Source organism: Danio rerio, chromosome 17 (assembly GCF_049306965.1).
Source record: "Danio rerio strain Tuebingen ecotype United States chromosome 17, GRCz12tu, whole genome shotgun sequence".
Taxonomy (NCBI): Eukaryota; Metazoa; Chordata; class Actinopteri; order Cypriniformes; family Danionidae; genus Danio; species Danio rerio.
Window position 1 is genome coordinate 2,226,746 of NC_133192.1, and position 144,179 is coordinate 2,370,924.

General features: G+C 37.3%; 3 protein-coding genes and 1 long non-coding RNA gene across 5 annotated transcripts in view; 3 read left to right on the plus strand and 1 right to left on the minus strand.

The window, feature by feature from the left end:
• Nucleotides 1-2,135: 2,135 nt before the first annotated feature.
• Nucleotides 2,136-117,144, minus strand: dnajc17 (DnaJ (Hsp40) homolog, subfamily C, member 17). 2 transcript variants are annotated; one of them, NM_200246.2, is given in 12 exon segments: nt 2,144-2,186; nt 2,271-2,442; nt 58,302-58,424; nt 60,807-60,887; nt 65,044-65,121; nt 78,698-78,747; nt 83,028-83,127; nt 83,833-83,909; nt 86,117-86,204; nt 90,682-90,740; nt 103,254-103,323; nt 116,935-117,144. In NM_200246.2, coding segments are annotated over 11 exon segments (924 nt in total). In that variant the 5' UTR covers nt 117,013-117,144; the 3' UTR covers nt 2,144-2,186; nt 2,271-2,322.
• On the plus strand, nt 18,582-28,720 carry LOC100151490 (cdc42 effector protein 3-like). Its single transcript, NM_001386839.1, is given in 2 exon segments — nt 18,582-18,697; nt 27,840-28,720. A coding segment is annotated over 1 exon segment (531 nt). The 5' UTR covers nt 18,582-18,697; nt 27,840-27,877; the 3' UTR covers nt 28,409-28,720.
• LOC141378491 (uncharacterized) lies at nt 44,097-51,977 on the plus strand. The gene is made up of 5 exons (XR_012393153.1): nt 44,097-44,149; nt 44,886-44,919; nt 45,332-45,378; nt 50,653-50,718; nt 51,470-51,977. It is a non-coding gene; the product is annotated as an uncharacterized lncRNA (long non-coding RNA).
• Nucleotides 117,145-135,908: 18,764 nt separating the features above from the next.
• The window catches only part of inf2 (inverted formin 2), a 42,849-nt gene continuing 34,578 nt past the window's right edge, over nt 135,909-144,179 (plus strand). Inside the window, exon 1 of the mRNA XM_021467252.2 lies at nt 135,909-136,065. The gene's annotated coding sequence lies outside the window, so the exon portion shown is untranslated. The remainder of the gene's footprint in view (nt 136,066-144,179) is intronic.

Sequence of the window (144,179 nt, forward strand, 5' to 3'; positions counted from 1 at the left end):
TGCTTGTGAAATGCTCATTTTTTCCACTAAGACTTACTTTGCGTCCTGTAAATAGTGAATGTGCTCTTGGCGTGACGCAGCTGGCTCTTAAAGGGAATGGGAGATGAGACTCTGATTGGTTTATTCTCTTAACACACCTATAACTCATTAAGAAAATAAACTCAACCCTTTTAGACCATGCGCCGCGGCGCAAAGCAGATTTCCCGTCCTTAAATTAGCAAAAACGCGTCCTGACACGCCCTGAAAGCGTTTGCGCCCTGCGTTTTGCGCTCTGCGCATGGACCATCAAAATAGAGCCCTTTGTGTGTGTGTGTTTATACAGACAGCTTGTTATAGGCTGTCTGGACTCTGTATAGCTGGGTGGTTTTCAGTTTTGTTCTCCCCCCCACCCATTAGCGGGAACAGGGTTGGCGGGTAGAAAACTCATTCACACACTCACACGTCACTCCACTGCTCATCCGTTTGCAGTGGCTGCCAGTTGCTGCTCGCATCAAATTCAAAGCTCTGATGTTTGCTTATAAAGCAACTTCTGGCTGCGCCCCTTCTTATCTGCTCTCACTTCTGCAGATCTATGTGCCCTCCAGAAACTTGCGTTCTGTGAATGAACGTCGCCTCGTGGTTCCATCCCAAAGAGGGAAGAAATCACTTTCCCGAACTCTCGCATTCAATCTGCCCAGTTGGTGGAATGAACTCCCTAACTGCATCAGAACGGCAGAGTCACTCGCTGTCTTTAAGAAACGACTCAAAACTCAACTATTTAGTCTCCACTTCACTTCCTAATCTGCAATTGCCTCTCTGGCTCCACCGCTAACTGCATTAAAAAAATAAATAAATAAAAAATTACTACTGCTTTGCTTCTTACACTTTCTTTACCTGAAACTTGCCTACAGCACTTCGTCATTGTTGCTCTTGGTTGTGTAAATTGCTTCCTTGTCCTCATTTGTAAGTCGCTTTGGATAAAAGCGTCTGCTGAATGACTAAATGTAAATGTTAATGTAAAACGGGGAGGGTCAGGCAGCGGGACAACAAATGCTGAATATGCTGAAACCTGGCGGGGGGGTGGGATTCAAAATTTAGTCCCGCGCAGATCTCTAGTTTAAACTAATAGCTCCTGCGTTTGTCCACAGACATGACCGACTTTTGAGCTCAATAGTATGTAGTACACTACAGCATTTACTACAAACCACGGTTTTTCAAAGTCTAAGACAGTGGGCCGCCCTTTTGACACAACTTATCCATTGGCGCCCCCTCCTCCCAAACACGCGCACACACACACACACACACACACACACACATATATATATATATATATATATATATATATATATATATATATATATATATATATATATATATATATATATATATATATATATATACACACATACAGTATATATATATAAAGACACAGACAGATGTCAGACTGTTAACTCACTTTTATCATCATTTGCATGAAAGTGCAATTATTTACAGAGTAATAACAAGTATTTTAATATAACGTTTTTAAAACTAGGATGATGGTTCAATATGAATAGAATAGATCCAAGAACTGTCCATCCCAGTCAAAACAGTCGAAGTTTAGTGGGTCTTATGCTGTCATTAGCCAAAATATCTTGACAAACCACACATGAGGGTCGTGGTTCATCAGCTGGTCCTGTCCACGTAAATCCTTAACTCAAATACTGACCATCATATCGTCGTCTTTTGGGTTTAAGCCCTGAACTTGAAGGCTTTGAATCGGGGGGGGGTCTCAGAAACCGACCCATTGTATTAGCAGGCATATACCTGTATTGGCGGGCTCGCCAAACAGAAGCGAATTCACAGCTATGGCCTTCTGGGTAAAAAAGGTTTTCTTATATTTGACGTATTATTTTTTTTGCTTTGGTTAAATAAAAACGTTTAAATATAATAAAAAATACATATAATAATTAAACTTAATTATATTTTTATTATATAACATTTTTTCCCGCGCCTCCCCTGACATGCTCTGGCGCCCCCCAGGGGAGGCGCGCCTCACACTTTGAAAACCCCTGCTATAAACTACTGCAGTGTTTTTTCCATGTGGGAGTGCGGATGAATTTCACCAGATTATTCCTGATTTTTCAGCTGTTAAAAAGATCATGAAAATATTCAAGTTAAAAGATTAATCATAAAAGACTTTATTGATGTGTGTGTGTGTGTGTGTGTGTGTATAAAATCAAAAGTTGTGTTGAGTTATAAGTTATTGATATGTGTGTGTGTGTGTGTGTGTGTGTGTGTGTGTGTGTGTGCGCATGTAAGTGTGTTTATGTATGTATTTTAGAATGTGTGTGTGTGTGTATGTCAGGCGGTGTCGTCCTCTTCCTCTCTCTTCATCTGCTCGATGAGTCTCTTTCTCTCTTCAGCTTGTCTGAGCCTCATGAGAACCACACTCTCGTAGTCGCGTTCAGTGCGCAGGCAGCTCTGCAGACACACACACATTTTAGATTGTTGTTATTATTTGTAATAATACACGAGTGGTTGTGTAAGCAATTCACTGCACATCATAGGCTGTGTATGTGACAAATAACATTTGAATTTGAACACACACACATCTCACGTTAATATAAACACCCATTGGTCCATTTCCGCTGAGTGGTACAGTACGGTTTGATATGGTTCACCTTTATCAGGCTTGTGTTTCCACTGCGTAAAGGGTACCAAGGGTCGTGGTGTACGACAAAGTTTCAGTTGTCATTCTTGCTGGAGGAAATGTCTACAATAAAGCTGTACGGGTCGTTCACATATCATATGAGAAGCACTCGTCACAGCACAGATGCTTCATACTTATAAATACTTGTATATAAATGTTCATTACTAACTTCTATGCACATGATTTGATTATAACTACAGATCAATGACACAGCAAAATATCCTACTGTAAGGTCTGTAATTATATACAATAAATAAATAAATGAACATGTATGAACACATAAAGCCCCTTACAGTCTCTGATTTGTTGTCAATTACAGAAAAACTACACACAGCAGACATTTAGTCCTTATTTGGGTTTAAAAACAACACGAAATACAACCTAATCAGTGCAAACCTCTCATCTCTCTTCTTTAAATAGGAAAATGATTGACACTCTTTGGTGATTTTCGAGTGATATGCTAATGGTCTAATCGGATTCAATGATCTATGCTAAGCTAAATAGTGCTCCTGTCAGCTGAATGGATTTAAAAATGCTAAAATTAATTAATTTAACTCTGTAAAATGAGCTTATTTACAAAAAGAAAAGTTAATTTAACATCTAAAATGACCCCAATGGTTGTGTTTGTATTTGACCCAACGTTTTAAGAGTGTATGAAGTTTTTACTAGTGTCAAAGAGTGTCTTTCAGCGAGAGTCTCAGACGACTGAGGAATTCAATGGGATTTAATGCACAGCAAGTGTTTATCAGCCACAAATAAACTGTGAAAGGTTAATATGACTTTTATAATTAGATGCCAACAATAACATGCTGCATAATAGAGTTGACAATATCATTGCTTCAGTCATGGTACAGCAGTAAAGTTCCTTGATTATTATGCCAGAATGAGAGTTCCTCTAGACATATCAGCTTAAAATATACAACTTTTAATTTTCTGTTGATTACAGTACAGGATGCAACAACCGGCATGGTTCAGACTATATGGGGCACATTGAGATCTGCAGGTTTCAGAAAGCTGACTCAGATCTCTTGCACGGAGCGGTTCTGGGTCATTGCTGTGTTTTGGGTCATTGGTGCTGATTCAGACTCATTCCAGCATTAGATCACAGATAAACACTGCGAGCGCTGCTTTCATTGCAGAAACATCTCAGGAATCACTCACAGCGCTGCTGAGGCTCAGCATTTTATTCAGGATGCGTAATAGAAAGCAAATGAAATCCATAAAGAGTTTTCCCCCAGAGTAATAAACAGATTATTATAAAATGTTTAGACTTTTTACTTTATAATTTCGCGTGTAATTTTATGTGTTGCTGGTTATTTTAAAATTGTTTAATGAATATTTTAATAAAACATGTAATAAAATGTGATATTTTATATCTTATTATAATGTAATATATTATTAATATACTTTTGTTATATTTTATCATTTATATTATTAGTATATTATATTTTAAATTACTATATAAACATTATATTATTTATTATTCAAACAGATATTGCGTGACTGACAGAATAAATGATGACAGAGACTGAATGAATGACAGACAGAATGAATGACTGAATGAATGAATAACTGACTGGCTGAATGAATGTATTAATGAGTGACTGAATGAATGAATTACTGAATGAATAAATGAGTGACTGAGTGAATGAGTACCTGACTGAATAAACGAATGATTGAACAAATGACTAATTAATGAGTGGCTGAATGAGTGACTGAATGAATGAATGAATGAGTGACTGACTGAATGATTGAGTGACTGACTAAATGATTAAGTGACTGAATTACTGAATAAATGACTAAGTGACTGAATGAATCAATGAGTGACTGACTGAATGATTGAGTGACTGAATTACTGAATAAATGACTGAGTGACTGAATGAATGAATGAGTGACTGACTGAATGATTGAGTGACTGAATTACTGAATAAATGACTGAGTGACTGAATGAATGAATGAGTGACTGACTGAATGATTGAGTGACTGAATTACTGAATAAATGACTGAGTGACTGAATCAATGAATGAGTGACTGACTGAATGATTGAGTGACTGAATTACTGAATAAATGACTGAGTGACTGAATGAATGAATGAGTGACTGACTGAATGATTGAGTGACTGAATTACTGAATAAATGACTGAGTGACTGAATGAATGAATGAGTGACTGAATGAATGAATGAGTGACTGACCGAATGACTGGGTGACTGAATGGATTACTGAATGAATGAATGACTGAGTGACTGAACAAACGAATGAATGACTGACTGAATGATTGAGTGACTGAATTACTGAATGAATGACTGAGTGACCAAATGGATGAATGAGTGACTGACTGAATAAATGACTGAGTGACTGAATAAATGACTGAGTGACTGAATGATTGAGTGACTGAATTACTGAATAAATGACTGAGTGACTGAATGAATGAATGAGTGACTGACTGAATGATTGAGTGACTGAATTACTGAATAAATGACTGAGTGACTGAATGAATGAATGAGTGACTGACTGAATGACTGAGTGACTGAATGGATTACTGAATGAATGAATGACTGAGTCACTGAACAAACGAATGAGTGACTGACTGAATGAATGAGTGACTGAATTACTGAATGAATGACTGATTGACTGAATGGATTACTAAATGAATGAATGAATAAATGTGACTAAATGAACGAATGAGTGACTGGCTGAATAATTGAGTGACTGACTGAATGAATAAATGACTGACTGAATGATTGAATGAATTACTGAATCACTGAATGAATTACTGAGTGACTGAATGAATATAGGAATGAATGAATGAATGAATGAATGGATGACTTAATGAATGACTGAGTGACTGAATTAATTATTGAATGTATGAATGTATGAATGACTGAAGGAACGAATGAGCGACTGAATAAATTACTGAATGAACAAATGACTAAATAAATGAATAATTAAATGACTGACTGAATGACTGACCTAATAAATGACTGAATCACTAAATGGATTACTGAGTGACTAAATGAATGACTTAATGAATGACTGACTGAATGTATAACTGACAAAATGAGTGACTGAGTGAATGAATGACTGAATAACTGAATGAATGATTGGATGAATTACTAAATGAATGAATGAGTGGGCGACGCAGTGGCGCAAGAAGGTCTCTGGATCGAGCCTCGGCTGGGTCAGTTTGTGTTTCTGTGTGGAGTTTGCATGTTCTCCCCGTGTTTGCGTGGGTTTCCTTCAGGTGTTCCGGTTTCCCCCACAGTCCAAACACATGCGGTGAGTTGGGTAGGCTACATTGTCTGTAGTGATTGAGTGTGTGTGGATGTTTCCCAGAGATGGGTTGCGGCTGTGAGGGCATCCGCTGCATAAAAATGTGTTGGATAAGTTGGCGGTTAATTCCTCGGAGGCGACCCCAGATTAATAAAGGTACTAAGCCGACAAGAAAATGAATGAATGAATGAGTGACTGAATGACAAACTGAATCACTGAATAAATTACTGAGTGACTGAATGACTGATAGAATGAATGACTGAATAAATAAATGAATGACTGAATGACTGGATGAATGAATGAAATCTTAAATGAATAAAAAAAACTACTGTTTTAGAACTGTTAAAACTGATGACGTGTAAAATTCTTTGATGAATAAATCAATGACTTTTACATGAAGGAAAGGAATGAATGAATGAATGAATGAATGAATGAATGAATGAATGAATTAATGAATGAATGAATGGTGGGTAAGATGATGTGTCATGCATTGAGTAAATGTAAACAGGATTGTCTGCTCTGAGCGTGTGCGTGTCTGAGAAAGAGGAGAAGACTCTCTGCATCTGGAAGAGATGAATGAGTCTCACATACACACCAGAGAGAGAGAGAGAGAGAGAGAGAGAGAGAGAGAGAGAGAGAGAGAGAGAGAGAGAGAGAGAGAGAGAGAGAGAGAGAGAGAGAGAGAGAGAGAGAGAGAGAGAGAGAGAGAGAGAGAGAGAGAGAGAGAGAGAGAGAGAGAGAGAGAGAGAAAGAGAGAGAGAGAAGCAGAAGCAGGGCATTCCGGAAGGACGGATCCATTATCATTCCAGATCCATGAGCTCAGGCTTCATCTCCACCTAACCAGCAAATATCACGCAAGCTCACTTCAGTCAATAAACAAGCGCTGCGTCTTCAATAAACCACAGACAAACTAACTCTCTGATTTACAGACACACTGACAGCACAGGGGCTGAGCTGACTCCATCATCACAGAAGAGGCCAGCTCAGTTAAACGCTGCTGGTGTATTTGCATCTGTCAATGAGGAAAAATAAAGTGCACCACAGAAAAGATCATAATGGAAAAGTTAAACTGCATCACAAAAATGAAACGCATTACACTAAAGAGAAATCAATCACCAAAGAATAAATGCAACAGGGTAAATGCGTTGATGTGCGGAAGGACTTTAATTTCAAATCAAGGTCAATCGCTTCCTGAACTGTATGCAGTTACTAAATCAGCGCATTTATGATCTGTGTTCTTTAAAAATCCACAATCTCCACTGCCTGATTTATATATGATATAAAGTGGGTGTCAGATTGTACAAGAAGCACTGCATTAAATTAAATGTGTCTGCTATGTCTTTAAAATATGAACATTTGTTTTACCCCAGTATGTTCAATGGCGTTTCTGCTCTTGCCTGCTGATCCTGACGGGTGCGTGTGAGTAAATGGGTTTTCATCTCGATTTACACTTGAACAACTACATAAATACTGAAGTGTATTTAACTAACTGTATTTTAATTATATTACAACATTGATGCTGTAAAAGGAACCATATAAAATGTAAAAAAAAAGTCACATTAACAGTTAACTCGAAGTGTATCAGTATGGGGAGAAACCCTGGCAGTGCTTATACTAAATACAAAAAATTTAAATGCACATAAAAAATTACAATGCATCACAAAAAATACAAATGCTTCATGAAACAAAACTAATGCATCATGAAAAATAAAAATGCATCACAAAAAATTAAAAAGATCAAGAAAACAAGGCAACATGCTTGATGAAACAATAAAATGCAAAGTAAAACAAATAAAAATGCTTCATGAAACAACTAATGCACCAAAAAAACTAATCTAATGCATCACAAAAAATAAAAATACATAATAAAAAATGTATCACAATAAATAATACATCAACATTTCAATGCATCACATGAAAATAAAAATGCATCTTAAAAAATAAAACTGCATCAAAAAATAAATCATGATACAAAATGCATCCGGAAATGTGTAAATACTTCATGAAACAAACAATAAAAATGCATCCCAAAAAAAATTTGCTTCATGAAACAAAACTAATGCATTACAAAAAACAAAAGCATCATAAAAAATGTAAATGCATCCTGAAATGCACAAATTCTTGACAAAACAATAAAATGCATCGCAAAACAAACAAAAATGCATCACAAAAAACTACATGAAACAAAACTAATGCATCAGAAAACAATACAAATGCCTCAAGAAAAATAAAAACACATCACAGAAAAATGCATCACAAAAAATAAAATGCATCATAAAAATGTAGCAGAAAAATATTCAAATGCAACACAAAAAATATGCATTAAAATTCAGTAGATCACATCAAATAAAGTGCATCATAAAACATAAAAATCAATCACATATAATAAAATGCATCACAAAAAATTAAAATTCTATCACAAAACAATGCGTTACAAAAAATCAATAAATGCATAAAAAAAATCAAATGCATCCTGAAATGTGAACATGCAACAATAAAATGACTTGCAACAAATCAAAATGCTTCGAAAAACAAAACTAATGCATCAGAAAAACATTCAAATGCATCAGAAAAAATGCATCACAAATAATGAAAATTCATCATAAAAAACAAAATGCATTACATTTTAAACGCATCAGGTAAAACATTTAAATGCATCATAAATAATAAAATGCATCCTAAAAGTACAAAACACTCAACAACATCACATAATCACCACCTTCAACTCATCACAGGGCTTTTCCCAGCATGAGCGAATCATGAGTTTGAGTGTATATGAGTATATGAGTATGTGTGTGTGCGTGTGTGTGCGTGTGTGTGTGTGTGTGCATGTGTCGACATGTAGATATCTGTAAGACATAACAGGGATAAACCACAGAAAGTAAACAACACACACACTCATTCTTGTCTCCATTTCTCTCTCTCTCTCACACACACACACACACACACACACGCGCACGCACACACGCGCACACACACAGACAGAAGTGACATCATGCCTGCTCAACATCTGAATCATCTGCTATACTGTGACATCACGTCTCATGATTTCAGACTCATCTGTGAGTGTCAGTGAGGATATCTCCACTTCTTACCCACTTCTTCATTAAGTTTTGCATTTCTCTTTTTAAATATTTAAACATTCGATTTAAAATAAATAGTTTAATAAATGCCATCCATGAGGAATGAAGAGCACAAGCTGCTGTAAAAATCCCGGAAAAGCTAATCTCACTATAAGATTTTTACACTGTATGGGTGCACTAAGTGGGCCAAGATTGTAGAGACATGTATAATGCAACAGAAGACTCCATTTCAAATAAACCCTGTTCTTTTAAGCTTTCTGTTCATCTGCGAATCCTTAAAAGTAAACACATCACAGTTTCCACAAAGATATGAAGCAGATTGTTAAAGCATCTTGCAACTGTTGCGTTGAAAAAGTTTTCAATTGCAGGAATAAATTACATTTTAGCAAACAACCAGATAGAAAACTTCTAATATTTGAAAACTTTTAGCTTTTTTTTTTATTTTTTTACAATATTTGTATTAATAAAAAATACTTAATATTAATTAGTTGAATAAATTGATTGAATGAATAATAGAATGACTAAATGAAAGAATGAATGACTGAATTAATGATTACATAAACAAATGAATGGATGAATGGATTAAATTAATGAATTAATGAATAAATGAATGAATGACCAAATGGAAGAATAAATGATGAAATAAAGATATCAATGATTAAATGAATGACTAAACTATTTATTAAACAAATGATTACATGAATGAATGAATGAATGAATGATCAAATTAATTGAAATGAGCAAATTATAGAATGAATGATTAAATGAAGAAATGAATGAATGAATGATCAAATGAAAGAAGGAATGATTAAACAAATGAATTAATGATTATATGAATGACTGACTGAATGAATGAATGAATGAATGAATGATCAAATGAATTAAAGAATGGTCAAAAAAAGAAATTAATGATTAAATGGATGAATGAATGATTGAATGAATGGATGAGTGAATGATTGAATGAATGATTGATTAAATGAATGAATGAATAAATGAATGAATGGATGGTCAAATGAGGGAAGGAATGATCAAATGAAGAAATTAGTGATTACATGAAGGAATGAATGATTAAATAATGAATAATCAAATGAATGAATGAATGATCAAAAAAAAAGAAATTAATGGTTAATTGAAGGAATGAATAATTAAATGAATGACTGAATGATCAAATGAACAAAAATAATAAATTATTATTAAATGCATGAATGAATGTATGATTACATGAATGAATGATCAAATTAAAGAATGATCAAATTACGAAATGGATGCTTAAATGAAAAAAAATGATTCAATGAAGGAATGAATTATTAAATGAATGAATAAATGAATGAATAAATTATTAAATGAATTAATGAAGGAATGAATGATTAAATGAAAGAATGAATAAATGATCAAATGAATTAATAAATGATTAAATAAAGGAATGAATGATCAAATAAAAAAATGAATGATCAAATGAAATAATGAATAAATAATTTAATTGAATTATTAAAGCAATTGAAAAAGATTAAATGAAGAAATGAATGAATTAAGAAATGAAGAAATGAATGATTAAATGAAGAAATGAATAATTAAATAATTGAATGAATAAATGATTCAATAAATAATCAAATTAAATAATAAATTATCAAATGAAGGAATGAAAGATCAAAGGAATGAATGATCAAATGAATTAAAGAATGGTCAAATAAAGAAATGGATGATTAAATAAATGAATGAATGATTGGGAGAATGATTGAATGGATGACTGGATGAATGAATAGATGAATGGTCAAGTAAGTGAAGGAATGACCACATGAATTAAAGAATGATCAAATAAAGAAATGGATGATTAAATAAAGGAATGAATGATTAAATTAATTAATAAATAATCAAATGAAGAAATGAATGATTAAATGAAGAAATGAATTATTAAATGAATGAATAAATAAATGATTAAATAAATGATCAAATTAATTAATAAATGATCAAATGAAGCAATAAATGTACAAATGAATGAATGACCAAATGAATAAATTAATGATCAAATGAATGAATGGATAATTAAATTAATGAATAAATCAATCAAATCAATCTACAAAATTTAAACACCACTTCACTTAGCTTCATCTTTTCCAAAACCCAGTGTTTTGCCTATAGAGACCCCATTTAAACATCACATGCAATCCCATAATGCATCACAATGCGCTCTGTTTTCAAATGCATGGACAAAAGAAATGCCTGAAACTCCGCTGCATTCACTGAGCTGCATTCAATCTGCCGTGAAGAAAACACAACAGAAACAACATGAAGTTCAGCAGAGCGCTGAGCAGCAGATATTTCATCATGATCACTTATAGGATTGTTTAGCGGAGCGATTAAGAGCGAAAACCCAAGATGAAAACCGGTAATTAGACAAAAGCAGCCGCAAGAGCTCTTTCAATTTCCCAGAAAACATCAGGCAACAAGAACAAATCTGCTCACGACACCACCGCAGAAACCAGAGCCTGGAGCACACTCAACTATCTGCGGCTCTCAGACACAAGGCCAAAGCAATCAAGAGCAGGAATGATGTGGAAGTGGCTTCAGTGTGTGCTTGGCAGAGACAAAGCATGAGGAACAATGAAAATGCATCCCAAAAATAAAATACATCACAAATAATTTTAACATAACATTGCAAAAATACAAAGCGCTTGACAACAAAATATAATCACCACCCTGAACTCATCAGGGGGCTATTCCTAAAATGCAGTGCTAGCCAACAGATTATTTAGTGTATGTGTGTGTGTGTGTGTGTGTGTATGTGTGTGCGTGAGTTCAGAGCTAGTAGTGGTATGATAAACCCATACATTTCAAATCGAGAAATTATTCATTATGGATTTTGAGGTTATACGAATGCACTGTGATTCTCTACTGAAAAGCAAATTGTTATAAACTATCTTAGGGCATCTACTGTTGTTATTAAATAGACTAGAGCGCCATCTGCTGTAATAAACTAGTCTAAAGCACCATCTACTGTTAGAAACTAGCCTAGAGCACTGTCGTCTGTTTAAGGCCTAATCCCAATTCTACTTTTGTACCTCTTCCCATTCCCCTTGGCCCTTACAACCCAAGGTTAAGGGGAAGGGCTTCTAAATTTACCCCTTAGAATTGGGACAGCACTACAGTGCCTGCACACGTAGTCATTGCACTTTCATGCTTCATATGAGATCAGACGATGGCGACTGCTGTAGTTATTCCAGTTGTGTTATTTTTTGGTATTTATCTTCAGGAGATCACTGAAGGCATGTTTTATGTCATCATAACGATCTAATGTGGCAATAAGATCGTAACTGTACTGTGTATTTACACCGTGGCCATATACATCTACACGCGAAAACAACATCAACATTATAGAAGACACTGTAAACAGCTCATTCCCAGCCACTAGACTTTTTTGACAGGATACTCCAGTGTCATCGAGTGTCAGAATGTTGTGGGACTGCTGTACAGGAGTTATGAATTTGGACTATAGATCGCCAAATTTAGCGGTTTTTATTTAGCGTTTGTTTAAAGCATGATGGTAAAACATGAACGCGGTTATGAATATATTAAAACGTGTTTGTTTGTTGTAAAAATCTGTAATAATGACAAAAAATACTAACCTACTCCTTACTTCCGGGTTCAGCAATCCTGCCGTTGTGTCTGGTGCATTCTGGGAAATTTTCCTACCCCTTAGTTTCGAGTGTGGTCCTGAAAAATCTTCGTTCAAAGGGCTATTTACCCCTTCCCCTCAGCTCTACGCCTTCAAGCTAAAGAGAATTGGGACACCCCTACCCCTTGGCGCACAAAATGAGTGGTAGGGGTAAGGGGAAGGGCTAAGGGATAGAATTGGGATTGGGCCTAAACCTAGTCTAGAGTGCTATCTGCTGTTTAAAACTAGTCTAGAGCACCGTCTGCTGTTATAAACTAACCTTGAGCAACATCTGCTGTTATAAACTAACCTAGAGCAACATCTGCTGTTATAAACTAGCCTAGAGCACTGTCTGCTGCTATAAACTAACCTAGAGCGCCATCTGCTGTTATAAACTAGCCTAGAGCACCATCTGCTGTTATAAACTAGCCTAGAGCAACATCTGCTGTTATAAACTAACCTAGAGCACCGTCTGCTGTTATAAACTAACCTAGAGCACCGTCTGCTGTTATAAACTAACCTAGAGCACCATCTGCTGTTATAAACTAGCCTAGAGCACTGTCTGCTGCTATAAACTAGCCTAGAGCACCATCTGCTGTTATAAACTAGCCTAGAGCAACATCTGCTGTTATAAACTAACCTAGAGCACCGTCTGCTGTTATAAACTAACCTAGAGCACCGTCTGCTGTTATAAACTAACCTAGAGCACCATCTGCTGTTATAAACTAGCCTAGAGCACTGTCTGCTGCTATAAACTAACCTAGAGCAACATCTGCTGTTATAAACTAACCTAGAGCACCATCTGCTGTTATAAACTAGCCTAGAGCACTGTCTGCTGCTATAAACTAACCTAGAGCGCCATCTGCTGTTATAAACTAGCCTAGAGCACCATCTGCTGTTATAAACTAACCTAGAGCACCGTCTGCTGTTATAAACTAACCTAGAGCACCGTCTGCTGTTATAAACTAACCTAGAGCACCGTCTGCTGTTATAAACTAACCTAGAGCAACATCTGCTGTTATAAACTAACCTAGAGCACCGTCTGCTGTTATAAACTAACCTAGAGCAACATCTGCCGTTATAAACTAACCTAGAGCAACATCTGCTGTTATAAACTAGCCTAGAGCACCATCTGCTGTTATAAACTAGCCTAGAGCACTGTCTGCTGCTATAAACTAACCTAGAGCGCCATCTGCTGTTATAAACTAACCTAGAGTGCCATCTGCTGTTATAAACTAACCTAGAGCAACATCTGCTGTTATAAACTAGCCTAGAGCACCATCTGCTGTTTTAAACTAGCCTAGAGCAACATCTGCTGTTATAAACTAGCCTAGAGCAACATCTGCTGTTATAAACTAACCTAGAGCACCGTCTGCTTTTATAAACTAACCTAGAGCAACGTCTGCTGTTATAAACTAACCTAGAGCACCGTCTGCTGTTATAAACTAACCTAGAGCACCGTCTGCTGTTATAAACTAACCTAGAGCACCGTCTGCTGTTATAAACTAACCTAGAGCAACATCTGCTGTTATAAACTAACCTAGAGCACCGTCTGCTGTTATAAACTAACCTAGAGCACCGTCTGCTGTTATAAACTAATCTAGAGCACCATCTGCAGTTATAAACTAACCTAGAGCACCATCTGATGTTATAAACTAACCTAGAGCGCCACCTGCTGTTATAAACTAACCTAAAGCACCGTCTGCTGTTATAAACTAGCCTAGAGCACCGTCTGCTGTTATAAACTAGCCTAGAGCACTGTCTGCTGCTATAAACTAACCTAGAGCAACATCTGCTGTTATAAACTAACGTAGAGCACCATCTGCTGTTATAAACTAACCTAGAGCACCATCTGCTGTTATAAACTAGCCTAGAGCACCGTCTGCAGTTATAAACTAACCTAGAGCAACATCTGCTGTTATAAACTAACCTAGAGCACCGTCTGCTGTTATAAACTAACCTAGAGCAACATCTGCTGTTATAAACTAACATAGAGCAACATCTACTGTTATAAACTAACCTAGAGCACCATCTGCTGTTATAAACTAACCTAGAGCACCATCTGCAGTTATAAACTAACCTAGAGAGCTGTCTTCTGTTAAAAAGTAGCCTAGAGCACAGTCCCACGTTATAAACCAGTCTAGAGCACAGTCTCAAGTTATAAACTAGTGCCGTCTACTGGTATAAACTAGCCTAGAGCGCCATCTGCTGTTTAAAACTATTCTAGAGTGCCATCTGCTGTTAGACTCTACCCTAATGCAACGTCTGCTGTTTAAAACTAGCAAAGAGCACCATCTGCAGTTTAAAACTAGCCTAGAGTGCTGTCTGCTGTTTTAAACTAGCCTAGACTGCTGTCTTCTGTTAAAAACTATCCTAAAGCGCCATCTGCTTTTATAAACTAGCCTTGAGCACCATCTACAGTTCTAAAATAGTCAAGAGTGCTATCTGCTGGTATAAACTAGCGTAGAGCGCCAACTGCTGCTATAATCTAGCCTAGAGCATCGACTGATGTTATAAACTAGTCTAGAATGCCATCTGCTATTATAAACTAGCCCAGAGCACCTCTAGCCTAGAGTGCTATCTGCTGTTTAAAACTAGCCCAGAGCGCCGTTTGCTATTCAAAACAAGTCTAAAGTGCCATATGTTGTGATAAACCTAGCGCACCTTCAAGCCTAGAGCTTAGTCTGCTATTATAGACTAGCCTAGAGCCCCTTTGCTGTTAAACTCTACCCTAGAGCGCTGCCTGCTGTTTAAAACTAACCTAGAGCATCATCTGCTGTTATAAACTAGCCTAGAGCGCCACTATTGTTTAAAATTAGTCTAGAGTGCTGTCTGCAGTTATATACTAGCCTACAGCGCAGTCTGCTGTTTAAAACAAGCCTAGAATGCCGTCTGTTGTTACAAACTAGCCTAGAGCACCGTCTGCTGTTAAAAAAACTAGCCTAGAGCGCCATCTGCTGCTCAAAACAAGTCTAGAGCACCATCTGCTGTTAGAAACTTGCCTAGAGCACCTTTTAGCCTGGAGTGCCATGTCCTGTTAAACACTAGCCTAGAGTGCCATGTGCTGTTATAAACTAGCCTAAAGCCTATTTGCTGCTAAACACTAGCCTAGAGTGCCATCTGTTGTTAAAATCTAGCCTTGAGCACCATCTGCTATTATGAACTAGATGCATTCTGAGTGTGATGCATTATAAAAATCTCAGAAATAACGCACACATCACGATGCACTGATTTATCACCCCAGCACTAATGTTTGGCCGTGGCTGCATTTGATAATCTGTGTGGATGAAATCAGTTCAGAAACTCTGAGCTCCAGCACTGTATAAACGTTATGATGAAGAGCTGATGTTTGCTGTATGTGAATGTTTGCACATGTGGAGAAAGACCTGCTCTTTTGAGGGAACGGCGACCCTTTGTTTATTGGACGTGTTTGAAAGGAGAAAACCCTCTGAATCTGGCAGACGCAGGGAACATTTGACGATCATTTCTTGTTGTTTGGAGGAAAAGCAGTGCTTCCCTTAAGTCCACTGAGGCCATTTTCAAATGAAGAGACAATTATTTAATAAATGAAGTGAACAAGTCATCGATCCTGGAACACAAGGCCACACAAACACTGTTGAAAAGAATGGTGAAATCCAGACTACATCAAAGTCAGTCTTTCCCAGTAACTGTAATCAGTGCGTGGATTTTGTAATGATTGGAAAGAGGCCTTCAGATGATTGGCTTTGGTTTATAGGATCAGTAACTATAAAACATTAACCCTGTGTTGCTTGTTCTAACATTAGAACATTTTCTTAATTAGATATTTTAAGAGGGAGGGATGGATGGCTGGATGGATGGTTTTGGGAGGGATAGATGGATGGATGGTTGGATGGATGGTTTTGGGAAGGAAAGATGGATGGATGAATGGATGGATGGTTTTGGAAGGCATGGATGGGTGGTTTTGAGAGGGATAGAAGGATGGTTGGGGAAGCGAGAGATGGATAAATGGTTTAGGGAGGAAAATATGGATAGATGAAGGGTTTTGGGAGGGGTGAATAGTTTTTGGAAGGATAGGTGGATGGATTTAGGATGGATGGTTCGATGGATGGTTTTGTAAGGGATGGACTGATGGATGGTTTTGTAAGAGAGAGATGGATGGGTTTGGGAGTGCTGGATAAATGGATGGATGTTTTTGGGAGGGATGGATGGTTTTGGGAGAGAGGAATGGAGGGATGGTTTTGAGAGAGATGGATGGATGATTTTGGGAGGGAGAGATTAATAAATGGTTGGCTTTGGGATAGATTGATGGATGGTTTTGGGAGTGATGGATAAGAGGATGGATGAATGGATGGTTTTGGGAGGAATGGAAGGAAAGTTTTGGGAGGTAAGAATGGTTTTGGGAGGGATGGATGGATGATTTTGGGATGAATGTATGGATGGATGGATGGTTTTGGAAGGAAGAGATCAATAGATGGATGGTTTTGGGTTGGATGGAAAGATAGATGATTGGTTTTGTGAGAAATTGATATATGGTTTTGGGATGGATGGGTGGATGATTTTGGGATGGATGGATGAATGGTTTTGGGCGGGATGGAAGGATAGATGGTTGGTTTTGTGAGAAATTGATGTATGGTTTTGGGAGGGATGGATGGATGATTTTGGGATGAATGTATGGATGGATGGATGGTTTTGGAAGGAAGAGATCAATAGATGGATGGTTTTGGGCGGGATGGGTGGATGATTTTGGGATGGATGGATGGATGGATGGTTTTGGGCGGGATGGAAGGATAGATGGTTGGTTTTGTGAGAAATTGATGTATGGTTTTGGGAGGGATGGGTGGATGATTTTGGGAGGGAGAGATGGATGGATGGTTGATTTTGGGAGAGAGGGATTGATGGATGGATGGTTTGGGGAGGTAGGGATGGGTGGATGGTTGGTTTTGGGATAGATGGATGGTTTTGGGAGGGAGGGAGGGAGGAAGGGATAGGTGGATGGTTTTGGGAGGGAGGGATTGATGGATGGTCTTGAGAGAGATGGATAGATGGTTTTGGGAGGGAGAGATTGATTGATAAATGGTTGATTTTGTGATGGATTGATGGATGATTTTGAGATGGAGAGATGAATGGTTGGCTTTGAAATAGATGGATGGATGGAAGGAGGGATGGAAGTTTGGGAGGGAGGGATTAATGATTGGATGGTTTTGGGAGGTAGGGATGGGTGGATGGTTGCTTCTCTAATGCGAGTTGCGCCTCAGAAGATGAAGACGACATGCAATGAGTGCAATGTGATGGCTTTTAAAGGTGAGAGACAATATTTAAGAGCGCAGACAGATGCTCAAGACAGTTCTAGAGGGAATAATAATAGAAGAAGAAGAAAAATAATGAAGCACTGTGATGACGGACTGACGGAGGGCAGAGGCCTTTTACAATCAGCACAACAACATTTCAAATCTGCAACGATGGAAAGCTGGAAACATGGAGAGCTACCAACATCAATGACGCAAACACCCTCACACACACATTTATATCTGTCAAATCATCTATCATCAGTCAAATTTATAGCAAAACCAATCAATGAATGTGATTTTAACTTTTAAACAATATATTTTTTTAGCATTTATTTCTCATTATGAATCCATGTTCACTTCTTGTTGTTGCAGTGATTAGCTAGTGTCTACACAGTGATGGGTGTGAAAGCAGGAATGGCTGCATGTCACCAGGGCTTGTGTAATGGTGAAGCACCTGTACATACATGTCCAGAGCTGTCATTACTACACAACTTCAGCTTAAAAAAAAAAACAGGAAAGCGGAACAAGACACAATGACATGAGGATTAGTAACGGCTCTGATGGAGACACACACTCAGGTGAAGCTGAAGTTACGTCACACACACAGGGTGGAGACTTTACCTGTTTGACAATCTCTGGACTTTAACACTCGCGCTCTGAGACGGACTCTGCACTGGAGAATTTAGGAGAACTTCATATCGAGAGCTAACTACTGCCATTTCTGAATGAGGAGTAACGATTTTGGATAAAGGTAAGATTACTGACTGCCACACCACAGCCTACTGAAGCAAAGAAAGCAGCACTGGCTTTACATTTATATTCTTCTTCAGTTCAGTTCTTTTCACATTGTACACAGTGTAAAGGTTTTCCTTAATGTCTGTCTAAGTTTAAATACTTTATATTGGCTCTTGTTTTTTATACCAATTATTTTCCAATATATCTTAGAATTTTCAATTAAAGTTTATTATATATTACTTTTTATGATAATTATTGCTTCAAAGCAGCTTTACACCCTCAGAAATAAAGGTACGTGAGCTGTCACTGGGGTGGTACCTTTTCAAAAGGGTCCATATTGTTACTTCTAATGTATATATTAGTACCCATAAATTTTAAGAGGAACACTTTTGTACTTTATATGTGCTAATATGTATCCTTGAGGGATTAATATGGACCTTTTAGGTACAAATTGTCCTTTTTGTAAAGGTACCACCCCAGTGACAGCTTGCGTACCTTTATTTCTGAGAGTGGTTGAAGGGCCAAAAACCTAACTTGATTAAGGCTAGTAGGCGGAAGGTAAATATAGCTTCCATGGGTAATTTCTTAATTTATTTAATAATGCTTAAAATGTCTAGAAAACATTGCTTTATATTACTAATACAGTATGTTTTACATTTTATAAAGAACTTGGTACAGCAAAAACAAAAACAAATGTAATTTATAACAGAAATTCGCTAGTTTTTGCCTTGATTTGTTCACCAATGTCTTCTGCATAGTCCTCTATCCATCGAGTGACAGTATTTACATTTTAAAAAATCTGATTCCTTTACAACATCTAATTGAAACAATTAATTTCAGTTTGTTTGTTTTTTTTTTGTAGCCCAACAAAAGAACAAATAAAAAAAGGTTACGTCAAATTAGAAATGACGATCTCTGTGTTAGAGGCATTCGGCCTAACCCTCTCCATCATTCTCACTATCCTCATAGATGGAATGGTGGGCCAATCCAAAGATTACGATGGGCCAACTTTGGCCCGCGAGCCCTACTTTGGGCATCTCTGATTTAAGGGTTTAAAACTGTCCTAACTATTGATAAACTCAAAAATTGCTTTGGTATTTCCATTTTTTTTAATTAATTTTTTTGCTTTTGAATTGCATGATGGAAACTAGATTTTTTCCCCCACAACTTCTGATGTTGAAAACATTGAAAGAGAGACTTTTTAAAAATTAGTTTATAGTGCTATATTGTTTGGGTTGGTGATGTAAACTATGTTACAAAAACCTGGTAATAGGTTATTTATAGGCTTAACTTATAATAAATTGTTCCAAACTAATAAAATATGAATAAAAGTCACTGTAGAGTTGACTTTTCAACATCAAAAGTAGACAATGTAGAGATCAACATCCCATGATGCAATTGACAACCGAAAATAGATAAAACAGAAAAAAACAGCAAGTCACAAGATATGGAACCTGTTAATTAAAGGATATTTTTACAGTGCATTCTGAATATTTTAGTCAAAATATTCTTAGCATAATTTATTCATTCATTCTCTTGTCGGCTTAATCCCTTTATTAATCCGGGGTCGCCACAGTGGAATGAACCGCCAACTTATCCAGCAAGTTTTTACACAGCGGATGCCCCTCCAGTCGCAACCCATCTCTGGGAAACATCCACACACACACTCATACACTACGGACAATTTAGCCTACCCAATTCACCTGTGCCACATGTCTTTGGACTGTGGGGGGAAACCGGAGCACCCGGAGGAAGGCAGGGAGAACATGCAAACTCCACACAGAAACGCCAACTGAGCCGAGGTTCGAACCAGCGACCCAGCGACCTTCTTGCTGTGAGGCGACAGCACTACCTACTGCGTCACTGCCTCGCCTTCTTAGCATAATATTTCATTTCAAACTGAAAACACTGTTTCTAATCAGCAGCATCAGCATATACGTTCTTTTCAGGGACCAAATACGGCTGAACAGTATAAAACCAATAATTGTAGTTCACATGCTATTGTTTGCATTGTGAAAATATCAATGAAACATGATGACGGTATTATGAGGATCGCTCTGTTCAAGCTGTACAAGTCTCGTCATGTTAGCAGAAACTGCTTCAGATGTGGGTGTGATACAGTAAATGCACACCTTCACAGGTAAACATGCACAGAAGGTTTTTAACATTACATCATGACTGAACTTAAAGAAGATATCTTTTAAAAAGCAAGATAACTTTTCATCACAACTAAAAAAAGCTACTTTTTCTAATAAATTATTTATATATATATATATATATATATATATATATATATATATATATATATATATATATATATATATATATATATATAATTTATTAGAAAAATGGGGATGTTTTTAACACACTGGGGTAATTTGAGGCTTAATTCGAGCACAACTTTCTCTGTATTTCAGCAAATGGAATGTTTTTTTTTTTTTTTTTTTACTGACAAATCTTATTATAACACATACTTCAGAAAAATGCTTTGTTTTAAAATGCTCAACAATACACTCTGGGCAAATTGACTCCCCTTTGATTGTGTTGGGCTGTTTTGCTCCATTGACTTCTGTTGTAATCACATTTATTGATTGCAAAGCCATGACAGCGTATAATCATGCATTGCTGATTGTTGCTGGTTTTCTCTGTTGAGATGTACAATTTGTCAGTTTTACTCGTAATCATCAGCTCACAGATTTGTCTGAGAATATGAAAATAACACACATATTACAATTTGTTGTTTTACTCCATATAAAAGCCAGACACTTTTTAGCACAGGCCTACCTAAAGGGTTAATGCTGACAACTGATGATCAACATTAAAAACTTACACACTTTACCTCTTCCCAAGCGCGAAAACCAACAACAATCAGGAAAGCATGATTATATGCTGTCATGGCTTTACAATCAATAAATGTGTTTGTAATGGAAGTCAATAGAGCAAAAACAGCACCAACATAACCAAAGGGGAGTCAATTTGAACAATACGCAAGGGTCAAACACTATTGAATGATGTTGATAAATGAAATGATGTTGATAGATTCACTACATTGATGCATGCTCTTTTGCATGAAACTTAAACAGCGTTTAATGCAAACAACAGTAGTGCTATTTACGCATAATAAAACATGCAAATAAATGCAAAATAGATGACAATAACAGTTTTTATAGGATGCATTATTGAAGTACAACGTTACTAGAGGTGTGATAAGATCTCGCAGACAACGCACTAAGTAGAGCGCACGCGGTGAGCAAGGGATCCTTTAAAGGGAAAAAAAAGGGCTGTCATTGACAGCTTGGGATTTCATCTGCCATTTTCACTGAGTACATTTACATGGACACTAATACTCCGCTTTGATGATTAAGATAATACTGATTAAGAGTCGACCGTGTAAGCAGCGATTTTTAATTACCCTAAAGGACCACGCAAGTCCCGAAATGCGGAGGCTTTTCTTTTCATGCAGTAACAAATTCCATTAAACATCATGAATGAAGATATGCTGAATGAGAGTGAACTGCTGAACAGAAAGATTAAAATGAAACACCCGAAATTGCATGAAACTCTGGAGGAAACGCAGGATAGCCTGGTGATGCCACATTAATTGTTTTATACTAAAACTTTCCTTCTAAAAGCGTGTCCTTGGTCTTATCCAAATGTCCTTGCACTTTAAACACACGCAGGGCCAGAGCAAGCTGAACTGGCGCTCTAGGCAAACGGCAATCAGGCCGCCCTCAGGGTGAAAGTGACCGGTTAGCGGAGGAAGTAGGACCATGAAGGAGGGTGTGTGTGTAGTGGATGAATATCAGGACCGGGGGGGTTGGCTCACTATTCTAGGCAGCCGCCTAGGTCGCCTCTATGCATGCGCTGTCCCTGAACACACGTCGGCCACAACAGGAAATAAAAAAACTTCAACTGTGATATTTTCGTTATTTTTTTAACGCATTAAATATTAGAATTCATCACGTGTGTTAACGCACTATTTTTGACAGCCCTAATTTTCATTATTATTTTACATTCATCTTTATTTAAAAATTATTATGAATTATAATTATGATTATAAAATATAATTTTACCTATATTAATCTGTGCTTCGCTTTCAATGGAAGCATACTAAATGGCTAAACGTAAACAATTATACAATTGAAGTCAAAATTATTTGCAACCCTGTGATTATTTACACATTATTTACAGAGCAACGAATTCTTCACAGTATTACCTATAATAATGTTTCTTCTGGAGAAAGTCTGATTTTTTTATTTCGGCAAGAGTAAAAGCAGTCTTTTATTGGTTTTAAACCTATTTTAAGGTCAATATTATTAACCCCCTTAAGCAATATTTGTTTCGAATTGTCTTCAGAACAATCCACTGTTATACAATGACTTGCCTAATTACCCTAACTTTACCCTAATTACCCTAGTGAAGCCTTTAAATGTCACTTTAAGCTGAATACTAGTGTCTTGAAGAATATTTAGTCTAATATTATGTGCTGTCATCATGGCAAAGATGAAATAAATCAGTGTTTAGTAATAAAGTAATTAAAACCATTATGATTAGAAATGTGTTAAAATAAAACATAAAACAATTCAAATTGATCAGGACAGCAAATAACTGTAAATTACATATTAATTTATGAATGTAAACATCGTTAAATGAATTTCAATATTGAAATCTTAATGAAGATCAATATTTGAGTGTTTTCAGTAAAGTGCTCTGTAAATGTATTTTATGAATGTGTTCGCTGAAGGCCTCATTATAGTGTATTTCCTCATTTCTGGTTGCATGTCAGTGAAGGAATGCCGTTCTGTCGGCACTCGACGTCTCCCGCTGCTACTAAAGTGCCGATAAAACCTTTATTGGCCAACAAAAGCTGTTTTCTGTAGTGCCGTGCACACGTAAAGGGTGAGTGCTGCGAGTCACGAAAGCTGATCTAATGTGTGTGTGTGTGTGTGTGTGTAGAGTCCAGCCATGACCGTCCACACCACAGCAGCACTGATTAAACCTGTTTATCAATGTAAAAAAAAATTATTCATTGGATTTACTAAGATAACTGGTTGCAAACTATTCATTTGTGCTAAATTTAAACACACAAATTAAATGTAGTCATGTTCAACTTAATTAGTTTATTTACATTCAGACCATATAAATAGTTGGCAACCACTTACCTTAAGAAAGTGTAGTAAATGCAATGAATCCTTTTTTTCAGAGCACGGTTACACGGGCATCTATCTAAACGTGCAATTAAAATATGCCAGAATGTGATTTTATTTTATTTTATCGGTCAATATTATTAGCCCCTTTTAGAAATATACGTTTTAAGTGTCTTCAGAACAAACCCCTGTTGTCCTATAACTTGCCTAATTAACCTTACTTGCAAACTAAACTACACTAAATAATAAAATACATTAATATAAAGATGTTTATAATATATATGGACTTATTAATAGAGCGAATAGCTAGCAATGTTACTACAATGACTTGCTTAATTACCCTAACTTTATCCCAATTAACCTAGTTGAGCCTTTAAATGTCACTAAGCGGAATACTAGTATCCTAACAGATATCTAGTCAAATATTGTGTTGTTATCATGGCAAAGACAAAGTAAATTACTTATTAGAAATGAGTGATTAAAACTATTATGTTTAGAAGCGTGCTCTTCTCTCTGTTAAACAGCACTTGGGAAGTATTTTAAATGGAATTAAAATTTCAAAGTAGGGCAAATGTGTTTGACTTAAACTGTATATCATTATATTACACAGACCTAATAGATGACAAAATAAACAAGAAAAGAAAATCTAAAGCCATGCACAGTTACAGTGTGAAGATATAACATGTGGCTGTGAAGATGTCCTAACATCAGCTGTTAATCTGTAACTATACTGTAAACAAGCACTAATTAACAGCTCTGGCAAACGCTTCACCTGTGACCAACATTACATCACCTTTACAGTTATATTCACACACACATCATATATATATATATCGAAATTAACTTTTTTACTTGGTAGCACCGGTGCTCCCAACTTCAAATATTTAGGAGCACCAGAAAAAAATTAGCAGCACCCACCTAAAATGAATGAGCACCGCTGCAAATTGCTGTTTAAGGGATTTATTGTATTTTAAAACAACATTAATAGGACTGACAAAAACCAGAAACAGAATCTAACTAATGCTGCGAAGACATTGATATTTGTGTGCAATAATTCCAAAATGAATGTCTAATAATTAGGCTATAGAATATTAATGATGATGAAAATGACAATAATAGTAACAGTGAATTACATTTCTCATTATGATACTGCCTTGAATGTGCATGGATGTAGGTTATCTGCTATAAAAAGTCTGTTACTTTATGAAAAATAATTGTATAGTTTGCATCAAACAAAAATGAAGCATTGCAGTAAGAAATATTTATTTTGTACTGCTGTTTTTATATGCATGTCAATTTAATAAATAATATTTCTGCTACAAAACAAACAAAAGATTATAATAAATCATTCAATTCAATGATGAAAGCTGCAAAGCAGTCATCAGTAAATAAATAAAAAAAATAATATACACCTCAAAAAAGGATAGACAAAAGAAAGAAAGTAAAGTCTCACTTCTATCACTCTTTAAAAGTTTTGGTTTCAGTTTGTGTCAATTTAAAGGTTCAGTCTGAGCTGATTTTCATTTTTCTGTGTTAGTGGAAAAGCAGGCGAGTCAGCCGACCCAATTTATGAGCAGGCAATACCGCTCTTTGTTATGAGCCGCAGTTTCAGTGTAAACTTAGTAAAGACGAGCTTCTTTGGCGATGATATGTACAGTATTAGATTTGACTTTTAGCGGACATTTGCGCTGAACACGCAGTGAATGAAACGCATGGAGATTCGGGCACCTTCTCCAAGAAGCGCATACTCGATCTTAGCTGGCGGATCATTATTCACCACGTGACGTGTCATGATCGCTTTCATCTGCGCCTCAACTTTAGGTGGGGTTTGCAAACCTGTGTGCTTTAAGTTTTTACTCTTCAGCCGTTTGTATTTCCCGTGTTCATAAAAGCTCCTTCCCTGTCATCTGACAGCGGAATACCTTGAGTGAATGACAGCTAATATGAACCAATATAGCGGCAGGGAAGAGCGATTCAGCACGTTTTTACAAAAAAAATCAAAACAGGTCGCACTACAACCATTATCTGCAGTCGCACTAATGCACCCAAATATATTATGAGGTCGCATAGATTAATTTTCGGGCGCATATGCGACCAAAACGGTCGCAATTTCGAGCCCTGTATATATATATATATATTATACACATAAATATGACTTTGACATGCTAAAAGTACTTGATTAAGATTTGGTGTCATCTCCACATGCCTCCTCATTCATTTAACTTTTTGTGTGCTGTGTATGAGCTCAATAATCATGAGCAACTGAGTCATGGTTACATAATATTACAATTAGTTTTTATTTCACATCATTTTCAGAGTTGAAAATGAAGGAATTACCAAAAAATATCTCTGACCACACCAAACATAAACAATTCATTATTTCTTATCCACAAATTTTAAATGTATTAAAACAAGATAAATATATAGCTGTATACTATACTTTTTATTTAACAAAACATATGCACAGTAATCTGTCCCAGTGCTAAAGGTCCCAGATCACCAGTTAACTACACATAAATGGGGATTTAATCTCCCATTAAAGCAATGTTATTGTAAAAAATGATAAATAATCCATATTAACCAAGCAAACGAAAGCAGGTAAAAACATACTGTGTAATAATGAAAGGATGATCACACACACACACACGATTAACGTTAGACCCATAAAAAATTTGTTCAAAGCACAGTTAAAGCGAAAGCAACCGGTGCTACTTACAAAAAAACAAATCTGGAACTCTTGAAAGCAGCAGGACTGTGGGTGCATGAGCATAACTTTTTGTCTAGTCTATTTGAAAGAGAACTGATCTCATCAGTTGCGTTTCTAGACAGAGTTGCTTCACGCAAGGAAACGGGAGCGTGCACACGTTTTAAACAGTCGTGCGCTTCACCTCAGCTGCTCAGCTGTTGGCGCGAGTGATCATCCTCTCATTCGGTATTCACCTGCTCTCTATTGCTTGTGCAAACACAATTATTTTTGTTAGTCGTGTTGCTTCTCGATTCTAAGATTGCCTTTGCATGCATATTAGGCCATCCTTAATATCGAACCCTGCTTTTAAGAATTATTATCTGGGAAAATTATTGTCAACCAGCCATTTGGTGGGTTGGCGGGTGTTAATGTCAATCCCTGTGTGTGTGTGTGTGTGTGTGTGTGTGTGTGTGTGTGTGTGTGTGTATATATATATATTATAGGTGGGCATAGATTATTTTTTTTTAATCCAGACTAATCTCACTGTTTAAAATGGGCATTCAGTATATGTCTGCTACCCAAATAATGACTAAAAGTAAGTCTTTGAGAACGGGGTTCTCTAGCCAGGTGGCGCATTAGTCCAGGGGCTCATCTCCTGTTTCCAAAATGCATCACAAACTGCTTGAGAAACTGTTCTACTGTGATAACTGGTGATGAAAATAAAGGATGTTCAATAAGATGTACTCGTGTTTACTAACTGTTTATTCAGTTAAACATCAATGCCTACATAAGCTCCAAACTGCCATTTTGATGACCTTAATCCGACTAAAGTCATAACTGAACTAAACAGAAATAGAAATTAGACGTGGAGTATGCAGATATTAGACCAGATCAGATCAGATTCAAGAACCACATAGAACCGTTGCATAAATATATATATAGTGTATATATTTATACATTGCCTTATATTGCCACAAGCTTAAGTTAACAGAATAAGTCTGTTTTCTATATTTTATTTCAGTTCAGTTGTGCCGCGTCCCAATTCACATACTATCTGTCCTAAATCGTTTTCGAATATAGAAGTAGTGTCCCAAACCATAGTGTGTTGAAAAGAGTATGTTCTCTGTAGGGTTGACAAAGACCACAACTCCCATGATTCCATACTTAATCACGCCCTCATCAAAATATGCATTTGTTTGTTATGAATATGCACCCTCTAGTGGACAACATGAAATAATGTGCCTTTAATGCTTCCAAAAGTAAAATGTTCCTTCAAAACCCCATGCAGACATCGGAATAACTTGCTCTCCTTTAATGTGTTTCAGGATCTGGACTCTTCATGTTGTGATCATCCCTTATTGAAATGCCGCTCTGGACGTCCCAACAGCGCAAACCAGCGCCGCTTAGATGGAGAGCGTCTGGCCGCAGAAACAGGGTTTCGCTCAACATGATCAGCCTTCCTCTGGCAGACTTCAAACACCTGTCCCATATCGGGCTGGACGGACACACGGACAGTTTCGGAGATCTTTCCTTCCTGAAGGAAGGCCACAATCTCCTGCATCAGAGCTCGAGGAGTGAGCAGAATCTGTTTCTGGCCTGCGCACCGCCGCCAAAACCACCCCGGGTCAACCTAGAGGAGCCAATCTGGGAGAAAACTGCATCCGAGCGCAGGCAGAAGAGCAGCTCTCTCCCTCTGCTGGACATGGAGGACGAGGATGAGGAGCAATATCCGAAAACACTGATAAACACTGATCAGACGCAAACTGATCAGATTAAGACTGATCAGACACAGACTGATCAGACTGATAGCGCCTTCACCTTCAGTCTGGACTTGGGACCTTCCATACTGGACGCTGTACTGCAGGTGATGGAGAAGTCCAGTAATAGACATTAACAAAGCTGCAAACACCTGAGCTATGAACTATAACAGTAAAACAAACATGCTGATAAACTCTGATCAGACACAGACTGATCAGACGACAGACAACTTCAGTCCGGATTTGGGACCTTCCACCCTCACACGTGAACTAAACCTACACTAGTTTGTAGTACTACTTAAAGTGAGCCTATTATGCAAAAATCTTATTTATAAGGGGTTTAACCCCAGTTGTGTGTCAGCAGTGTGTGAATATCTCCAGCTTCTAATGGTGAACATGCATTAATTGTATTTTTATAATCTGACTTGATAAAGGAAACACTTTGATTGACATTCTCACTTTGTACGTGTCATCAGAGGGGGAAAGCCCCGCCCACTAGTGCCCATCTCTCCATCTCATTAGCATAATCAGCAGGCCTGAGTGAGAAGCAGCCGTCTGTCCATTAGCCATTAGAGTGTTTGAGCTGCTGAAGGTAATGTCAGCATAGACTAAGAGGATTATAGATGTGGAGTTTTAGATGAAGCTCAAATGAACAGCCACAGGAGCGACATAGACTGGCAGAAGCATTCAAAACTGTCATAAATGTGATTGTCATGAGGCATTATAATTGTGTCTTGAATCTTCTCTCGATCACTTTTCCAGAGGAACAAACTGTATTTGTCATTATGATTACATTTTAAAACAGCTTCAGCATGTTCCCCTTGCCTTGGCGTGGGTTTCCTCCGGGTGCTCCGGTTTCCCCCACAGTCCAAAGACATGCGGTACAGGTGAATTGGGTAGGCTAAATTGTCCGTAGTGTATGAGTGTGTGTGAATGTGTGTGTGGATGTTTCCCAGAGATGGGTTGCGGCTGGAAGGGCATCTGCTGCGTAAAAACTTGCTGGATGAGTTGGCGGTTCATTCCGCTGTGTCGACCCTGGATTAATTAAGGGACTAAACATTTTTTTAAGCCGTTTTAATATCAAAAATGTTCTATTTGTATCACTGAAGTTGAGGTCAAGAATAAAATGAATGTTATAATATTATACCTACAACATTTACATGTCAAAACATCCAATAATTACATTCAATATTTTTTTAATTGCATGTAACTACTGAACTGATAATAAGATTGAACACATCGTCATGTTATTTCTTGGGAATAATATTTCTAAGAGAGCTGTTGACATGAAAACTCAAACAATACAAACATAAAAATAAAACAAAACAAAAATATGTGAAACATGAGGTGTGTGTAATCACAATAGAATGACAGAAGGAGAAAGCACTGAACTACTGAAACGTATTCAATACTTTATGTAAAAGGGTTCTTTAATAACGGCAGCTTAAAGACGCCTCTCATAAGGAGAATGAAGTCACATGCTCAGGTGTGAGTTTCTCAGACTTCAACAGAGTGTCAAAATCTTGATGCTTCTGTGGCTCTCGTCTATCAAATCTGAGCTTAATTCTGTATTCTCTATTGGATTCGCATCAGGTGATTGGCTGGGCCGTTTTCTTTCTCTGAAAGCCTCTGAGAGTCTCCTTGGCTGTGTTTTGGATCATTGTCTTGCTGAAATGTTCACCCTGGTTTGGTCTTCATCCTCCTGCTAATGAAGATGCTGGACTGAAGCAGCTGATGTTCATTCACGCCCTATTCACACGGGGCTTCAGCGTCAGTGTTTGACTGAAGGCGTGTCTGAAGTTGGGGCTGAAGCGATCATCATAGCAGCGTCATCCAATGAAATTCAGTCAGAAATAGGCCACTGTCTTGCTGGTGTATTTGCATACAACGATCTGATTGGCTGACGCTTCCGTCGGCGCTTGAAAAGCTGAGCTAGTCCCAACTTCTGCAGCGTGCAACGCCTCTGAAGCGTCGCCGACGGATCCACAATGCAGTTCGCAAAAGCCTGACGTCATCCTTTCAAAGTGAATGGGAAGCATTGAAGCTGACGCCTCGTGTGAATGGGGCATTACACTAAGGAAGGGTAGAGGGCTGCTGAAGAACTGCTGAGAGATTTCAGATGCTGTCTGGGCTTTCACTGCCTATCTACACCTCCCTTTCTTCATGTGTTCAATACTTTTTACATGTGTCATATTATTTTATTACACAGAACTTCTCTTGTAAACTAATTCGATTTGTTTTCTCTGCATATATGGATTTCTTTGGTTGTTTTTTTTTTACTTAATTTAATTTAAGTCAACAGCACCTTTAGAAATATGTTATCTGAGAAAAATGCTGACGTGTTCAGTACTTATTTTCTCATTGCATGTTTCTTCCTGTAATGCAAAACTAAATGTGGTGATCCAGAAGCATTTCTGATTATCATGTCCGATTGTTATTATTATTACTGTTGATGAAAAGAGTTTTATATTTTTGTGTAAAATGCGATATATTTATTTTTTCAGGATTAACAGAGGAACAGAAATTTCAAAGGACATATCTATAACATTATTATGTCTTAACGGGTTGCAGCTGGAAAGGCATACGCTGCGTAAAAACTTGCTGGATAAGTTGGCGATTCACTCCGCTGTGGCGACCTCTGATGAAAAAAGGGACTAAGCCAAAAAGAAAATGAATTAATTAGGTGCATCGCTGCTAAATAAGGTTGTATATTTAAAAAGCTTAGAATGACCAAGAGGCAGCACTATGTTGTTGTTTGGGAAACAGCCACTAGATGCCGCTAGTGTCATACGACAGCTATTTTGGAATTAACACTCCAATAGTATACAGCATATTATAAGTGTGTAAAATAAACTATTAGAAGTGCAGATGATTGTAATAGTAAGTGTTGTTTTGTCGTCTTCCAGTTTGTATCTCAGCTTTAAGGTAGAGATCTGCGCGGGACTAAATTTTTAATCCCGCTCCCGCCCGCACCCGCCATGTTTTAGCCCGAACCCAACCACTCCCGCTTATATTAAGCATTTGTTGTCCCGCTGCCCGACCCGCCCCGCTTTCTACCCGCCGCGCCGATCCCGCTAAAGAGCAGGGGGAGAACAAAACCGAAAACCACCCAGCTATACAGAGTCCAGACAGCCTATAACAAGCTGTCTGTATAAACACACACACACATAGCACCAAGCACACACACACAGCCAAAGCTCTCTCTCTCGTTCGCGCGCGCACTAACAAACAAACACACACACACACACACACACACACACACACACACACACACACACACACACACACACACACACACACACACAAGCACCAAGCGCACACACATAAGCACCAAGCGCACACACAGGCAAAGCTCTCTCTCTCTCTCATTTGCGCGCGCAAACACACACCTCTCATTTGCGCATGCGCACACACACACATACACACACAGCAACAAACAAGCTAAACACAGCATCGCGCTATTTTATTAACACACATACATACGCGTGCTCGCTCGGTAGTCGGGAGAGATATTGCTAGACGGCCCGCTCCCGTCCCAAATGAAACCCGTTACCGACCGCTCCCACACTTAAATCGGAAATTTATTCCTGCGCCGCAGAAATCTGGTCGGGTCCCGCGGCTGGAATGCAGACCTCTACTTTAAAGCGCTTTTTAAATAAATAAATGAAAAACAAAGCCGCTGTTTGGCATCGCAACAGCAATGAGATCCAATAGACGGCCGATCGCTTTCACTCCAAAATGGTGGAGTCACGGGGTTGTTGCTGGGCGCTGTGGTTGCAATGGAACTTTCTATTGAGTGGCGCCTCTTGGTCATTCTAACACCCCATTCACACGTGGCTTCAGCGTCAAATGCTTGACAGAAGGCTTGTCTGCAGCGTCAGCCAATGACGTTAATCCGTAAACGGCTACTGTCTGAGGCTACTTGCATACAGCGAACTGATTGGCTGACGCTTTCGTCAGCGCTTGAAAGTTGAGAAAGTCCCAACTTCTGCAGCGAGCAACGCCTCTGAAGTGGTGCCGATGGATCCTCAATGCAGTTCGGCAACGCCTGATGTCACCCATTCAAAGTGAATAGGAAGCGTTGAAGCTGACGCCCCGTGTGAATGGGACGTAAGCTCGCTGGTATATTATTAATTCAACAATTAAATATATACAAATGCTGGTTATTTTTAAAGTTGTTTTCTTTTTTAATAATTCTAACTATTTAATAATCTTTGCCTCACAGCCAGAAGGTTGCTGGTTTGAGTCCTGGCTGGGTCAGTTGGTGTTTCTGTGTGGAGTTTGCATGTTTTCCCCGTGTTGGTGTGTGTTTCCTCCGAGTGCTCCGGTTTCCCCCACAGTCCAAACACATGCACTATAGGGGAATTGATTAACTAAATTGGCTGTAGTGTATGTGAATAAGTGAGTATGGGTGTTTCCCAGTACTGGGTTGCAGCTGGAAGGGCATTCGCTATGTAAAGCATATGCTGGAATAGTTGATGGTTCATTCCACTGTGTAGACCCCTGATAAACAAAGGGACTAAGCTGATGAATAAATAAATAATAATATTTTAAATGATTGTTGTCTATATTTTTCTGCATATGTGTGCATACAATATTCATTTTAGGCATGCTTTTAAGCACAGCAGGAAGCAGCGGTTTTGTTTTTGATAAAAATCTGAAGGCTGGACAATAATAACACAACTGAACATTTGCTTCATATTGCTCAATGAAATATTTCTTCCTGGAAATGCAGGATTAGGAAACTGACCTCGCTTTCAGTCCAAAACCACACATCTCCTGAAGGAAGTCTGCTAGTGCTGTTATTTAAGCTTGTGTAATGGGGTTAAATATCTGCAGCAGTGCTAGTTAATGAGTGCTAGAGTCTGGTTAAACATTAATCTGCTTTTAGTTCTGCACTTTAAACTGTGATTTTCTTACTGCACTGCACCTTACTGAATAAATGAACACCTTTTCTTCTGTCTGCACTGTTAAAACACTGTGATTTATTACATCAAGTAACAACCAACCTGATTAAGACAATAGCCGCTTTTTACACATTAATAACAGTAAATATCCGGAAAATTTCCGGAACGACTTTACCTAAATACCTTTACCTTAAATAAATTAAAAAAACGCTGTTCACACAGACACGGACGTTACTGTTTCCCAGAAAAGACCGTTCACACATCCTTTCCAAAATAGCGTTATCAAAAATTATGCGCTTGTGTTCGTGAACATTTGACTGCATTACATACTCTGTGGATGGGTCAGTATTGTAATGAAAATATATAGAGAAACACTTTCGCATGTCGATGTACATGATATGTGTGTGTGCTGGCGCTCATCGGCTCCTTCACGGGCACATGCATCACGCGTGTCAAGCAACTGAAGGAAGCAGAGCTTGAAAGTAAACAAACAACAGCTTATCATAAGCATATTATCGATAATTATTTACACTGTTGGCATTAAGAAGGAACATATTCACCTTATTCTTCGCCGACGAGAGGGCGCAGCCATTTGAATCTTTTTGGCTCGAGACTTCCGGTCTCATTCACTTCCATTCATTTTTAGACATTAAAAGCTGCTCGTTTCGCTGTTTGATGTTGCAAACTGATATTTCCCTAGTATATGCTACTTGGTCTGTATAGTCATGCAAACATTTGTTTGTAGAGCAAGCATCTTGACCGTTTTCTGCCATTTATTACTCCTAGTCAATATTCCCATAGGCGACTGAATCGGAAGTTCTAAGACAATCGCGAAAACAGGCGCACTTCCACATTTTAGAATAAGCTCAATAAACATGCTCTGACTAACATCCAGCAGCTAAAAGTGTCTGAAAAAAATATTCAAAGGCTTTTCATAAACCGCGCAGACGTGAATGGGTCTGACTGTTCTGATTGGCTAGAGTAGACGTCTTACGTCAGCGTTTTCTAGACATGCACATGCTCTTACCGGCAATCTTCCTTCTGCGTTCACACAGCGCAGCATTCTGGCAAATTACCAGTAAAGTTGCAACTTTTCCTTCCGGAAAATAGCCAGAACTAATTTACCGGTGTTTTCAAAAAGCGCCTGTTCACACATACACACCTTTTCGGAAGATTGCCAGTAATGTTCCAGAAAGGTCTGTATGAGTGAAAGGGGCTAATAATTAGGCCTCTACAATATTTAATTTCAGCATCGATATGCAATGTGCAAATCTGCAATAGTGACATTGCATAATTTGTAAAGTCATTGAAAATTTTATCTTTAATGTAATAATATGAAAGACTTTTATTTGGATGGGGTTTTGTAGGCTATTAGTTGTTTAATTATTTAATGCAATAGAATAAACAGTATTCACTGTTATTTTACATTTGATTACTGAATTTCTATTGTTCAATACTGTTAAAGTACAACCGAATTTCCCCAAATTTCTGTTTAACGGAGAGCAGATTTTTCCAACACATTTCTAATCATAATTGTTTTAATAACTCATTTCTAATAACTGATTTATTTTATCTTTGACATGATGACAGCCAACATATGCTCATTCTGAAAACTTAGTCCTGTGGACGTTTCTGGAGACCGCAAATTACGTGGCCGGAGGTACGTATGGCTGCATTTCATTTTTTAAACGAATGCTTTGAGGCGGTGTGATGCTGTTCCTTTTCGCATTTACCGGCTGACCGCTTACCTCCATGTGGAGGGCTTTCCCGCTGCAACTAGTTTGTCCAGTTAGCTCGCCGTGTACGACAGCGGATTTGAGACTCAGAGAGGAGTTGACCATCACGATGATGACCGGGTTCGAGTCCGGGGAAGAGTGGTTCCAGAAATCAGGTAAGACAAAAACAGAACCCAAAAAATAAAGTAAACAAGTGAATAACACGGTGAGAATGTGGTAAAATCTGAAAACATGGTAATAATCAGACGAGGGCTTTTCTATTTTCTGGACGGCTTTTGTAAATCGGGTTTAGGGAAGTAAGCGGGCGAGAGCAATCGGTAAAACTGGTTGGGTTTAGGGAAGGAAGCGGGCGGGTGAATCTGTGGCTGCGTCCGAAACCGCCTACAACTCAGTAGGTACTGTATTTGAATTTAAACGTACTACTCGGGCGTTAGAAAAGTGTGCTCTATACAGTATGGAAGTGAAAAGTATGAATGGAATTCGGACGTACTTCATCCGCTATTTTGTCATGGTCACGTGACCTACCTGCGTCAATTGCGTTGCTTTACTCCCATTCATGAATTCTCTCGCGGGGCATCATGGGATAGCGCAGCATGCATGGGATGAGCACTCCAGAATCTCGCCGGAAGTAGTAAGTCATCCGGGTACTTCTTGCATACTGATTTTGGAATTCTATGAATTCGGACATACTACTCGGCTCGCATACTGATTTTAGCGTACTAAATAGTATGGAAGTATGCGGTTTCGGACGCATCCTATAAAACTGGTTGGGTTTAGGGAAGGAGGAGGGTGGGTCAATCTGTAAAACTGGTTGGGTTTAGGGAAGTAAGCGGGCGGGTCAATCAGTAAAATTGGTTGGGTTTAGGGAAGGAGGAGGGTGGGTCAGTCGATTTGCGGTCGCCCAGTCAATCATTTAGTCATTCAGCCAGTCGACAGCGGCCTCTGGTGGGTTCACGCGAGAACAGCGGGGGTGCGAACAGCACTTTTAAGATGGCGACATTTGAGATGTGAAAAAGTGCACACAGCGGCCTCTCACGGATTTACGAAAACAAAAACTGCAAAAATACGTACCTCCCTGGACGTATTTTGCGGCCTCCATAAACGTTCACGGCACTACGTTTTCAGAATGAGCCTGGGTTGATGACAGCACATAATATTAGACTAAATATTCTTCAAGACACTAGTATTCAGCTTAAAGTGACATGTAAAGGCTGAACTAGGGTAATTAGGGTAAAGTTAGGGTAATTAGGCAAGTCATTGTATAACAGTGGTTTGTTCTGGAGACAATCCAAAACTATTATTGCTTAAGGGGTGAACAATACAAGACAAAAACAGAATCCAAAAAATAAAGTAAACAAGTGAATAACACGGTGAGAATGTGGTAAAATCTGAAAACATGGTAATAATCAGACGAGGGCTTTTCTTTTTTCTAGACGGCTTTTGTAAATCGGGTTTAGGGAAGTAAGCGGGCGAGAGCAATCGGTAAAACTGGTTGGGCTTAGGGAAGGAAGCGGGCGGGTCAATCTGTGGCTGCGTCCGAAACCGCCTACAACTCAGTAGGTACTGTATTTGAATTTAAATGTACTACTCGGGCGTTAGAAAAGTGTGCTCTATACAGTATGGAAGTGAAAAGTATGAATGGAATTCGGACATACTTCATCCGCCATTTTGTCATGGTCACGTGACCTACCTGCGTCAATTGCGTTGCTTTACTCCCATTCATGAATTCTCTCGCGGGGCATCATGGGATAGCGCAGCATGCATGGGATGCGCACTCTAGAATCTCGCCGGAAGTAGTAAGTCATCCGGGTACTTCTCGCAGACTGATTTTGGAATTCTATGAATTCGGACATACTACTCGGCTCGCATACTGATTTTAGCGTACTATATAGTATGGAAGTATGCGGTTTCGGACGCATCCTATAAAACTGGTTGGGTTTAGGGAAGGAGGAGGGTGGGTCAATCTGTAAAACTGGTTGGGTTTAGGGAAGGAGGAGGGTGGGTCAATTGGTAAAACTGGTTGGGTTTAGGGAAGGAGGAGGGTGGGTCAGTCTGTAAAACTGGTTGGGTTTAGGGAAGTAAGCGGGCGGGTCAATTGGTAAAATTGGTTGGGTTTAGGGAAAGAGGAGGGTGGGTCAGTTGATTGGCCGGTCGGCCAGTCAATCATTTAGTCATTCAGCCAGTCGACAGCGGCCTCTGGTGGGTTCACGCGAGAACAGCGGGGGTGCGAACAGCACTTTTGAGATGGCGACATTTGAGATGCGAAAAAGTGCACACAGCGGCCTCTCACGGATTTACGAAAACAAAAACTGCAAAAATACGTACCTCCCTGGACGTATTTTGCGGCCTCAAGAAACGTTCACGGCACTACGTTTTCAGAATGAGCCTGGGTTGATGACAGCACATAATATTAGACTAAATATTCTTCAAGACACTAGTATTCAGCTTAAAGTGACATTTAAAGGCTGAACTAGGGAAATTAGGGTAAAGTTATGGTAATTAGGCAAGTCATTGTATAACAGTGGTTTGTTCTGTTGACAATCCAAAACTAATATTGCTTAAGGGGGCTAATAATATTGACACTAAAATGGCTTTAAAACAATTAAAAACTGCTTTTATTCTAGCCCAAATAAAACAAATCAGACTTTCTCCAGAAGAAAGAATATTATAGAAAATACTGTGAACAATTCCTAAATCTGTTCAACATCATTTGGGGAATATTAGAAAAAGAAAAGAAAGGTGAATAGTTTTGACTTCAACTGTACTGTATATGTGCTATAATGCGCAGGTCAGCAGTGCAGTCTACAGTTTTCTCCTGCTGAGTTCTTCAGGTATTGTTATTGGCCCGCGTGTTGGATTTAATTGTTCCCTCCGCACGGCTCTGATAATAAATGGACATTATTTGGATTGGGTTTAGTTTCCCGTCTATAGTTGTGGGGGATTGTGGCTCTGAGCTGTGATAAACTCTCAGGGTTTGCGTGATATATGAACGTTGTGAAATTTCCTGGACCGTGAAATAAATGACTAATAAGAGCTTTTTGGATTGTGTGCTTATTTTTTAAAAACGAGCGCTCGTACCACTGGTACCAGAACAGAGATCAACTTGTTCAGCACAAATGTAACTTGCATGATTTACTTTGACTGAGTTCAGGCTTTTCACACACTTTAAGTTTTGGCCACATGTGCCGACTCAATGAGCTCAAAAATAAATTATTATTAAATAAATACAAAAATACAATAAAATAATATCCAGACTTGAACTCCAATATTGTGTGTTTGTATGTATGTATGTCTGGTTCTCGAATCTGACTGGCTGTTGTGTACTCTTGTGTACTACTCCACCAACATAGAGTGACAGTAGATCAATAAACTCACTACAGTTTGACAACTATTGCTGCAGTTGGACAACATCATGTACTTTTGAGACTTTTTCAGGGAAGAATGTTGTTGTTTAGATTGCAACTATGCAGTTTATTTATAAGGAAAGTGCCTATTTTAAATATTTATAATTGCTGAGACAGCGTGTTGACGGCCATCAGCCTGTCATTGAGTGGAGCAAAGAGGGTTAACGATCCACCACAGAATGGCGACAAAGACAGCATCATAATAATTATAATTTCTCAGAGACAGCGCGTTGGTGGCCATATATATATATATATATATATATATATATATATATACAGTTGAAGTCAGAATTATTAGCCCCCTTTTAATTTTTTTTCTTCTTTTTTTATTAATGCCCAAATTATGTTTAACAGATTCAGGAAATGTTCACAGTATGTCTGATCGTATTTTTTCTTCAGGAGAAAGTCTTATTTGTTTTATTTCGGCTAGAATAAAAGCAGTTTTAAAACTTTTAAACACCATTTTAAGGACAAAATTATTAGCCCCTTTAAGCTACATTTCTTCTTGATAATCTACAGAACACACCACTGTACAATAACTTGCCTAATTGCCCTAACCTGCCTAGTTAGGGCAATTAGTTAATAAATCAGTTATTAGAGATGAGTTATTAAAACTATTATGATTAGAAATGTGTTGAAGAAATCTGCTCTCTGTTAAACAGAAATTAGGGAAAAAATAAACAAGCGGTCTAATAACTCTCTCTCTCTCTCTCTCAACATATATATATATATATATATATATATATATATATATATATATATATATATTAGTGCTGTCAAAATTAGTGCGTAAACACATGCGATTAATTTGAAATATTTAACGAGTAAAAACATTTAAGCAATTAACGCAGTTGCAGGTTTTTTTTAAACTTCCTGTTGTGGTGGACGTGTTCAACATGCGAAGAAATATAGATAAGACCAAGGAAGCCCTTTTTAAAGGCAAGTTTCAGTATAAAACAATTAATGTGGCATGACCAGGCTATCCAGAGCGATCATGCATGTTGAATCTGAAGGGAGTCGTGTGTGTGTGTGTGTGTGTGTGTGTGTGTGTGTGTGTGTGTGTGTGTGTGTGTGTGTGTGTGTGTGTGTATGTGCGTCAGAGGTTGAGTGAGTGACGTATTTGAGTCAAGTGGTGCTCGCTGCAGAGCCATTTGAGGAGAGCTGAGCTCCAGCGAGGGGGAGCTTAAGCTTGAGCTCCACCTTTTTTGCACTTCTTCTACGAGTGATGTCACTGGGGGTAGGGTTAGGGGTGGGGTTGGTGTACGCATTAAAACAGCTTACAGGAGGAGGAGCGACAGCTCATGCTCCCCCTCTCTGGAGCTCACCTCTCCTCAAATGGCTCTGCAGTGAGCACCCTCTCATTTGAGTAGGGGTTTGTGCGAATGAGACGTACCTAAAGAGCAGTGGGGGTGAGTAGCGCGCGACGTATAGAGCGAGCGAGTTTTTAAGGACCGGGCGAGAGACGTGCGATTTCCAGGAGATTATCATTCATTTGCGGGCATACGGGAGTCTCTGTGCATTTGTATGATACTCCCGCAACTTCCGGGAGACTTGGGATGTCTGGACTGGACTGTCTTAGCAACTGGATTAATGTAAAGTTTCTACTTTATAATAAATGTTCTCAACTCACAGCAATACAACTTTACAATGAGTGCAATTGTTTGTAATGAATACTTTATTATTATTATAATGTTCCATATCTGTAATGCCTGTATTTTGACATTTTTGCAGTCCACTTAGAATCCAATATGGAAATCAATGTTTTCTTTATTGGCATTGATTGTTTTGAAATTCAAATGTCATTAACATGCCTGTGTTTTAATTTCTGTAATAAATATGGCTGTTAAGCATATTCTTGATGGTTTATTGTGGGTATGTTGTTTACATGAAGAAATCTGTGTTACAAGTTAAACAAAAATTCTAATAAACAATTATATTTTGAATTTAAATAGTTTTGTCTTGCGTTTACATTAATTTTACATTTGAACAGCCAAAATTACACGTTTCAGTCTGTTAAAATGTGAATAATAGCAATTTTTAATAAAAAAAGGTGCGATTAATTAGTTCATTTTTTTAATCGATTGACAGCACTAATATATATATATATATATATATATATATATATATATATATATATATATATATATATATAAAGAGTTCAGATACAAAACCCTCAAAATTCATCAGACTTATCTATATATATATTTTTTTTTTTTTTAATTGCAAAATTATTCGCACATTTCAGGGAATTACCACCACAAAATCAGTCATTTTTATTGCAAATCATGACAAAAAAACCTCATGAAAAACTAGTCGGTCTGATAAAGTGTTTGATAATATTATAATTATTATTATTATAATTATTATAATTGATTATTATTATTATTACTGTAATAGTTGATATGATTATAAATCAATAACAACAGCAGCAACTCCTGTTTTTTAAAGTTAAAGGAAGTGTGTGTGTGTGTGTTTATAAGGAAGAGTTTGCACGTATGTGAATGTGTGTAATAGTAAGTGTTTTAGTGTGTGCAAATGTATGTGTGTATGTGTGTTTGTAAGACAGAGCGTGTGTGTGTGTTCTTGTTTTTATATCCCGGTGGGGACTTAAACCTGAATGCACACCGCCTCATGGGGACTCATGTCACCGTGGGGACCTAAATTGAGGTCCCCACGGGCAAAGCCACACTAGCCCCTCCCAAATGGTGTTAGAACACACCCCATGCATTTTCTCCAATGTCCTCTTGGGGATCATTTTCAAGAGAATATTCTGTGTGACTGTGTATCTATGCGCCCCTGGGGGTCACACAGAATATTGCAGTCCCCACCACGTCATTGTTCTGGAAAAGTGTGTCACTTTGTCTCCACTCTATAGCGCCCCCTTACTTGTCTTCAATTATTACATTAACTGTTGATGGACCAGCATAAAAACTATTTAATACATTACATTACAAGGCATCAACTGATTAGAATATATTAGATATGTTAAAAAATTATGCTCTTTATGCAATTTATTGTAGATCTAACAACAGATTCCAAATATCCATTATGTGTTCAGGATATAAATATCCATTATTGATAAATAAATCAAAAGGAGCATAGCCAGTTTTTCACTCTTGCATTAATACATTACCAGTTAAGGTTAAAATATTTTAGTGTGGTTTATTGTAATACTCAGTTCATATGCAATGGTATTACTGTATGCATCTATATTTAAAAAACTAAAGTTTGGCTTTGCCTAGATTAGCCTACATTTTATTAAAATAAACACAGGGTTTATTTCTTCCTTCAGACTTTAATGAGAAAATCACTATTGATTGTAAATGAGAACACAGAGAACAGACTTGTGTCCTTATGGAGACCTATAGCCAGGTTAGCTTGGAAGAATGAATGATGCGAGAACACAGAACATGAACAGAATATACCTGGCCCGGCTGAACCATGTTACTAATAAACATGGGTCAAAAAATTAAGTTTTGACCTACTGTTAGGTTGAATTGGTCGGCTACAGTAGGCTACATCTGTCTTTGTGAAGTTTAAGCATGTGAACAATGTGAAATAAAAAGATCTGAATAAAGTTTAAAAACCTGTTCCAGCATCAAGACAGGGCTGCTATAGGGAATGAGCAAGTATAGGGGCAATGGCTGATTCAAGCATGCTGTAGTGTCTGCGTTACACAAGGAGCAGCAAAAAGGCCAAAGTGCAGGACCGGTCATCACAGTACACAAGTTTTAGCTTAGTCCTTTTAGCAGAGCTGTCAATGGATATAGCATCTGCTTCAAGAGGGCCAGTACTTCTTACATCAGGTGCCTGGACATGATGGGCTTCTGCCATAAACATAGCAGCACATTGACTTCTGTGATTCCAAATGTTAAATGTCTACAGGGACCAAATCATTATGGTTTTTTACCCTCACAAGGGTTACATAAATCCTGGAAATAATGAACAATGTCTCTTTATCACAATAGTCTATGGGAATTTACATGTACAGTAGATTTACATACATAAAACATTTTATTTCTAAGTTAAGGATTTCTGTATATTCTTTCAAGAATTATGGGAGTATTAAATTATGGAAGACACTTTTATGCCATCCTAAAGGTGGATCTAGCTTAAGAGAAGGCAGTAGCAACAGAAGTGCTGACATGGTTTCAGACCTTGTCTAGAACATTACAACTAAGTGTGAAAAGAGAGATAGTTTGCTTTTATTTTAAGGATGCCGTTAATGAGCTTTAAAATTAATACAGACTGTTTCTCAGGACATCAAGGAGAACAACAGCTCTGAATCACTTTCTGTTCTGTTTTACACCTTTCATTTCAATCACTTCTAAGTATCTAAGTAAACTGTGCATTTAAATAACACATTAATAACAGTAAACAACTTCAGTTACTTCTGGTGTTGTGTTGAAATCATTTGAAACTAGCAGGAAGAATCAGGTTCATGGACCTACAGTATGAGGCCATCTTTAGATGTCAGCTCTCTCCCTCCACACAGTAAAGTGTAGATAGGATACAAGGCCGGCCGGAACTGCAAATACACATCAATACAGAAGCATTTTTTATGACACTGTATAACAATAATTTATATTTTTACAGTACTGTGACGGTTAGGGTGGTTGTAGACATTAATGAAATACTATTTATTGGGTAATTTAATAGATAATATAAATCATATTCGTTAACTTCCGGCCACAAACGTATCTGATCCAGCAACAACCCCTCCACACTCTTGCTTCACTCGCTCTGCTGCTAGACTCTCTTTAAGAGCAGTGTAGGTGCTGTGAGGCTCTCTGGAGCTACCATCACGTAAGCTATTATACCTGCTCAGGAATATTCCCACAAACCATTTCATTTAGCCACACTTTCTATTAGATAGGCCTGTGATGTGCTGGTATCAGTAGTTGAAGATGAACAAACCATTTTAAGGGCCTTGCATTTATTTAGGCCTGTTTGCCTTAAAGAATACCATAAAGATGTAGTTAGATGGTATTACATGCTCATATTAAATTGACTGGACATATTAAAGAGTTTTGATAATGATGTTCAGATAAGTTGCAATAAACAGTAGTTTATTCCCTTTTAATAATAAAGTAATGGATGTATGTAGGTGTGCATGGTCAATACATCACATCTAATACATTTATGTGGTCCAAAATGTTAAATTACCAAATGTTGGTATTATAATAAAACATAATGGACACATAATGGCAGTTTATTCCGCTATGGCGACCCCAATCAGGGACTAAACATGAATGAATGAATGAATGGAAACATAATAAAACACATGTTGTATTATTTACACCCTGACAGCAGGATTGAATGCCTTTATTTATTACAAGTGTTTGTAATAGTTAATGAATTTTTTTTTTGTGAATTCTTTAATAGTTCTAAATGGGATCCATTTATTTATGTGTTGTCAGAATACAGCATTTAATAATAAGGGGGTTCTTTGTATCTTAATTATAACTTTTTTTCGTTAAGCTATTAAAATTCCCTTTAACCATAATGCATTTATTTAGTTAGAGCAAATATGTTCGGGTAATAAGCTGAATAATTTCGAGTAAAAGTTCGACTGACACATTAGAGCTGTCAGTGCTGGATTGCTGCTGAAGGCCATCCGCTGTGTATGCATGCGCCAGACCGCGGTTCAGTCGGCGACCCGCGCTAAAGCAGCGCGGGAGAGTGTGTGACATTACACGTGACCGGAGATTTTGCGTCCCCACCGCGACCATCCCCTCCCCCCACACACACACACCTGCGACACAGCAGGACAGGGTCAGAGAGGATGCTGTGAGTAAAGGCGCGAAGACGTCAACATGTCTGAAGGACAGGTAAGTTTATGATTTGTACGATCACTTCAATATATTCGAATGTTTATGTTTATGTATTGTTTGCAACTATATTATATCATAAAAATCGCGTTATTTTATGTCTCAAGCGCTTTTGATAATCGGCATAATCTCGAAGCTGCTTTGCAGAAAGTACAGATTAATGTATCAAACTGACAATAATATTAGTTATGGTAACTTTAACTGTAACGTTAAAGTTTAGATTCTTACGATCGCGTTTTAAGCCAAACGCTGGAATTGCTAAGAGATTTTGCAATTTAACTGTACATTAAACGTTTACTGTATTTGCGTACATTTACGTATAATCTTCGTTTACTTTTGAAATATTGTTTGAATTCATGTTCTTGCCAGACTGCATATTTTTACCAAGATGTTTTGATCATTTTTGTTATTGTTAACGTTAGCGGCCTGCACGTGCAGCAGGCCTCTGGCCAGGCAAAATCTATTTACTTTATCCACAAAAATAGAAATGTTGTTCTTCAGTAATGCAAGAGACAATTTAAATTAATTCAGTACAATATTTCTAGTTTTATAAGGGAGTTTTCTAGATTAAAAAAATGCTAATTTTCAGTCAAATGTCATGAATATGTCTAGTCTTATTTCACAGTGTTGAATATTTAATTATTGTCAAATTATACTACAGTATTGCAGTTGTAATGACAGTATAAGGTAATGTTAGAGCATGATGTTTGACTGATTATCACACTTGTGCTTGCAGGGCGATAAAAGTGACAGATACTCTGGATGCACAGGTAAAGTTGAGATCATGAATTGTCCTGTTAGCTAGTATTTAAAATAATCCTTACATATAAGAATCATACTCCACTTTTTGAGCCAGACTAACCTGAGTTTAACTTTGTTAGAGCACAACCTTTAAATAAAAGAAATATCCAGCATAATCGTGCATTATTTTAATGGTTAACTAAACATAGACATTATTTTTTAAGTGTTCTGTGTGTTGTTGAAAAGGCTTTTGCTAAGTCTTCTGGATTTGTTATCCTATAGTGATATTTATTTTAAGGGTTTTAGAACTGTAACTAGTACAAGGAAACAAACCAAAAATGTATTGAAGTTTTACTGAAAGGAATGTTTTACTTTAGTATGAACAGCCATATTGGCATTGTTCATTGTCAACCTGAATAACATTCCTGTCTTCTGTGACAGAATTTGCAGTGGATGAGGTGACAGCTTGTGCTAAAGAAGAGACAAAGGTAAGCAGCCACTAGTGATTCATAGAACTGTATTTTTCAACATCTAAACTCTCCAAAGCCATCACAAGTCATTAGCCGCATTTCTATGGAGCTAGATTTGTTTTTTTTATTATTCAATCAAAAATATTTAGTTTTAAAGTAAAATTAAGTATGTTGTAATTAAAGAATTAAAGATTTCAAATAAAAAACACGTTTATTTAAAAAACTTATGTCAATGATAATAAAATATTTTGGATTGCAAAAATAAACACTTGTCCTATTATGCAGTTACCACAATTTTCATTGCATACTCATTAATTTTGCTCTCTTTTCTGCTGTCTTTTATTGCACATCTAGAATATTTGCTTGCAGGTTGAAAGATTTTGCTTGTGAGTTGAAAAGTTTTGAACCCTTGAATGCCGGGGTTAAATTTGTGTCTTTATTACTCAAACAAACATATGAAGTTTGACCAAAACTAGGTAGAATGCAATTAAAAAATTAAAGATTTAAAATAATAAAAAAACATTTATTTAAAAAAATTCACACAGCAAAAAATAAACTATTGCCATGTTATGCGGTTACCACCAGATTAATGCATTGTGTGCTCATTTATTTTGCTTTCGGTTTTGTTTCATTTTTTGCGAATCTAAAATTTTTGCTTTTGAGTTGAAAAGTTTTGCGAGTTGAAAACTGCAGCTCAGTGGGCGGGATCTTCTGAAACACCTTATTCTATTGGTCATCTTGATTGAGGTCACAGATTGGCCACGCCCATTACATTTTCGCGAGGTTGGAATGGACTGCCGTGCCTTCTGTGACAGGAGCGAGCTATGGCGAGCAGCAGGTCTTCTTTAAGGTAGGTTAACTGAAACTGTATAATAACTTGTGTATTACCATACATATTTCCCATCTAAATATGTTACGACTGCTAGTATTAAACTCTGTCTAGTCAGATTAGCTGTATGTCCACCAATATAATCTGGATGCAGATGCGATGGAGAACACAGTTGTGCACGTCTCAGCTGTGCACATACTTTTGAACACATGTATTGTTTTATTTTTATATATATATATATATATATATATATATATCTTATATCTCTAATATATATATATCTTGCACATATTTCATCTACTGTTAGTCAATCGAGATTATTCATCAATATCACTGACTAGACAGAGTTTAGGAAAATGTGGATGGTAATATACAAGTTATTATACTTACCTTGAAGAAGACCTGTTGCTCGCTCTGGTCACTAAAGGAGTCCAGTACAATCGCGTGAAAACGTTATATATATATATACATGAGATGGACTGTAAACTCATTTTTAAAAGGTAGATTTAGGTCGCTGCCACGATTTTATGTTAAATTATAGCTGACAGGCATTTTTTAACATCCCTACTACTGCTGTATTATTACTTAAACCGTATACCGTATAAAAAATACGTATATGTTGGCAAATGCACTACTAAATAAATGTATCTTCTACACATATCTTCCACATAAAAATATAATTTATACAGACACATGCTATAGTGCTTTACTATACTGCAGTAAAGTGTATTATACCATTTATGTAACAGTATTTTTGTTATTAAAAGCTACAGCTGGGAAATATTTTAGCTGAATTAATAAAATAAAATAAAACATTTATATTTCTTCAATGCAAAATAAATTCCAGAAAGGGAAACAATAAATGTATAAAAAAATACATTTAAAATCACTTATAAAAAGTCAAAATCTACTATTGTCCAAATCCGACACAATTCCAGAAAATAATTCAACACACATCAGGTGGTGATTGATGAGTTTAGTGAATAAAGGTCTAGTCAGTCAGTGCAGATGTTGATGTCTAAGTAGACAATGCAGATGGAGACGCCTGTGGAATCATTGTGGATGTTGATTCGTTGATTTAAGACAGTGCAGATGTAAACGTCTGTGGAGTCAGCGCAGATGTGGACATCGGAGGAGTCAAAGCAGATGTTTTACGCCCGCTAAGACTGAGTGATCAACCTGTAAGGATAAATTGAAGAAACAGATGAGAAAATTGTTCTGATTAATGTAATATTTATAATCCACATATCTCTCGTGTCTATGTATTGTTGTTTTATAAATACATTTTTACTTTACAACTGATTTATACCATTTCCTTTAAAGACCAAATATTTGCAATAATGCCTAAACAAATTATATAGCGAAGATCACCTGCAAACTGCCCTGTTACTTTTCAAAACGACTTCAACATTGTATATTGTGTTACTAACATTTGTAAACTCTTTACTAGCATGGTTTATCACTCAGTAACTGAGCATTTTTTAAGGAAATCAGAAAGCTTATTATGAAGTGTGCACCTCTCCAACGTTAATTCTTTACTAACATAATTGTTCCTGATATATATATATATATATATATATATATATATATATATATATATATATATATATATATATATATATATCTCCAGTAAAATCATTAATTACTGCTTTGTAATAAACCCAAAGATGTTAGTAACACATCAGTTATAATGTTGGGTTAGTGGTAAGTCAGTTTACAAATGTAGCGTGTTGAAGTAGTGCACATTTTACAACAATGTTCCTAATTCCCTCAACTAATGCTTTGCTAGAGATAAATCATGTTAGTAAAAAGTCTACAAACATGAATGACATGCCTGTTGAAGAATGTGAGTTGTTCAGTATTTGCTGCATTAAGTAACATTACTATTTGTATAAGTTTCCGTTAACAAAAATGTAGTATTACTGAATAAATGCTGTTTATTTAGTTATGTTATCTAGTCAGTGAACAAATACATTATTTGTATTTTTATTGTTTTATTGTATATTGTTTTTTTATTATTGTATTTGTCCATAAACATTGGCTAATTACATCACGCTGTTAATATAAGGAGATACAATAGAACATCACTAAGTTAACGTTAACAAAGTTTATGCTAAACAAACTCGTTCACCATCATTTTTTAACTTATGCATTAATATGTTTAGTTAACATTAACAAAGATTAATTATTGCTTAACAGATATCCTGTTCATAATTAATTCAAGTTAACTAATGTATGAACTAACATTTATATGCGAAACGAAATATACTAAATAAATATTTGTCACGTTTGTAATGAAATATACATACACTGAGTTACTACATTTTCTAACAGTGGAGAATAAATATGATGCTCCAGTTCAAAGAGACAGTAGCTTTTGTCTGGAAACTAACTGAAGATTAATGGTTGCCGAGAATGTATCCCAGTCTGTTTGCAGACCTACTGTACACCTGGCCATCATCTACAGACAAAAAGCCTGACTTTAATAATACATCAATGTATATTTTCCAAAATACACTGGCCTTGCGTTGCCCTTTACAACTGTACAGTACTGATGGCCGACAGCTAATGTTAGTTTATCGAGAGAATTCAAAAATATCACTGACTAGACAGAGTTTAATACTAGCAGTCGTAACATATTTAGATGGGAAATATGTATGGTAATACACAAGTTATTATACAGTTTCAGTTAACCTACCTTGAAGAAGACCTGCTGCTCGCCATAGCTCGCTCCTGTCACAGAAGGCACGGCAGTCCATTCCAACCGCTCGAAAATGTAATGGGCGTGGCCAACCGGTGACCTCAATCAAGATGACCAATAGAATAAGGTGTTTCAGAAGATCCCGCCCACTGAGCTGCAGTTTTCAACTCGCAAAACTTTTCAACTCAAAAGCAAAAATTTTAGATTCGCAAAAAATGAAACAAAACCGAAAGCAAAATAAATGAGCACACAATGCATTAATCTGTCGGTAACCGCATAACATAGCAATAGTTTATTTTTTGCAGTGTGATTTTTTAAATAAATGTTTTTTTATTATTTTAAATCTTCAAATTTAACCCCGGCATTCAAGGGTTCAAAACTTTTCAACTCACAAACAAAATCTTTCAACCTGCAAGCAAAGATTCTAGATGTGCAATAAAAGACAGCAGAAAAGAGAGCAAAATTAATGAGTATGCAATGAAAATTGTGGTAACTGCATAATAGGACAAGTGTTTATTTTTGCAATCCAAAATATTTTATTATCATTGACATAAGTTTTTTAAATAAACGTGTTTTTTATTTGAAATCTTTAATTCTTTAATTACAACATACTTAATTTTACTTTAAAACTAAATATTTTTGATTGAATAATAAAGAAACAAATCTAGCTCCATACATTTCCACTGTTGGGCTAGTGCGAGCCAGGGCTTTTATCGGGCCGGGCTGAGCCAATAGTCCGAGAGCTTGAGCAGTGAGGCTGAAATTATGTCGCGTTTCCACTGTCAGGCCAATGACTCGCAGTGCAGAATGCAAACCTATTAAATGCATTAAATGATGTATACACATAGGCCTATGTATATTTATTCATTATATTAGTTTACTTGCTGGCCGACTGCTGGCATCGTGCATCGAGTGGTCTCGCCACTAACAGAGGGATGACCGAGCGCACCAGATTGAAACGAACCCTGGAGCGGTTCGATTGTAGTGAGAAAGCGATCCAATCCGAGCGCGGTTATATCACAGTGTTTTATGGATATGTAATAGGCATATGGCTATATGAAGAGAGAATTATGAGTATGTCGGGAAGTTTCGCGAGTCTCCGGATGCCCGCAAACGAGTGATGATCTCTGGGTAATCTCGCGTCTCCCTCCCAGTCCTCAAATAGGCATCGTCGCGCACCCTTCTCACCCCTCCCCACCGTGTCTCTCCTCAGACACGTCACGCGCACGCACCCTGTCAATCACCACCAAACCACCACCTCTCCTGACAGCTGAGCGGGACGCTGCAAAATAAACCCTGACACTCTGACCAATGTGAGGAGAGTTTACTCACACGTGACTTGTTTTAGCTCTTTTGGTCCGATTAGAAACTTTGCAGTGTGAAAGCGAACCGCTCCAAGAGCAAAGAGCAACAATGTAACATTTGTAATCTCTGTTTCAGAACAACTGAATCGATTCACAGGTGTGAACGCACCCTTAAATAAAAAGGTGCTTTAAAAACTTCTGACGTTGTTATAATTGTGAATAAAATTCATTCTGTGCACTGCTTTTATGATTTGCCCTTTACTTGCTTTCATTATTTTTCTATTCTATATGTTCTATATTATATATTTTTATATCCTGAGGATGAAGTGAAAATATGTTTTGTTTCGACTGCTAATATTTTCTTAAATACATGTGTTACACATTTACTGCTAATTTACTTAGTAGGTATTCTGTGCCATTACTGAATAATGTTCTCAGTTGTACTCATATGTTTGTAGGAGGCAAGAATCATAAAAAACTGCAGCCGACTAGCAAGGACTTGCCGGAACCGCACAGAACAAAAAGTAAGCTGTTTTTTAAAATGTCTTCTGAAATAAGTTGCCCTTTCTGTTTTTCTTCTAAAGTTGAATCAAAATCAAGACATTTTAGTGGAAATCACTGCATGAAAAGGTTTACACAGCTTTATTTCAGACAAATTGTGAAATGTACAGGCCAGGATTGTCAAATTTCACAGGTCCAGATACATCCGCTTGCTGGAAATATCCATGCAACAGACATTTGTTTCCATGGAAGAAAATTCCCCCAAAGGGAATCTTTAACACCTAGCAGGCAGTGACTGGAAGCTTTTCATGGGCTAAATTTAAAGGAGCCAATCCCCAAAGCTTAACTGCTACTGGAACAATACATGCAGTGACTTTCAATTTATTAGTCAGTTTTTTAATATAGCCCACCCAAAACTCACAAATGAAGACCTGCGTATAAACCAATTTACAGGCTTTCAATTTTGTCCAGAGGGATGCACAATATATCGGCGGCCATATCGCTATCGGCCAATAAATGCTATTTTTTAATTTTTAATTTATCGTTATCGGTCCGATGTCAAAATTAGTTAAACTTACATGGTGACTAATTGCAAGCATTTTTTTCCTTTTATTGCTGGGTGATGTAAACATGACAGATTTTCAGCCATCAACTAAATTTTGGCAAAAATGTGTATACAACTTTAAAAACAATGAGACACACTGAAGACCATGAATTAATTTTATTTGGTCTTTAAGTCTTTTTTTCACTAATTATGTTTTAAATTTTATTCAGGATCTTCACAAAACGAGCGAAGAAGGTGGTCTTTCAAGGCCGTGGAGAAGACAATGATGGAATTCATAATGTCTGGAAAGGTTCCTGGTAAAGCCCAGTGCATGAACTGTATCGAAAGTTCCCCAGCAGCACTTCAAATTAGAAGTTGGGAGGGGGTGAAATTTTATGTAAAAAAATCGCATTGATTCCCTAAAGAAAAAATTGTGAAAGGTAAGGACCTTCATCTAATTATTTTTTTCGTGTCTGCTGGAAGAAAGAAAATATATTACTTAAAAAAATGTGAAAGGTAGGTGAAAGGGCCTTCACCACTGTTTTTTTTTCATGATTGTTGAAAGCAACAAGTTTGATTTCATTAAAGCAAAAAAATGTAAAAGGGCCTTCACCAGTTTTGTCTTTGTTAAAGGCAACATGTATGTGAATCTTGTTTAAGCAAACTCAACATGCATCTGCTTAAAGAGCAGTATACTAAAACTTTCATATTAACATTTAAATAAATGTTTAAAACACTAAAACACTTCCGAGTTGTATTGAGTTTTTACATTCTCGTAAATTTGGCTATGTCTCCGTTAATTTTTATGCGTATCTCAGAATATCTAATAAAAAAAAGTGCTTGATAGAATGCCAAGATGCTCATACATTATTTAAATGCACATTAAAACAACATATGTGTACAACTGAGCGGGATAAACATTTTATTTTATTTAAAAAAAGCTAAGACTTTTTTCTGTTTACACCCTTAGAAATGGTCTATTGTAATATAACATAGAATAAACAGAGAATGCAAGATAAAAGTAAAATTCAATAAAATATAAATGCACACAATTTTCCCTTATAAATAACTCTTTAATAGTTGTCTAAATGTAATTTGTAGTCTTACAGTGACTTATTATAAAAATATGATAATATACTGGTATGTCATATTGACACCTGGTGGTTCCTTGTGGTAAGACAAAATAGCGACGTCCCCACAAGAATAGAAAAACCTGACAAAAATTCATTTTTTTAAACTTGAGAATTCTTGATAAAAAATGATTGTTTTTATGATAAAAAAAATCCCCTGGACGCATATGAGTTAAAATTATGGCTTAATTGTATTTAGAAATTGCTGTCCCCATAGTTAACCTTCTAGTCACAAGTCCCCATGGGGCACAAAAACAAGTATGTGTGTTTATAAGTAACAGAGTGTGCGTGTGTGTATATATGTGTGCAAGTATGTGTGTGTTTAAGAATGTCTGTGTGTTTAAGAGGAAATGTGTGTGCTTATATGTGTGTGTTTAAAAGAGGAAGAGCTTGTGCATATGTGTGTGAGAGAGAGACTGTGTGTGATTAAGAGTGTGTGTGTGTGTGTTTGTGTGCACATATATGTGTCTCTGTATTTGTGTGTGTCGCTCTGTGTACAATATGTAGAATAAAGTGCACACTCAGTGTGTGTGTGTGTGTGTGTGTGTGTGTGTGTGTGTGTGTGTGTGTGTGAGAGAATGGTCTGTTTTTCTTTGCTGTCAAACGCATCAGTGTTTCTGCCAGACACAACATGAACCAGATGGATGGACTATTTCAGGGAGTTTTCCTTTTTCAGCCATATCTGTGGAGCTCGACTCAAATCTGCATTCTTCCCCAAAATAAACTCCTCTGCGGGCCACGTTTGGCTCTTGGCAGACCGAGGTTTGTTCTCGTTCTGGAGACGACAGAGGGGTTTCTGGGAACGCTGTGCTGAGAAACACTGATGCTTGACACAGACACTATTTTATGGAGAAGTTTATCAGTGTAAATATCTACTGTAAACATGCTTAAAGGGGGGCTTTTATCTAAAAATCACTTTATAAGGGGTTTAAACGCAGTTGTGTGTCAGCAGTGTGTGAATATCTCCAGCCTCTTATGGTGAACATGAATTAAGTGTATTTGATCTAATCAGATTTGATAAAGGAAACACTTTGATTGACATCCTCCCATTGTACGTGTCATCAGAGGGGGAAGCCCCGCCCACTAGTGCCTATTTCTCCCTTATTAGGGAGAGATAACAGCCCTGAGTGAGAAGCAGCCATGAATATAAAGGCAACTTCAGCTCAATAAAGCAGGTTAGGTGGAATATCGCTATTTACTGGTATTTTGTTGTTAAACTAAATATAAATCTACATTATTGATGCTGTAAAAGGACCTTATGAAACTGAAAATAATCACATCAATCTTTCACCTTTACACATCTGTGCATAAGTCATTCATAACAGAACACAATCTAACATCAGCTTAGCCTGACTAAAAGTGTAATGAAGGGGCTGACACAGAGGGATCCATTTGCAGTGTATTTATTAAACACAGTTTAATAAAGACACGCACACAGATGTAATGCGTGTGCGAACTCACATCAAACACAATAGTGTTACGTTGAAGGGTTGGCGGCAGGAAACCACAGTATGGATGTTTAGTAGGGGTGTCACGATTTCGATTTTTAATCGAAAAAAAATAGAATCGTCGATGCTGCCACGCCCCCATGTCACGTCATCTTGTCTTGCTAAGCGGGAAAAAACAGGCTTGTTGAAGTGCTTGTTAAACTGCAGAAGCAGGAGACCCGTCGACAGAGCTTAAACCCTCTCCTCTTTCAATGAAGTCGCCGGTGTGGAAGCATTTTGGATTTCACGTAAGTTATGTTGACAACGTTCGTGTTGTCGACAAAAAACAGTTTTGCAAGCTTTGCTATGTACGTATTAGGGTTCGTCTGATAGACAACACCAGCATTGCGATCCTCCGCCCGCCCCCATTGCAAATCCGCTCGCGAAAAGTTCACACTCAGGCCCTGTTTACACTGTCTTTGTTTTTAAATGGCATTTTAGAACGACAACGATTTGACATCCACAGCGGCGTGTAGCATTTCTGAGCAGCCCTCCTTCCTCTCTACCTCTGACACACACACACACACACACAGCCATGCGCTCGAGACAGCAGGTCCAGGCAGTCAGAGGACTGCTTCAATCTTTCACTCACTTGTACTTAGTCATTTTAGCGAACACCTCAGATACTGTTGGCTGGTTCCTGTTGGTTGTGCGTCTTTTTTCCCGACGCCATTATAACGACACAGATCACTGCCTATTCACGAGTCCCGCAGAAAAAGTGATTGACAGGTGGTAATTATGTGTGTGTCTTGCCTTTATTCATTTACTGTATGATTTGTTTATGGGTAAAACAAAGACCACGCAGGTCAGGTAGTTTAAACGGTAGGCTACTAATAATTAATTGGTCATTAATTAATTAATTATTCATAATCGAAAATCGAATCGTGACTTTAGAATCGAAAATGTAATCGAATCGAGGATTTGGAGGATCGTGACACCCTTAATGTTTAGGCATGGGTCTGAGGCAGGCGGCGAATATCAAGGTCGGTGTTCAGGCTAGAGATCAAGGACTTTGACTTTTGGATCAAAGTCGGTAATCAGGCAGGGGTACAAGGCAGGCGGCTGGCAGGACGAGGTTGGAGAACAAGGAAAGGTAAGCAACGGGAAAGCAGGCAGTGTATAGAAACGCTCAGTAGTGTTAGCTGAGGCAGAGCAAGACTTCGCAATGACTGAGTGTGTGTGTGCTGCTTATATGTGTGAGTGTGGGTGATCAAGTGGATGCGCTTCAGGTGTGCAGGCTATCAGTGTAAGTGGATGACGTAATGGTTAATAGTCCGGGGATGGTGACCTCTGCTGGCCAGCGAGGGGAATGACTGGGACCGAGTCAGTGACGAAAAGAATTTTAAAACAGAATATTACCTGTCTAACAGTGACACTTCAGCCGTGGTGTCGTCCTTCCTCCAGCGTGCTAAAGTAACTCCAATATTGATTCAGGTTTTTAAAAGTTTCAGTTCAGCATTTGATTTCTCCCGGTCCGTCTCGTGACCGCGTGGCCGCTTATGCAGACGGGTACGCGCTAACCTGCGTGAACAGATGCGCAGAAATCCGAATCTACATTTGCTGACAGTCTGAGCTGCTTATCGGAATTATGGGAGACGTCAGTCCGACTCTATGTAATTGCATGAATTTTTTTTTGTTTTATGCCTTACCCAGAATATAAAAATACATATAAACACATTTAGATCATTTACTGTAATCATTACTATTGGACTGTGAAGAGACTTTCAACCTGCTCAACAAAAAATGTTTCTGAAGACAATCACCTACTGCAGCTTTAAATTCACATACCAGGATAGAAACACAGCTAGTGCCACCCCATCTTTCAGAAATCATTCTTATATGATGATCTGATTACTGATTTTTATTATTAAGGTTGAAAACGACTTCATATTTTTGTAGAAACCATAACATGTTTAATGTGAAACCATGTGTTAAGCAAACACACAGAAAAAAAAGCCACTTCTTATCTTTTAGGTCAGTCAAACTAATCCTCCATCCAGAAACCTGATTATCCATATCTGGGTGTTTTTATGGATGCTCTGCTGGATATATCTGCAGGCTAATGCCTAATGGACGGCTGCTTCTCACTCAGGGCTGCTGTTTATGCTAATGAGGGAGAGATGGGCACTAGTGGGCGGGGATTTCCCCTTCTGATGACACGTCCAAAGGGAGAATGTCAATCAAAGTGTTTCTGCAGACTGTTTTTAGCAAGTCTGATTAAAATGAATGCAATTAATTGTTGATTATTAGAGGCTGGAGATCTTCACACACTGTTGACAGACAACTGGGTTAAAAGTGATTTGTGCATAATAGGATGTTTATTTAAAGTTTTAATTTTAGCCTTGGTTAGTTGGTCATTTTCATAAATCACTTTTGATTCGTTTTTATTTTTAATTATTTCTGTTTATCTTTCGTTTTATGTCAGCTTTAGTCATCTTGTTCTGGTTCATATGGTCTAGACATCCCCAACAATGACTTCATGCATGATATTATGCAGTTTCAGCAGGATTTATGTTATGATTCATCATGGTGAGCAGACGAGTCTAAAAGCAGGAGCGCAGCACTAGTGAAGGCCTCGTCTCCAACATCTCGTGCCAGTCACACATTACACACACTGCTACACACACACACACACACACACACACACACACACACACACACACACACACACACACACACACACACACACACACACACGTCTCAGTCTGTAATGAGGCGGTGCTGGGGGTCTGAGAGTGGCTCGCGTGCCTGAGCTCCAACTCAAACAAACTCACACACAGCAGCAGACTTGCACTGCAGCACCAATGCAAAACCTCCATGTTTACACACTTCTCTCTGACGGACACATGACAAATGTTATTTAGATTGAGCGCCAAATCCATAAGAATCATCTGGAACGGCGGGGTAACTTTAGACTGTTGTTACACTTCACAAAAAAAGACAAGCGCTCACGAACAGAAGCGAAGAGAACACATTTACAAGAGTGGTCATTTCCAGTTCAAGGGTCAGTTCACCAACAATAAATGCACATTCTGGCATTATTTACTCAACCTGGACTAGTATCAACCCGGTTTGAGTTTTTTTTCTTCTGTTGAACACAAAAAGAAGATATGCTGAGGACGGTTGGAAGGAACAGCCATAGTATATTTGTTCCTACTGTATGTTTGTCAATAGCTATTTTTTCTACTACCCATTTCTACTTTTATTTTGCATCAGTGCATATAAAATGCGCAACTCATTTATTAGAGAAGAAAAAAAGACCACAGCGGCTTCTCCTACCGTATTTCTCCGCTTGATATTTGCTCCAGTTTATCAGGAAGGGATGATTTTCTTCTGTTTTCTTTCTCATTGGATGGAAACGCTGATATTTTCACTCATTTGCATGCAATAATACTGATTTGCACATACATTTAATTTGCATCTCTCAGTCAATAAGTGACTTTTATTTTGACATTTTTATGTAAATATTTATCAATTTCTATGATGCTTATTTTACAAAAAGTTCAAACTTTATATATATATATATATATATATATATATATATATATATAATTATATTTTTTTTAACTTTGAGTCATGTAAGCAGGGATTCAACAATTGTTCACTGTAAGCTGAAAGATTATTTGTGTTGTAGCTCCATTTAATCTTTATGCTCAATCAGTGACTTTTATTTTGACACTTGTTATGTAAACATTCATTAATTTCTATGATACTTATTTTACAAAAGATCAAATAAACAATTTTTATAATACTATTTTTTTTCAGATATTTGAGCCATGTGAGCAGGAATTAAACAATTGTTTACTGTAAACCAAAAGATTATTTGTGTTTTAGCTCCATTTAATCATTATGCTCAGTCAATCAATGACTGTTATTTTGACATTTTTGGTGTAAAAAATATTAATTTCTAAGATACTTATATTACAAAAAGTTAAAACTAATAATTCTTATTAGAATTTATTATAATATATTTAATGTTTAAAATTAATCATAATAATCCATTTATTTTTTTATATTTATGCCATGCGAGCAGGGATTCAACATTTGTTCACTGTAAACCGAAAGATTGTTTGTGTTTTAGCTCCATTTAATCTTCATGCTTAGTCAATCAGTGACTTTTATTTTGACATTTTTAACGTAAAAGTAACAATTTCTATGATACTTATTTTACAAAAAGTTTAAATAAATATTTATTATTATAATTCATTAATTATAATATAATAAATTATTATAATGAAAAATAATAATAAATGTTTTCTTTTAAGGAATTAAACCACTGTTTACTCTAAACCAAAAGATTATTTGTGTTTTAACTCCAGAACAATGTAAACTTTGCACTATTTTAGTGTAAACCGACATGTAATGCATCTGTTTTTAGTATAGTATGAACACAAACACAAACACAGAAAGTGCTGTGATTTGTGTGTGTGTGTGTGTGTGTGTACCTGTGTAGCACCGAATCCGGTGTGTGTGTTTTCGCTGTGTGTCGTCTGCACAGGCTGACCCTCCAACCACATGATTTTCAACGGGTTCCCAGTCAGACCGCTCTCGTTTTTACAAGCCAGCTCCTAAATCAGACCACAGAAAAAACAACCATTAAAAACAAAACAAATGCCATTAGAGTACAAATTAAACACCTTTTTACTTTTAAAGGTCGCATGAAGTGCTTTGAAATGTGCATTATTTACTCGATGTTTGACGTAATCTCAACTGAAACGTGAATAGAGGGCAGGACATAGCTCCTCCCCTTTAAAAAAATAGCCAATAGTCTTTGGCTTTCTCACCGCTTTACCCGTGAGATGAGCTCAAGTGCATCAAATGAACAGCCAATGAGAAGGAGGAGGCGGGGCATGCCAGGTACTAGAGAGCATTTGATTGGTCAGAAGATTTGATGAGAAACTGAAGTATGAGGTGACGTGAAAACAATTGTTGATCCGTTCAGGCAGAAGTGGCAAACTACAAGCTTTGGGTGTTGATATCAGTTTTATATTATCTAAACGAGACATTTGTCACTGTTTTGAAGCGCACTAGCTTGTAGTGCAGACTGAAATTAACATCTACATGTTTTATATTAATTTAACAGGACCTTAATGCATTTGGCAGATCAGTTTATTCAGAGCTGAAATCAACTGGTGATCTATAGATTGAGCGACAGCAATTTATAATAAATTACAATATTTATATTACAAAAAAAATAATGTTTGTAAATAATATGAATTTCAATTACGTCATTATATACTCTATTTTAAATATATTGTTACTATATATTTTTTCATCAAAACCCCTATTTCAAACAATTTATGTCAATTTTTGATAGATAATAGTAGACAAATGGTTGGTTGGTTGGTTGGTTGGTTGGTTGGTTGGTTGGTTAGTTGGTTAGTTAGTTAGTTGGTTAGTTGGTTGGTTACTTGGTTAGTTAGTTAGTTAGTTAGTTAGTTAGTTAGTTAGTTAGTTTGTTGATTAATTAATTAGTTAGTTAGTTAATTAGTTAGTTAGTTAGTTAGTTAGTTGGTTAATTAATTAGTTAGTCAATTAGTTAGTTAGTTAGTTAGTTTGTTGGTTAATTAATTAGTTAGTTAATTAGTTAGTTAGTTAGTTAGTTAGTTAGTTAGTTAGTTAGTTAGTTAGTTAGTTAGTTGGTTGGTTAATTAATTAGTTAGTTAATTAGTTAGTTAGTTGGTTAGTTAGTTGGTTAGTTGGTTGGTTACTTGGTTAGTTAGTTAGTTAGTTAGTTAGTTAGTTAGTTAGTTAGTTAGTTAGTTGGTTAATTAATTAGTTAGTTAATTAGTTAGTTAGTTGGTTAGTTAGTTGGTTAGTTGGTTGGTTACTTGGTTAGTTAGTTAGTTAGTTAGTTAGTTAGTTAGTTGGTTAATTAATTAGTTAGTTAATTAGTTAGTTAGTTAGTTAGTTAGTTAGTTAGTTAGTTAGTTAGTTAGTTAGTTAGTTAGTTAGTTAGTTAGTTAGTTAGTGTAATGGAAATTCATTTTTAGATGAGCTTTATATGTTAGAAACTTGTTTAAGACTCATTATTATATGTGCGTGTATCTGTGTTCTCCATATGTTCATCATAAAACCTATGTGTACATTTTTATAGATAACTATATTTCTTTAGGTGAAAGCTTTTTCATTATCCTAAGAAGGATGTGTGGTTGTTATGAGCATATCGCACGAACAGCAGAAGACACCTGACGTAATTGTAGATGAGGCCTTATTGGGAGTTGACCTTGTAAGCAGTACAAACCAGATAAAAGGGTGAACACACTTGACTTTAGTATCTCACTCTGCAGAAACTGTTGTTGCTGTATGACTGTGATCTTCTTTATAAAGAATAAAACTTGTAAAAGACATCCCGGGTAAGACTTTGTTTCTTGACCACTGAGAAAGCCTCCTTAGAGAAAATAGCCACTACATTAGTTAGTTAGTTAATTGGTTGGTTAGTTAGTAGGTTAGTTAGTTGGTTAGTTAGTTAGTTAGTTAGTTAGTTAGTTAGTTAGTTAGTTAGTTAGTTAGTTAGTTAGTTAGTTAGTTGTTGATTAGTTAGTTGGTTGGTTGGTTGGTTGGTTGGTTGGTTGGTTATTTGGTTGGTTGGTTGGTTGGTTGGTTGGTTGGTTGGTTGGTTGGTTGGTTAGTTAGTTAGTTAGTTAGTTTCCCCATGTTGGTGTGGGTTTCCTCCACAGTCCACTACAGGGGAACTGAATAACTAAAATGGCCGTAAAGTATTAGTGTGTGTGTCTTTGTGAATGAGTGTGTATTGGTGTTTTCCAGTAATGGATTATGGGTGGAGGGGCATCCGCTGTGTAAAATTTATGCTGGAATATTCGTTGGTTCATTCCGCAGTTGTGACCCCTAATAAATAACAAACTAAGCCGAAGGAAAAATGAATGAATGAATGAATTGTGATGCAGCAGTTGTGTATTTGTACACCTGATTCAGCTAAAAACACTCACAGCAGCTTTTGCAGAAGCAAACTCCACCACAGCGCTGCCCTTCTTCTTGCTGGATATCAAGATGTTCAAGACGTCGCCATACTGCAACACAAACAACAGACAGTCAACCATCAGCACGCTGAAAACTGTCTAAATAGAAGGGTGTCAATTCAATTTAGGCCTCCAACTAATATGAAAGAACATTAATGAATGAATGAATAATGGTTATTGCAGTATTCTGTATCCTACCCTCTTTTCAGCAGTCCACATTCATTCCTGTGGCTCTTAAAGTGACAGTGCGCTATTTTCATGCTGACGACTGCATTTATCATTATTAACTATGATTAACTAAAAAGTTAATCACTCCTATCAACTGAAGGACTATTGTAGCTTTAAAAAGAAAAAAACTTAGTTTAATTCCTACAGTGATGACTGTACAGTATACACAATGATAAGTTCAATGTACATATTTTATATATTTATTTATATAAATAAATATATTTATATATATTTATATTAATATTAATATTATCAATAATTGAGGTATTTTCTTTGTTTTTTTCCTACTTTATCCATTTTTAGCATCCATTTTTAGTATTCTGCAAATTTCATGATCTCAGAATTGCATAGGTGTAATTTCAACATAAAATAAAATAAAAGAACAAACTTACCAACTAATTAAATAACTAACTAACTAACTAACTGACTAACTGACTGGCTGACTGACTGACTAACATAAATGCATAAACAAACAAACGAAAGAAATAATAAAATAAAAATTAATATTAAATAAAATAATAGAACAAACTTACTAACTAATTAAATGACTAACTAATATAAATAAATACCTAAATAAACAAACAAAAAACAAAATAAATAATTATTAAAAATAAAATAAAAGAACAAACTAATTAAATAAAAACTAACAAAATAAATATATAAATAAACAAACAAATAAATAAAAAATAAATAATATAAAATTATATAAAGAACAAACTTACTAACTAATTAAATAACTAAATAATATAAATAAATATATAAATAAATAAACAAACAAATAACAAAATAAAATAAAATATAAAATAAAATAAATAAATATTAAAAAATAAAATAATAGAACAAACTAATTAAATAATAACTAACATAAAAATACATAAATAAACAAACAAACAAATAAAAAATATTAATATAAAGAAAAACTTTTCTAACTAATTAACTAATTAACTAACTAACTAACTAACTAACTAACTAACTAACTAACTAACTAACTAACATGAATAAATAAATACATAAACAAAGAATTAATACAAAAAAATAAATAAAATTAAATAAAACAATATAACAAACTAACTAATTAAATAATAGCTAACATAAAAATACATAAATAAACAAACAAACAATCAAATAAAAAATAATAACAAAATAAAAGAATGAACTTACTAACAAATTAACTAACTAACTAAAATAAATAAATAAATACATAAACAAGCAAACATTTTGCAAACATATTTTAAATAAAATAAAATTAAAAAGTTGCCGCTGGAAGGGCACTTGCTGCATGTAACATATGCCAGATAAGTTGGCGGTTCATTCCGCTGAGACGGCCCCTGATTAATAAAGGGACTAAGCTGAAAACAAAATGAATGAATGAATAAAAATAAAATAAACAAAAGTAAATAAATAAATAAACACATGCAAACATACACAGATCAAGATTACAACACTGACCAAAACAATCAAGCTTTTTAATCATGAATTTTCCCATAATCGTGCTGCTCTATCAAAATATCCGCCCTTTTGCTCAGAAATGTAGAAGAAAAATAAACGTCATGAAAGAACATCATGAGAGGGATGACGAGCCTGAAGAGTCGGATTAAATGTCAATCTATTTTCAGCGTAAATGTTTTCTTCCCAGGTCTGGAGTATTTCTGAGCGTCAGCCATGAATCTGAGAAACATCAGCTGATGTTCAGCAGCGTTTACTCCTCCAGCTCAGTCCATCATCATCATCATCACCATTATTATTATTAATGTCAGGAATTCTGGGAATCAATCTGGAGTATCGGTCAGTATTTGACCTTTGACCACAAGAAGGAAGATGCCAAATGAAAGTACGTGCTGATCTACGTGCTTTTGCGCCTTGCGTTTTGACAAGGATTGTCAAAATAGAGCCCTATACATAAAAAAAAACATAAATTGCCAGAACCTTTAGTAATTTTTTATTCTTTATTTACTTCTTCATTTGTTTATTTGTTTTTTTATTGTATTTTTTCCTCATCCTTTTTTTAAATTCATTCATTCAGCTTAGTCCCTGATTATCAGGGGTCACCACAGCAGAATGGTGGAAACTACCAACTATTCCAAAAGATGTGTAACACAGTGGATGCCCTTCCAGCCGCAACCTAACACTGGGAAACATCCATACACACACATTCACACACATACTCATACATTAAGGCAAATTTAGTAGATCAATTCCCCTGTAGCGCATGTGTTTGGAATTGTGGTAGAAACCGAAGCACCCGGAGGAAACTCACGTAAACACGGGGAGAACATGCAAACTCCACACATAAACACCAACTGACCTAGCCGGGGCTGGAACTAGCGACCTTCTTGCTGTGAGATAACAGTGATTAACACTGAACCACCGTGCCGCCCACTTTTCTTTTAAAATTATTATAACAAATAAATAAAATCTTTCGGTTTTTCAGTTTTGCCATCAATTTTCATTTTAGTGCATCAATAATTAATACATTTAAAAACATACATAACATAGTTAAAAATAAACAAATGTACTATTTTTGGGCGAAGCAGTGGCGCAGTAGGTAGTGCTGTCGCCTCACAGCAAGAAGGTCGCTGGTTCGAACCTCGGCTCAGTTGGTGTTTCTGTGTAAAGTTTGCATGTTCTCCCTGCGTTCGCGTGGGCTTCCTCCGGGTGCTCTGGTTTCCCCACAGTCCAAAGACATGCGGTACAGGTGAATTGGGTGAATGAGAGTGTGTGGATGTTTCCCAGAGATGGGTTGCGGCTGGAAGGGCATCCGCTGCGTAAAAACGTGCTGGATAAGTTGGTGGTTCATTCTGCTGTGGCAACCCCGGATTAATAAAGGGACTAAACCGACAAGAAAATGAACGAATAAATAATTTTTATTTGTTTATTTGTGTGCTTTTAGTTTTATTTAATTCTATTTTTATCTTATAGATTTCTTTTATTCTTGTTTATCTAAAGAACTTTAAATTACCATCGTGTATGAAATGTGCTATTTAAATAAACTTGCCATGCATGCCTCAATTGTTATTTTAATAATTACCTTCAATGTAGAATCATCAAGTAAAACAACAAAAATCTCCAGCTTCCCAGATCTGCGTGTAGATGCACAATTGAATCTTGCGTTTGCATGTGAAGAGCAGATTTCCAGCAGTCCCCGAACGCCTCTAAACATGTCTGCAGCGGTGGCATGTGCGAAAAACAAGAAAAACTTAATAGCGCTCGCACACGGGGGGAAATAAAGCTTTTAATGGCTGATGTCATGCAGACCTGAGACCCGCGGCGCTGGACGGCAGATCTGCTCATTAATAGCAGACAAAAAAAACTGCTCATTCACACACAAGGCCACTTCTCACGTCTTTAAAACACAGCCTGGACGGACAGCGTGCTTCAGATAATCAGATGAAAACAACACTCAAATACGCTAACAATTAAACGCAGCTCCGAAAAGCTCATAATCGGCCCTCGTAAAGCTCTCACAACACTTGTTTTTGACACGGAAGACATGCATGATAACAACACGAGGGAAGGGAACGCTGGAAATGTACAATTATTTGAAACACACTAAAAAAATTGCTCTAAACATTTATATGTGCATTGTACATTAATAATAACAATTGTGATGTAAGGCTACAGCAGTTAACGTTTGTTTTAAAGATACTTTTTTTTTGTAGGCGATGTGGCTCAGTGGTTAGCACTGTGGCCTCACAGCAAGAAGGTCGCTGGTTTGAGTCCTGGCTGGGTCAGTTGGCATTTCTGTGTGGAGTTTGCATGTTCTCCCCGTGTTGGTGTGGGTTTCCTTTGGGTGCTCCGGTTTCCCCCACAGTCCAAACACATGCGCTGTAGGGGAATTGATTAACTAAATTGGCCGTATGAGTGTGTGTGTGTGTGTGTGTGTGTGTGTGTGTGTGTGTGTGTGTGTGTGTGTGTGTGAGAATGTGTTAATGTGTACCCCAATCATGGATTGATAATGAAGTTTAATCAAGTGTCTCACCTTCTGAAAGAGGTTTTGAAGACATTCATGTGAATAGCCGGCGTTACTCTCGTCCTCTTTTTTACACTTCCACTTTAACTGTTTAGGAGAAAAACAGAAAAAAATCAACATCAAAGAAGATACTTACAAAAAATACATTTATTTTAAATATTGGTACTTGCAATCACTTTAAATAATAATAATATTAAATTATAATATAAATAATAATAATAACAATGATAAATTGTTAATATAAATAATAATAATAATAAATAAATTATAAATAATAATAATAATAATAAATTATATTATACATAATAATAATAATAATAATAATAATAATAAATTATAATATAAATAATAATAATAATTATTATTATTATTAAACTATATTTTTTTATTTGAACAGTTTATAGGTTTTATTTAAAAGAAAAACATTTATTTAGCAAGGATGCAGAAAATTACTCTAACATCACAAGATTTTTACATTGCAAAAACAACAACAACAATTTCTTCTGAAAAAAAGATTAACAATTCATTTCCACAAAGAAATTAATGAATAATTTACTACATGTACTTTAGTGACATATTTATTATAAATACCATTACAGTTGAAGTCAGAATTATTAGCCCCCTGAATTATTAGCCCCTCATATTTTTCCCCAACTTCTGTTTAACAGAGAGATTTTTCCAACATATTTCTAATCATAATAGTTTTAATAACTCATCTCTAATAACTGATTTATTTTATCTTTGCCATGATGACAGCACATAATATTTGACAAGACACTTCTATACAGCTTAAAGTAGATTATCGAAAAAAATATTGCTTAAAGGGACAAAAATATTGTTCTTAAAATGGTGTTAAAAAATTAAAATCTGCTTTTATTCTAGCCGAAATAAAAAAAAAAAATCCAGAAGAAAAAATATTATCAGACATACTGTGAACATTTCCTTGCTCTGTTAAACATCATTTGGGAAATATTTAAAAAAAGAAAAGGGGGGCTAATAATTCTTCAACTATATGTATGTACATATATATATACATATGTATGTACATATATATATATATATATATATATATATATATATATATATATATATATATATATATATATATATATATATATATATATATATATATGTATGTATGTGTGTGTGTATATATATATATATATATATATATATATGTATATATGTATGTATGTATATATATATATATATATATATATATATATATATATATATATATATGTACATACATATGTATATATATATATATATATATATATATATATATATATATATATATATATATATATATATATATATATATATATATATAAGGATCTTTAATCTAACTGTTATTTCAATGTAATTCAGATTCAAACAAGTAAGTATAGTTTTACAATTTAAAAAAAAGAAAATAAAAAGTCTAACATTTCTACAAAAATCATAAAAGTTTTTTCTATTTAAACCACAAGAATAAATACAATTTTACACTTTTACAATAAATTGATTACTGCACTATAAATTAATTTACTGTATTTTTTATTAAATAAATTTAGCCTTTGAGAATATAATAAATGATAGATAAACGACATTTTCTATACTCTATAACTGCTATAATATATCACCATTTTTAATGTACTTCAGATTTGCTTTTAAATCAGTCTTGGTGAGAAGAAATTTTCAAAAACATTAAATCTGCGTCTGCAAACTCATAATGTCCCAATTACATCCGACAGGCCACAATAATGGGCTGTAACACAATATTTATCAGCTCTCCAATAAATGCCGGCTCACAGTCTGCTTTAATGAATGGAGCGTCCAGAGAACGAGCAAAACTCATTTGTTTTCAAGAGCCTGCACTCGTTTAATAAGACAAATGGGAGGAGGAAGTCGAGAGCAATCTGTTCTGCAGGAAAATATACGTCTGAAAAATCGACCCGGAAAAACATTTAGAGACTAAATATGACAGAGCGCAGTAGAACATCAGGGTTTATTTGTGCTGAACGAGCAGGGATGATTAATCTGGACTTTAAATATATAATGCAATATGTTCTGCTTCTTATTGTGATCATGATAACAATGACGATCATTCATGTGTTTCTACTGACAGACAAAAAAAAACTAATTTAGCTTTGTGTTAAACTGAAAATAGAACAGAATAAAATAGAATAGAATAGAATAGAATAGAACAGAATAGAATAGAACAGAATAGAACAGAATAGAATAGAACAGAATAGAACAGAACAGAATAGAATAAAACAGAATAGAACAGAATAGAACAGAATAGAACAGAATAGAATAGAACAGAATAGAACAGAATAGAACAGAACAGAACAGAATAGAACAGAATAGAATAGAACAGAATAGAACAGAATAGAACAGAATAGAATAGAACAGAATAGAACAGAATAGAACAGAATAGAATAGAACAGAATAGAACAGAACAGAATAGAACAGAATAGAACAGAACAGAACAGAATAGAATAAAACAGAACAGAATAGAACAGAATAGAACATAATAGAACAGAATAGAATAGAACAGAATAGAACAGAACAGAATAGAATAGAACAGAATAGAACAGAACAGAATAGAACAGAACAGAACAGAATAGAACAGAACAGAATAGAATAGAACAGAATAGAACAGAATAGAATAGAACAGAATAGAACAGAATAGAAAAGAACAGAACAGAACAGAATAGGACAGAAAAGAACAGAATAGAACAGAATAGAACAGAATAGAATAGAACAGAACAGAATAGAACAGAATAGAACAGAATAGAACAGAATAGAACAGAACAGAATAGAACAGAATAGAACAGAATAGAATAGAACAGAATAGAACAGAATAGAACAGAACAGAATAGAACAGAATAGAACAGAATAGAACAGAACAGAAAAGAATAGAACAGAATAGAACAGAACAGAACAGAATAGAACAGAATAGAACAGAATAGAACAGAACAGAATAGAATAGAACAGAATAGAACAGAACAGAACAGAATAGAACAGAATAGAACAGAATAGAACAGAATAGAACAGAACAGAATAGAACAGAATAGAATAGAACAGAATAGAACAGAATAGAATTGAACAGAATAGAACAGAATAGAATAGAACAGAATAGAACAGAATAGAACAGAATAGAATAGGACAGAATAGAACAGAACAGAATAGAACAGAATAGAACAGAACAGAATAGAACATAATAGAATAGAACAGAATAGAACAGAATAGAACAGAATAGAACAGAATATAAAAGAACAGAATAGAACAGAATAGAATAGAACAGAATAGAACAGAATAGAATAGAACAGAATAGAACAGAATAGAATAGAATAGAACAGAATAGAACAGAACAGATTAGAACAGAATAGAACAGAATAGAATAGAACAGAATAGAATAGAACAGAATAGAACAGAATAGAAAAGAACAGAATAGAACAGAATAGAATAGAACAGAATAGAATAGAACAGAATAGAACAGAATAGAATAGAACAGAATAGAACAGAATAGAACAGAACAGAACAGAACAGAACAGAATAGAACATAATAGAACAGAATAGAATAAAACAGAACAGAATAGAACAGAATAGAACAGAACAGAACAGAATAGAACAGAATAGAATAGAACAGAATAGAACAGAATAGAACAGAATAGAACAGAATAGAACAGAACAGAATAGAACAGAATAGAACAGAACAGAATAGAACAGAACAGAATAGAATAGAACAGAACAGAACAGATTAGAACAGAATAGAATAGAACAGAATAGAACAGAAGAGAACAGAACAGAACAGAATAGAATAGAACAGAATAGAACAGAATAGAATAGAACAGAAGAGAACAGAACAGAATAGAACAGAACAGAATAGAACAGAATAGAACAGAATAGAATAGAACAGAATAGAACAGAATAGAACAGAATAGAACAGAACAGAACAGAATAGAACAGAATAGAACAGAACAGAATAGAATAGAACAGAATCGAACAGAATAGAACAGAACAGAACAGAACAGAACAGAATAGAACAGAATAGAACAGAACAGAACAGAATAGAATAGAACAGAACAGAATAGAACAGAATAGAATAGAACAGAACAGAACAGAATAGAATAGAACAGAACAGAACAGAATAGAATAGAACAGAACAGAATAGAACAGAACAGAACAGAACAGAACAGAATAGAACAGAATAGAATAGAACAGAATAGAATAGAACATAATAGAACAGAACAGAATAGAACAGAATAGAACAGAACAGAAGAGAATAGAATAGAACAGAATAGAACAGAATAGAATAGAACAGAATAGAACAGAATAGAACAGAACAGAACAGAACAGAATAGAATAGGATAGAATAGAACAGAATAGAACAGAATAGAATAGAACAGAATAGAACAGAACAGAATAGAACAGAATAGAATAGAACAGAATAGAACAGAATAGAAAAGAACAGAATAGAACAGAATAGAATAGAACAGAACAGAACAGAATAGAACAGAATAGAATAGAATAGAACAGAATAGAAAAGAACAGAATAGAACAGAATAGAATAGAACAGAACAGAATAGAACAGAATAGAACAGAACAGAATAGAAAAGAACAGAATAGAACAGAATAGAATAGAACAGAATAGAACAGAACAGAACAGAATAGAACAGAACAGAATAGAACAGAATAAAACAGAACAGAATAGAACAGAATAGAACATAATAGAACAGAATAGAATAGAACAGAATAGAACAGAACAGAATAGAACAGAATAGAACAGAACAGAATAGAACAGAACAGAACAGAATAGAATAGAACAGAATAGAACAGAATAGAATAGAACAGAATAGAACAGAATAGAATAGAACAGAACAGAACAGAACGGAATAGGACAGAATAGAACAGAATAGAATAGAACAGAATAGAACAGAATAGAATAGAACAGAATAGAACAGAACAGAATAGAACAGAATAGAACAGAATAGAACAGAACAGAATAGAACAGAATAGAACAGAATAGAACAGAACAGAATAGAACAGAATAGAACAGAATAGAACAGAATAGAATAGAACAGAATAGAACAGAATAGAATAGAACAGAACAGAATAGAACAGAATAGAACAGAATAGAACAGAACAGAATAGAACAGAATAGAACAGAATAGAACAGAATAGAACAGAATAGAACAGAATAGAATAGAACAGAAGAGAACAGAACAGAATAGAACAGAACAGAATAGAACAGAATAGAACAGAATAGAATAGAACAGAATAGAACAGAATAGAACAGAAAAGAACAGAACAGAACAGAATAGAACAGAATAGAACAGAATAGAACAGAACAGAATAGAATAGAACAGAATAGAACAGAATAGAACAGAACAGAATAGACCAGAATAGAACAGAATAGAACAGAATAGAATAGAACAGAACAGAACAGAATAGAACAGAATAGAATAGAACAGAAGAGAACAGAACAGAATAGAACAGAACAGAATAGAACAGAATAGAACAGAATAGAACAGAATAGAATAGAACAGAATAGAACAGAATAGAATAGAACAGAATAGAACAGAACAGACAGAATAGAACAGAATAGAACAGAACAGAATAGAATAGAATAGAATAGAATAGAACAGAATAGAACAGAATAGAGCAGAACAGAACAGAATAGAATAGAACAGAATAGAACAGAATAGAATAGAACAGAACAGAATAGAACAGAATAGAACAGAACAGAATAGAACAGAACAGAATAGAATAGAACAGAACAGAACAGAATAGAACAGAATAGAATAGAACAGAATAGAATAGAATAGAACAGAATAGAACAGAACAGAACAGAAAAGAATAGAATAGAACAGAATAGAACAGAATAGAATAGAACAGAATAGAATAGAACAGAATAGAACAGAATAGAACAGAATAGAACAGAACAGAATAGAATAGAACAGAATAGAATAGAACAGAACAGAATAGAATAGAACAGAATAGAACAGAATAGAACAGAATAGAACAGAATAGAATAGAACAGAATAGAACAGAATAGAATAGAACAGAATAGAACAGAATAGAACAGAATAGAATAGAACAGAATAGAACAGAATAGAACAGAATAGAACAGAACAGAATAGAACAGAATAGAACAGAACAGAATAGAACAGAATAGAACAGAATATAATAGAACAGAATAGAACAGAATAGAATAGAACAGAATAGAACAGAATAGAATAGAACAGAATAGAACAGAATAGAACAGAATAGAATAGAACAGAATAGAACAGAACAGATTAGAACAGAATAGAACAGAATAGAACAGAACAGAATAGAACAGAATAGAACAGAATAGAACAGAATAGAACAGAATAGAACAGAATAGAACAGAACAGAATAGAACAGAATAGAACAGAACAGAATAGAATAGAACAGAATAGAACAGAATAGAACAGAATAGAACAGAATAGAATAGAACAGAATAGAACAGAATAGAATAGAACAGAATAGAACAGAATAGAACAGAACAGAATAGAACAGAACAGAATAGAACAGAATAGAACAGAATAGAACAGAATAGAATAGAACAGAATAGAACAGAATAGAACAGAATAGAACAGAACAGAATAGAACAGAATAGAACAGAACAGAATAGAACAGAATAGAACAGAATATAATAGAACAGAATAGAACAGAATAGAATAGAACAGAATAGAACAGAATAGAATAGAACAGAATAGAACAGAATAGAACAGAATAGAATAGAACAGAATAGAACAGAACAGATTAGAACAGAATAGAACAGAATAGAACAGAACAGAATAGAATAGAACAGAATAGAACAGAATAGAATAGAACAGAATAGAACAGAATAGAATAGAACAGAATAGAACAGAATAGAATAGAACAGAATAGAACAGAATAGAACAGAACAGAATAGAACAGAAGAGAACAGAATAGAATAGAACAGAATAGAACAGAACAGAACAGAACAGAATAGAACAGAATAGAACAGAACAGAACAGAATAGAACAGAATAGAATAGAACAGAATAGAACAGAATAGAACAGAACAGAATAGAACAGAATAGAATAGAACAGAATAGAACAGAATAGAATAGAACAGAATAGAATAGAACAGAACAGAACAGAACAGAACAGAATAGAACAGAATAGAACAGAATAGAACAGAATAGAATAGAACAGAATAGAACAGAATAGAACAGAACAGAATATAACAGAATAGAACAGAATAGAACAGAACAGAATATAACAGAATAGAACAGAATAGAACAGAATAGAATAGAATAGAACAGAACAGAATAGAATAGAACAGAACAGAATAGAACATAATAGAATAGAACAGAACAGAATAGAACAGAATAGAACAGAATAGAATAGAACAGAACAGAACAGAATAGAACAGAATAGAACAGAACAGAACAGAATAGAACAGAACAGAATAGAATAGAATAGAATAGAACAGAATAGAACAGAATAGAACAGAATAGAATAGAACAGAACAGAACAGAACAGAATAGAATAGAACAGAATAGAACAGAATAGAACAGAATAGAATAGAACAGAACAGAACAGAACAGAACAGAATAGAATAGAATAGAATAGAATAGAATAGAATAGAATAGAATAGAATAGAATAGAACAGAACAGAATAGAATAATGTTGTTATGTCCCTTTATGTATTAATTCTGCTTTTTTATTTTTGGGAAGTGTTCTGTGTCTCTCTGCAGGAAGCAGCTGCTTACTCCTGTGTTTGGTCCTGCCCCTGCTCCAATTAATGTCACACCCTGCCTAGTCAGCTGACTCCTGGCTGCCTATAAATTCTTCCTCTGTCACTTCCTGTTAAGCTGTTTGAGCTCACTTGTGGTTGGTAGTGGTGTGTTTATGGGTATAGCAAGAAAGCGTGTGCTTGTTTGTTAGATTTGTTGAATTGGAGTTTGTCTAAGTGTTTGAGAAAGATCTGTGAAAGTATTTAGTGCTTTAGTTCTTGCTTTGTTAATGTTGAAAATCTGACCTCTGCCTGTTAAATGACTACTCTGCTGTTTTGCCCCTTTTTGGATTTATTTGCTGATTGTGAATATTTGTACATAGTAAGTACGGAGCTTGACAGCATTTCCTTTTGTACCTTTTTTAATTAATTGTTTTTGTGGGACAAGGGAGTAAGGTAAGAAAGTGTATTTTATTTTCTTTCTTTTTGCTGAAAATAGGGAATTTAGAGGGGATTTAAATTTAGATTGTTTTGTTTATTGTTTCGGCCTGGTCAGCTCCTGAAGTTGAAAAAAAAAAATAAAATTTTGTTTGGGAAAATCATTGTGAAAATAAAATCTTTACATATTTTCTTAAGCAGCATTGTGTGTGTATTCTTCCCTTTCATGTTACATCCTTACCCCTAGACGGGGAGTAACAATGTGAATAATTATGAACACTACAAAAAGCGTGAATGGGACCCAATATCTTTAGCAGAGATGCCCAACCTAGGGTCCGCGGGCTAAAGTTGGACCACTGTAAGCTATGATTTGGCCCGCCATGCCATCTTTGGTCTTTCAATTGTCTTTTCAAACCGAATGTAATCTTTTTTGGGGGTTGTTTTATTGTTAAAAGTTAATTGAAATGAAACGTTTTCATTCATTCATTCATTTTCTTTTTGGGTTAGTCCCTTTATTATTCTGTGGTCGCCACAGCGGAATGAACCGCCAACTAATCCAGCATATGTTTTGCGCAGCTGATGCCCTTCCAGCAGCAACCCATCACTGGGAAACACCCATACACTATGGTCAATTTACCCCACCCATTTCACCTGTACCGCATATCTTTGAAATTGTAGGGGGAACCGGAGCATCCGGAGGAAACCCACGCTAACACGGGGAGAACATGCAAACTCCACACAGAAACGCCAACTGACCCAGCCGAAGCTAGAACCAGCGACCTTCTTACTGTGAGGCGATTGTGCTACCCACTGCGCCATCGTGACGCCCATGTTTCAATTAAATATTGTAAATGATTTAGTGTAAATGTACACACCTGATGGACAGACGACAACGCAGAGACTTTGTTGAGCAAATCAAGGCAAAGGCAGATTCTGCTTGACTAGTGTATTCAGCATTGGACTCCACTGTTCACTCTTATGTTTTTATTGCAATAAGTTAAATTTTAGAGTTATACTGCATAAGTTAAGTAATGTTTATTTTAGCGCTGTCAAAATGAACGCGTTAACGCATGCGATTAATTTGAAATAATTAACGCGTTAAAAAAAATTTACGCAATTAACGCAGTTGTTTTTTTTTTTTCCTGTTGTGGCCAGGGGCACACGCCGGGCAGTTTCCCGCTGTTTCGGCGTACTTTTTGGGCCGGGCTGATCATCTGCTTATGATCTGATCGGCCCATAAAACACTCAGCAGACTGTCCTGTCTTTCTGCCTCAGTGATTGACGGTGCTGTGAGCTGTCCCGCTCTGAAAGTAAGATGTTTCTTTTCCGGACAGACCAGCTGTGTGACATAATCTGCAGCCCATTGGTTCTTTTCTTTATTGACATTGGACTGACCCAATCACAAACTTCCATGTTGGGATCTGTGTAACGTAGTTGTGTATTTATCAAAATAGCCGAGAGTCACACCTCTTTCTGACGCGTGGTTCCGCGCCGCGGGAGAGGTTTTTGCGTCTGAACTCTGCAGCGGAGCACAGATCAATATATCCCTGTCTATTCTATCTAGTTACCTATCTGTCCATATACATATACTTTTTTTTAACTTTTAATCTGCACCACAGCCGCGGCAACTTCCTATGCTGTTTCCTTAACCTGCAAGTCTTTATTACAAATGATAGAGAATGTCTGCTTCTCAAGCTCTGAGGAGTGTCAGTCATGTATTTTAAGATGCACTCGGTCAGAAGACAAGCGCATGAGATATCATGACATTGCGTTTTTGATCGCCAACATGATGTAGGCTTATAGTGACAATAATATTTATACAATATGGTTAATATAATGATATTTATACATGATCAAACTAGTGTGCAACTTAAGCAACTTTTTCTTTTACATTTAGTTTTGTAGTTCTGCCCAAACAAATATTTGTTGCATTTTTTAATTGTTTAAGTTCATTTGATTGACAATGTAAAAGCTGTTAGCATCGTTTGATGTTTCATTGTTGAGTTAAACATGTTTTTTAAGGGTCTCTGACACATTGCTTTTATTATTTATTTTTATTTTATTAATCAACATTAACTGTGTGCGTCAGCAGGCAGTGTTTGTTATGTTCATTATTTATTAGGCTCCCTCAAAACACACAGGCACCCACATTTCCAGTGTGGATTATAATTTTATTTTAATAATAAATAAAAAAAATGTAGTTTTTTAATTTGTCGACTCTCGTTATTTCCTTTATATGGCTTTTGTGCTTTTAAAGAATGGGAGTTGGTAAACCTATTCAAGGGCATGCACAGATTTTACTACTTTATTATTATTATTATTATTATTATTATTATTATTATAGTTTTCCATATCTGCAATTCCTTTATTTTGGCATTTTTTTGCAGTCCACTTAGAATCCAACATGGAAATCAATGTTTTCTTTATTGGCATTGATTGTTTTGAAATTCAAATGTCATTAACATGCCTGTGTTTTAATTTCTGTAATAAATATGGCTGTCAAGCCAGGATCTTGATGGTTTATTGTGGGTATGGTGTTTACATGAAGAAATCTGTGTTACAAGTTAAACAAAAATTCCAATAATGAGTTATATTTTAAATTTAAATAGTATTTGTCTGGCGTTTACATTCATTTTACACTCAAATAGCCAAAATTACAAGTTTCAGTCTTTTAAATGCGATTAGTTTTTTTTTAAAGTGCAATTAATTAGTTAATTTTGTTTAATCGATTGATAGTACTAGTTTATTTATATTAAATATTATCAAATAAATTAGGAAATTACCCATGGCAACTTTAGTGTAATATTTTATATATAATATAGCAATATACGGCTCATAATGATATTTGGTTTTTGGACATTTTTACGAAAACGTTTGGCCATCCCTGATCTTTATCATGCAATTTTTTTGATAAACAACTGTGCAGACTGTTTACATTAAACTATAGTATTGTTCTGACACCCATATGACCTGCTCTTTAAATACATAAACACATTTTAAAACATCCAAGTCATACTTTAATGCAGAAAACTGACTAAGGTTTCCAAAAGAAACACAGCTCTGTTAGTTTGACATGGTTATGCGTCTCTGGATGATACGATGACGCTGAAGGACAGAATTGAACAGAGTGAACGTGCATTGTGGAGAATTAAGTGTCATCCAGTTAGAGGGTCCTGAGAGGACTGATGTGCATTAGTAAGCTGGATATAGATGTGAAGTGTATTTATATTAGTAACTGATTCAATCTGTAGGAGAGGCTGCTTCATCTGATTCCTGCTTTCAGGAAATTAAATCACTGATGGACATGATAACTATAGACTCCCAGAGAGAGCTTTAAAAGATCTGCAGGTGCAGGAGTGAACTGTGAGCTAATCAAAAATAACTATGATGTAAATAAACCATGTTGTAAAAATGTATTAATGCATTAATTTGAGGAAAAAGATTATTATAATTGATAAATATTTTTATAACACCTTTAAAATAAACATAATATATACGGTTGAATTTTTTTATCCTTTTTCAAATATTTCCCAAATGATGTTTAAGAGAGCAAGGAAATTTCCACAGCATGTCCAATGATATTTTTTCTTCTGGAGAAAGTCTTATTTGTTTTATTTAAGCTAGAATAAAGAAAGTTTAAATTTTTTTAAAACCATTTTAAGCACATAATATTTAGCCACTTTAAGCTTTATTTAGTTTTGATAGTCTACAGAACAAACCCTCGTTATCAGGGTTTCTGCAGGTTTCATCAAATCAAATTTAAGACCTTTTAAGACCCTTTTAAGACCATAAAGAATGAAATTTTAGACTTATACAGCGTTAAACACAAAATAATTTTCTATAGGCCCGGTATTATCACGGGGAATCAGGTAATTGTTTTTAGTTTTCTTTCCCTCATTAGGAAACTGAGTTTGGAGATTTTGCTGTAGAGATGTCTAACAGCTGTTGTGAATCTCTTTGCAGGGCTAATAATTCAGGAGGGCTAATAATTCTGACTTCAACTGTATATTTTAATACTAAATTAAATTATTTGAATGTCAAAAAACATTTATATTAATTTAAAACAACTGAATATAATTGTAATAAATGTTTGAAGTGTTTACCTGTTTGTCATGTCACTATTAACAAATTGTTGTGGAAATGTGAACATGCCAAAATATAGTTAAAATTCTGAAATACTAAAATCTCAGTGAATAATACAAGTAATATTTAGCGTATATGAAAATTAACTGTGAAATATTTGGGAAACTCTGTATTACTGATTGATGGAGGCAAACAAACAAACAAACAAACAAATAAATGATGTATATAAAATTTAATTCGTACAAAATGTTTCCCAAGTGCTTTTAAACAGAGAGATGAACACATTTCTAAACAACCTAGTTTTAATAGCTCATCTCTAATAACTGATTTATTTTCTCTTTGCCATGATGACAGTAAATAATATTAGACTAGATATTCTTCAAGACACTAGTATTCAGCTTAAAGTGACATTTAAAGGCTTCACTAGGGTAAATAGGCAAGTCATAAAGATAAAGGAGGAAAAGGAGGAAGTACTGAACAACTGAAATGTGTTTAATTCTTCAATTTAACGTCTTTTCTGGTGCTGCAGCTTTAAGACTCCTCTTATATGGAGAATGAAGCCACATGCATTGCTCAGGTGTGAGTTTCTCAAAGACTTCAAGCAAGTGTCAAAATCTTGATGCTTCTGTGGCTCTCGTCTATCAAATCTGAGCTTTATTCTGTATTCTCTATTGGATTTGGATCAGGTGATTGGCTGGGCCATTCTACAGCTTGATTTTCTTTCTCTGAAAGCATCTGAGAGTCTCCTGGGCTGTGTTTTGGATCATTGTCTTACTGAAATGTCCACCCTGGTTTCATCTTCATCCTCCTGCTAATGAAGATGTTGGACTGAAGCAGCTGATGTATATTTACTCTGAGGAAGGGCAGAGGGGCTTGCTGAAGAACTACTGAGAGATTTCAGCTGCTGTCTGGGCTTTCCCTGCTAAAATACACCTCCCTTTCTTCATCTGTTCAATATTTTTCCCTGTGTCATTTCATTTTATTACATTTTATTTTATTAAACTTCATTTGTTCTAATTAATTTTGTTTTCTTTACATATATGGATTCCTTTGGTGGTTTCCAACATCTGATAACATTTTCAAGTCAATGGCACCTTTAGAAATGTGTTTTCTGAGAAAAATAGTGACGTGTTCATTACTTATTTCCCCCACTGTATATAAGTATTTATTTATTTATATATGAATTTATTTATTAGAGACAAGTAGTGCATAATTCATGACGTCTTGATTTTATTATGATCAATTGCATTTAGGTTGCGATAATCAATATATATTCAATAATCAGACCATCAATTAATATTAAATATATTGTATAATATATTAATGAACCTATACAAGTAATCTAGAATATTTACACACATCACATAAAACAAGTAAAAATCCAAGACTGCATCATTTCTATTGCACATGCACACACACACACCTTCAGTTTTGGTGTCACGTTGTTGCCGCCCTGCTGCACTGCAGATGAGTCTGTGAAGATGAAGAAAGAAGAAAAATGAGTTAGAAGATCAGCCCAGGAGTCAAAACACATGCTGTTAATCTATCAGAAATCACACAAACTCTTGCAAAGTGCACCCGAGCGTGAAACTGAAGACGTGACGTCACTGTTTCATATGGATTTATTAATCATTCTTACTTTTCAATGAACGCAAACTGTCATAGTTCATTAAAGATACAAGCCCCCTGCTGACCATCAGCTGCACCTTCAGCAAAACTGCTCACACCTGCAGCATGAGGACTTTATGAGCGTCAAAAGTGCAGGATCTGATCAGCAAAAGATTTGACAGTGTGTCACTGCATATCAAACCACTTAACACAATACACAACAACATAACTAAAGCAATGTCCGCTGTGCTGAGCGAGAGCACTTCTCTTCTGTTAAACCGAACAGGCGAATCATCGATGATGAAAGTGTGCTCCGGCTTTGATGAACAGCCACAAAGCCAAAAAGAAGAGCAGATTTACCCTGTGCCCTGTAGTTTTTTTACTGAGCCAGTCTCGGTTTCACTTTCTTGCTTGCGCTCGCGTGTGCGTCTATATCCGTAATAACAAACTTCTTGAGCTGATGATAATAACGTGCGCTTTATTATTGACCTGCTTTTGAAACCCGATCCTGTCAGACACTGACAAACGCGAGAGTGACACATTCAGAAAGAAAAGGACAAACGCGAGAGTGAAGCACGAACAAAGGAGAAGCCCAACAAAACTCAGGAGCAAATTGTTTTAGCAACCTGAATCATGAACAAACTGCCATATTTATCATCACCTTCTGGACTATTCTGAACTGGGAATGATGGAGTGACTCTCTAACAGAGGTTACATGTGCTGGTAAAGATTACAGACACAGATGAGAGGTTTGCTCTGACTGTGGACTAGGTTGCATGATGTTTTTGTACCCAAATAAGCACTAAATGTCTGCTGTGTGTAGTTTTTCTGTAATTAATAATATATCGAAGACTGTAAGGGGCGGTATGTGTTCATATATGTTGCATTTATGTATTTATTTCATATAATTATAGATTGTGCACTGTCATTGATCTGCAGTTATAATCAAATCATGTTCATAGAAAGGTTAGTAATGAACATTTCTACAGTATTTATGTGTATACAGCATCTGTGTTGTGAGAGGTGCTTCTCATATGATATGTAAACTTCAATTCAATTCAATTCAGCTTTATTTGTATAGCGCTTTTACAATGTAGATTGTGTCATAGCAGCTTCACATAAATGGTCATAGTAACTGGATCAGTGTAGTTCATTTTTTAGTGTTTAAGTTCAGTTCAGTTCAGTTTAGCTCAGTTCAGTGTGATTTAATCATTACTGAGAGTTCAAACACTGAAGAGCAAATTCATCGATGCGTAGCTCTACCAATCCTGAACCATGCGAGCCAGTGGCGACAGCGGAGAGGGAAAAAAACTTCACCTGATGGGAGTGAAGAAAAAAAACCTTGAGAGAACCAGACTCAGTTGGGCACGACCATTTTAATTTCTCCACTGGCCAAAAGTCTTGTGCAGAGCTTCAGTCACCGCGATGGGCTGTAAGATGACTTCAGCGAAGACTCGTCTGTCCCTGGAGCGTCGCTGGAATCAGACTTATGTTCTCCACTTCCACGACCATCAGCGCAGCAGCAGCTCAGGATATGGCCTGGTCCCGGATATGGAAACCTCGGGATCATCTCGTCGCTGGTCTTGGATCCAATCAGTGACCCGTACAGCTTTACTGTAGTACCAAAAGGGTACCCTTGGTAATGGAAATGCAAGCCTTATAAAGGTGACCCGTACCGACCCGAACCGGACCGTATCGTATCGTACCATTCAGTGGAAACGAGCCATAAGAGAGAGTAGGCTGATCTAAATGGATCAATCAATCAAGAGAAGAACAAACACTACAGTGGAGAACAGTGCATCAAACTACACTTCCCTTAGCAACATCTGTGCATGTTTGGCAGGAGGTGTTGATTTCCTTCTCTTTTGATTCTCATTGGATGGAATTGGATTGGATGCATTCTTCACTAATGTTTTATGCAATATTACAGTCAGTCAGTCCTCCGTCATTCAGCAGATCTGCACCTCATCATCAGTTTCTCTCTCAAGTGTTTCTTACGGTGACCGGGAAGTGCAAAACAACATTACAAAGTGTGAAACACTTTTACAAAGCTCGAGACAAATGTACATTTTGAAAAACATTTTTACTTATCATCAGACACAGTTTCATAGGAAAAACTATTTTACCAAGGACAAAACAAATTTACATTTTAGAAAAAAATGTACAAGACGCAAAACACTTTTACAAATCCCGAAACAAATTTACAATTACAGATTCCCTACGGAAAGGGCATGTACCACACACCGGAAGTGACGTCAATGTACCACACACACTGGAAAATATCAATAATATCCAGCTCGTGTGACTTTGTAGACAGGATTTCACGAGTCTACAACTATAAAAATCATGGTTTGACCAACTGCGATAAAAACATATTAGAGCTATCTGAGAAAATGTCGGCGTGAGAGTGTGTAAAAACAATCAAAGCACGGCACATGTCACTGATAAAGATATCAAAACCGCCCTAACCTGTAGACCCGAGTAGCTCAGTTAAATAGGTCGATTGTTACATACGCAGAACCTTTTGGCTTGGGTTCGAATCCCGTTGATGACATGTCATTTAAAATCATTTCTTTACATTAATTTTGGTTTACACTGTTCTGCTACACAGATATTAAAATCAATAATGTGTACACTGACACCAAGTATTAAGAATCTTTATTCGGGTTTGTTGCTGTGAAAAAGTGAGGAATCTGCCAATCTGCAAACGTGAATAGTTTACATCTGAAAAGGGCCTCAGTTAACACAGACACCAGTTAAACCATAACACCGGCTTCATTTAGTTTACTGTTAAGAGTCCTCAAGCAGAGGTTTACACCGTGTAGACTGGACATTACGTCCACGAATACAGCGTAAGAGTGGCCCTCGTTAAAATATTGAACACATTGATGCAGTATGTCTGGTGTTTCGGTCTGCTCCGCATCCTTTATAAACTCTAAACACCGACCACACGTAAAGCAAAACTGCGTTAAGGCTGATTTATACTTCTGCGTCAAACGCTGGCGTATGCTACGGCGCTGACGCATAGCCCTTCGCCGTGGCCATCGCCGTCACTGACGTGCACCTCTCAAAAAATTTAACTACACGTCGCAACGACGCGTAGCGTAAGCTCTGTGATTGGTCGGCTTGGTAGCGCTGACGAGTCTGGGCGAGACCGAGAGCCGCGCGAATGGCGCGAGCGATTGTTTACAAGTGTGGAGTCCCGTGAAGGAGCTCCGGATGGAAAGTTTTGTTTTGTGTTTACCTCATAGTTAAAGTTGTTGCACGTCCGCCGGTTCCTGCCTCAAAATGAGCGAGTTTGAGCCACTTGTACATTCAGGAAGTGTTCAGAAAAAGCAAAACAGCAGAGAAGAAACTCGACACAGAGGAACATTTACACCTCACTGCCAACTAGCGATTCGGAAGTGTTAATGCAGACCGACAGAGACAGCAGCAGAAGTATAAATGCACAGCCACGCGCATTGCCTGCGCCGTGGGTTACGCCGGTCACTTGACGCAGAAGTATAACTCAGGCTTTAAGCTGCTCATGTGTTTGCTGCAAAACAACCCTCGACCGCTGACCATGTTCGGTCACCATAAACCTTGTTTACACCATGTACTCCACAGCACGAATTTACCGCACTCACCAGCAACAACAACAAATTTTCCCCGTGTCACTCCCGGTGTGGTACATTGACGTCACTTCCGGTGTGTGGTACATTCCCTTTCCGTAGGGAATCTGTAATTGTAAATTTGTTTCAGGATTTGTAAAAGTGTTTTGCGTCTTGTACATTTTTTTCTAAAATGTAAATTTGTTTTGTCCTTGGTGAAATAGTTTTTCCTATGAAACTGTGTCTGATGATAAGTAAAAATGTTTTTTAAAATGTAAATTTGTCTTGAGCTTTGTAAAAGTGTTTCACACTTTGTAATGTTGTTTTGCACTTCCCGGTCACCATAGTTTCTTCGTGGTTCATGACAACCATTCCTAGTGAGTACACCCTGAAGCTGGATTCAGGGTGTTGCATCGCGCACCTCACCGAGCGGACGAGGCTTTTATACTTGCCGTGTTCGTCGTTGTGATATTCTTTGTGTGTATCCATCATGTGTATCTGTGAGTGTGATATATCTGTGTTCATCATATGTGCGTTATGTGTGCATTTCTTCACCTGTGTGTGTATGAGCGTCTCTCTCTCTCTCGATCTGCTCTCGTATGAGTCTTTGCTGCTCCTGTAGTTCTCTTGAACCCTCTTCTCTCAGTCTGGCAATCTACAACACACACACACACACACATATGCACACACACACACACACACACACACACACACACATGCACACGCACATTCCTATAATTATTATAAGCATAAACAAAGAGTAGTGCTGTAGAATGTCCTGCTTTATCCAGTCTGACCTACAGTAATCCATCAGTCAGACACACACGCCAAACACTGACCCCTACAGGCCGCTCACTGAACTAACATTGCATGAGTGTGCACATAATAGGTTACACAGTTGAAAGCAGAATTATAAGCCCTCCTGAATTGTTCGCCCCCCAGTATATTTTCCCCCAATTTCTGTTTAATGGAGAGCAGATTTTGCCAACACATTTCTAAACATAATAGCTTTAATAACTCATTTCTAATAACTGATTTCTCTTCTCTTTGCCATGATGACACATAATATTTGACTAGATATTCTTTAAGACACTTCTATACAGCTTAAAGTGACATTTAAAGGCCAAACTAGGTTAATTAGGGTAAAGTTAAGGAAATTAGGCAAGTCATTGTATAACTGGTTTGTTCTGAAGACAATCCAAAACAAATATTGCTTAAGGGGGCGAATAATATTGACCTTAAAATGACTTATTATTAATTAAAAACTGCTTTTATTCTAGCCGAAATAAAAAAAATAAGACTTTCTCCAGAAGAAAAATATGATAGGAAATACTGTGGGAATTTTTTCCGCAGCTCTCACCTCTTCTTCTAATGTACGTGTGATTTTAACTTCTTCTGCTTTTACATTCTCTGCCCGCCGTTCACGTGCCTCCAAGTCTGCAGAACACACACAATATCATGACATTTAAATCGATTAACATAATAAACAGCAAAAAACAACTCAAAATCAAATGAGTTCACAGGCAAATCGGTGCTCGTTCACTCGAGTGACAATCAAACAGTGTGAACTATCAGGGACGCCATCTGAGAGAATCGCCGATGCCTGTGAGATATTTGGCATGCCAAATATCTGGATCTGTCGGTGATTCAAAGCATGCTGTGTAAGGGTGTCACGATCCTCCAAATCTTCGATTCGATCACATTTTCGATTCTAAAGTCACGGTTCGATTCGATTGTGATTTAAAAAAGAAAAATTAAACAAAATCATAAACAAATCATACAGTAAATGAATAAAGGTAAGTTACACATATAATTGCCACCTGTCAATCACTTTTTCCGCGGGACTCGTGAATAGAATATGATCTGTGTCCTTATAATGGCGTCGTTATAAAAAGTTGCACAACCAACAGGAACCAGCCAACAGTATCTGAGGTGTTCGCTAAAACTACCAAGTACAAGTGTGAAAGTGAAAGATTGAAGCAGTCTACTGACCCGCTGACTGCCTAGACCTGCTGTCTCGAGCGCACGACAATGCGTGTGCGTCTCTGTGTGTGGTCACGTGATGTGCGTGTTCAGCGGTAGTGAGGAAGGAGGGCTGCTCAGAAATGCAAAACGCCAGTGTGGATGTGTATCGTTATCGTTATAAAATGCCATTTAAAAACTACGACATATTAATGTAAACAGGGCCTGAGTGTGTATTTTTCGCGAGCGGATTTGCAACGGGGGCGGGGCGGGGCGGAGGATCGCGATGCCGGTGTTGTCTATCGGCCCAACCCTAATACATAGCAGAGCTTGCAAACTGTTTTTTTTTTTTCGACAACACGAACATGGGGCGTCAGCGTCAACGCTTCCCATTCACTTTGAATGGGTGACGTCATGCGTTGCCTAACTGCATTGTGGATCCGTCAGCGCCGCTTCAGAGACGTTGCTCGCTGCAGAAGTTGGGACTAGCTCAACTTTTCAAGCGCCGAGGGAAGCGTCAGCCAATCAGATCGTTGTATGCAAATACACCAGCTAGACAGTGGCCTATTGCTGACTGAATTCTATGACGATCGTTTTAGCCCGTTGACGCTGAAGCCCGTGTGAATGTGGCGTAACTCACTGGAAATCCAAAATACTTTCACACCGCCGACTTCATTGAAAGATGAAAGGGTTTAAGTTCTGTCTACGGGTCTCCTGCGTCTGCAGTTCAACAAGCTCTTCAACAAGCCTGTTTTTTTCCGCTTGGCAAGCCAAGCTGACATGACATGGGGGTGTGGCAGCATCGACGATTGCATTTTTTGATTCGATAATCGAAATTGAGCATGAATTTCAATCGATTTTGAAATCGTGACACCCTTAATGCTGTGTGAATGTCTTCTGGTTAAAAATAACATTGGCGATCACCTACAGCCAATGAGAGAGCAGCATGAACCGGTAAGGGTACCTGCAGGCCAGCAGGAGGTTGGGGGAGAAGGTAAAAGTGCTCATTTTCATTTTATTTGGACCCAAGAAACGGAGGGAAAAACTACGAAAATTTATAAAAATGAGTGTCAGTCTGACGAGTCATCTGAGCAATACTGTACAACTGGCTCAAAATAGAAAAAAAGTTGCAAACGTTCAAAAAGCCAGGTGAGCAAAATAAGTACATGTTCGACCCCAATGAAGGCTTCTTTCTCATTATGTAGTTAATTACAAAACATATACAACTCGACCTTGTTTCTATGTCACTTCTCGCTTATGTTTAGTTGTGAGGCGTAGTTTGGACAAAGTTCTGTTTGAAAAAGTTGCTGTAAAAAAGTCTAACAGACGTTGTGAATTGCAATAAAAACTTATATAATAATTAAAAATTTAAAGGTTTTATTGAGATGAATTGTTAGTGTGTTGACAGGAAATTTAAGACCCATTTAAAATGACACCGGTCTGAAATGTAGTTTTTTAATTGAAGACATTTTAAAGACCCCAGCAAATACCCTAAAATTAATACAAAAACCAAGTTGTCATTATAATTTAGCTTGTTTAAAAGAGAAAAATGCTTAATTTTAGCTTACTTTTTTTCTAAAACAAGTCAAATGTTTACTTGTCTGCAAAAGGCTTCTTCATTTAAGAAGTTTTAGATATCTGGTCTAGAAACCGTGTAATTGAGCATAAAATAAACAACTTACCGAGTTTAATCTTCTTCCTCTTGTCATCAAGATTTCTGTTTCTCTCCTCCGCTTGCTTTTTTGCCGCTCGGACTTTGTCGTATGCAGCCTGAACGAATAAAAACAAATCATCAAATGAACATGAGTTTCCTCCAGATCAGTGGTCCCCAACCCCTGAACCGCGGACCGGTAGCGGTCCGTGCATCAATCAGTACCGGGCCGCACAAGAATTAATTATCTTTAAGTTGGCAGATAAAGTAGCTGCATTTAAAGCCAAACTGGATTTGTGGGGACGGCGCATGAACAGAGACATATTGGACATGTTTCAAACATTAACAGGGATTTTTTGTGAGACTGAGCTTGCGCCCTCACCAAGCTGGTGCACGATCACCAGTCTTCGCTGTTAAAGGAGTTTGAGCGCTACTTCCCAACCTCAAATGACCAAACGGCCAAGGAATGAATGCGTGAGCCATTTGTCAACAAACCAGCTGAATCCAGCAAGAAGAAGACCAACTGCTGGAGATCGCAAATGACGACAGCCTTAAAACAGCGTTAGAGACAACAACTCTGCCGGTGTTCTGGATTAAAGTCATTGCAGAAACACTTTCGCATGTCGAGATGTACATGATATGTGTGTGTGCTGGCGCTCACAGGCTGTTTTACGGGCACACGCAAAGCTTGAAGGTAAACAAACAACGGCTTATCATAAGCATCTTATCGATAATTTTTTACACAGTTGGCATTAAGATTAACATATGAATGTTATCTGACTAACTTCTAGCAGCTGAATGTGTCTGGAAAAATATTCAAAGGCTTTTATTCTCATAAACCGCGCGGACGTGAATGCGTCTGACTGTTCTGATTGGCTAAAGCAGACGTCTCACGTCAGCATGTTCTAGACGTGCACGCGCTCTTTCCAGCAATCTTCCTTCTGCCATTACACCCAGATGGGACCATCTCGTTTGCAAAGAAACAAGCTCAGGGCTCCCATTGATTTAGCGTTACGGACAGTTTTTGATGTTTATTCATTCATTTTCTTGTCGGCTTAGTCCCTTTATTAATCTGGGGTCGCCACAGCGGAATGAACCGCCAACTTATCCAGCAAGTTTTTACGCAGCGGATGCCCTTCCAGCCGCAACCCGTCTCTGGGAAAAGTTTTTGATGTTATAATATGTTATATTGTTGGAGCAATGTATTAATAAAGTTATTACTTCCTAATGTTATAATAGCATTGTAATGTTGGAGCAATGTGCTAATGAAGATCCATATGAGTACACAGTGGATTCACGTTTATTATTATTATTATTATTTCAACCCCCGGGTCCGCAGTAAAATTGTCAAGCGTTGACCGGTCCACAGTTAGAAAAAGGTTGGGGACCACTGCTTTAGATGACTAACTGAATGAAAATAGAACAAAACATGCCTTAAAATAAGCCAAAAACAACTGAATATGCAGATACTTCCTATTATAATTAAATTCTTTAATTCAGTGGTTCTCAAACTTTTTTCATCAAGTACCACCTCAGAAAAAAATTGTCTCTCCAAGTACCACAATAATGAGTAATACAGTAGCGTAGTAAACCCAGTACAGCAGCTACATCTCTGCAGTTCTCAAATGTGGCAGAATAGTTTCTATTATTAAGAATATTGATTATTGTCAGCCATTTTAAACATTATAAATAGTCTGTATGTTAACACTGTACTGTGCTTGTAAAAAAAGAAACAAACTAAAAACGTCAACATTTAAGTTAAAATGTGCTTTTAAAAGTTAAAAATGGTAGGTTGATGTTCTTAAAGGGTCACGAAACACCAGAACACATGTGTTGAGCTGTTGACAGTTGTATATGTGTCCCACACTGCTATAAACACTATTAGGACACCTATATTTCACTAAAAAGTGTAAATTGGTTGTTTTTCCGTTATTTAAAGCAAATTCCTACTTCCGGTTTGAAACGAATTTTTGAAGCTGCGTCACGGTCATGAGATAATAGCGTGTATTCCAGCGTGCAGACTGGACGTCTGTGCCAGAGTGTGTCTTATTACGTCTTACAGTGTGCTGCATTAATGCATGAGTAAGGCTTGGTTCAAACCAATCAGCGCGCTCTATTGTGCAACTTCATTAATATTCATTACTGTCACAGTGTTTAGATGACAGAGACGCCACGTTGTACTGGCAAAACAAGCGTGAAGTGTTGCTTTTATAGTTTGCTGCAGTGAAGTTTTGTTTTCATTTTCTCTCTGTGAGAGCGCAGCTGGAGTCACGTGTGGATTAACAGTGTACGCGACGCTCGACAACAATAACTTGCGTGTCTAAGGAGGAACATTGTTTACCTGAGAGCTGTTCTCATCTGCAAACGCTGAGATCCGGATTCGCTTGTAGTCTCCTCTCAATAAAGACGCGGCTCTAGTTGCTGGTGATTGTTCAGTCTCTACAGATTTGGTAAGTGAGCGACCAGCGCTCTTTGTTTATTCAGTTTGTTTGTATCGAACTAAGTTAACTATTGCACCAAGTGCAAACATGTTAGCACCACAACCAAACTTTAACCTCGTGTAGGATTTTCACTGCATTTAGTGACCGGAATAACACAAGCGGCTTTCTGATGCTACCTGCCGTGTGCATCTAAGTTTCCGGTAAATGCGGAGGGGTTTTTTCTCTCAAACATTGCATGAAAAATACACGCTTAGAGCAGTTCCTCGAATCAAATATCTCGTTTGTCGGGAGGGGCATGAATGAATTCCCTGAATGAAAGAGCCAAACTGCAGTTAAAGTCCACCATTTAATAATTCGGCAAATAATTCGACTACAGATGTCCATTTAGGTTAAACACCATCACTTTCTCCTGTGTGTGTGTATTTTGACTCTGAAACTCGCGCGTGCCCAAATAGACACTCCCACACCATCCCACTTTTCTTCCTCCGACACTCCCTCCTAAACAGAGCTGGACACGCCCACTTTTCTGACTTTTTCCAAAGTAGAGGTGTGAAAACACCCTGCTGAAACGAGGGGGTTTCATGGCCCTTTAAAAAGTAAAAAGAAAAGTGCTGAAATAAATGTAAAGTATTAACATATAGTAGCCAATTCATCAACACCTGGAAATGTTGCCTGCACCTCAGAAATATAGGCTAAATGTCATATAATAAATAATATTACATGTCACATTCATATATAAATCATTTTTGATCAATTTTGAAATATATGTAGCATGTACATATGACATATTTGATATCTCCATGTACCACTAGAACACAGGTGTCAAACTCAGTTCCAGAAGGGCCGCAGCTCTGCACAGTTTAGTTCCAACCCTAATTAAACACACCTGATCAAACTAATTGAGTCCTTCAGGCTTGTTTGAAACCTACAGGTAAGTGTGTTGGAGCAGGGTTGGAACTAAACTGTGCAGGGCTTCGGCCCTCCAGGAATTGAGTTTGACACCCCTGCACTAGAAGGAAGCCCGCGTACCACACAGTTTGAGAACCACTGCTTTAATTGTCTTTAGAAGAAGCATAGATCCAGTCTTAAAGCATCAATTTGGATGTTAATAATGTATTAGTTAACATTCATTCATTTTAGTGTTCTTGCAACACGGTACAGTGGGGAAAATAAGTGTTTAACACATCGCCTAAACACATTTCTAAAGGCGCTGTTGACTTGAAATGTCTCCCTAGATGTTGATAACAACCAAGGAATGCCATGTATGCAAAGAAAACAAATCTAATTAGTTTACAAATGAAGTTTTGTGTAATAAAATGAAATGACACAGGGGGGAAGTATTGAACACATGAAGAAAGGGAGGAGTAGTTGGGCAGTGAAAGCCCAGACAGCAGCTGAAATCTCTCAGTAGTTCTTCAGCAAGCCTCTGCCCTTCCTCAGTGTAAATGAATATTAGCTGCTTCAGTCCAGCATATACATTAGCAGGAGGATGAAGATCAAACCAGGCTGGACATTTGAGCAATACAATGATCAAAAACACAGCCAAGGAGACTCTCAGATGCTTTCAGAGAAAGAAAATCAAGCTGTAGAATGGCTCAACCAATCCAATAGAAAACACAGAATAAAGCTCAGATCTGAGAGACGAGACCCACAGAAGCATCAAGATTTTGACACTCTGTTAAAGTCTTTGAGAAACTCACACCTGAGCAATGCATGTGGCTTCATTCTCCATATGAGAGGCGTCTTTAAGCCGCCATCATTAATGAAGCCTTTTATATAAAGTATTAAACACGCTTCAGTAGTTCAGCTCTTTATCCTTCTGTCATTCCATCGTATCATTACACAACTATTTGTACAATTTTTTTAGTTTTGTTTTATTTTTATGTTTGTATTGTTTGGGTTTTCACCATATCTGGTTCAGTTCCATGTCAACAGCTCCTTTTATATTATTCCCAGGAAAATATTCCCAGTGATGTAAGTACATAGTAGTGAAGACCACCTAATATAAAGTGGGTCTAACAAATCATGAAGCTCTTTCTGGACTAAAACAGTGGACAGTGAAGTAAAGGAGCTTTAGAAGCACTGACCCGTGTAAATATGTGTAGTGTTTTATGATGCATTTGGAAAGATCTCTAATAAATGGGGTGTTTCTCACCTTAGCAGCAGCGTCAGTCAGAACCTCCAGAGCCTGAGAGAGCTGGTGGAAGAGCTCCGCTAAACACACACACGCACGCACGCACACAAACACAGAAAATCTCAATCAACACAGTGACACAGTTACAAAAGTGCACATCTGATGCACAAAATACACTCTTCTGTGTAAACACAAATAGCACAAATATTCAAGCACAACACCCTTCTTGAGTGCTTTCTGTACATTGTAGGACTCAAAATTATAGTTAAAAAAGTAAATAAATGTTAAAAATTAAGTCAAAACGGTCTATTTTTATTTTATGCTCATGTTTAATGCAAATGAAGAGCAAATATACAGTGCATCTGGAAAGTATTGATATCGCTTCACTTTTCACTCCTTTGTTTATGTTTCAGCCTTATTCCAAAATAGATTAAATTAATTTATTTCTTCAACATTCTACACACAATCCCCCATAATGTCAATGAGAAAGAAGAGTTTTTGAAATTGCTGTAAATTTATAAAAAATAAAAAATCTGTAAAATCACATGTACATCAGTATTCACAGCCTTTGCTCAAAACTTTGTTGATGCACCTTTGGAGCGATTACAGCCTCAAGTCTTTCTGAATATGATGCCACAAGCTCTGCACACCTGTCTTTGGGATTTTTGGCCCGTTCCTCTTTGCAGTTCCTCTCAAGCTCTATCAGGTTAGGTGGGACATGCAGTGTGCAGCCATTTTCAGATCTCTACAGAGATGTTCAATAGGGTTTAGCTCTAGGCTCTGGCTGGGCCAGTCAAGGACATTCACCGAGTCGTTGTGAAGCCACTCCATTGATATTTTGGCAGTGTGCTTTGGGTCATTGTCCTGCTGGAAGATGAAGCGTCGCCCCAGTCTGAGGTAAAGAGCACTCTTGTGCAGGTCTTCATTCAGGATGTCTCTGTACATTGCTGCATTCATCTTTCCCTCTATCCTGACTAGTCTTCCAGTTCCTGCTGAAAAACATCCCCACAGCATGATGCCAACACAACCATGCTTCACTGTAGGGATGGTATTAGGCTGGTGATGAGCGCTGCCTGCTTTTCTCCAAGTGTAACGCCTGGCATTCACTCTAAAGAGTTCAGTTTGAGTCTCATCAGAGCAGAGAGTTTAGTTTCTGATGCTCTGAGAGTCCTTCAGATGCCTTTTTGGCAAACTCCAGGCGATGAGTGTCTTCCGTCTGGCCACTCTACCATACAGGCCTGATTGGTGGATCTATTGTAAGAGGCTAAATGATCATATGCATTTGTTTATATGACAAAACATGTCTTTTTGACTAAAGAAGGTCCATGCTGACTCCAAAAGGCATAATACTGATTAGATCAGGGCCTGGTGTGTGGACTTTTGGGGATGTATGATGTGGTCACATGTTGATTGGCCAGTTTGAATGTCTCAGCATTTGGGCTTTAGTCACATGGTCAAGAAAGATACAAAATAGTTGGAAAACTCTGCTCTGTCTCTTTTCCTGGCCTCTCTTTTCCTGGTCTGCACCCTTCTGCTCTGCTCCTCTCCTTTCCTCCTCTGGAGTCTATCTTCTCTGGCCGTACTCACATTAGATACAGTTGCCTCGAACCGGGCCAAAGCACGCTTGTCCCCCCTCCCGTCTCCCCCGACGGCCTGCGCTCACACCATATCAGGCCTCGGCACGCTTACGTCATCGCTGCTGCGCTGTTCAGTGAGAAGCGCTCTCTATGGCAAGCCTTTTTAGCATTTAAATCTTTGTTCTGACTCCATAAATATATTTAGAGATATCTCTAATCATATTTTGACTAGTCATAATTATAATTCCACTTCTCAGAATGAAAATTAGAGATATCTGCAATTACAATTGTACTAGTACAAAATCAGATTGGAGATATCTGCAAATATATTATGACAAGTCATATTCCTCCATTGACTTCCATTGAAAAATATTTGCAGATATCTCTAACTGAGTTTTACTAGTGATAATACATTTAGAGATATCTTTAATTCGTCATATTTAGAGATATTTACAAATATATTTGAAGATATCTCTAATTAATTTACTAATAGTTGAATTACAGTTGTAGATATCTTGAATTGGATTTTTGACTAGTCAAAATTCATTTGGAGATATCTCTAATTACAATTGTGACTAGTCAAAACTCATTTAGAGATATCTGCAAACATTTTTCAATGGAAGTCAATGGAGGAATATGACTAGTCAGTCATAATATATTTGCAGATATTTCCAATCTGACTAGTCGAATTATAATTATGACTAGTCAAAATATAGTTAGAGATATCTCTAAATATATTTATGGATAGTCTGAACAAGGTTTAAATGCTAAAACGGCTTGCCATACACTCTCACCCAGCAGCACAGTGGAGATTTCTCTAGTTATATCGTTTCAGTCGTTTGTTACGCAGTGATATGCAGTCAAATATTTCGCCAAACAGTCCTTAGGGATGCGGTGACATGCGGTCAGATATTTCGCCGTACAGATCCGCCACTTTTGGCGCTCATAAACAATCATAAAGCCCTCGTGCTGCAGGAATGAGGAGGTCTGCTGAAGCCACGCAGACGTGCAGTGAGGGGTTTGCGTTTTTAATAAACTACGGCAGTTTGCGTTCACTGAACAGTAAGAATGATTAATAAATCCATATCAAACAGTCCCTTAAAAGTCACGTCTCGCTTTCAGTTTCGGGCTTTGGCGCTTTTTGCACTCACACACAAGCGTACCGCGCCAAAGCCCAAGTGAACCGGGCTCAGGCACACCTCTTCCAACCTGGCCAGGGCCGGCCAAGTGAACCGTGCTTAGGCCCGATTCAGTGCACTCACACTTCTCAAACGATCCGGGAAACGGGCCTGGGCACGGTACGGATGGCATAGTGTGAGTACGCCCTCTGACTCTACTGCAATCAGGCTCTTGGACCTGCTCTCTTTGTCTCTCTCTCCCTCCCCCTGTGTCTCTCCTTCTACCTCTGGTAACTTTAATTGTACATTTAAGCTGGCTATAATTTATGTCATACGTTTTATCATGTCATATTTTAGCATTTTATACAGTTATTTTGAAATTCAGTTGTGACCATAGAGAATTATTGTCATTAAATCATCTCATATTCAAGCATTTGTGAATTACTTTTGATTTAACCACAACACTTATTTACTCCATATTGCAATACAATACAATCACATAATATCAACGCTCTCCCACATTTATAGCTAATAATACTGCCCTTATTTTCGTTCTTGGTATGAGATTGCAGAAGAATGGTTTGACTAGAAATGGACAGTTTTTTACCAACATACTGATAACTCTTTAGTCACTTGGCAGAGTTTGAACCGTTGTGGTTAAAACCCATTCTTACTCTACCATACAGATGCCTGATTGGTGGATTGCTGCACAGATGGTTGTCCTTCTGTAAGGTTCTCCTCTATTCACAGAAGAACGCTGGATCTCAGATAGAGCAACCATCGGGTTATTGATCACCTCCCTGACTTAGGCCCTTCTCCCTGATCACTCAGCTTAGATGGCCGGCCAGCTCTAGGAAGAGTCCTGGTGGTCAAACATCTTCCACTTACAGATGATGGAGGCCGCTGTGCTCATTGGAACTTTCAGAGCAGCAGAAATGTTTCTGTAACCTCCGAGCCTTGTGTCTATAGACAATCCTGTCTCAGAGGTCTACAGACAATTCCTTTGTCCTCATGCTTGGTTTGTGCTTTGACATGCACTGTCAACCCTGGGCCCTTATATAGACAGGTGTAGCCTTTTCACATTATGTACAGTCAGCTGAATTGACCACAGGTGAACTCCAATGAAGCTGCTGAAACATCTCAAGAATGATCAGTGGACACAGAATGTACCTGAGCTCAATTTACAGCTTCATGCCAGAGCCTGTGAATACTGATGTACATCTGATTTATAAGCTTTTTATTTTTGATGAATTTGCAAAAATTTCTAAAACTCCTCACATTTCCATTATGGGGGATTGTGTGTAAAATGTTGAGGAAATAAAGGAATTGAATGCATTTTGGAATAAGGCTGTAACATAAACAAAATTGGGAAAAGTGAAGCGCTATCAATACCTTACGGATGCACTGTAATTGCAAAATTGCTCACATTTGTGTGTGTGTGTATATATACACGCGTGTGTGCACACATCTGTGTGTGTGTATTTCTCTATCCAGAAGCAGCAGGTTTATTGTTGCTGCAGTGTATGCGTGTGTATGTATATGTGTGCGAGCTAACAGCACACCACCAGTGAACAGGTTTCCTGCATTAGCTCAGGGTGTCTCGGCTCTCACGAAAGCTGTTCTGTAATGATCTCCTGCTGTGAGCGCAGGGGTCCCGCAGCAGCACACGAGGGGCCGCCGGAGCAATCAGAGCACCCGCAGGGCCCCGGAGCCCTAATGACGGCCACTAACAGCGTCTGCGGCTCCGCTTTCAGCCCACAGGGAGGCCCGGCCAGCCGGAGGCTCCGGTTACAGCGATACCTGCGTGATTAGACAGAGCCGAGCGCCGCACGCAACCCGCTCCACATGTGAACAGACCCCCGCTTCACCCCTAGCAGACTGACATTACCCTTCACTGTTAAAAAAAGCATTTTATTTCAGCGGCCTGCCAAGAACATACCACTGCCGTTCATTCAGTCCAAGACAAGCTGATGTGCTGAATAACAAAAGAAGAAAAGCCTGCAGTTGAAGCCAGAATTATTCGATTATTTTATTTTAAATATTTGCTAAATTTTCACAGTATTTCCAATAATATTTTTTCTTCTGGAAAAAGTCTTATTTGTTTTATTTTGGCTAGAATAAAAGCAGTTTTTAATTGTTTTAAACCCATTTTTATGGTCAATATTATTAGCCCCCTTAAATTTTTCTCCAGTTTAGAGTTATAAGGTTTTATCTGACATGTCAAAATTGAGCCATTGACATATTCGTATGAAATGACAGCTTGTTTACATTATATGATGTTTTTTAAGAGTTGTTTACATTTTAAGACTTTTTATTTAAAAAATGGAAATGGTTTATCTACAAAGTCAGACTCTAGCATGGCTCTGAAATGTTCTTTCTGTGGGCCAATCAGCATTTGTAGGCTGCATTTACATTGCACTGTTCAAGTGACTTAATTCAGATTTTTCCCTCCCATGTGGCACAGATGGGATATGGCCCATAAACATGTAAGCAGGAACAAATCACATGGATTCCAATTTACTCAAATCAGATTCAGGCCTTGTTCATATGTGGAAATGTACCCAATATGAATCAGATCTGTGTACTCGTGTCTGCAGTGTAAGCAGATAGATCGGATTTTCACCTGTTAATGTGAGTCGCGCATCATTAAAAACCATAGAGAATGATGTCAAGTCTGACACTTTCATTTCAGAACAGACTTTAGCAGAGTCCCAAACCTTAAATCTCAAACACGAGGACTTAAACAGCTTTTATATTGTCATATAACACAGGTATATAAGCATGTTAACGAGAGCGAGAGAGTGCAATGTCCGCCATGTAACCAGTATAAACTAATATAAAACTAGTGCGTACATCAGTGCATAAATCACAGCATGGACATTACTTTAAGATGCCTAAAGGTTTAAAAAAGCCTATGTATCAAAAGAAGATGGACAAATGAGAAGCTTTCTGTTATAAACTAGAGTAAAACAGCTTGTCAAAAAGCTGCGAACAGATTACATACCGGAATAGGGAAAAGAGCTGTTAGTCAGCGCCCGCTCTCTTTTTCCTGGTCATTGTGCCTTTGCCATTTGCTGTGTAAATGCAGACGATCTGATACGAGTCACTTTTAAAGATGATGTAAGCAGGTGATCAAAAAAATCAGATACAGTCACAAAATCGGAATTGACCATCAAGATCTGCAGTGTAAATGCAGCCTTAATGCACACACGAGGACTAATCAGGATCAGCTTTCTTCTCATTTTGCCGGACTGCTCCATTGACAGCAGGAAAGACCAGAGAGACAATAAAAATAAAAATAAAAAATCACACAAAATCTGAATCGGCTAAATAATGCTGCACCAGTTGAGATGTGTGCAAATGTGATGATTTAGAAGCATTTTTTTGACATTACGATGAAATGTTAAATTTTACACCGTTGGAAAAGAAACAAATATTTTAAAAATTCTATATCAAATGTGAAATATTTTTATTTGTGTATAAAGTCAGAATTATTAAGCCGCCTTTGATTTTTTCTTTGTTATTTAAAGGGTCACGAAACACCAAAACACCAAAACAAAATCATTTTTTGAGCTGTTGACAGTCGTATATGTGTCCCACACTGCTAAGAACACTATTAGGACACCTATATTTCACTAAAAAGTGTAAATTGGTTGTTTTTGCGTTATTTCAAGCAAATTCGTACTTCCTGTTTGAAATTTTTGAAGCTGCGTCACGGTCATGACATAATAGCGTGTATTCCAGCGTGCAGACTGGACGTCTGTGCCAGAGTGTGTCTTATTACGTCTTACAGTGTGCTGCATTAATGCATGAGTAAAGCTTGGTTCAAACCAATCAGCGCGCTCTATTGTGCAACTTCATTAATATTCATTACTGTCACAGTGTAGACGGCAGAGACGCCACGTTGTGTTGGCAAAACAAGCGTGAAGTGTTGCTTTTATAGTTTGCTGCAGTGAAGTTTTGTTTTCATTTTCTCTCTGTGAGAGCTCAGACTCACGTGTGGATTAACAGTGTACGCGACGCTCGACAACAATAACTTACGTGTCTAAGGAGGATTATTGTTTACCTGAGAGCTGTTCTCATCTGCAAACGCTGAAATCCGGATTCGCTTGTAGTCTCCTCTTCATAAAGACGCGGCTCTAGTTGCTGGTGATTGTCCTGTCTCTACAGATTTGGTAAGTGAGCGACCAGTGCTCTTTGTTTATTCAGTTTGTTCGTATCGAACTAAGTTAACTATTGCACCGAGTGTAAACATGTTAGCACCACAACCAAACTTTAACCTCGTGTAGGGTTTTCACCGCATTTAGTGACCGGAATAACACACGCGGCTTTCTGACGCTACCTGCCGTGTGCATCTAAGTTTCTGGGAAATGCAGAGTTTTTTTTCTCTCATTCGCCGTGCGGTATCAAACATTGCATGAAAAATACACGCTTACAGCCGTTCCTCGAATCAAATATCGCGTTTGTCGCCAGGGGCATGAATGAATTCCCTGAATGAAAGAGCCAAACTGCAGTTAAAGTCCACCATTTAATAATTTGGCAAATAATTCGACTACAGATGTCCATGTAGGTTAAACACCATCACTTTCTACTGTGTGTGTGTATTTTGACTCTGAAAGTCACGCGCGCCCAAATAGACACTCCCACACCCTCCCACTTTTCTTCCTCCGACACTCCTCCCTAAACAGAGCTGGACACGCCCACTTTTCTGACTTTTTCCAAAGTAGAGGTGTTAAAACACCCTGCTGAAAAGAGGGGCTTTCATGGCCCTTTAAATATTTCCCAAATGATGTTGAACAGATTCAGGAAATGTTCACAGTATGTCTGATAATATTTTTTTCTTCTGGAGAAAGTCCTATTTGTTTTATTTCAGCTAGAGTAAAAGCAGTTTTAAATTTTTTATTTCTATTTTAAGATAAACATTGTTAGCCCCTTTAAGCTATATATTTTGCAATAGTCTACAGAACAAACCATCATTATACAAAAACTTGCCTAATTACCCTAACCTGCCTAGTTAACCTAATTAATCTAGTAAAGCCTTTAAATGTCACTTTAAGCTGTATATAAGTGTCTTGAAGAATATCTAGTCTAATATTATTTACTGTCATCATAGCAAAGAGAAAATAAATCAGTTATTAGAGATGAGTTATTAAAACTATTATGATTAGAAATGTGTTGACGAAATCTGCTCTCTGTTAAACAGAAATTGGGGAAAAAATAAACAGGGGGGCTAATAATTCTGACTTCAACTGTATATATATATATTTCTCGGCTTTTATTTACATTTGAACAAATAATTGGAGTCAGAATTTGCTCAAGAACCAGTGAACTGAAAAAATCCTAGAGGAACAGATTAAAAATTGCACATTGCACGTTTGCTAGCAAAGTTTGGGTGAATATAGTTGATACATATTTCTCTGTCAGTGTGCGTGAAGGTTTTAAGATTCCTCCACTGCTCACAGCCCTGCATATTGTATGATTTCAGAGAAAGCAAAGCCCAGTTCTGCCTTAATCATGAACTGTTGAAGGCCTCCAGAGACCGCAGTGAAAAATGCCCCTCCAAACACGCCATGTTCATCCAAAGGTGCTCACCGAGGGTTTTTTCTTCCTCCAGCATGGATTATGCAGATGTTCTGGGCAGATGGAGTGACGGGGGGTCTAAGAGGAGACACATGCTGGAGTCTGGAGCTCTGATGCTGGCATATCAAACACTGCAGTCTACAGTCACTGTCTGCGCTCATCAGCATGCTCACTAAAACCTCAGCTTGATTATGGCTTTATTTTTACTGGTTTGACCCATGAATTTAACCACCGTATCTGATCTAAAACGGCTTTGTGTTTTGGGTTTTGTGCATGAACGCTAAGGAGAACGTGTCCTCAAAAATCCAAGCAGTCCTGGCTGCAGTCTGTAGTGCAGTGACGTCATGCATGCAGCACGTCATGTACATGGAAATGCGCATGAGCAATGTGGCATGTGTTTAAACCGCACAAGAGGTCCATTACTTAAGGCCCCGTTTACACTAGTGCATTTTAGGCCGTACTCACACTAGGTACAGTTGCCTCGAACCGGGCCAAAGCACGCTTGTCCCCCCTCCCGTCTCCCCCGACGGCCCACGCTTACACCACAAACGGCCTTCGGCACGCTTACGTCATCGATGCTGCGCTGTTCAGTGAGAAGCGCTCTCTCACTCAGCAGCACAGTGGAGATTTCTCTAGTTATATAGTTTCAGTGGTTTGATATGCCGTCAAATATTTCGCCAAACAGTCCTTAGGGATGCGGGGACTGTATATTTCATGTGTCAGATATTTCGCCGAACAGATCCGCCACTTTTGGCGCTCATAAACAATCATAAAGCCCTCGTGCTGCAGGAATGAGGAGGTCTGCTGAAGGCGCGCAGCTGTCATTAAGTGAGGAGTTTGCGTTTTTAATAAACGACGGCAGTTTGGGTTCACTGAACAGTAAGAATGATTAATAAATCCATATCAAACAGTCACGTCTCGCTTTCAGTTTTGGGCTTTGGCGCGTTTTGCACTCACACACAAGCGTACCGCGCCAAAGCCCAAGTGAACCGGGCTCAGGCACACCTCTTCCAACCGGGCCAGGACCGGCCAAGTGAACCATGCTTGAGCTCGATTCAGCGCACTCACACTTCTCAAACGATCCGAGAAACGGGCCTGGGCACGGTACAGATAGCATAGTGTGAGTAGGCCCTTAGATAAAAAACGATCCACATCCACACTAGCGTTTCTGAACATATCTCCGTCCACACTACGCCACCAAAAATGTATATCACGTGACCATTCGTGCACTCCGGGCATGCGTGTTCTAGTATAAACAGGAAGCATGCGTCTCAGTCGGCATTTGGTTATTGTTAGTCAACAAACGCCGGTTGAACAATGAACGCGATGGCAAAGAAAGCAAGAGAGGTATTTTTGTGGACAGACGACGAGGTCGAGTTACTAAACGTAACAAATGAATAACTGCACAATGACGCCTAAAACAGACAATAGCGCAAACAACGCTCCCATTTCTGTGTCCATGTTGTGATTTACAGTGAAGGATGGTCTGCTGTCTTCCGGTAGCGTTAAAGCCATGTGTTATAGTCATGTGATAGGGGCTTGACGAATAAGGGAAGGATACACAATGACACAAAAGCCCCAATCAGCTAACGAATCTCAGCAGCCCCGCCCCCGTTTCCAGATGTCTCCGTTTTCCCCCATTCACACTGAGACAGAGCAGCAGCGTTTTAGAATGAAAACAGCCTCACCAGCGTTTCCAAAATGCTCCATCTTCGGCACTCGAGAACTCCGGCTTAGTGTGGACGGATGGCGTAACAGTAGCAAAACTTTTGCGTTTTAAAACTAAACCGCATTAGTGTAAACAGGAGCTTAGTCTGTAAACATACTCCCTGATTCACACACTCCAGAGCAGTAGGTGGCGATAATGTACCAAAACACTGGATGCAAACCACCATAATAAATGCGAGATGAAGATGGACCTGTTTCAGTAAGGAGGTTCAACCAACTCAGAGTTTAAACTTGAACTCGGAGTTGATTTACAGAGAGATTAAAACTCTGAGTTTTTGGTTTCAGAACAGCAGATCTGAGTTAGGTTGATCAACTTAGAGTAGATCAACTCAGAGTAAATAAATATAAAAAGCCATTATCAATGGAGCGCAGATATTACGAGTGACTATTGTAGTATCTTAAAAAAGAGATCAGCATTTCTGTCTCCAGCTGAATTTGATCTGCTCATGCAGAGTTACAGCAAATATGAGCATATATTTAAAAAAGCAACACCACTGCATCAGTGAAACAGAGACAGTTAGCATGAAAAAACAGCTCAAGTTCACGCGTAATTTTATATTTAAAGACTGTAAATATTTAAGTATAATAAAATAAGTAAAGTAATGTGTGACGTTTATAAAATTTTTACACACGTTCCCACTTTTATACACATTGATCAGTTCTAATAGATTTAAAGGGCCATGACACCCCCCAATTTCGGTTAAAGTCTACTTCAGAATATTTTCAAAAGATGCATGATTAATGGGCGGAGCTCCGCGAGCATCGGGCAGGAGTGGGCGTGGTCAGCAGGGGAGAACGTGAGCGAACAACTGTTGTTGTCAGTTAGCTCACAAAATGAGACAAACAGTGAGGAGACGCATGAGTTTATAGTTCACAAAGTTAAAATGCAAAGAAATGAACAGTGATTTAATGCCCTGCTACATTTGTTATTCGTAATTTCATATACAGACAACCACAATTTATATCATTATAAAGATAAGTGTGTTCAGGTAAACCCTATAAATGAGGACTTCTCCCTCAATCCCCGTATCCAGCAGACTCAGTGCAGCAGGTCTCCTGACCTGTCTATTTTAACCATTAGGCAAACACAGCAGCACGGCGATGTGTCTGAATGTGAAGGAACTCCTGATGAAAGTCAGCGTCCGCCATTCTCTAATTCTCGTGCTGCTCTCCCGACAAAAATGCTAGCAGCACACACACAGCTTTGCTGTATGATCAGCCCTGACAAGATCGCGGGGGAAAACATTCAACAAACCCCGTGGATGATGGAAACAAACGCATATGAGCCTTCATGAACGGCTAAATACTGTGCCGTGGTTTCCGTGTCTCTCAGCTCGGGCTTGACTCTGGCAGGTCTGGCAGGTCTCATGAATAATTAAGCAGCCGGCTCTTCTCATAGGATAGGAAAACTCCGCTATGAATAATAATGAGAAACCGACGCGTCATCATTGCACTTGCAGTACTGCGCTACGTCGCCGATTTTGATCCCGCCCCAAAAATCATTTTAAACCCGGAAGCTGAAATTAGCTGACAAAAGCTCAAAATTATCCAGTTTTCCCCACAATTAAAACTGACAGCTGCTAACATTGTCTTAACTGATGCTCAACACACACACATCTGTTAATATATTAAAAAAAAAGTTCTCCGGGGTGTCCTGAACCTTTAACAGTGCACTCGTGTGTCTGCCTCTATAATTAATCAAGTGGTAGAGGTTGATATGACATTTAGAATGTAAGCAGAACTAAACAATAGTTTTTAGAAAGAATAATAATCTCATTAATGTAGTTACAGTACATGTCCCTGTCGAAGGTCAGTGAATTTAAGCTAACTATTTATTAAAAAAAGGACAAGCCATTCTCGTATGTGACTTTGTTCTTTGTGTGACTGAATTGTAGGTATTAGATATGTTTCCATCCAAATATATTAATTAAATGTATGTGCAAAACTGGAATATCCAGCAAATACTGGAATATACTAATTTCAATAGTCTACAGAACAAACCATCGTTATACAATGACTTGCCTAATTACCCTAACCTGCCTAGTTCGCCTAATTACCCTAGTGAAGCCTTTAAATGTCACTGTAAGCTGTATAGAAGTGTCTTGAAGAATATCTAGTCTAATATTATTTGCTGTCATCATAGATGAAAAAAATAAACAGGGGGGCTAATAATTCAGGGGGGCTAATAATTAAGGGGTGCTAATAATTCAGAGGGGCTAATAATTCTGACTTCAACTATATATATATATACACACACACACACACACACACACACACACACACACACATACATACATATGATTTAAAAAGTTACAATAAGTATAAATGTGTTGAAAATATAAAAAATGTATATGAAAATAAATGATAAATTTTATCGTTTAATTATAACAAATACTAAATTGAAGTTTAAAATGACCTTAAATACAGAACCAAAATAAAAATAAACCAAAAAAATTTTTGTATAATATTTTAATACTAAATTTGAGTCTTTTTCATACAGCTACATGTTCCTTTATCTGCTTTCCTATTATCACATATCATTTGCTCATTTTTGCAGTTTGCCTATTAGTAACTAATCAAAAGTACTCACCAGCCTTTGGATTATCTGGGTTTTTATCTGGATGGCAGGACAAGGCTCTCTGTCTGTACTCTTTCTTGATCTGTAAAAGAGCAGAAAGATAAACACCATTCAGTTCTCCAGTAGAGTTTAATGTCAAAAACATCCAGTCTTTTCCAGATCCCATCAAAACCATGAGAACAATTCAGTTGCATTTAATATCTCCATCACATTTCACAATCTCTGTGCAGTTGGTTCACACACACACACACACTCACACACACACACACACACACACACACACACACACACACACACACACACACACACACACACACACACACACACACACACACACACACACACACACACACACACACAAGATAATTTTATTCTACAAAACATTTTACATAATTCAAGACAAAGAGACACGAGCTCACGCTTCCAGGAAGGCATAAAAACCATCAGAGATGTTTTATAACAATAGACTGAAGCCACATTCACCACAACCCTGAAATCCCACCAAACATCTGAGCTGAATGTCTGTAAATCACAGCACACACATTACAGTCAAACACATGAGGAAAACACACCAGGGGCCTCATGTACAAAGACTTGCGTGGAAATCTTACTAAAACATTGCGTACGCACAAAGCTGTAAATGTGCGTACGCAGAAAAAAATTCAGATGTATGAAACACTGCGTACGCCGAATCCCACGCATATTCTTTTGCACATCTGAATGAACGTGAAACTGAGCGCAACATGCACGAGCACAAAACCCCTCCCTGCCTCCTCCTACGTATGAATATGCTAATGACTCTACTTTGGCAAAACCCAACGGAAAAGCAAGCAAGAAGAGAAACTTTGAACAGAATGTGAATTGGAGGTGCTGCTTTCAGAGGTAGACCGGAGGAAAGCGGTGTTATTTGCAAATTTGTTCTCCGGAATTAACAACAAAAGAAAAAAATAGAGTGGGAGAGTTTAGCTGATACGGTTAACACAGTGGGGTCTGAACATCGCACCGAGTGAATTAAAAAAGAAATAGTGTGGATTATAGGTGTAAAATGTTGCATTACTCTTATCTGCCTCAGTGGCGCAGCTCGAAAAACGCATGTCAACATGGTTTGACACGTTCGAGCATGAACTCGGTTTGAATCCAGCGTCTGATGAACTCTTTCTTCTTTTTCCCCCGCTACATATCAGATTTTGCCCACTATTTATCACGAGAAAGACAAGTAGGAATCATTAATAAGTTTGTGCATCATATTTTATTTGCACATTTATTGAATGGAAATGTTTCTGATTCACGCATGCAAATTCATCTTCAGATAGTGTCTTTATAGCAATGTGCGTGCAGTAGATAGCTCAGATTACATTGGGAAAACAGGCGACCGCTGCAAATTGTGCTTTAATGTTTAGCTGGTCAACTGTATGGTATGGAAATCTTATATACCTGCTAGATGAACCCGTCTCATACAGCTGCCATTGCACGGCTCAGACACTTTGTAGAAAGCAATTTAACACAACTGCCTCTAGGAGTCGCCAATGGAAATAAAACAGACACGCACAGAAAATGTGCGTACGCCAGACAGAAAGCTGCCGTGAAGCTGCGCACATTCCCACGTTCAGTTCATCGTTAGTAAATCCAAACGTGAGCGATTCTGAGCGTGAAACCTGGCGTACGCAAAGTTTTTGTGCGTACGCAGCGTTGATACATGAGGCCCCAGTGCTGTAAGGGTGTCACGATCCTCCAAATTCTGGATTCGATTACATTTTCGATTCTTAAGTCACGATTCGATTCGATTTTCGATTATGAATAATTAATTAATAACGAATTAATTATTTGTAGCCTACCGTTTAAACTACCTAACCTGCATGGTCTTTGTTTTACCCATAAACAAATCATACAGTAAATGAATAAAGGTAAGTTACACACATAAATACCAAAATCTATCTATTGAATTAATCAATATATTAAAGAAACGTTGGCTAGAATTCTGCATTTTAGGCTTAAATTATAGAGAGACATATGTTATATATAGCAGATGAACCGAGACGGCATCAGATCGCGAAGCAGATCAATGTTGATCATTTCCGCACTGACAGCTCGAAAGAAAGAACAAAACAACTGGCCTAACACAACAGTCATACAAAGACCCACAACATATTATAAGATTAAAATATGAAAAAATGATCAGACAGTAACTTCGGTCAATTTTCCTAACGGATAAACCGAGATCAGGCTGGATAAACGGCTCTCGGTAATATTTCAGCATGCTTTCACTTTCGCATTTACCTGTAAGAATGACATCTCGCCCTGCTCATCATTCTCTCTTTATATAGCCGTATATAAGGCTATTACACGATCATAATACACTGTGATATAGCCTGGGTTGTTAGTTCGTTGCATTGTTTTGTTTTCTCACTACAATCGATCCGCTTAAAGGGTCACGAAACACCAAAATAAATTTGTTGAGCTGTTGACAGTGGTATATGTGTCCCACACTGCTAAAAACACTATTAAGACACATACATTTCACTAAAAAGTGTTACTTTTACTGTCACAATTACTGTCACAGTGTTTAGACGACAGAGACGCCACGTTGTGTTGGCAAAACAAGTGTGAAGTGTTGCTTTTATAGTTTGCTGCAGTGAAGTTTTGTTTTCATTTTCTCTCTGTGAGAGCGCAGCTGGAGTCACGTGTGGAATAACAGTGTACGCGACGCTCGACAACAATAACTTACGTGTCTAAGGAGGATTATTGTTTACCTGAGAGCTGTTCTCATCTGCAAACGCTGAGATCCGGATTCGCTTGTAGTCTCCTCTTAATAAAGACGCGGCTCTAGTTGCTGGTGATTGTCCTGTCTCTACAGATTTGGTAAGTGAGCGACCAGTGCTCTTTGTTTATTCAGTTTGTTCGTATCGAACTAAGTTAACTATTGCACCGAGTACAAACATGTTAGCACCACAACCAAACTTTAACCTCGTGTAGGATTTTACCGCATTTAGTGACCGGAATAACACACGCGGCTTTCTGACGCTACCTGCCGTGTGCATCTAAGTTTCCGGGAAATGCTGAGTTTTTTTTCTCTCATTCGCCGTGCGGTATCAAACATTGCATGAAAAATACACGCTTAGAGCAGCTCCTCGAATCAAATATCTCGTTTGTCGCGAGGGGCATGAATGAATTCCCTGAATGAAAGAGCCAAACTGCAGTTAAAGTCCACCATTTAATAATTTGGCAAATAATTCGACTACAGATGTCCATGTAGGTTAAACACCATCACTTTCTCCTGTGTGTGAGTATTTTGACTGAAACTCGCGCGCGTCCAAATAGACACTCCCACACCCTCCCACTTTAGTTCCGCTGACACTCCCCCCTAAACAGAGCTGGACACGCCCACTTTTCTGACTTTTTCCAAAGTAGAGGTGTGAAAACACCCTGCTGAAACGAGGGGGCTTTATGGCCCTTTAATAGAGCAGAGACCGTCTCATTTAAGCGATCTCGGACTGATTGATTTGGCGCGGATGCGAGCGCAACTGCTGGATATATGCCAAACAAACCGCGCCAACGGGGGAAACGAGACAGATTCCGAAACAAACGTCTATGTGTGAAAGCACCCTAAGATTGTATTTGCACACAATTGACAGACAGTCGCAGCACGCAGCTCTGGCTCGATCTGGCACGCAACAAGGCAGCACTGTACACTGACCCGAGCGTCTCGCACGCTGGCTCCGGGCTATCAGGCAGTCCTTATTGTCGAGCCCTGAAAGTTTAAGTTCTGTCGACGGGTCTCCTGCGTCTGCGCAGTTTAACAAGCACTTCAACAAGCCTGTTTTTCCCGCTTGGCAAGCCAAGCTGACGTGACATTGGGGGCGTGGCAGCATCGACGATTCTATTTTTTGATTCGATAATCGAAATTGAGCATAAATTTCGATCGATTTCGATTTAAAATCAAAACCGTGACACCCCTACAGTGCTGCTAAATACACACACAAACACACACACTTCATATCACTGATCAATAACCAATCGGTGATCGAGTACACACTACTATGAACTGATTGTTAGAATCCTTAATAATACATCACAGTATATGAATATATTATTGTGATATTAATAGGGGTGTAATGGATAATGGTTGATCCGGGATTCGTACGGATCACAACCCATAGTTTGAAACACATGTGACCCACAGATTAGGCTAATACTTTTTTTTACTTGTAGGTTAATCCTAAATTTGTAGCGATCAGAGAGAGATCGCCCCTAGCATCATTCAAACAACATGTATGAAAGCATTTCATATCATTTCATATCATAATTGTGCTAGTGTGTGGTGTGCGGTCTGGTGCAAAATGGCTGCCGTCGAGTCATCCAGGTGGATACTGCACACTGGTGGTGGATGAGGAGATCCCCCAATGTGTAAAGCGCTTTGAGTGGCCAGAAATGCGCTATATAAATGTGAGGAATTATCATTATTTTTTAGGCTTTACTGTAAAATATAAAGATAATGATGAAGATGGAAGAAGTTGTGGTAGGTTATTCTGGGTGTGGTGCGTTTCTTAGGGTATTAAAGGTGTCATCTATCACTTGTTAAGCCTGCATTAATGCATTCAGTGTAAGCTGCACGATTAATCATTAAAGGTTAGGATCTCAACACACAAACAACATAAATTATAAATGATGGAGATTTGCATATGTTTATTCATTCTTTCAAATCGCTGCATTCAAAATCTGTGCTGAAATCAAGAAAGAGATTCAGTCTTTAGTCTTTTGAGTTACTTATGAAGTAACAAACAATTAATTAACACAAAAGAACAGTTTATTGTTTAGATAAAACCACTGATGTTTATGGTAAAGGTTAAAACCATCGACGTCATTTGCATTTAACGTTACGCTAAAAAAAATAACAGTTGTAGGCAGCAATTACATAATTTACCCAATAGGTGGCGGCAACCACCCATCAAAAACAAGCCACTGAATAATTCTTCAACAATGATCATTTAGCAATGAAACAAGTTTTATGAGTGAATAACTGAATCATTTATTGAAATTGAGCTAAAAAATAAATATGGGTTGTACCAATTATAATGTTAGATTTCTACATTTAGCGTTATCAGCAACAGTAGTAGTAACAGTGAATTTTTCACACTGCTAAATATTTTACAGTTTATTTTTATTCAGCTGATTATTTCTTTATTTTATTCATAATAATATTACAGGTTCTAAGTTCTGTTTGTTGAAACCAAAAGTGTCTTGCAGTGCTGTTTTTGAAATAAATGAAAAGCAAATTACTAGAGGTGTGAACCTACACTAGTATCACGGTTCGGTTCGGTTACGATTATCATGCCATCGATTCGGTTTAATTCGATATTTCGGTGCATCACGGTGCATTGACGATGCTTTCCATACACAGATTTATATTTTCTTCACAGCAGCAGTTCTTGTATTAAAATGTATGAATATATTTATATTTTTATACTATCTGTAATACAATTTTGTCTTTTAATACAAACAGTCAGATATAAAACTGTAACTGAGCATTTAGCAAATAATATAAACAAATATAAATATACAGCTCAATTTCAGATCCTTGTCTAGTTCTCTTACACCTCTTTGATTGGTCACACCCTCAAAAAAAACGGTTGCAAATGGCTCTTGCGCGCTGCGTTCTTAACAGATGAGTGACGCTGATAAGCGGCAGGGGCGATCTCACAGCTGATGTATGATAGACACGGTGGAGAAAACTCTGCAGACACGTGCTCGTTTCTGGATGCAAAAGTAACTCTGTAAAACAGCCGAGAAGAGAAGAAAAGCCATGCCAGCAGGTCAAATGGGCCACTGTGTGTGTGAGAGAGAGAGAGAGAGACAGAGAGACAGAGCGAGCGAGAGAGGGAGAGAGAGAGAGAGAGAGAGAGAGAGAGAGAGAGACAGAGAGACAGAGAGACAGAGCGAGAGAGAGAGAGAGAGAGAGAGAGACAGAGCGAGAGAGAGAGAGAGACAGAGAGAGACAGAGAGACAGAGCGAGAGAGAGAGAGAGAGAGAGAGAGAGAGAGAGACAGAGCGAGAGAGAGAAATGGAGTAGGTTACTTTCATTCTCTCGATCTCAGTGAAATAGGGGCTTTTGTTGTATATGTCAGTGAAAGACTGATCCAGCAAACACACACAGTGAAATTGTGCACAGTTTATGAGTTTTAAGTAGTTAAAGCGTTGTAAATACTCGCGATCGTCTCCCTCGCGACAGAGCGCATATGAGGTAAATGACGTCAGTATTAACCGGTTATGATTATTACTGAACCGATACCGAATTGTCCGCGTCTGCATCGCAGTGCACCGAAAAAAACGATTATTTTTGACACCCCTACAAACTACATTTGTCTTTACCTCCCCCCTTTTTTTTTATAAATTAATAAATTAATAAAGATTAATAAAGGGACTAAGCTGAAAATAAATGAATGAATGAATAATAATATAACTTTTAATAAAAAATTATAAATCATTTATATTGTATTTTGTATTATAAATTAATTAAACTATTTAAACATATAAATATAATTGAGTAAATTATCACAATAATGCATTAATATCATATTAATTATATAATAATAATAATATATTATAATTATTAAAAATAATATTTTATTTTTTATGACATAAAATATTATTAATAAATATTACATATTATAAATAACATATTATTAATATGTTATTTATTAACAATATATTAGTATTAATATATTATATTGTTATAATTTATAATTTTACATCATTTTTATTAAGTGTGATTTATTATAATAATTAAATACAAATATTTAAAGTAACAAACAAAATAGTCAATTGATTGCAACATAGTTTGTAATTCTTTAACTAAGTTCACAAAAAGCCCAACAAAGTCCCCAGGATATCTGATATTTGGTATATATGCAAATCACCAATTAAATTTAAAAGTAAATGTTTGGATTTTATATTTACAAAAGTGTGTAAAACAATTATATAATATGTATGTATGCAAGTATTATTTCAAAATTTAGCAAAAATGTTTGTTCACATATTTATTTTACACTATTAGAATGATAAAATATGATAAAAAAATTAAATGTTCAAATATTCATTCATTCATTCGTTTTCTATTCTGCTTATTCCCTTTATTAATCTGGGGTTGCCACAGCGGAATGAACCGCCAACTTATCCAGCATATGTTTTACACAGCGGATGCCTAGCTGCAACCCATCACTGGGAAGCCACCATACACACTCATTCACACACATACACTATGGACAATTTAGCTTACCCAGTTCACCTATACCACATGGGCTTGGGACTTTGCATCCGGAGGAAACCCACTCGAACACAGGGAGAACATGCAAACTCCACATAATGCCAACTGACCACCCAAGGCTCGAACCAGCGACCTTCTTGCTGTGAGGCAACAGTACACCCTACTGCGCCACCGCGTCGGTATTCAAATATAATTCTATATTATGCATATGCTAAATTTCCGTATGGGCCACTTTATTTTATTTTATTATTTATTTTTTGGCACATCAGCAACTCATGCCTATTTCATGACAAGACCAATATACATAAAAACATCACACTAGAAGAACAACTACATATTACATTAAAAGACGATACACAAACAAATATATAAATAAATATACGTGTAAAGTTCACAAAAATGTCTATTCAAAGTTTTTAATTCAATATTTGATTAATAACCTGTTGATAATTTTCTAAAAACATCCCTCAAATTGTTCTCATGATAAAAATGGACTATTATATTATTTCTTAAATAAATTATCGGCATCCAAACTTCAGAACTGCTACATGTATGCATTAGAATGATACACACATTAGAGAAAGCTCAAAAATCTACATTACACAGGCTTTATTTCTACCAAGTTACTACAATAGAAACCCTAAAATGACCACATTGGTAGTGTTAAAGCAGACTCCAGCCAACTAATCTCAAACATGACAGGCATTTCAGAACAAAACCATCCAGAACTGCGCCTGTGTGTGCCATAAACTCCCATGAGGCGTTGGGAATGTGAACCACACGTCTCATTGGTCCCGCTGGCCGAGTTCACGACAGTGTGTTTCTGATTATACGCTGCTGACAGCTGACAGAGACTCAAACATGCTCCAATCCACAAAACACAGGCCTGATCCGCTCCATCCAGCAGCACATTCTCGGAGACCTCTATTTATTTTGGCGCCCTTATTAGCTGCTATCCAAACCCATTTATCAATGCTATCTTTTGCAATCTAGACACATTGTGAAGCAACAAAAGCAAAGGAGTGAACTACTAAACTGTCACGTTTTGATGCAACCTCTACAAGTAGTGACAGGCTCATAAAAACACTTTACTAATTTATTTATTAAGTCTAATAAATCTGACTGAATGATTATTAAAGTTCAGCTACAGTACAATGCAACTATGTCACTATTTAGAAAGATCTTGTTCATATGTTGGTAACAGATATGATCAACAGGCTAAAATATGTACTGTTCCTGAGTGGTGGATAGGGCTGAGGGCTGAGGTGCATTTCCTAAAATGATATAAACATAGTTCCCGCAATTCAGAGTTTCCCAAATCTATCAGAAATATATCCAAAAAAAATCTGTAAACAAATTAGGCTGGTTTGGGGGAGTTTTAAACAGTAGACGTGGGAGAAATTGCTCTAGATTAGTGTTTAAGAGCAGATTGCATTCTAGGCTATTTTATAACAGCAGATGGCGCAAAAAGCAGATGGCGCAAACAGCAGATGGCGCTCTAGGTTAGTTTATAACAGCAGACGGCGCTCTAGGCTAGTTTATAACAGCAGACGGCGCTCTTGGCTAGTTTATAACAGCAGATGGTGCTCTAGACTAGTTTATAACAGCAGATGGTGCTCTAGGCTGGTTTATAACAGCAGATGGTGCTCTAGGCTAGTTTATAACAGCAGATGGTGCTCTAGGCTAGTTTATAACAGCAGATGGTGCTCTAGGCTAGTTTATAACAGCAGATGGTGCTCTAGACTAGTTTATAACAGCAGATGGTGCTCTAGGCCAGTTTATAACAGCAGATGGTGCTCTAGGCTAGTTTATAACAGCAGATGGTGCTCTAGGCTAGTTTATAACAGCAGACAGCGCTCTAGGTTAGTTTATAACAGCAGACGGCGCTCTTGGCTAGTTTATAACAGCAGATGTTGCTCTAGGCTAGTTTATAACAGCAGACGGCGCTCTTGGCTAGTTTATAACAGCAGATGGCGCTCTAGGCTAGTTTATGACAGCAGATGGCGCTCTAGGCTAGTTTATAACAGCAGACGGCGCTCTAGGCTAGTTTATAACAGCAGACGGCGCTCTAGGCTAGTTTATAATAGCAGACGGCACTCTAGGCTAGTTTATATCAGCAGATGGGGCTTTAGGCTAGTTTATAACAGCAGACGGCGCTCTAGGCTAGGCTATAGCACTTATTCATTGTTGCTCTTAGTTGTGTAAATTGCTTCCTTGTCCTCATTTGTAAGTCGCTTTGGATAAAAGCGTCTGCTAAATGACTAAATGTAAATGTAAATGTTTATAACAGCAGACGGCGCTCTAGGTTAGTTTATAACAGCAGATGGCGCTCTAGGCTAGTTTATAACAGCAGACGGCGCTCTAGGCTAGTTTATAACAGCAGATGGCGCTCTAGGCTAGTTTATAACAGCAGACGGCGCTCTAGGCTAGTTTATAACAGCAGATGGCGCTCTAGGCTAGTTTATAACAGCAGACGGCGCTCTAGGTTAGTTTATAACAGCAGATGGTGCTCTAGGCTAGTTTATAACAGCAGACGGCGCTCTAGGCTAGTTTATAACAGCAGATGGCGCTCTAGGCTAGTTTATAACAGCAGACGGCGCTCTAGGCTAGTGTTTATAACAGCAGATAGCGCTCTAAACCGATTTATCAATGCTATCTTTTGCAATCTAGACAAATTATGAAGCAACAAAAGTACTGGAGTGAACTAATAAACTTTCGGATTTTGAGGCAACCTCTACAAGCAGCGACAGGCTCATAAAAACACTGTCTAAGAAATCTGACTGAATGATTTTAAAAGTTCAGTGTAGTACAATGTGACCATGTCACTATTTAGAAAGATCTTGTTCATATGTGGATAACAGATTTGATCAACAGGCTAAATGTTTCTTTCCACATTCTAGTGTTTATAACAACAGACAGTGCTCTAGGCTAGTTTATTACAGCAGATGGTGCTCTAGGCTATTGTTTATATTAGCAGACGGTGCTCTAGACTAGTTTATAACAGCAGACGGTGCTCTAGACTAGTTTATAACAGCAGACGGTGCTCTAGGCTATTGTTTATATTAGCAGACGGTGCTCTAGGATAGTGTTTTTAACAGTAGATGGCACTCTAGACTAGTTTATAACAGCAGATGGTGCTTTAGGCTAGTGCTTATAACAGCAGACGGTGCTCTAGACTAGTTTATAACAGCAGACGGTGCTCTAGACTAGTTTATAACAGCAGACGGTGCTCTAGGCTATTGTTTATATTAGCAGACGGTGCTCTAGGCTAGTGTTTTTAACAGCAGATGGTGCTCTAGACTAGTTTATAACAGCTTATGGTGCTTTAGGCTAGTGTTTATAACAGCAGACGGTGCTCTAGACTAGTTTATAACAGCAGACGGTGCTCTAGACTAGTTTATAACAGCAGACGGTGCTCTAGGCTATTGTTTATATTAGCCGACAGTGCTCTAGGCTAGTGTTTTTAACAGCAGATGGCGCTCTAGACTAGTTTATAACAGCAGATGGTGCTTTAGGCTGGTGTTTATAACAGCAGACGGTGCTCTAGACTAGTGTTTATAACAGCAGATAGCGCTCTAAACCCATTTATCAATGCTATCATTTGCAATCTAGACACATTATGAAGCAGCAAAAGCACTGGAGTGAACTAATAAACTCGTGTTTTGATGGAAACCTCTACACTCTAATAAATCTGATTGAATGATTGAGTTCAGTTACTTTCAAAATCATCTAAATTAACAGAAAAATATTAGGTTAATTAAGTTATCTTGCAAAACATCACAATATAAATTGCAGAGAGTCAAATTCCGGCTTTTAGAAGGGGAATTTTACAAGAATGATGTCTTTAGAAATTATTTATCAAGAACCTTTAGAATCACAATCTAAAACCAAAACAGTGTAATATTTATAAGTTAGTTAGTTAGTTAGTTAGTTAGTTAGTTAGTTAGTTAGTTAGCTTTATTTATTCTCATAGGAAGATTTCATTTGCAGCAAACACTCACAGAGACATTTCACAATTTACATTAGGAATTTACATAAATAGATCATTTTTAAAAGCAAGACACCACTAACCTAAACAAATGTTTAGTCTATTGACCATTAACTACCACTAGGAGAGGATGAATTTAAAAAATCTAATAGCTTGAGGGATAAATGATCATTTCAAACTATTTATTACACATCTGGGAGCACAATATCGTCACCCTGATAATAATAATTTGAAGGTAATAACAATAATTATTATAATACCCTTTGTTTATTAGCGCCTTTCACAGCACTCAAGGACAACTAGGCCCGTCACTATATCTATTTTTGTTGTATGATATATTGCACCAAAATATATTGCAATCAAGGATATTATTGTCATTTTAAGACCATTATATCCCACTCATTATATAATTCCAGAATGACAATATAATATCATCACAATGCACACTCTTGCACAGAACACATCATATTTTATTTTTAGGAATATTTCATTTTAATTATAGTCATTTCAATTATTAGGCAGTGAATGCCCAGTAAAAGGTACAAATTCGTACCTAAAAGGTCCATATTAATACCTCAAGGGTACATATTAGTACCCAAGTGTTCCTCTCAAAACTTTTAGGTACTAATATATATTTTTGAGGTACCAATATGAGCCCTTTAAGTATAAAAAGGTACCACCTAGGCATGGTACGATAACCGTTTTCAAGGTATATTATGGTTTGGAAAAGTCAAGGTTTTAAAACTATCAACATTTTCTGCAATACCTTTCCTAAGGTATGTGTACGATTTTTTTAATCTACTTTTTCTACGTTTTAGGACAACAGTATCTCCTGCAGAAACAATATCCAAAGAAGACATTATAAATGGTGACCTTTTTTCATTTATTGGAAATAAATGAATACAGCAAAAGTCAATAATTAATTTGAATTATGTAGCCTGACATGTTGACTGCTCCAAAATATTTTAAATGTTTCTTAAAATAAAATGCATTGTGTTTAAAAGGGAAAAAATGTTTTAGTTTTTTTCCCCAGGCGTATATATGTTAGAGCAGTGATCACAATACCGCAAAACCGTGATACTTATATCCAAGGTTATCATCGTCAGAATCTTACACCGGCCCAAGCCTAACACCACCCCAGTGACAGCTCGCGTACCTTTATTCCTAAGAACGTAGTATTGGTTTTATGTATGGGTGATATCAAAAAATACTGAGGTCATGTCCATGTGTTGTGTGAGAAGTCTATATATTGATTACAGTGCAAGGTAAAGAGTAACAGAGGCTGCAATATCTGCTACTGTACCAGATCTATTTTCACTCACCAGGCACCCACATGAAAATATACTACAGTCATTTATAGTAAAAACAACAGTGTTTTTAACAACACTGACCTCCAATAGAGATGGAGATGTTGCACAATCAGCTAAAATGTAGCTAGTATTAGTTTTCATGTATGGGCGATATATATTGCATCACCAAAAAGGATTGAGCTCATGTCCATGCGTTGTGCGATAAGTCCATTTATTGATTACTGTGACAGGCCTTACAGTATATAGCGAGCACGTCATAAAAAGACAAGCAGTAAAAAGCAATAAACAGCACACATGTGTATGATAAAGTATGCCTCTCATCATTGACAATTATGTGCGTCTTATTTACCACTCTTTCTTTGTATGAGTTGTTTAGTAGTTTAAATAAAGTTCAATGTTGTTTATTTCCACTACAGCAGGCTTATGATATACATTACAGCATGATATTTGATTATAGCACGCTTATAATGACAGGCAAGTGTGCATTTGTAATGTGTATTTGTTTGTTTATCGTGTTTACGGAGTGTTTTGTCTTTGGACTAAAGCAAAGGTCAGTCATTGTTTAATCTGCAGCGCCACCTGCAGGTCAACACAACTCACAACAGTCTCAATCAGCTCCTAAAAACATCCAAAACAGCCTCATTTTGAACAGTAAACAACCTATTTTACTCAAAATCAGACATTAAATACTAAAAACAGGACATAATCGCCTCTTTATGAACAAAACACCCTCCATAAACACGATGAACAAACAAATACACATTTATACATTACAAATACACACTTGCCTGTCATTATAAGCTTGCTATAATCAAATATCATGCTATAATGAATATTATAAGCCTGCTGTAGTGGAAATAAATAACATTAAATAAGATTAAACGTGATTTAAACTACTAAACAATCCGAATTCGTCAGTAACGTTATTATTTTAACTGGTTTTTGTTGTGTAAACACTTCTTGTATTTCTGACCGCAAATATTCTCTCTATAACGTTTACCTGTGACACAGACGATAGATTAATAATGTCGTATACTGTTTTTGTAAACATTTCCGTATATTATTATGATGACTGTGTGCTTTGTTGACAGAAACACTGGTGTGTTTGTGTGAATTCAGCTCTTCTTAACGCACCTGCTTCTCTGTTGATGTCGACTCCACGCCCAGTAAAGCGTAGAGATCCATCTCTAAGAGCTCTTTTGTTGTCGCCATGATTCAATATCACGAAATAAAAGAATAAATGTGTGTAAAATCTATCCTTGAGTTCCTCAGCTGCAGTTTGAAGACTTCTTCTGCGCGATTTACAGTGTTTGGACATGTGACTGGAGGAGAAGCACAGCGCCCCTGTAGGCAAGGAGAAACAAAGAAAGATTTAATAAAGAATGCTAAAATAAAATAAAATAAAATAAAATAAAATAAAATAAAAAATAGTTTTAAATTAAATTATTTGAATTTAAAAAGTAAAAGTAAAAAGTATGAAGTATGAAGTAAAATTTAATTTAATTTAATTTAATTTAATTTAATTTAACTTAATTTAATTTAATTAGATTTAATTTTAAAAAGAGCTAAGCACCCTCACAGTCGAAAAAGAATGAAAAATGAAATAATCAAACAAAAGTAAAATAAAAAATAAAATAGTAAAATAAAATAAAATAATAAAATAAAATAAAATAAAATAAAATAATTTGAAGCTAAGCACCCTTACAATTTGGGAGGAATTAACAATAAAATAAAATAATATAAAAGATAGTTTCAAATTAAATTAATTAAATTTAAGAAGTGAAAAGTAAAAAGCATGAAGTATAAAGTAAAATTTAATTTAATTTGATTTAATTTAATTTAATTTAATTTAATTTAATTTCATTTCATTTCATTTCATTAGATTTTAAAAAGAGCTAAGCACCCTCACAGTCGAAAAAGAATAAAAAATAAAATAATAAAACAAAAGTAAAATTAAATAAAAAATAAAATGAAATAAAATATAATATAAAATAAAAAATAAAATAATAAATAAATAAAATTATTTAATTTAATTTAATTTGGAGCTAAGCACCCTCAGAGTTTGGGAGGATTGAACAATAAAATAAAATAAAATAAAATAAAATAAAATAAAATAAAATAAAATAAAATAAAATAAAATAAAATAAAATAAATAAAATAAAATAAAATAAAATAAAATAAAATAAAAAATTGTTAGAAATTAAGTTAAATTAAATTTAGAAAAGTAAAATTTAATTTAATTTAATTTAATTTAATTTAATTTAATTTAATTTAATTTAATTTAATTTAATTTAATTTAATTTAATTTAATTTAATTTGGAGCTAAGCACCCTCACAGTCAGGGAGCAACGAACAATAAAAGAAAGAAAGAAAGAAAGAAAGAAAGAAAGAAAGAAAGAAAGAAAGAAAGAAAGAAAGAAAGAAAGAAAGAAAGAAAGAAAGAAAGAAAGAAAGAAAGAAAGAAAGAAAGAAAGAAAGAAAGAAAGAAAGAAAGAAAAGAAAAGAAAAGAAAAGAAAAATAGTTTCAAATTAAATAAAATGTAATTTAATTTAATTTACTTTAATTTAGAGCTAAGCACCCTCACATAAGAGGAATGAACAATGAAATAATAAAACAAATCAAAATAAAACAATGAAATCTCAAGTATTGGGTTGTTTTAGTTCATTTTAATTAAGTTTGAACAAGTTAAAAAAAAAAATTATGTTCTCGCCGTGATGACATGGGTTTCCTCAGGGCGTAGTAGTGTACGTGTGTGAATGAGTGTGTGTGGATGTTTTCCAGTGATGGGTTGCAGCTGGAAATGTATCCGCTGCATAAAACATTTGCTGGATGAGATAGCGGTTCATTCCGATGTAGCGACCCCAGATAAATATGGGACTAAGCTTAATATGAATGAATGAATTTTATTTAGCTTAATTTAATTTGGAGCAAAGCACCCTCACAGCAACAAACAATAAAGGAAAAAAAATAAGAAAAATTATTTCAAATTTATTTTAATTTAATTATATTAATTAAATACAATTTAAAAAGGAGTCAAGGAACGAAGAATAAATTTAATACAATAATAAAACTTTTAAAAATTATTTTTAAAAAATGCTGCTGAGCTGTCTCTGATATCAGAGTTTTCTCAGAATGGAGAATTTTCTCTTTGAGGCCTGTTTCTCTGTACAGGAACTGCTGAGGTGTCTCATTTTCCATCTTCTTTGTACACAATAATTCTTGGAATGACTCTGTACTGCTTTTGTCTCCTAGGTGTGACTGAAAAAACATTTTGAGTTCCTCAATCCTCATGTCTTCCTTATTCATGAGCTTCTTAAAAGCGTCTCAGAAGGTTCCTGGTTTATTTGAAAAATAATTAATTTCGCGTCTCTATAATTCTGTTTAATTCCAACTTCGATTAGTCCACATACATTAGTGTATGTAGTACCTGATGTGTTACCGACAATTTGTCCTCCATGAAGTTTGAATTTGTGCTGAATGCATACCTGTCAACATTGGGATGTGAAAATAAGGGAAATGCCCACCATAATAAGGGATTCCCCCGACCCCCTTTAAAAAATCCTGAAATTACTAAAAATGCTCATTTGGAGCTGTTTCGTTGGAAATAAACAGTTAAATGGTCAGTAATATATTTTATTATTATTTACAAAAGAAAAAATAAATATTATACATTAGAAGCAAATAAATTAGCAAACAGTTCAGCTTATTAAAATTAATTGATATTATTATAATGAAAAAGAATCAAATCTTATGAGCCGTTTCTTCACCACATTCTGATTATAGAGCAAGATTTTTTTTTTTTGTTTGATTACATTAAATAACAAAGGTGTCACTTTAAAAATGCACACATCTAACGTTATAATGAAAGCATTCGACTGCTTTGCTAACTGTTTATGCTCATTTAGGACGAAATTAGTTGTGTTTGAAAAAAAAAAACACCAAGATCGACATCTTTAGATATTATTATTAATTATGTGTATATGTCTGTTTAAATACGCACCCAAAACCCAGACTTTTGCTCAGCTTCAAATCACGTGTACAGAATCTGTGTGGGAAACAGCGTCTATTTATCACTTCGGAGCATGTCAGCTGACAGTCATGTGTTTTGAGGATTGCATATGAAGGGGAGACAGCACCTGTAATGAAAACGAAGGGAATCGCGTCGTTTTTATGTTTATTTCAAAGTGTTTTCGTGCCTAAACAAAACGAAAGCACAGAACAGACTCGCAGTTAAGAGCAAGGGGTGTCCCCTGGTGGTTCGGCGGTATGGGTTGCGGATAGGGAGGCTCGAGTCTTTAATGTTTATTTGCCACATTTCAGAAAAACACTGAAAATACGGGAGAAATACGGGAAAATACCTTCACGGGATCATAGCGGGATAGAACTGTAAAATACAGGAGAATCCCAAGAAAACAGGAGGGTTGACAGGTATGTGAATGAAGAAAAGGTCTCTAAATAAAATTACTTCCTATGTCATCGACTGTGTATTTTTCTCAAGGCGATTGTTAGGCTGTGTGCCATCAATTTTGGTTCTTGGTCATTTCTTCTTAAATTAGGTGTACTGTCTTCAGGTTAGTGTCTGAGTTTGTATTTGGTACTCTAATTCTCACAGTCACTGGATCGACTTTCCATAGACATAATTTAAGCTTCCAGAATCGCAAAGTCTACTAAAGGAGGTCGAGCCTTTTCATTTATGGTTCCTAACATCTGGAATAGCCTCACTGATAATGTTCAGACAACACTCTCTCAGTTCAAACCTTAAAGGGTCACGAAACACCAAAACACATGTGTTGAGCTGTTGACAGTGGTATATGTGTCCCACACTGCTATAAACACTATTAGGACACCTATATTTCACTAAAAAGTGTAAATTGGTTGTTTTTGCGTTATTTCAAGCAAATTCCTACTTCCGGTTTGAAATGAATTTTTGAAGCTGCATCACGGTCATGACATAATAGCGTGTATTCCAGCGTGCAGACTGGACGTCTGTGCCAGAGTGAGTCTTATTACGTCTTATCTGCTGCATTAATGCATGAGTAAGGCTTGGTTCAAACCAATCAGCGCGCTCTATTGTGCAACTTTATTAATATTCATTACTGTCAGTGTTTAGACGACAGAGACGCCACGTTGTGTTGGCAAAACAAGTGTGAAGTGTTGCTTTTATAGTTTGCTGCAGTGAAGTTTTGTTTTCATTTTCTCTCTGTGAGAGCTCAGACTCACGTGTGGATTAACAGTGTACGTGACGCTCGACAACAATAACTTACGTGTCTAAGGAGGATTATTGTTTACCTGAGAGCTGTTCTCATCTGCAAACGCTGAAATCCGGATTCGCTTGTAGTCTCCTCTTAATAAAGACGCGGCTCTAGTTGCTGGTGATTGTCCTGTCTCTACAGATTTGGTAAGTGAGCGACCAGTGCTCTTTGTTTATTCAGTTTGTTCGTATCTAACAAACTATTGCACCGAGTGTAAACATGTTAGCACCACAACCAAACTTTAACCTCGTAAAGAGTTTTCACCGCATTTTGTGACCGGAATAACACACGCGGCTTTCTGGCGCTACCTGCCGTGTGCATCTAAGTTTCCGGGAAATATTGAGGGGTTTTTTTCTCTCATTCGCCGTGCGGTATCAAACATTGCATGAAAAATACACGCTTACAGCAGTTCCTCGAATCAAATCAAAAATCGCAAGGGACATGAATGAATTCCCTGAATGAAAGAGCCAGACTGCAGTTAAAGTCCACCATTTATTAATTTGGCAAATAATTTGACTACAGATGTCCATGTAAACACAGTCACTTTCTACCCTGTGTGTGTGTTTGTGTTTTTGACTCTGAAACTCAGCGCGCCCAAATAGACACTCCCACACCACGCCTCTTTTCTTCCTCCGACACTTCCCCCTAAACAGAGCTGGACACGCCCACTTTTCTGACTTTTTCCAAAGTAGAGGTGTGGAAACACCCTGCTGAAACAAGGGGGTTTCATGGCCCTTTAACAGAGTGCCTCTGACCCCGCACTGCCAGAGCACCCCCGGATGTCAAAAGAGACATGATCACATGCCTTCTCCAAGCCCATTAAAAGCATGTGGACTGGCTGGCCATATTACCATGAACCCTCAAGCACCTCGGTAAAGGTATAGAGCTGCTCCAGTATACTTCAACCTGGAAGAAATCTGCATTGTTCCTTCTGCATCCGAAGTTCAACCATCGGCCGAATTCTCCTCTCCAGTACTCTGGCATGGAACCCAGGAATGCTAAGGAGTGTTACCCCCTTTAGGTAAACATGCCCTTCAATCCCTCTTCTTAAAAATGGCAACCCCAGTTGCCCAATATAGAGGTACTGCCCCTAACCTCCATGCGACATTGTAGAGACATGTCAGCCAAAACATCTCCACAATGTCCAGAGACCTCCGCCCCCACTGCCACTGCTTCGCTACCTCAGTGACTACCTTGAATGATCGGCGAGTCCACCCAGCTTCCCCAGTCTTGGCTTCCTCAATGGAAAACATGTCAGTGGGATTGATGAAGTCGAGACTGGGGACGCAGGGTGGATCCTCAAAGTATTCCTTCCATCGTCCGACAACATCCCCAGTCGAGGTAAACAGCTCTCCACTTCTGCTGTAAACAGTGTCGGTGTGGAAATTTCCCCTCTTGGGGCAGTCAATGGTTAGCCAGAATCTCTTTGAGGCCCACCAGCAGTCTTCCTCCATGGTCTCCCCGGACTCTTTCCAGGACCAAGATTTTGCTTCCACAACAGCACTCTTGTCCTGCCTTCTCTGTACAGAACCTGCTGAGGTGTTTAATGTTGACTCTGTTTTGTACACAATAATTCTTGGAATAACTCTGTACTCATTTTGTCTTTTAGGTGTGACTTTAAAAAACACTTTCAGTTCCTCAATCATTAAAGCTTCCCTAATTATCAGCACGTCTCTGAAGGTTCCTGGCTATATTATTTGAAAACTTAATTAATTCCGCCTCCATTAATCTTGTTTGGCATCAACCGTGCAGTTTTCTCACGGCGACTGTTAGGCTGTGTGCTCTCAGTTTTGTGTGTTAGATTTTGTGTTGTTGTAGGTTGCTGTGTTGATATTGTGAGATAACGAAGAAGGTTCTTGGTAAGTTCTGTATAAATATATTTAGGTTAGTGTCTGAGTTTGTATTTGATTTTCTAATTTCTCAACAATCACTGGATCAGCTTCCCCTAGACATCAGGAGGCAATTCTTGACAAGCCCCCAAAAATCTATTCTTGAGGGCCTACTCACACTATGCCATCCATACCGTGCCCAGGCCCATTTCCCGGATCGTTTGAGAAGTGTGAGTGCGCTGAATCGGGTTCACTTGGCCGGCCCTGGCCCCGTTTGGAAGAGGTGTGCCTGAGCCCGGTTCACTTGGGCTTTGGCGCGGTATGCTTGTGTGTGAGTGCAGAACACGCCAAAGCCCCAAACTGAAAGCGAGACGTGACTTTTAAGGGGTTGTTTCATATGGATTTATTAATCATTCTTACTGTTCAGTGAACGCAAACTGCCGTAGTTTATTAAATACGCAAACCCCTCACTGCATGACAGCTGCACCTTCAGCAGACCTCCTCATTCCTGCAGCACGAGAGCTTTATGATTGTTTATGAGCGCCAAAAGTGGCAGATCTGTTCGGCGAAATATCTGACTGCGTGTCACCAAATCCCTAAGGACTGTTTGGCGAAATATTTGACGGTATATCAAACCACTGAAACGATATAACTAGAGAAATCTCCACTGTGCTGCTGAGTGATAGAGCGTTTCTCACTGAACAGCGCAGCAGCGATGACGTAAGCGTGCCGAAGCCCGTTTGTGGTGTGAGCGCGGGCCGTCGGGGTAGACGGGAGGGGGGACAAGCGTGCTTTGGCCCGGTTCGAGGCAACTGTACCTAGTGTGAGTACGGCCTTAATCTTCCTTCAGCCCAGAGAATTCAAAATACATGGAGAACAAATTGGCAGAAAACACATCAGATATTACATACACGAATGTATGTAGACAAATCAACGATTGGAACAAGCAGAATTATACTGAGGTGAAAATAATTAGGGGTGTTTTTCAAATAATAAAACCAGGAACCTTCAAAGACATGCTAATGAATAAGGAAGATATGAAGATTAATGAACTCAATGTGTTTTTTCAGTCACACCTAGGAGCAAAAGCAGGGCAGAGTTATTCCAAGAATTAAAATATAATTCCCCTCAGCAGTTCCTGTACAGAGTAAGAGGCCTCACAGAGAAAACTCTCCTTGCTGCATGACAGAACAACTCTGATATCAGATACAGCTCAGCAACTGTTCAAGATGTGTCCCTATATGCATAAACCAAGGCTTGGAACACAAATATAGTCATCCATAGTGAATTAAAACCCTGTTGTCTAATCGTTTCATTACAGATAAATCAATACTGAGAAATGTAACAAAGGTCAGTGATGTGAATGAGAGGATGCACAGGCTGGGTCCAGTAACTAGGCTTAAGCAAAGCACTGTAAGCTGTTCCCAGCTGGAAAGCAAACCTGTTGGAGAATTCCAAGAGACTCTGCAGCAGAAAAACAGCAATGATCCTATGAAACAACTGTTCAAATTGATGCACTCACCAGAATGTTAGACTCCATGACAAAGTCAAAACAGCTGACACAACTTAAAATACCTGTCCGTGCTCCATGAGTAAGAAGATTTTGCAAAGAGGAGTAAAATCTTATGGCTGCCTGAAATGTTTTGAAGCTGGACATAACCGTACACTACCTGATAACATAATAACTTGACTTCTGATTGATAATTTGGTATCAGAAGTGTTTATTTGAAAGGCAAAGGCCTAGATGATGTTTATTTTACCTTGGTTTTGAATCATTTCATTAGGACAGTATGGTCTGACTCTGTGTAACCCCACCAGTCCTACACCACCCAACACGCTCCGAGCTGGTAATGAACCGGCGACCTTCCGCATGCGAGTCGGTTGCTCTACCAAGGAGGCTAAAGACCACAGACTCTTGTGTCTGTCGCTAGAGCACCTTTAGAGGTCAGAGGAGTGAGGTTTACCTGCACAGCCCCTACTGGCTGGCCTCCGTTAAATCTGCTTAGACTAAAGTCTCATCACTGAACAGAAATAATGTCCAGTATAGAATATAAAGTCCTGCTGCAGTGGAGACAGAATGAATATGAGCTTGGAGGACTGCATCCATACATCTCTGACATGACTCACATCACTGATTAATAAAGTCATCTGGAATGGCAAAGAAAGGATTCCTGCAGGACTCCCAGAGCTCATCAAGAGTCTTTGTGTTCATCTTCAACGCCTCCTCCTTCATCTTACCCCAGACATGCTCAATAATGTTCATTTCTGCAGACTGGGCTGGCCAATCCTGCTTTCAGGAACTTTGATGGGGAAGCTGAAGTATGAGAAGGAGCTATTCTGCTGAAGAATTTGCCCTCTTTTGTTGTTTTAATGAGGGGCGGACTTAGTGATTTGGGGGCTCTAAACAATACCAGTTAGGGAGCCCTGCAATTTTTCCCTCTGTAGTTAAATGTTTTTTGTTGTTGTTGTTGTTTTGTTTTAAATAAACCGCATGTTAAAAAATATGTTTTAAGAAGAACCTATTGACGAATTACCAACCTACATCACTAGGGATGTAACGGTATTGTAAATACCTTCATACCGCAATATTAATTTTTTTTCGATATTACCGAAGTCGCATGACTCGGTAAAACTATAGGTCTTCTGAGAAAATTTGCTCAGGCGAATGAAGCGAACGGGAGGTACCGGAAACTACAATTCCCATCAGCCCAGGCTTGGCCATAATCCCTTGCGGTCTGTTGTCGCTACAGATCCAGTAATGCGGAAATGGAGTGTGCTGCTAGAAGCGGGAATGAAAAAGAGCTGGAAAACCCTAAAGCGGGTGTTGTGGCCACGCGCGTACTGAATAGCGGTGTTGTCGCGCGAGTTCTTATCAGCTGTGTTGTCGCGCGCGTACTGAATAGCGGTGTTGTCGCGCGAGTTCTTATCAGCTGTGTTGTCGCGCGCGTACTGAATAGCGGTGTTGTCGCGCGCGTACTGTAAAGCGGGACGGAGGGTATGTCGCGTCACAGGGGCACTTTTGATCATTTTGGAAGGGAACTTTCTATCCAAGACTAAAAAGGGCATGTGCACTGCACAGGTTGAGCACTGTGTGTGCATGTGCCTGCAAGTTGGGGAATACGACTAATAATCAGTCATGGGGACTGCAGAAACACAGCACACTTCAGATTGATGCAGACATGAGATCTCTATCTCACTCATGGCTTGTCCTCTCAAGTGGGGGAAAGACAATGCACAACGTTACCCACTGCTGTCAACCTGGGCCAAGTCATATCTCTCTTGTCCCAGAAACCTCAGTCCCAAATGAGAGGGGTTTTTTCTGTTGCAGGGGACATTGTAAATACCCAGAGATACCAGCTTTTACCAGATTATATTTATATGATAATTTTCCTTTAAACCCATCTCTATCTAAGTGAGTGAGTGATTAAATGTTGAATGTGATGAGTTTTCAACAATACTGAATTGAAACTTTATTTTTTTTACATGGTTTAATATTTTTTTGTTATTAAAATTGAAGTTCCTGTTTCAAAGCTTACAGATAGATGGTTAATTTGTATGTCATTGACACTTTTGGCACTTTTTTGGAGTATTTTCATAAGTTTTGTTTTTTCCTGTAAATGATTCAATAAATACCGTACCGTGACATTCATACCGAGGTATTACCGTACCGTGAAATTCTGATACCGTTACATCCCTATACATCACACATGACGTCAAACGGGTTCCCGGTTGCAAAAAGAGACCGGTGGCAATAGTAGACTTGTCGTGTTGTGCGAAAGTCCAAAAATAGAAAACCTAACATTTACCGTACACCACACTGCTTTTAATGCCCACTGCAGACGTCTTTGGCTAAAAAGGAACTAAATGAATTAACAACCTAATTAAAAATGCCGGACTATGCAATTGTCATGTTATATCAGGTGAGTTGACGCTTTGCTGATTCAGACACATCACTGGTTTTTGATTGCAGCAAAGATTTCAGCAAAAACAGTTACACATAATTAAACTGCGGACGCTGAATGCTCAGAATGAAAGTGTAAGTTATTAAGGTAATGCTGGTTTAATATTCACACATTCATTCAGTGCTTGTGACACACTCCCTATAGTGTTTACCACGACACTTTGAATATTCAGTCTGAAATAAACTGCAAGTGTGACTAAAACAACATTAACACTGTTTATTTAACTGTGAACAATGTTGTACTTTGATAATCATTGGCTGCCCATAGGATTTCGCTATGTAGAGTTTGCGAATAATGCTTTTATGAAATTATAATATTAAGGAGAAAGTCCGTATGTGTGAATATAAAACAAACTTTACCTCTGTGTGTGCGTTCACATACCCTGCCGTAAGTTCAGGTGTAGTTCGCTGTCAGAATCGCTGTCAGTTCTGCTTGTTGATGATTACCCAGGCCTTGTATAACATCAGCTCCGTCTTTTTTCCTCGTCTTTAGTTAAGCAGAATCTCGGTTTTTAACACTAAATAGTTTTGAATCAGGTCGTAATGGAGCATTATTTCTTGCACATGACCACACAGAACAACATTGTCGGCATCCAAAGATTTGTTGTCTTTAACTTCTCTCTTGTAAAATCTCTTGGAGCTTCAATGAGATATATTTGGGGCTGGGTGCTTGGCCATTTCGTCTTATCCAATATCCATTATTATCCAAAATATCCAAATAGACCTGTCAGATGAACGCCGCTCACTTTAACGTTAATTTAGCCGAATCACTGTGCTTATCACTGGGTGACAAGCTCTTATAATACTCTGAAAGCTTTATGTAAATTAATATATATAATCAATATAACGTATCTCTGATACAACAGCAAACCCTGTACCGCATCGGATGTCATTCTCTTGCTGTAAATCCTAGGAATCCCGGTTTTGTTCTGCCACCTCCCTGCACACGCATCCTGAATGTTTACAAGCATGGAAAATTGTTTAAATCTTCTTAATGTAAGATGAAATACAATAAAGTAGGCTAATAGCGTTAAAATCTTAATGGTTATAGACAGATTTTACAACATTAATTTATGAAAGAGCTATATGATTGATATAGGCGTCTTGGCATTGGTCAGGGCCCCCTAATTTTCAGGGACCCTAATGCTTATCTTGCTTATTGGTTAAGTCCCCTGTTTGTAATGTAATGGGCAGCACAAATGTCTTGATACCTCAGGCTGTTGATGTTGATCATCCACTCTGCAGATATCTCCATACTGAATGTAACCCCAAACCATGATTTCTCCTTCACCAAACTTGACTGATTTCTGTGAGAATCTTGGTCCATCATGGTTCCAGTAGGTCTTCTGCAGTATTGGTGATGATTGATGCAGATCAACAGATGATTCAGCAGAGGAATCCACCTTCTGACACTTTTACACATCATCAACTAGAAGTCAAGTTATTATCTGCTGCTCTTACATCTGGGATCCAGGACAAGACCTTTGTCAGGTAGTGAAATCCCTTCTTCCAGCTTAGTGAAACAGCTAATCTCTCAAGAGGATGTCTACAAAAACACATACTTGAAAGAAATGAAAAACGGTTACTGTGAGAGATGAGCAATGATCAGGCCAAAAGATGAGGTTTACTATGTTTATATACAATAACTCATATTTGATTGTAACTTTATGTTAATTTAACTGTAACACAAATAATCTGCTTTGAAACAATAATTAGTGTAAAAGGTGCTATATAAATAAACTAAGCTTCTTGCCGGCAGCTAGCTCTCTGCAACTCTCACATGATCGCCCACTGAAGCTGAACAGGGCTGCGCCCGGTCAGTACCTAGATGGGAGACCACATGGGAAAGCTAGGTTGCTGTTGGAAGTGGTGTTAGTGAGGCCAGCAGGGGGCGCCCAACCTGTGGTCTGTATGGGTCCTAACACCCCAGTATAGTGAAGGGGACTCTATACTGCTCAGTGAGCGCCATCTTTCAGATGAGATGTTAAACCGAGGTCTTGACTCTCTGTGGTCGTTAAAAATCCCAGGATGTCCTTCGAAAAAGAGTAGGGGTTCAACCCCGGCATCCTGGCCAAATCTGCCCACTGGCCTCTGTCCATCATGGCCTCCTATCCATCCCCATATCATAATTGGGGTATTTCATATCATAATTGGCTTCATCACTCTTTGTCCTCTCCACCAATCAGCTGGTGTGTGGTGTGCGGTCTGGCGCAAAATGGCTGCCATCGCGTAATCGAGGTGGATGTTGCACACTGGAGGTGGATGAGGAGATCCCCCCCCCTCTCTCACCCAACCCTCCTTTGTGTAAAGCACTTTGAGTGCCCAGAAAATGCTATATAAATGTAAGGAATTATTACTATTATTATTATTCTTACATTTGCGAACATAAGAGGGGAGTGGGGGTGGAATTCTCGAACTAAGAAGCTGCGGGGGAAGGGAATTGGGGGGGGTGTAGCGAACTGAAGAGCAGGGGGAGGGTTCTTGGAGATGGGTCTGAAATACGGGAGACTGTTGGCAGGTATAGGCTAATCAGAGTTGTTCTGTTTTGCAGAATGGAGAATATTCTGTTTGAGGCTTGTTACTTTGTACAGGAACTGCTGAGGTGTCTCATTGTCCCTCTGTTTTGTTCACATTAATTCTTGGAATGACTCTGTACTGCTTTTGTCACCTAGGTGTGACTGAACAAACCCTTTGAGTTCCTCAATCCTCATGTCTTCCTGATTCATCAACATGTCTTTAAAGTTTCCTGTTTTTTTATATTAATTAATTCAGTCTCATTACAATTCAGTTTGATCCAATCTTCAATTTGTCTACATACATTAGTGCATGGGTCTCAAACTCAATTCCTGGAGGGCCGCAGCTTTGCACAGTTTGGCTAATCAAACACAGCTGATGCAACTAATCAAGGTGGTCGAGACTCTTTTAAACAACTTGATTATTTGGATCAGCTGTGCTTGATTAGGGTTGGAGCAAAACTGTGCAGAGCTGCGGCTCTCCAGGAATTGAGTTTGAGACCCATGCATTAGTGTATGTAATATCTGATGTGTAAATTGGTCCTTCGTGTTTTGAATTCCTTGTGCTGGAGGAAGGAAAGGTCTCTAAGGGAAATTACTTTCTCTAACATCAACTGTGCAGTTTTCTCAGGGCGAATGTTAGGCTGTGTGCTCTCAATTTTGTGTGTTACATTTTGTGTCTTTGTGGATTGTTGTGTGGATATTGTGAGATGATGAATAAAGTTCTTGGTCAGATCTTCATAACCTGGCTATACTGTCACGATCGGTGAGGGATAAATGGGCGAGGACCCAAGTGCAGGGTAAACAAGTATTTATTTATAATAAAATAAAATAAAAGGCAAAATAAACAACCCCGAGGGGGGAAACATTAACAAAACACACAAACAAACTTCACTGGGCAGACTGGTAGGGATCAGGACTGGACAGACAGGACAAGGCTACAAACGACGACATATGATGACGCACTGGCACAGGACAGCAGACATGAGGGGAATATAAGGAGAAGTAAATCAACACAAACAGATGAACATCATTAACTAATAATGGATTAACAACGAGGGTGGGACTAGACAATAGAAGGGAGAGCACATGACACAAAGAGACAACACAAGCCATGCGCTCACATAAAACGAGACTAGAACACACAGCCAATGAGAGAACTCATTAACTGTGTGTTCATGACAACACAAGCATGCGGTGCATGTAAACACACCATGTGCTAAACACAACACCAACAGAAGACTGAACATGAGACATGAGTACGCGATGAATGAAAACACTTACCGTGCACTCACACAGGCGGCGTGCATGTTTCATCCCAGCGCCGATAAAGTTCTTGATCAGATCTTCATAACCTGGCTATACTGTCACGATCGGTGAGGGATAAATGGGCGAGGACCCAAGTGCAGGGTAAACAAGTATTTATTTATAATAAATTAAAATAAAAGGCAAAATAAACAACCCCGAGGGGGGAAACATTAACAAAACACACAAACAAACTTCACTGGGCAGACTGGTAGGGATCAGGACTGGACAGACAGGACAAGGCTACAAACGACGACATATGATGACGCACTGGCACAGGACAGCAGACATGAGGGGAATATAAGGAGAAGTAAATCAACACAAACAGATGAACATCATTAACTAATAATGGATTAACAAGGAGGGTGGGACTAGACAATAGGCGGGAGAGCACATGACACAAAGAGACAACACAAGCCATGCGCTCACATAAAACGAGACTAGAACACACAGCCAATGAGAGAACTCATTAACTGTGTGTTCATGACAACACAAGCATGCGGTGCATGTAAACACACCATGTGCTAAACACAAACAACAGAAGACTGAACACGAGACACGAGTACGCGATGAATGAAAACACTTACCGTACACTCACACAGGCGGCGTGCATGTTTCATCCCAGCGCCGACCGGAACCGAGACCAACTAGACTGAGACGCTGGGAATGAAGCACCACGCTGCAGACGGACGAATTTGAACATCCGTACAGGAGCGCACAATTGCAAACACGCATAGACCTCAAGCACCCGCATCAAGCGGGAACGCGCAAAGTCCAAGCACTTTAAGAATTGGTGCTCATACAGAGACACGCACAATGACAGAAACAGGACAAGACAGAGCTAGTGTCACCAAAACAAGAATTTACAAGACCAGAGTGGCAGAGCCCTGACATATACTATATTCGGGTTAATGTCAGAGTTTGCATTTGATTCTCTAATTTCTGAAAAATCACTGGATCAGCTTCTAATGGACATCAGGAGCCGATCCCGGAGAACTCCCACAATATGTTGCAGACCCACTGATAAATATAAATAAAACAGATGGAAACAGTTAGGGTGACTTATTACTAAGTACATACCTGCCAACATTTGTCTCTGAAAGTCTGTGAGACCGGAGGGGTGGTTGGGGGGATTTGGGAGTTGATTTGGGTTTCTGAATAACACTGTAGAGAGCCAGGTTAGTAACTGTACTGTGTTGTTACTATAGAGTGGGTTTCGGGCAGCCGCTGTGCTCGGATACCATACCAAAGTTGGTGACCCAGGGTGTTACAGACTGAAAAAGATTACATCCACCAAAAAGCTGACGACCATCGGGTTGAAATTAAGGAAGTTTTTTGGAAGAAATAACAAAACGGGAGGGTGGCGGGAGATGTCTGAAATACGGGAGTGTTGGCAGGTATGCAAGTACGCAAAGTTTGGATTTGCATCCTTGGAAGTTTAGACTTGCCAAGTTCAGATTTGTAAGAACAAACTTCCGATGACACGAGGACACAAGTCGTGTACTTCTTCAAATGGGATGGCAGTGTACTTTATAATGTCACTTACCTCATCATGGATTCACTGGTTTTGTTGTACATTAGCAAAAAGTGTGGTTTATTTCTAAACTAATTACGAGAGGATCTTATGTATCTTATGATCTTATGTTATCATATGTGCTTATGATCAACACGGCTGGCACCTGATTAGCTCTGTAATCTGCCCTATTAGATGATTACAGACGCATTATAAATAACCAGAGTTTTTCACTCCAGTTATCTTCGTCTTGAAGTTTCCCCCTCTTCCACCCCTACTTCCCACCCTTGTTTCTCCGATAGGGCGACACGGCGGCCCAGTGGCTAGCAATGTCACCTGACAGCAAGAACACCGCTGGTCCAACCTCCTATGGGGCCGGTTGGCGTTTCTGTGAAAAGTTTCTATGTTCTCCCAGTGTTCACGTTGGTTTCCCCTGGATTCTCCGGTTTCTTCCCACCATCCAAAAACATAAATCATAGTCAATCGACTAAACCAAATTATCACCCAAGATAACCATAGTTTACACTTCTCACACGGCGACAAGCAGGGGAGTTCTCGAGACCTACCTGAGCTCAAACTCCCCTCTCGCCCTTCTAACGGGAGGGAGCCCCGTGCTCGGGACTATTACGAGTTCAGGGCTCTCTCCCGGGACAGCGTGCCAATTACGCTTTATTGATTATCAGTTACGTGTGAACTGTTGAAAATAAATTTATTACATGAAGCAAGGCGTCTAGTAATTTTGATTTAAGAAAATGTGAACCACCATCAATGTGATTAAGGCATGGTGTACATTCCATCTTCACTGTACGTCTCATTCGCTTTCAGTGAAAAATCAAGTTGTTTAAGCAATAGCCTGTTACATGCGCAAATGTGTGCAATTTATCAAAGTAAATGCATGATGGAGTGAATTTATTGCTCAATATACACAGACCCGTGTGTTTGATTAACAGAATTAATAAGCTACAATGATCATTATACAAGTATAAAGAACCAGATGTATACAAAATAAAATAAAGATAAGCAGTTTGGTTAACAAACAAACAGCGTAACAGTACAACACGGTAACAATAATTAAAAACAATTGTAAAACGAATAGGCGAGGCAGTGGCGCAGTAGGTAGTGCTGTCGCCTCACAGCAAGAAGGTCGCTGGTTTGAGCCTCGGCTCAGTTGGCGTTTCTGTGTGGAGTTTGCATGTTCTCCCAGCGTTCGCGTGGGTTTCCTCCGGGTGCTCCGGTTTCCCCATGTGGTACAGGTGAATTGGGTAGGCTAAATTGCCCATAGTGTATGAGTGTGTGTGTGTAAAGTGTGTGTGGATGTTTCCCAGAGATGGGTTGCAGCTGGAAGGGCATCTGCTGTGTAAAAACCTCCTGTTGGTGGTTCATTCCGCTGTGGCGACCCCAGGTTAATAAAGGCACTAAGCCAACAAGAAAACAAATGAATGAATGTAAAACGAAAAACAAAATAATACACCTAAAATATATCGACGTAAAAGACACAAAATGGCCATTATATATACAGGATGCAAGTAATACACACATGTGAGTAATAAATAATATAAATATATTCATATACAACCCCAAATCAGAGCAAATTGGGACAGTATGAAAAACGCAAATGCACATTCTCTATTGGAGACAGGTTAGGACTGCAGACAGATCATTTGTGGATGTAACTATGTATTGTAGCACTTGACAAAGGTTAGCCAAAGTAATCCGGAGCCCATCTTTTCTAGATGAATGCCAATTCTTGATGCAGTGCCACCTGATGGATCAGAGATCACAGCTGTTCAGCTTAGGCTTGCACCTTTTGACAATATATAATTAATTTAGGGCGCAGTAGGTAGTGCTGTCGCCTTACAGCAAGAAGGTTGCTGAGTCGCTGGTTCGAGCCTCGGCTCAGTTGGCAGTTCTGTGTGGAGTTTGCATGTTCTCCCTGCGTTCGAATGGGTTTCCTCCGGGTGCTCCGGTTTCCCCCACAGTCCAAACACATGCAGTACAGGTGAATTGGGTAGGCGAAATTGTCCATAGTGTATGAGTGTGTGTGGATGTTTCCCAGAGATGGGTTGCGGCTGGAAGGGCATCCCCTGCGTAAAAACATGCTGGATAAGTTGGTGGTTTATTCTGCTGTGGCGACCCTGGATAAATAAAGAAACTAAGCCAACAAGAAAATGAAAGAATAATTAATTTAGGCTTCTTGTGACCTAAAACTTGGTCACACTTGTTTTATAATTGCAGCAAAATCAATAATGAAACTGATTATTAGGCACGACTAAACCTATGTTAAAACATAACTGTGCATTTTGTATGTATCCTGCATTTTTTAAATGTCGCTTCGGTTCATGTCGTCATACTATTGTGTATAACATGAACACTTTTACACACTCACTCATGCAGGACAAAACTTGATCCCTCACATTTTTTCATCAGCTCATGCTGGTAGATTTGGTAAATGCATTTGGTCTGATAAAGCTTAATTCAACCAAAGTGCTGCACAAGCTCATTATTAATCTACTGTAGGCCTAGATTTACAGTTTCTGAGTAGATGCGTTGCTTTTTAAATGTCATTTATGTTGGCTATTGGTAAAAAAAAAAAAAATTGTTAAATTATTCAATCTGTGAGTTATTTACAAATCTTTTTGTGAATCAGAAAGTTTTGAAACATGATGTTGTCTTGGGTGTGTCTCATTCCAGACAGAGAGATCAGATTGAACATCTGCAAAGTTCACGTAAGGATTTGTACGTTCATCATACTGTTTAAATATTTTTATTTTACGTATATTTATTTTAGGTTTACCAGTGATGGGCTGCAGCCGGAAGGGCATCTGCTGCGTAAAAACGTGCTGGATAAGTTGGCGGTTCATTCCGCTGTGGCGACCTCAGATTAAAAGAGGAACTAAGCCAAAAAGAAAATGAATGAATGAATACATATTTATGTTAGGGGCGTCACGGTGGCGCAGTGGGTATCAGGATCGTCCCACAGCAAAGGGTCTCTGGTTTGAGCCCCGGCTGGGTCAGTTGCATTTCTGTTGGGAATTTGCATGTTCTCCCCGTGTTGGTGTGGGTTTCCTCTGTACAGTTCAAAGAAAGGATGTATAGGGGAATTGAATAAACTAAATTGGCCGTAGTGTATGTGTGTAAATGCAAGAGTGTATGGGTGTTTCCCAGTGTTGGGTTGCAGCTGGAAAGGCATCCGCTGTGTAAAACATATACTGGATAAGTTGGCGGTTCATTCTGCTGTGGCGACCCCTGATTAATAAAGGAACTAATCCAAAATGAAAATGAATGAATGAATGAATGAGCATTTATTTGTTTACTTCAATTAATATTAATAACTTGTTAAAGTCAAATTAAATTAAATGTATTTTATTTTTAATTTTTATTTTATACATTTATATTTAATTTATTATATTTTATTAATATGCATTATACATTTTTTGAATAAATATTTATATTTTATATATTTTATTAAATATTTAATTTATTTAATTTATGTATTTAATTTAATTTAATTGCGGTTCATTTTATTTTATATATTTTTTTCTTTTACAGAGTGATTGGATGGTCAGAAAAGTTCCTTATTTTAATATATTTATTTATTCTAAACTATACTATATGCAAAACTCGAGCACACAGTCGCTGCTTCTGATTGGCAGAAGAGCGCTCTAGCCACGCCTCATGTCTCAGTAGGCGGAGTCACAGATGTGTCAGTAGCAGTGTGTGTGAGTCAGTCCGACACTCTCAGTTATTTCAGCTCCTCCGTTAGGAATACTTTAAACTAGCAGCACACACACACACACACACACACACACACACACGAGGAATTTAATGAGTGTCTCCACATCAGCCCTGCTCCACATCACAGCAGCATAGAGGACAAACACTCGGTCACAGGTAAAACTAACCTACATTACACATCATCCAATGACATCTGTGTTAAACTAATGTATTGTTATTATAACATCGGTGGTGTCCTAAATGTCCGGCTGGACTACATCATGTGGCGGTGCCAGGAGGAAAATTCGCCATGTTTTGGCTGTCGGTGAAACAGTGGAGCTTTTGTTTTTGTTTGTGTCAGAGAAAAGCAATGTTGGATTTGTCACGTGAATGTAAACAAACATCAGCTGGAGACGCGTTTGTATATTTGTTGCATCAGTTTTTACCTCATATATGCTGTGTGCATATGGTTTGGGTGATGATGCACTGGTGTTTTTGAAGACTGTGATTTGTGTGTGTGGGTGTAAATGTGGGCGAGATGTATTGAGAGATCAGATGGACAGCAAGCAATCAGACGTGGAGGAGTGTGAGGAGCTTCATTCCTGCTGCTCAGCTAAAGGGAAAGTCTAATGTCGAGCAGATGTGCTGCTGAAATGCAGCTGGAGTCTGCTAAATAAGCCCTCATGAAGTGTACAATAACCCAGTTTGAACATGGACAGGATATACACTATATTAATATTGTATACATACAATATACACTATGTTAATATTGTAGTAGTGGTTTTAAGCTATGTTATTAGTTAGATTATTGAACTGATCTGTTGTGGTGAGTCTATCTGTTGCTATGGTTACACAACTATAGTAATATAAACAAATAATTAAAATTTTTAATTTTATTTGTGGTGTCATGTAGGCATGGGATGATAACCGTTTTAAAGGTATACCGCGGTTTGGTAAAGTCAAGGTTTTAAAATGTTCTTCAATACCGTTTCTAAGGTATGTGTAAGATTTTTTATTTACGTTTATTTTTAGGACAACAGTATCTCCAGCAGAAAACATATCCAAAGATGCCATTTATTTTGTAAAGAATTCAGTGTTTTTGAAGCTAACGAAGACAGCAGAAGTCAGCCTGACATGTTTACTGCTCTAAAATATTACAAATGTTTCTTAAAATAAAATATATTGTTTAAAATGGAAAAATGTACAAAGAGTATACTTTAGAGCAGTAACCACAATATTGTGATACCGTGATATTTTTATCCAAGGTTATACTGTCAGAATAATACACCGGCTCTTGCCTATTAGTAGGCCCACACGGAATCTGCGCGCGCAGAATTCCGCAGAATTCCGCAGATTTCTGCAGATTTTTAGCACATTATTAATTCTGTTTATTTACTTAAGTAAATGTGTAAATCTGAATTTATTCAGTTTTTATTTAGTAATTTATTACTTTTTATTTAATATATTAAGGTGTAAGTTATGATACTCCGCTGGATACTACAGAAATAGCAAAAAACGTCCGCAGATTCCGTCTGGCCCTGCCTATTAGGGATGCAACATTCATTCATTCATTCAATTTCTTGTCGGCTTAGTCCCTTTAATAATCCGGGGTTGCCACAGCGAAATGAACCGCCAACTTATCCAGCAAGTTTTTTTTACGCAGCAGATGCCCTTCCAGCTGCAACCCATCTCTGGGAAACATCCACACACACACTCATACTCATAAGCCCCTTTCACACAGTGATACCGGTAAATATCTGGAAAATTTCCGGAACGACTTTACCGGTATTTTTAAAAAAGCGCTGTTCAAACAGGCGAGGATGTTACGGAAATTTTCCGGAAAAGAGCATTCACACATCCATTCCAAAATACCGGTAAATTCTGACATCATTCACCACAAATGAGCTTTAAACGGCTGCGCTTGTGTTTGTAAACATTTGACTACATCACAAACTCTGTGGATGATCAATATTGTGAACAACTTTCGCAGGATCACTTTCGCATGTCGAGATGTTCATAATATGTGCGTGTGCAGGCGCTCACAGGCTGTTTCACAGGCACACGCAAAGCTTGAAGGTAAACAAACAACGGCTTATCATAAGCATCTCATCGATGATTATTTACACAGTTGGCATTAAGAAGAACATATAAACGTGATCTGACTAACTTCTAGCAGCTGAATGTGTCTGGAAAAATATTCAAAGGCTTTTATTCTCACAAACCGCGCGGACGTAAATGCGTCTGACTGTTGTGATTGGCTAAAGCAGACGTCTCACGTCAGCACGTTCTAGATGTGCACGCGCTTATTACGGGAATCTTCCTTCTGCATTCACACAGCGCAGCATTCCGGCAAATTGCCGGTAATGTTACAACTTCTCTTTCCGGAAAATAGCCAGGCAATTTTCCGGAAAGGTCTGTATGTGTGTAAGGGGCTATACTCTACGGACAATTTAGCCTACCCAATTCCCCTATAGCGCATGTGTTTGGACTGTGGGGGAAACCGGAGCAACCGGAGGAAACCCACGCGAACGCAGGGAGAACATGCAAACTCCACACAGAAACGCCAACTGAGCCGAGGCTCGAACCAGCGACCCAACGACCTTCTTGCTGTGAGGCGACAGCACTACCTACTGCGCCACTGCTTCGCCCCAGGGATGCAACAGTTATAGATTTTGGTTATATGATTATAGTCTGAGAAATAATCTCGGTTTTAGGGTTATCACGATTATTATGCATTCATCAATTTCAAACCCCACTAGTTTAGAAAATATGATGAAAACTCCTTATATTTTACAGTGTTATTTATTGCTGCTCAGTAACTAATTAATACTATAAAAATATTAAAATATCAGCATATTTTATTATACTATGATGAAATTAAAATCATTCATTCATTCATTTTCTTGTCGGCTTAGTCCCTTTATTAATCCGGGGTCGCCACAGCGGAATGAACCGCCAACTTATCCAGCAAGTTTTTACGCAGCGGATGCCCTTCCAGCCGCAACCCATCTCTGGGAAACATCCACACACACATTCACACACACACTCATACACTCGTACATTAGTGTTCATACAAACAACAAACATTTACAAAACATTTAACATTTTCCAAATAAATCAAACAATAAACAAAACATACCTTGCTCTGCTTGCCGAAGGGACACTAAAAGCTCAAGGCATTCTTTCGAGCTGTACCTGTTAGCTCGTGAACAAACGTGAACTGCTCTTACTCTGCTTTGTCTCACTTAAATCCTATCAGTCTAGAGCGCCCTCCTGTGGTGACTCCAATTATGGCAAGCAAAGCGAGTACATTAAATCATGGGCAGTGGGGTATATGCCGAAGCATGCTAATAGGACTTTTAATTTGCCAGTAACCTGGGTTAAGCGCTTCCGGTGAATTGAATGGCAATGCAAAATCCGGTGCGTTTAAGGTCTGTTTTCTTTAAAAAAATCAGCCATCTCCACTAGCTGAGTTATATCCGATATAAAGTGGGTCTCAGATTGTACAAGAAGCACTGCATTAAATTACATTCCCCCCGCCATATCTTTATAATATGAGCATTTATTTTACCCCAGTATATTCAATGGAGCTTCTGCGTTAGCCTGCCGATTCTGACGGGCGCGTGCGAGTAAACGGCTTTTTGTCTCGTTTTACGCTTGAGCAACTAAATAAATGCTAAAGCTTATTTAACTGAATGTATTTTAATGACATTACAACATCAATGCTGTATAAGGAACCGTATAAAATGGAAAAAAGTTCACAATAACAGGCCACCGGAAGTGTATCAGCATGGGAACAGCACTAGCTCGGCATATACCCTGTTACACTTTCAGCGCTCTCTCTGAAATCACTCGGTTGATCTCGACTGGTGGATTAACATTCACCACATGATCGCCATTATTTGTAATTTGTTTACTCTTCATGTACTGCTTCTTCCTCACACTTCTGCCGTTCAGCGCAAGAAGGTCGCTGGTTCGAGCCTCGGCTCAGTTGGCGTTTCAGTGTGGAGTTTGCATGTTCTCCCTGCATTTGTGTGGGTTTCCTCCGGGTGCTCCGGTTCCCCCCACAGTTTAAACACATGCGGTACAGGTGAATTGGGTTGGCTAAATTGTCCGTAGTGTATGAGTGTGTGTGTGGATGTTTCCCAGTTAAGACTGGGAGACTCCATTGCTCAATTAAATTGAGGCAACGAGTTTACTCTTCATTTAGTTTAGTCAAATAATTAGGGTTTTCAGTGCATTGTAAAATGAACTAATGGTATCGCAATAACCCTACTATCTTGCCCTTTCCCTTTGCCCTAAGCCTTCAAGATAAAGAGAATTGAGACACCCCTACCCCTTCATGTGAATACACAAAATGAGGCTGGATGGATGTTTCCCAGTGATGGCTTGCAGCTGGAAGGGTATCCGCTGCGTAAAACATATGCTGGATAAGTTGGCGGTTCATTCCGCTGTGGCGACCCCAGATTAATAAAGGGACTAAGCAAAAAGAAAATGAATGTATGAATTTTAGCATTAGCTTAATCATCATTCACCTTATTTCAAAACCACAGTCAGTGTTTAATTTAAACCAGTTATAAACACCATACTAACTGCAGTAATTACAGTATTATGGGTGACTGCTCATTTACTTTAATAATGGATTCTCAAGATATTCAGGTGTGTCTGCTGAGTCAGTAAAAGGCAAATCATGCTCTTATGTGTGTGTTAAATACTGTATTTGAAGTCTCATGCATGCACTATAGTTACAGTATTGCTGCTGAAAAGTATTACAATGGGGTAAAAATAGTTTAATATTGTAAAAAAAATGCAAACTATGGTCTTATATGCGTGTTAAATACTGAAATTTAGGAATAAGAGGCTCATGGAGTCTTACATAATTACAGTAAAGCACTATAATGCTGCAGAAACAGTTTAATACTGTAAAAAAAACTAATTATGCTCTAATATGTGTGTTAAATAGTGTATTATAGGAGTAAGATGTTTGTGTTAGTCTCATGCATGCATCATAATTACAGTATTGCCTGATGAAAAGCTTTATATTGCTGTAAAAACAGTTTAATATTGTAAAAAAAAGGCTAATTATGCTCATATATGTGTGTTAAATACTGTATTGTACCACTAAGAGGCTCATGAAGTCGCATGCATGCACCATAATTACAGTATTGCCTGATGAAAAGCATTGTAATGCTGTAGAAATAGTTTAATACTGTAAAAAATGCTAATTATGCTCTTATTATGTGTTAATTGCTGTATTGTAAGACTAAGAGGCTCATGAAGTCGCATGCATGCACCATAATTACTGTATTGCCTGATGAAAAGCATTATAATGCTGTAGAAACAGTTTAATACTGTAAAAAGTCAATTTATGGTCATATAATATGTGTGTTAAATACTGTATTTTTAGAGTTTGAGGCTTGTGAAGTCTCATGCATGCACCATAATTACAATATTAGCTGCTAAAAAGTATTATAATGCTGTAGAAACAGTTTAAAACTATAAAAAAGGCAAATTATGCTCTAATATGTGTTTTAAATACTGTATTATAAGAATAAGAGGCTCGTGGAGTCTAATACATGGACCATAATTACAATATTACCTGCTGAAAAGTATTATAATGCTGTAGTAACAGTTCAATACTATAAAAAAGGCAAATTATGCTCTAACATGTGTGATAAATACTGTATTTTAAGAATAAGAGGCTCGTGGAGTCTCATGCATGCACCATAATTACAATATTAGCTGCTGAAAAGCATTATAATGCTGTAGAAACAGTTTAACATTGAAAAAAAAGGCAAATTATGCTCTAATATGTGTGTTAAATACTGTATTTTAAGAATAAGAAGCTTGTGCATTTTCCATAATTACAGTATTGCCTGCTGAAAACGCAGTAGAAACACAATTTAGCTTACTGTAATCTCCATATACAGTATCCTACTGTAAAAAAAGTCAAATCATGGTCATAATATGTGTTTTTAATACTGTGTTTTTTAAGTAAGAGGCTTGTGAAGTTTGATGAACCTGATGAAAAGCTTTATATTGCTGTAGAAACAGTTTAATACGGTAAAAGAAATGCTAATTATGCTCTTATATGTGTGTTAATTGCTGTATTGTACAAATAAGAGGCTCATGAAGTCGCATGCATGCACCATATTTACAGTATTGCCTGATGAAAAGCATTATAATGCTGTAGAAACAGTTTAATACTGTAAAAAGTCAATTTATGGTCATAATATGTGTGTTAAATACTGTATTATAAGAGTAAGATGTTTCTGAAGTCTCATGCATGCACCATAATTACAGTATTGCCTGATGAAAAGCTTTATAATGCTGTAGAAACAGTTTAATACTGTAAAAAAGGCAAATTATGCTCTAATATGTGTGTTAAATAGTGTATTTTAAGAATAAGAGGCTTGTGCATTTTCCATAATTACAGTATTGCCTGCTGAAAATGCTGTAGAAACACAATTTAGCAAACTGTAATCTCCATATATGGTAAGCTACTGATTTATTACTTATATTTACAGTATTAAACTGTGTTTCTACAGCATTAAAATGCCTTTGATTCCTTGATTATTTACAGTTTTGTGGCTGTCAGTATTTTTACTGTAAATATACAACACGATATTTCATAAGTGTGTGTTTTAATATTAAACAACCGGCATTTGATGTTCAGAATAATGTCTGACTCTCCTATTGGTGATAATAATTAAATGTGGTTCATTAAGGTTAACTAATGGCATCCATTGCTTTCAATTGAGGCTAGGGCTGCACAATATTGTAAAAATCAGACGTTGCCATGTTGTGTTTTTCTGCGCTATATGTTGCGATTCATTTGGATCACACTTTATTTTAAGATTTAATTCTCCCTCTTAGCAAACCATTATGACTTTTGCTTCCTAATTTGCTCCTTATTTTTAAGGTATGGTGGTGGATTAGGAATACAGAATGTGTGCTTTATAATATCTAAATAACATGCATGCTAATAAGCAACTAGTTAATAGTGAGAATTGATCAGTAAAGTGTTACCAAATGTATTGATTTAGATTGATTGATTCTGTAGTGAGTGAATCATGTATACCATGTATTAAACGAACTGCATGAATAAATGCATCAAAGATAGAAGTGAAATAGACAGTGCATGCGGTTTTGTGTGTTTTGCAAAGTTAACATGCACTGCATATCTATGCAATGTGACTATTACTGATGCACACATTGCGATATCCATGCCGAAAGCATATATTGTGCAGTTCTAATTGAGGCTGTTATTATTCTGGCATGATTGGTGTCGTTTTATGTAAGAGCTGTTATTAAATGTCCTATTTGCGTCTGTTGGAGGATGTTTGTCCTGTCAGATTGTGTCATGTACGAATGACACTGAGAAAAGGAGGAAATGTGATAAATTCAGGCTATTTCTGCTGATAGGTGTCTCATTGCAGTGAAATGAACAAGCTGCCGTTTGCTGAAGTGTTCAGATATAGTGCTTATATGGCTTTATTGTTGGTCATTCTTTCACTCGTGATTGTGTTGTTCATATGTAGGTTATTGTCGCCCATGAGAGCATTTGACCTCATAGAGACGCTTTATCAAGGTCAGAACAGAGAGCTGCTTAAGTTTCTGCACATTATAATCAGATAACAATTATTTAATGTTTAAGATTTCAGTTTTATAAGCGTGCACTAATTTTTGGTACTATATGAAGCTGTCAAGACAATGGCAAAAAACACTTTTTGCTTTAATAATACCTTTTTTGTTTGTTCAAATTCATTTAATGATAAAAAAATAAAAATAAAATAAATAAATCATAATTTAAAACATAAAAAGAATAGTAAATTAATAAAAACAATAATAAAAATTTTAATAAATATTAATAATAATAATTGATTTTAAATAAAAAATAATAAAAATGAAAAGATAATAAAATAATAATAGAAATAGTAATAAATAATAATAATAACTTTATTATTTTAGTTATAATAATAATTGATTTAATATTAAATAATAATAAAAAATGATAAAATAATAGTAATTATAATTGATTTAATAATAAATAATAAAAAAATAAATATTAATAAAATAAAACCCATAAATTATAATAATTATAATAATAATAATTGATTTAACAATAAATAATACAAAATATAATAATAGTAAAATAATAATAATAACAACCATGAATAATAATAATAACAAATTAATTTAATAATAATACATAAAAGTATTAAATAATAATAATAATAGATTTAATAATAAAAAAATCTAAATCAAAAATAATAATACAATAATAATAA

Excerpts from the sequence above, each read along its gene's own strand:
- dnajc17 (XM_073927038.1), bottom strand. The coding sequence starts at position 117,012 with ATGGCGACAACAAAAGAGCTCTTAGAGATGGATCTCTACGCTTTACTG. Across the intron at positions 83,128-83,832 it reads CACGTACATTAGAAGAAGAG|ATTGCCAGACTGAGAGAAGA; the intron begins GTGAGAGCTGCG and ends TGTGTGTTGTAG. Across the intron at positions 60,888-65,043 it reads TTCAAAACCTCTTTCAGAAG|TATGGCGACGTCTTGAACAT; the intron begins GTGAGACACTTG and ends TTTGTGTTGCAG.